The following is a 144179-nucleotide window of genomic DNA, read 5'->3' on the forward strand; positions in this document are numbered from 1 at the left end:
ATATATATATATATATATATATATATATATATATATATATATATATATATATATATATATATATATATATATATATATATTGATATTTACATTCTGCATGGAAGTGCTTGAGGGAATAAAATCACTTGGTAATCTTCCTGACGAGTCCACCGTGGCTGGTGCGGTGGTCGGAGACCCACACGCTCAGCAGTATGAGCCCCACGCCAGAGAGGAAGAGAACCACCAAGAGGGCATAGTAATAGGCGGCTGGGAGGCCTTTTGATGGTGGGTTGAAGGTACAGAAGACCAAAGCTAGTGATGTTAGAAAGAGTCCGTGGAAGGCGAGCTTCTGGGGAAGCGTCTCTCTCCCTCCAACGCCGTCGAGACCGTCCATCTCCATGCTGTCTCTGGTGAGGAGAGGTCTCAAGAGGAGGGGATGGAAGGTGTCGGCTTAGCAAGTTACCGCTACGAAGGCGGGTGCATGAAGGTGGTGGTTGAGGCAGGGAGGGAATAATAAGGTATAGGTCTTCGCTTAGAGAGGAGGAGAGGCCGGAAGTAGGGTGGTTACAAGAGGCATTATCATTGGCGGAAGTTTATAAGTAAAGGCTTGGGAGAAAAGGGAGATGTGGGTTTGGATGAGAGGAGGGGAAAAAGAAGAAGAAATTTGGGTATTCTGATAGGGCAGAGAGTTCAAGGACTAGGGCATATGTATATAGAGGGTGAATGGGGTGTGATTAAGAGCTATTTGATTTTTTAAAGTTTAGGTCTCTAATTAATTATTCTCTCTTTTTTTTAAGAATGGGGGTTTGAGTGTCAGGAGGTGAAAGTTGCGGAGGTTATTGTAAGTTTTCATTTACATGTTGTATAATCGAAGGGAATGATCATGAAGAAAATCAAGTGCTAATCTTCAGGAATATCCAACCCCTTTGAACACTTGATATGAGATCATGACAGGGCCAAGGCACATGAGCCCTCCTTCTGTGATATTATCAATTTTTCTTGCCACTCATCCATGAGAATTGGACAAAACAGGAGGTTGCAGATGCAATATAGAGGCGTCAATTGCATGAAATGGTATCTTTTTTAGTTCATAATGTGTATATTTTCTTTTTGGTACATCATAATTAAGGTACTTTTTTATTAAAAACACCAAATACAATGTATTTAATCCAGAAGGTTTTGATATCTTCTTCTTTAAGAATATATGTCTTGGTGATCATTCTCTTACCAATCCCTTTCGGAGTCTATCTGAACGTGTCTCATAAATTTTTCCCGAAGAGATAAAATTCCGAGTTGGTGCAGCAGTTTTCAATGGCAAATGGCCTCCAAGCTTTGTACTGATGCGGAATCCTGCCTCTATTGACGTCACTCAATGACACGTCTCTGTAAGAACACTCACAATCTAGATGCTCCAAGATCGTACAAGAAGCGAGCAAGAGAGAAGGTGGATGATGTAGATAAAAGTGAGGAGAGAGAGGCTCTCTTTGTGGTCCCAAATCCTAGTCCTGGGCCTCCTATCTACAGAGAGTTAAGGGGTTCCTGGTCCTCCCTTCACACTCTGAATTTTCTCAGCATCTCCTCTATTTTCGTAGTTTCAAACTCAGTTTTCCCACCTAATTAAAACGCAACAGCGCCTCTTTTGTTTGCTGCCTCCTCTTGCCAGCTGAGGACATTTGTATTCTTTGGCTCAATCAATAAAAAAATAGATGGTTTTAACCTCCCTTCCATTAAAAAAAAAAAAGAAAAAGACCTCAGATAGCCAGGCTGATATGTATTTGTTGAAACCCAATTAATTAGTCCGGACCTATGTATCCACACAAGGATACTGCAAAGGTGCACATATTGATTCGAGAATAAGTCAGCTTGCATGTTGGACATATGGATCTGCGTCAATAGGCTAGATATTATTGATCAATACTTAATCAAAAAATTACATTATTTGTAATTCACACACCAATATGTTGTAGATGATGTTGGAAAATGATGCTAGGACAAACGATAACATGCCATATGATAAAATGGAACATCTTGAGATACAACCCGTCCATATGATACCATGCCAATTTGTAATTACATTCCTCTACTGTTATAATAACAAATATTAGCTGTTGGAAAAGATATGTCACTATCCAAACCCATGGCCATGCGCTTACCCTAGCTTCTAGTTAAGGAAAATGAGAGACGAGGGAAAACAATTTCCCAGAAACATTTGCAAAACTTATATTTGTTTGATACGCAAAAATAAAATTATCAAAATAATTTTGACAAAATCTCTAGTGGATATGTTGTCCAAGCAATCCCGTACACTAAATTGGTTATATATAATCTAGACAAAGTCTTATATATACACCCAATTATGTTCCTGTAATGACTCATATATGGATCCATGCAATCCAACTATCAAAGTAACTTTTTCCATGTTATATCACACAGACATCTTAAATCGATGGAGATGCAAAGGCCATCATAAAATAAGAGCATGATCAAATTATTTGATCATAATTTTCACCAGACCTGCTCCAAAACTAGCCAACTAGTATTTAATGCAAAAAAATAGAGCTTTGTTGAGGCACCAATTCTCACATTCATCTCAGCTCCAGAGAAAATGAAGATTGGAGAGCATGATGAAATGGGTTTTTGTCAACCATAAGCTTAAATGTATCAAAACAAAATAATCAATTAATTTGCCTTTTTCTTTTGCATTTATCTTCCTTCACTTTGACCGCATTCAACATTATCCAAGTCAGCTATGTCTAGAAGATGAGAATAAAACAAAAATTAGATTTAGAAATGAAGGAGGGGAATCTTCGTACGATCAACTGGCCGCCCATGGGAATCATTACTGACATGCAGATAATGGAGGACCACATCTTCGGCAAACAAGTTGCAGATAGGAATTGGAACGAAACGAAGGGACATCCCAGCTTCCGTGATCCAAAAAAAATCCTTTTTGGTTATGTCTTATTTATTTTCGCTCGTTTTGACTCCATTCAAACAAAATATTTAAAGAAGATGTCGACATGAATACAGTTAGATTTGATGTGATCCGACGTACGATGACAAAGTGGCCATGGAAAGTGGGAACGGTATCTTGGGGGCTAGCTATCTTCTTAAGATACATGGCAGCTTATGAGACTTGTGGCAGAAACCATTATCGAAAGGTGGCCCACTTTCTTTTTTCTTTTTTTTTTTTTTGTCGGCCGCCATGCATGAGGCTTAGGTTCGGCGGCCCTTGCCCCTTCCGTGGTGGTTGGAGCAAGAAATTGGACGGAAAATGGGGCAGCGCAGGCGTCCGTGGCTGGACTGCTGAGCCGCCGTCGCGATTTAAGAGGCATGTCGGCTGCGGCCCTGACACTGGCTGCCGCCAACATCGTCGACGAACAAAAAGTATTGGGAGAAATAATTGGATATGCACCGATTACCTAACCGCTCGTCAGCTTTCTAGAAGGACAAATTGATTTAAAATTTTCATTCGTGTATTTTTTTATAAAAAATTAAATAAAAAATTCATTGCCTACATGCGCCAATTAATTAATCATATGATGCTGGTTTTATTTGTTCGTGCATAGACAAAGCTAATAAAATCAAAAAAAAAAAAAAGTAAGTAACATAAAGCATGGAGCACCTCAACGGTGTCGGCCCAAATAAAATCTTCAGTGTGGTAGGCTGCAAATAAGGCTGTTAAGTCAGTTATCTTATTATGTAGCCTCCAAAAGTTCATACGCAGCTAAAGACTGTGAATATCATGTAGCAGCGATCTAAAATCAGCATTGAAACTCCAGCTTCAAATCCACCCAGCTACTATGTCAAGATCTTCTGGAGAAGAATGCAGTTTGTCTCTAGTACCTATTTCACATGCGTGACTACTTTTCATATATAGTGCTATGAGCCCAGCACCAATAATAAAGGTGTCAAATATTCTTCCACCGTCGGCTCCGATCAATGCGATGAAGTCACACCCCGTTCTCTCTCCCCCACCAAACCCCTCGTGCCCTCGAAGCATAAAAATAGACGTGAATTAGGAGGCTTGTTGTGGGCCCTGACACCGACCGCACGCGACACGGACGACTTTTGCAGAAAGAGACGACAGGAAAAATACAAGAAGAAATAAGTGCGTTGTGGAATGATGATGCAGAGAAACGTAGCCGGCCACGGGACCTATGCCACCGTTTGTCTGCTTCTTACGAAGAAAGAACATAATTTAAAACTCCCACTAGTGTATTTTTATTTGTTCTTTTCCCTGGGAAAGCTCCCACTCGATGTCCGGAAGCCAGGCGAACAAGGACGAAGCCTCTTTGAGCTGAAAGGAATGGGGATCTGTCCAATATAAATAATTCCAATACTTTTAACTTTTAAAACTTATAATAGTTTATAGATACATTATTTATAATTTTAAATCTTGAATTTTTTCTCCGTGCCCGCCTCGGAGAATCTCCTGTACGGTTTTTTGGTTACATAATCTACTGTACGGTCTAACTCATATAAAATAATTTGGAAAGAGAGGAGAGTTGTCGTGATTAGAGCCAAAATTTTTATAGCTTAAGTCGCAATTAGTGTCGGCGCTGGTGGGGAACGGCGGGTGTCCGATCGATAGCCTTCTTTCATTTTTAGCTAGCTAGGTGTGAGGCGCGGCCTATTTTTGACCCGGCCTAATGCTTGAATCAGGTCTTGTTCGCTGGCCGGCTGGATTTGTCCATGAATGAACTATAGATTAAATGGGCTGGCGAAATAATAGACTCCTGAGAGGAGTTTTCTCCTTCCTCATCGACTCCGGTGGGAGTCAAACTCCCACATCCTAAGAGAAGTTATATATTGACAATTTAACTATTTTTAAGTTCATTATCTGGCCTAGCCACATAATATAAATATAGTTATGGTTTATGACTCACAAGTTGAACTTGATGTTTTGAAATAAATTGAATTTATGATTTTATTTGATTTGCATGTGTGATGTTTTGATAATGCTATATGTCTAGATTTAGTTTTGAACTAAGGAATTCCGCATGCTTATTTTCTATAAAATTATTATCGCTTGATTTATCTAGTTAAAATGTTTGTAGCTTGCGGGGTTGTCGAGTTTATTGTTTCTTTTTTTTTTTTACAAATTTATATACTTAGATATGGATGCGGTTACTACTATAGAAGTGAGATTAAAAGCGAGATGCAATAATATCAACATAGTTTAAATTTAGATTTATTGTTATAATCTTTTGTAGGATTATCAATTGAAATTTAATTGATGTAAGACTCTTAAATTTTATTTATTAGTTGGATTTGTTAAATAATTAAATTTTAAATTTTAATTATTTAAAGCATCTCTACTATAATATATTTGATATCATAGTGAAGTAACCTGTATGCTTGTGAAAAGAGTTGTTCATGGGTATATGATGGTTGCCGCAATTCCGATTTGCAATTTTGGATCACGGGTATGATAGTAGTCTTAGGCTTATGTACATTGAGTGGGATCCACCAGCGTCTTGTTCGTGAGAAAGAGGTTTCGTTACTCTTAAATGATGTGTCAGATGATATACTAGAGACAAAAAAGCTACAGTCTACGCTCAACGGAAAAATTAAAGTACAAACACTCGGATGGCAAGCCTCGCCTTGGGTTTTTTCATTTGGTATGTGAAGATTGCCTAGAGAATAGGATTGCCTGTAGCTATATTAAAATTTTTACACTTTGAAAATTTAGAATTATTTTTATTTTGTGTTAATTTTCCTTTGGAATGTTCCGAAGACCTGTATCTCTTGGTAAGTAATAGACGCATCTCTTTGTATTAATAGTATACGATACTTTAAGATTTGAGTACTTCTTATTTTTATACCTTCTTATAATTATGCTCGACGTTATACTAATTTTTATGTAACCGTATAGTTAAAAAAATTTAGCTGCTGAGGCATGCTATCTAGGCGTGCGAAAGTTATTCTTTCTGGGTTGCTTTTTCACAAGAGTTTTCTATTACTTTAGTCTTTTTCCATTACTTCTCTAATGAACCCTGCTCCCACTGACTATATATTCTTTCAAACCAATTTCCAATGGATGATTTCACACCACTCGCATCAATTAAAATCAAAGAATAAATTTATGAAAATATAATTTATAATTTAGGTAGTTGCTGTAACCTAATCAACGTTATTTTGTATAAAAATTAATCTTAGCAATAATAAATTTTTACATCCAAGTAGCGCTAATCATGGATCTTAGCTTAGGCATAGAAAATATAAAATTTTAAATAGATTCGTTCCAAGGTCGGACTAAAATTGAATATAATTTTGGTCCGAGATCCAGTTTATAATCAGCTCTGCATTGAAGATATTGGTCCTAAATAAAGGGTAGAGAATTTTCATAGATGCTTCAGTCAATTTTTCATTAATTTGACTATACGGTCCTTGTGGTTGCTACTTTTAATTTTGAAGCACAATGTGAGATAAAATATAATTATGATTTCTATGTTTTAATATCGCGGCTCGGCTTTTGGATCTCAATGCGTACAAGAGATTCGATATGAGTGTATTAATATCCTCCTAGATAATTGACTGAGATAAGCGTTTTTTTTTAGTCTTGCACTCTACTCCGCGCTACATGTAGTGCTAAATACGTGATAACCGTCCCTATGATAAGGGCCACACATCACGTCATGCATGAGATCATCAATATCATCTCAGAACATGGATATCCCAACATAAGAGTGCAAATTCTTTGTAAAAAGTATTGGTAAAAAAAAAAAAAAACTATTGTTGTGGTTCAAATTTGACCCGAGGGTGACCACGCCGATGGAGTCGAAGGAGCTGCCGTTGGTTGGAAGGAGAGGACGCAAGTCACCTCCTGCACGACGGCCGTAAATCTGCACAAAGTCTCACTGGGATTTCCGATGAGGGCCCTCCGACGATCAAGTTAGAGTGAGATCAATTTGGTCCGGTCAAAGAGAGGTCCCTTAGAAGTTACCTGACCGAGGTATTTATAATCTCGGTGGAGTGGCTCAGGTGGAAGAGGCATTGTCGGCCCTCATCATGAGGGGGCGAATGGCGCGCAGCTTAGGCTGGCTGATGGCGTGTAGTACAACCCGTTCTTAAAAACGGTAGGGTGTTGACAGTCACAGCAGAGCATGGCCGGAGTAGTCAAGGTATCATCTGACTGTTGAATGCCGGCTACGAAGACGTGGTATGGTAATGTCATAGTGTCCTGCCACGTAAGTGGGCATAGGCCCGCACATGGGTGCGGTCGTTGGCGAAGCCGAACTCGTTGAGAGGTCGCATCATGCGATTGGCGAGGTCGGCTTGACGGGTGTTAAAAGTAGCTCGGCTTTCCGAGTTCCGAGGTGTGTTCGATGGAGTGCCCCGAGCTCGAAGGTCGGGGCATACTGTTGAGGTAGGCGCCTCAAGCTTGGTCGGGGCGGGTCGACGAATGTCTGAAGGCACCCCGAGCTTGATCGGAGGAGTCGGCGAATATCTGAATACACCCTGAGCTTGGTCGGAGGAGTTGGCGGATATCTAAAGCTAGTGAAGCTTTTGGCGGAGTCCCGAAGTCGAGCTAACTCTGAGTCGAAGTGAAGATTCAGCCAATTGGCTGGGCTGTAACTGGGCAGTCTTTTAGTTATGGGCTGGACGATCCTTTTTTCCTCCTATCAACTATTATGACAAAAAAGAAAATTTCCTAAAACTATTCGACTAGGTCAGAAGCAATTGTGTAGGTGGAAAGACGTTGACGGTTTCTGGATTGGGCGCTGCTCTCCACGATGTTATGATGCCGTTGGCTTCTTGGAAGCTCCTACCGATGCGGCAAGTCCAACTTTGGAGAGCAAGTCCTGGTCGGGGAATCTGAAAGAGATACGTTCGTTTTAATGGGCTCGTGGCTCTTCTCCAGAGCTGCTACGCCACTTCTTGGCCTACCAAATAAAAGATTTGAACGTAGATATCAATCGCCTTCAAATTCCATATCTTTGCTTCCGTTTGAAGGAAGCCAAGAAGCTTGGACTCCATCAGCCACCAAATATTATTAAAATAAGAAGAAGTATGTAAATCAAAAGAAGCAGAAGACCAAAGAGAAAGAGGAAGAAAACATACTATAGAAAAAGAAAGATAAGCAATGCATAAATAAGAACAAATTGAAAGATATGAGAAGCAGGAAAGGATCTGATCATTTAAGTTACGTCGAAGGATGACATGTTGGGAAGAGTATGGAGTGAAAATGGAAATAGTTTTCTTTGAGATCTATGCAGATAAATAAATATCTAGATCATCTGTAATTGCTTTAAAATCTATGCAGGTAAATAAAAAATTCTGTTCATCCCTTGATCGCTTTGAGATCTGTGCAAATAAATGAACATCTACATCATTAGTGACTGCTTTAAAATCTATGCAGGCAGATGAATATCTAGAACCATGATTTTTTTTGAGGTCCATGCAAACAAATGAATATCCTAATCATCCACTAATCGCTTTAAAATCCATGCAGGCAGATAAACATTTGAAACATCCGTAGTTGCTTTAAAACCTATGCAGGTAAATAAATATTTGGATCATCCATCGTTTTGTGCAGGCAATAGAATAATCCTAATAATCCATTGATCACTTTGAGATCTATGCAAACGAATGAATAATCTGAATCATCTATAAGATTTATAAGAATGGATGAATAATATACATCATTTATATATTCACTTTGAGATCTGTGAAATCTACGTAGGTCAATAATAAGGAAGTTTGGAGCACTTCGAGATTTGGATGATGGATGACCCAACAGTAGATTCGCACAAAGAAAGATGAGTCTAAACACCACTATACTATACGATTGGTGAGTGGATCCTTTCATTATACGAATGATAGTTTAGCCATAATATAATTTTATACAACCGTGTGATCATCACATCATGCCATGCAATTAATAAAAATAAACGGCAGACTTAGCTTGGAACAATTTGCACACCTAAGAGATCCGTTTGTCACTTTTTAAAGTCGAAGGGTGTCTTTGAGATTGGCCCAAAGTTGAGGAGGTATCTCCGTAAATTTTCTTCAAAAAAAAAAAAAGTAACACTGAAAGAACCGCAATTTATCAGGGAATAAATGTTTGATCTATTCAAAAATCATAGCGAACCAGTTGAAGCATAGTCAGAAGGCTTAAAATATTTAAAGAACTGTTAGCTTAGGTGAATGCTACTCTTGATGCAAATTGCACCATGAAATTTGGCAACATACAACCGCTTGTGCCCAAACAAGAGCAACGATCGGCATTTAACTTCTTGTGGTCTTGCTGCTATCTTCAGGGATACATGTCCGCCAATGCTGGACCCAACGCTTGTTAGGACTTGCATCAGCTGATACCTATATGCCATTTACAGTAACCTAAACATGTCTTGGTTTCCAAGAAGAATATGAAAACAGCCTCCTCTTTGGGTCAAATGGACCGCACTGCTCTGGCTTCATCTCAGTCCCGCTTGACATTAAGAAAAAGTAACATTTGCAACACATATGTTTTGTTTTATTGAGAGAAAAAAAGTAGCCACATTAACTATTGACTCAAAAAAAAAAAAACAGAGTGCAGTCAGCTGGCTGAGAGAGACAAAAAAAACACTCCAAGAGATGTACTTTATAAAACAAGAAAGAGTCCTCACATGCGAACATGCAGAAGAATCCATGAAAAGAAAACCCTGTATCATGTCATGGGCAGATGCTTGCACCTTAAGTACACACATTGTCCTGTTGCCACTAGAAAATAAATCTTTGTCACCAAGAAACTTTGACGGAAAGAATGAGCTCTGGCAATGAATTACCTCATGAAGTGAAGGTGGTCTTCATTGCACGGTACAAAACAATCAAGGTACAGTAAAAAGCAGCTTTAATGGTCAAATCCCTTATTTTTGGCTTACCTTGCAAATCTGTCGGCGTGCTTGCCAATATCAGCACTTCAGGGATGAACGGAATATTAATCGGCCTTTTTGGCAGTCTGGGTGGGTCATTCCAGAGCTGTAAGCCATGATTCAGACTGTTAGCATGGTTTAAAAGTGGAGGTCTGGGAGATTCATAACAGAAAGGATTTTCCTTTTCTTCCTATCAGAATAAAGATTCATAAAAGAAAGGATTCTCCTTTTCTTCCTATCAGAATAAAGATTCATAAAAGGAAGGATTCTCCTTTTCTTCCTATCAGAATAAATATTTATCTTCTAACCTGGGCCTTCATAGCCCCCCATGTTCTATATGAAAGAGAACAGCACATGATAGGGATACTTAATTTTCTATCCTCATTCTCTGAAGTTGTTTGTCTTCCTATATTTTATTTTACAAGACTTGATAATATAACAAACATGGGGATCCTCTTTCTGTATTTCTTTCAGCATATTTTTTGCAGCTCCGCGCTCTCCTGATGCCAGAAGGGCTTGATACATCCTGTACAGATGTTACAAGATCATAAATTTTGCTTGAGAGAGAGAACAATAGCATCTACTATTGAGATAATCTGTAGTACGTATTACACGATGAAAAATTTGAGCACTGGAAATACTGTATTTTGTTATTTGAGGAGATTCACATATACACGGACTTTAAAAGTAGCAATGTATAATAGAATTTTTAAATGGACAAATCCAAGTCTTAAGATTGAGGGAAAGAATATCTTCCAACTTCAAATACAAGTTTGATAACTGGAAAAAATGTACAGTGTGATGCAAATTGTCTTGCTTTGCAAATTATTGTTGAAGGTGGTGTGGAACTGTTATCTTCTGAAACACGTCTCAGCATTCAAAAGTGGTTACATTGTATCAACAATCCAAGCCAACAATAGCAAGAGAAATGGAATCAAACACCTACCATATAAGTATGGCACAGCTGTTTCTTGTATCAGAGCTAGCCAACGTTAATAATCACATTACAATTGATCCATAGTTTAAACAAGTTGACAATCAGTTGAGAGACTTTACCAGGCTATACTAGGCTATTAGACTGATATAGCCGAGTCTCTCTGTAATACCGGAATGACCATCGGGCAAATGACACTCAATACTGGTACATGAACTCTTGCAGATATAGTTAAAAAGCAACTAAGTTTTATCTTGATATTTCTCTTCATACAGCATTTTTTCAGATTTGTAATCACTTATATATATATATATATATATATATATATAATTCAGCTAGTACACTTGGATTGGTTTAAGATGTACCAGCCAGTTTTACAGTTGTGTACTAGCATGGCACCGCATACTGGCCATTACTAGCACAATGCCATATATGTATGTTAGGCATAACAGCAGTTTACTTTAGGAGATGTTTAGCTTTTGAAGTTGCTATCAATAGCTCCATCAGTTGACCTCGTCCACTTTACAATCTTACTACATCAAATCTGGATAATATGCAACTTATTCAAACCATGTTGTCAGGCAGTCATCTTTTTTTTTTTCTTTTTAGCGACCATGTACAGGTCGCCTCCTAGTTTCAAGAGATATATTTCCATGAATCTATGAAGATTTGTCACATAGTTCCCCCTTTAAGGATTATCGGACCAAATTCTTGAATCATGAGGAAACTTAAGAAAAATCCACTGACAACGGTAACCTTCATGACTGCCTTGAGACATGTATAGCCTTTAGATTTGGTATTTGAACAAGTGTAAAACAGATATTTCTGAATTATTCACTGGCAACAGGAGATTAGATACTAGAAAATTGGGCTTCATGATTATTTACTTGTCGCGGAAAAATGTCTAAATTCCAGAATTATTCTGCCATTTATTCAAGGTTCTAGTGCTAAGTTAGGCAAATTTGTTTCTTGAGATTTATCGCCATTACTTGGAAGTTGCGTGCTCCAAAAGATCTAAGTCATTCATTTACATAAAGAAGTCATCTAAACCACATTAACAAGGAGACTATCTTGAAAAACAAGGGATACATCATGGGAATAATCATTTTGTACTGATTTTGAACAATGTTTTCCTAAAACTAGTTTGTCAATTACAGCATCAAATAACAAAGTGACACAATAACTGCAAAAAAGATTACTTACTAAATATGAAATCCAAATTAGTAAACAATGATTTATTTCTATATAAACTCAGAATTAAAATCAGAGCAAATGCAGATGTTTAGTACTTCAAACTTTGAAATCTCCTTTGCTACGCAACTCTATCAACTCTTAGCATTACCTATTTGATGCTTCCCAAATATCAGAAATAATTAACATTGAAGAATGAGGAAAGAAAATATAAAACCATTCTAGTTCAAGTACAGTATCATTAGAACCACTCCCTCATATGTGTAATGATCAAAATACAATATCCTAATGCACCCTTTTTTTCAGATACCTAAAACTATAATACATGATTGCTTTAGTATTCAATCATGAGTTTCCTTTTTATTAACAATGAAAAATCCATGGCCATCTCAACTCACCCAAAAAGATACACATATTTACAAAAAAAAAAAAAAGAGAACAAACAGAACTAGTTATAATTTTAAATGTTTTAAATGAAAATATAAGGAAACTTCTAACATGTTGAACAATTTACAAGTATAAGCTGATCTTCAGTTTTCAGTCCTTGAAACTTCATATCAGGGTCTAGATAACTCGATCAGACATATGCAGTTCCAGAGTGTTCATATGTGAAGTGGGAAGCTTTTCGGTGGTCCATAAGGAGTGAGTTATGGTTCTCTAGAATATTTAGCCATAGTTTTCATCTCAAACTTTATTGTCATAGAACACAAGATACGAACCTGTATGCCACAATACAGATCATAAAGTATAGGGGGTCGCATAATGCAGGGGCAGCCAAAAGACTATATGCATCTGCTGATATGCTATTATGCTTTACAATATGAAACCTTGACATAGGAACCATTTAAGTAATCCTCCATTACCCAGATAAAAAAATAGCTGTCTCTATATAACAGAATTCTGTTGTCCCACTAAAATGTAAAAGAGAAGAAAAAAAACACAAAAGAAAGCAAAATAATTCTCATTTGAACATCAACATCTAACTTCTCGAGTAGTCAAATTCAAGCAAAGTAATTCACCATGAGAAAGCAACTAACCAAGTTGAATTGTCGCAAACAAGTCAAACCCAACAAATATTCCCTAAACAGTGTTATCTGTAATATAATCAATTCTATAGGGTTTCAAATGCAAAATAGAACTGATTAGGGGTTTCATAGTAGAAAGAAAGTCCAACTAATGATAAGCATATACTTTAACAAGCTAATTACAAACCTCAAGAATGTCAAAACGTTGTAAGGAAGGCCAGCATTGCTATACTCTGACCAAATTAACCATGCATGTTGTGAATCTTTTACTTTTGTGCAGGTACTGAGAAGAAAATCAAGACTTGTTCGAGAAGGATGAAGATCAAGCTCTTCTTTAACAGCTCGAAGTAATTCCAAACCAATTTTTAAATTTGTGGGTTCTGTCTCCCATATTTGGCTAAATATCTGTTCCATCATTGAAGCAAGAATAAACAAAGTAGACATGCAAAAACAATTCTCTCTAGAATGCTAAATAAAAAACTGATATCATAGATTTGTGTCCAGATTCCCATATTGATTATGCTACAAAAATCAACTTATAAGCAGTCATTTGTGGAGGCAAGATATTGACAATTAAGTAGAACACTTTATAACATCAAGCACAAAGCATGACCAATATAGACAACAGAGAACCCAAATAACTGCAAAATTGGTTTCAATAAGATGTGCTGTTTGTCTTTTACCATCATCCCATCTATTAGAATACTGGGGAGCATCTGTAAGAATGGGAACTATCACCCACATGTTGTGGGTATGGAAATATGTGTATTAATAATTAAATCTCGAAACAGTCTGAGTTTTAAGTGGATCTAAAAGAATCAACGAGAGAAAAAGAAGAATGAGTACTGTTCTGTTCTGCAGGACTTGGAGCTCCACACATCTTTAACGATAATAGTGAAGATAAAACCAAAAGTCATAGAATTCACTTTTCAATTTCTCATGAATGGCCTTAACCTTATAGGTCTAACCCCTAATGACTCAAACCTTAAGAGATTTAGAATTATACCAAGCGATTAATGTTACTAATTTACCTGCAACCATAAGCTAAACTAATAATTAGAAACAGCAGAAAAAGACATTCAAATCCCTAAACCCATTGGGGAACATTGAAGACATCATTCCTTGGTTGACTTGCTTAGTGGCTTTAACATGTCTGAAAAACATATCTCATCCAGGCACAAAAGACCATATGTATTCTAATATTAAATTTGAACCTGGTTTTGGTGCGGACACCAGTGCCAGGTCAGCCGGTCGCCACAGAATCTAGCCAGCTCAGCGGGTCCCAGCCGATTCAGCCAGCCTGATTTTATTTTAGATTGATTTATTTTAGTTGGATTTATGTTGATTGGGTTTATTTGCATATTGTCATTTTAGGGCCTTTTTGGAATTATTTTATTTGTAGGGGTTTATTTGTTATTTTTTGACCCTATATATATGGGTCCATCCTCATGTTTAGGATTTTGATGAATGATGAATGAAAATTAGCCTTCTTGTCTTCTTCCCCCTCCTCTTTTCCTCCTCTTCTTCTTCCCCCTCCTCTTCTTTCCCCTTTCCTCTCCTTCCTGCAGTTGTCCTGCATCAGTTTTGGTATCAGAGCAGGCTCGGCTTTGCCTCTATTGTCAAAGCCCAGTCCTGAACAACTCTCTTCTCGTGAAAGAAACCTCTCTCCCGTGACATGCTGGCCGTGAGTTCCTTCTTCCAGAAATCCATCTCGTAGCCGTCCGAGGGATCAAGCATAAAGGAAAAGCAGTGCAAAAACAAAAAAAAGAAAGAAAAAAAAAGAAGAAAAAAAAGAAGAAAAACACCCTTCTGTTGCCCCTTTCTTCTCTCTCGGCTCCCACACAAAAGAACAAAAGGGGAACCCCTGCGCCGGACCCTCCCCGCCCGTCGTCGCACCTGAGCCTACCGCCGCATCGCCGCTGCCTCCCCCACCTCGCAGCACAGCCAGTTCGCCACCGCAGACCGCCGCATCTCCACGGAAGCCGCCGTCCCTGAGTCTCCGTGTCTGACCAGCCTCCGTTCACCGCCGCAGGACAAGGACCCGCAGCCGTGACTGCCGCCCTCCGCCCCGGAGCGTCGTTCCCCACCGGAGTCTGTCGCGCCCTTCCCCGCAGCCGAAGCCGCGAAATCCGGCGCGTCCCAACGAACCCGTTGGAGGTTGAAGACGAACTGCATTAACGGGTAAGATCCAACACAAGTTAACCCGCTAACCCGACTCCGCCCCACGAAAAAAAAAGAGAGGAGCTGCACGTGAACTGCGCGTGCTCACTCGCACGTGAGTCACACGGGCAAGCGCGCACGTGACCACACGTGCGTGCCAAAAAAAGAGGCAAAAAAAAAGAAAAAAAAAGAAAAGAAAAAAAAGAAAAGAAAAAAAAAGAAAAACCCTTACCTCTGTTCTTCGTCCCGATCGGCCTCCGCTTCTTCTTCCGCCGCACCGCCCACCCTTCGTGAACGCCGTCGCCGCCACCCCTTTTGCTATCACCGCCTCTGCTCTCGTCCGCCATCGCCACCCAAGCGTCGCCGCTCCACGCCGCCCTGCCGCCACATCGCCGTCGCCGTCGCCGTTCCGCCGCACCGCCCACCCTTCGTGAACGCCGTCGCCGCCACCCCTTTTGCTATCACCGCCTCTGCTCTCGTCCGCCATCGCCACCCAAGCGTCGCCGCTCCACACCGCCCTGCCGCCACATCGCCTTCGCCGTCGCCGAGCATCTCCTTCCCCGCGGCCGACTGCAGCACTGCGGCCACCTCCTTTCTCGGCTACCTCTTCGTCTTCCCCGAGCTGTGGCCGTCGTCGTCTCCGCCGCCCGAGTTCCACCGCTTCAGTACCTCCCCGCCGCCGAGCCCTCGCCTCCCGCCGCCCGAGCTTCTTCTTCTCTCCGCCGAGCCCTCATCTGAGCCGTCACCGCCAGGTCGAGCACCACCGCCATTCCGCCGCCATTCCGCCTCCCCTACACAGGACCGATCCACCACCTCTCAACACCCATCACGTCCAGCAGGCCCTTTTGCAACGGCCACAACATCTCCTCCTCTGTTGTTCACAGGCCAATCAGACCACACCGGTTGCTGTGATTCGACCAGATTCGCGCCATCTGACGAGCCGACTTACCGTACGTTGGTCGTCGCCCCAACCTAGGTCAGGTTTCTTCCTTTACTACAAATTTTATTTGTTTGTCTAAATTTAGAATTAATTAACTCTTAAGTGCTCTATTGATATTGCTTCCAGAAAATTCAACACACCCACTCCAGACAATACCAAAACTCTAGTAGTGGCCTATCTTTGCTATTAATTATAGGGTACCAAATCTTCGAGAGTCTTTAAGGCTCTGTGCAGCCCTGCAACATACTGAAAACTAGTACTATTTGACTGCAACTACTTATCTGAATTTATTACGTAATTCAAAGCCAATTTCAATTGCTTGAGTTAGCTTCTGATTATATTGAGCATATGCTTTGCAATTTCAAATTACTTTCATACATTAGGTCTACTTAGGAACCTCTATAGTCGATAGGATCATACATATCTTCATTTATTTCATGCATCTACGTAGTGGTCGTGTCACATCTCATTCTGAGTCCCAATTAGATATGGATTTCAAAATCGAAGCTCTATTAAAAGCTATCCAAGACACTAATATTCAGGTCCAAGCTAATAATGCCAGACTTGATTCAATTAAGGCTTCAATTCAGAGGGTTATTGAACCCAAGGAACCTAGTGCCTCCCATTTACCGGGTCTTGAAAGGGACGAAACCCTAGAACAAATATTAGAACAACAAGGCTCTGTTCGGCAGGGCAATTTTGGTAATAGGTCTGTTCCAGATCATCATCATGCCTACCCTCGCCCTAAAGGACCTGGTCCCTTCTCTAATATTGATAGAGGTTACCGATATATCGTAGAGCCTAGAGAACCTCATGACCATGTTGAAGATGTGATAAAAGGCATCCGGGTTGAAGCCCCTACCTTTGATGGTCGCAATGACCCAAAGATCTTTTCAGACTAGTTGCATGAAATGGACCACTTCTTTGAGTGGTATAATTTGTCTGAAGAAAAGAAGGTTCGGTTCGCCAGAATGAAGCTCATCGGTCGAGCTAAACTTTTCTGGCAAAGCACCGAACATCTATTAGCTAGGAGACATCAACATGAAATAACTGATTGGGTAGAGATGAAAGAGAGACTTACAGAAAAATACCTACCCCTTAACTACCAAGACGATCTCCTTAACCGATGGAACACTAAGTCAACATTTGTAAGGTGCCCTAACATATGGAACACTTTCACGGGCCTTAATTCCTTAGGGTCCAAACCTTCTGTAGGGTCCACTAATCCTAGGCCCCCTCCTACTGCCCATGTCTCAGGCCGAGACACTAATAGCAAGGGAATCCTTGGTGAGCCTCCCAAACCATATTCCAAAACTTGGTGTTACAAATGCCAAGATTTTGGTCACGTTACCTCCCAATGTGCAAACAAATTTTTCGTTATTGCTCAGCAAGAGCAGGAAGGTGACATAGATGACTTAGAGGAGCAAATCTATGAACCAAACCTCCATGACATTCAGAACATTGAGAAAAAGTGTGATGACAAACCTGAAACCCTAGGATGCACCCACACTACACCTAGCTCGCTTGTACAGTCAGATAGCGGGTCTGACCAGTCCACCATGAGTGTAGTTGGATATGCCCTCGCACAACCCATCGAAACTGATGTTAGGATTTCTGAGCCTGCATATGCATTTGCACAACACATTCATAAGTTGCATCAGGAAATCCATAAGGGCATTCATGCATGTACTGCTCACTATAAGATGCAAGCTGATTTCTATGCTAAAGAATTTCAAACTTGGGGTTACGTAATGATCCATCTTAAGGAATTACAGTCTCTTAGTATTGGACCATTCAGGGTGTTGCACAAGGATGGCACTGACGTCTATACCATTGACTTTCCATTTGATTTTGGTCATAACCTTACTCTTAATATTAAAGATTTGGTTGCAATCCTTGTTGACTTTTTTGCTGCACACTCTCTTGCGCCCGATGTTTATCCTATTATTGATTTCATGCCATCTGCGTTTCCTTTTCTCCTCCATCGAGCACAAAAAGAGTATATTGATTCTATTTTAGACGAGCAAATAGTCTTTGACAGTGATGGAGGCATCCAGCATTTTCTGGTTCGTTGGCATGGACGACCAAAGTCCGATTACACTTGGATCCAGCACGAGGAGAGACCCTGATTGACCCGGACTTGTTGGAGTATTACTGGGGCTTTACCGAGCCGCTTTCGTCAAGGTCGACTTCTTTCCACTTGGGGAGAGTTGGTGCGGACACCAGTGCCAGGTCAGCCGGTCGCCACAGGATCCAGCCAACTCAGCGGGTCCCAGCCGATTCAGCCAGCCTGATTTTATTTTAGATTGATTTATTTTAGTTGGATTTATTTTATATTGATTGGGTTTATTTGCATATTGTCATTTGGGTTTATTTGCATATTGTCATTTTAGGGCCTTTTGGAATTACTTTATTTGTAGGGGTTTATTTGTGATTTTATGACGCTATATATATGGGTCCATCCTCATGTTTAGGGTTTTGATGAATGATGAATGAAAATTAGCCTTCTTGTCTTCTTCTTCCCCCTTTCCTCTCCTTCCTGCAGTTGTCCTGCATCAGGTTTCCTCTTTGTTCTTCCATATCTGTGTTTTCTACCTCTGCATATCTCTTCGTCTCCACAAATTACTTAACAATATACATGATCTCTCTTGTTTATACTTTCAAGTGTATTGCACACACCAGGTTCTAGAATAACATAGCTAACATATAGGTTCGATTCCCAAGTTACAGCGCCTAAAAGTTGCGGTTGAAATAAAATACAGAAAATAAATTAATTAAAGTTGAAACCTAATAACTACTCTAGATATGATCATATAAGTTTGGCTTTCCTCACAAGCATCTCACCCCAAGATTGCCTTAATGAACTTAGCTTCCAGCTACCGTGGGTAACTGCCTTTATTTCATCGCAAATACTAACGTTACAAAATCTTGTGACTTACCATCAAATCATCAAAAGACAACCCCAAGGACCCTCCCCACTGTGCGCCCCTCCTTGAATTAAATGCACTTGGAATAATTGATTGCAAGGACATCAATCCTCCAATGGATGAGACAGAACACCATTCCCTTGAAGCAAATGGGTCATGAAAACTGTATTCTGTCACAATCATCAACTTCATGCTAACAACCAGATCTTGCTGGGGTGCTGCTCTTGCAAACTTTGAACTCCTTAATGATTTTATTACTTCTTCCACGATGAAATTCTTCATATATAAGTTGTTGGTTGAAAGTACAACTGATGGATCACTGATCTTAGGATTCAGACCATTAACAGCGGGATCTTTCACTAATCGATCTAATTTATTGAAATTATGCTTGCACCATGTACCAAATGACTAAAATTTATCAAACATCATTATAAACACATTTACTCACTTCTCTGATTTAAAGACAGAACAATCAAGATTACTAATTGATTATTGATCATAATCTTGTTGAAGCTTTTGATCATGTTCTGCATTTGCTAAACCAATTCTTATAGCAGCAGGAAACTTCTAGTTAGGGAGCTGCATTCACTTTCGAATCTCTCCAAAAACAAATCCCTCCATCATCTTACAACAAATTTCTTTATTCTAACTTCTTTTTGGGTTCTCCATGCCTGAACCCAAAATTGCTGCAGCCTCGGGGAAAGGAGCAATAACTTTTAGCTTTCAAGTCACCTTAACAAGTGTTTATCATGATGATCAGATGTCAAAAACGATTAGATTTAATTTTGTGAATACGTATAAGAAAGTGATTTTGTGTTTGAATCCAAATCAAAATGCAAGGTGAACCCTGAAAACCTACACTACTAAGTAAAATGGAGATATACCATGATTAAATGGAAAAAGAGCATGATAGAGATGTTTAATTGAATTCTATCAGTTATCAAGGATGACAAATACAACTTTGAACCTGATATAAAAAGGTTTGATCTACACCATTTATACAGCAAATTCTCATGTTTTTAACTAAAACAAGAGACTAAATAGAAAATGGTATTTATATTCCTAATCTCGCCAGGAAACATTTGGGCAATCATAACTTGGTTCCTCATAAGATTATAGCCCATTCATGCAAATATCAAATGTTTATCCTAGAATGTCAAGGTTGTGAAGAGACTTGAATTGATAAAGTAAAGATGATCTAAATAATAATATAGTTAATTGAAATTGAAGTCCAAACATTTGGATTACTTCATCTGATGGAATCTCATGGACTGCAAGACCGACCTGAACCAAGCAGTTCGACCCAACCCGAACCATACTGAAGCTAGCCCAAGATGATTCAGCCTCTCGGGTTGGCTCAACACTGGTTCATAAAAATCCATCCCTGATCGCCACTGTTCGACTTCAAAAACCCTCCCAAGCTTTACTCACTCGCTTGTTAGCTTGCGAGGGTTTCACGCTCATTTCACCCTTGCCGACCACTGCCATCACTCCAAGATAAATCCCCCCCTCCCTCCCTCCCTCCTCTCAGTTGGGGTTTCTCTCTCTCACCCTCTCTCTTTCCACCTCTCTATTTCTCTCCCCCACCACTCCCTAAAATCCGGCATACTCCTCTCTCCCTCCCCCTCCCTCCATCCCTCACTCAACTTATCCCTCTCCCTATTTCCAATACACCCCGAAACAGTACAGTACGAACATGTACCATATTAAATACAACCTCTTGCACCAGTTTGGTGAATCTTGCTCTATCTCAATCACCAACCACGATAACCATCATCAAAATTATTTTGATCCAGAACATGTAAACTAGCTTTTTGCTTAATTTCTTTTAACACCTCAAATGCAAACAACGCTTATGGATATCCATTTCTATTAGCATTTTCTTGAGGTTCATTGCCAAAAATTTTAGGGCACCTTGTTGTTTATAAGGCACTTCTTTGCTTATCCTTGCTATTGGTTTTCTATCAAAAATTGTTCAGCATGCTCTATCATTAATTGCCTTGGAAAGTTTGCCTTATTGATCACTTGGTGATGCTGGAGTGTTATTATTTTTTCCTTATTGATCACTTGTTGATGTTGGAGTGTTATTAACTATGTTTGAAGAGGATCAATTACGCAGGCATTTTGTTATCAATTTTATTGTAATTTGCCAGGTTTATTCTTAGGCTACATTTTTGGTAGTTTTCTAATCTCTATATTAAGTAGGATTCATATCTAAGTTCTGTTTAATGTATAGTTTGGAAAGGCAGTCAGGTCAGATCACTAAGATTGTGTTGCAGGTTTTCCAATATGGGTTGAGGGAAATCCGAATCTTGCACTTTTTTGAAGGCTTTTCCTTTTCTGAATTTTAGGAAGGTCTTAATTTGACCATCAAGTTAGGAACCAGAGGTCTACAATAGATGAGGTTCAAATCTTTAGTTTAAACAAATTGGATGAAGAAACTGATGACATCATTTGTTTTTCCCCTTTATTCTCTTGTGGTGTCATTCCATAACGGATGTGTGAGGCCTTGGTTTCTTAGTGCTATGAGGCCACGAGGTTTTATCTTTCTGTCTTCCTGTATTCTCCTCCTAATCTTCTGTGCTTTTATTTTTTAGTTCTCAATTCTTCTACAGCTAGTACTGCTCTCTTTTCCTCTATTTGCGCTCTTACTTTCCAGTTTCAGTATGGTATTTTGAAAATCAAAACTCCAATTTACTTTTCCCCTGTTCTAGTGTTTCTGGGTTATCACCAATGTCCAAACCTCCCCTTTGCAGCAATCTGTCATCATTAGGCCCAGAGATTAGGCCAGCCAGAGATTAAAGATTAGATCCAACCAGTCCTGAAAAAAGATCTACAGGCCCATAAAAATCTAATAAATTACTTCCCTTTAATACTAAAGCCTATTTTTCATCGTGTCCCACTTCTAACTCCAGTTGATGTCTAATTTGCAGCAGCATAATAATTATCTTTTTAACTTTGTGTACAGTCCCTGGCTTTCTATGCATACTCTCTTCATTTTCCATTAATCCTAACCAACATTTGTCCTTTGTCTTCATTCCAAAGCCCCTGTTACCTAAGCTTGTCCTGCATGATAGGCCATGGCCACTTGTTTTAACCTTCAACCTCCTATGCAAGGATATTCAACTTGTAAGGCTAGCATATTTACAATTTGGTTGCTTGCATTGCATGAACATCTAAAGAGTCACAAAACAAATAGCAAGGTAAACGTATAATTTAATTACAAATTCCACATCATAAAAGCCCTCATTTGGGGTTATTCAGGGTTTCGAAGACTTAATCTACATTTGTTAGCTCTTACATAGAATGGCTTTGGACAAACCAGATGGTCTAATTGCACATCACGACCTAATAACATGTTCTCCATCTTTGTAGACAATATTTGCATTTCTGTTGGAAGCTGTGAAAATCTTCCAAAATGTAATTGTTGTTAAGCAAGGCTCTTAGATGTCAAGATATGTTTTACTCAACTCGAGATAATAATCTCATGGATGATTGCTTAGATAAATTGTCAGCTTACCACTAGATCACAACAAATTAAGATGTTGAGGAAGAGTCAACAGTGTACACTAGGCCTTAACACTACCCCTCCCATGTGGCCCATGAAGGCACAAACAAGTCAAAAACAACTCAAGAACAACACAAGTAACAATCAGGAATAAGTCAAGAGAAGAAGAGACTCAAGATAACAAACAAATGGTATGACAAAAAATTGTCCTAAATGGAGAACCCATAATTTTTGGCTTTGTTATCATGCTGACTAATCATGAGACCCCAAAAGCTTAAGCTAATAGAAGGATCAACAATGGATATCACGCTTAAACTTTCACACACGTGCAGCCCCGGACCATGCAGGCATAAACGAGTCACAAACGACTCAAGGATGACCCAAGTAATAACCAAGAGCAAATCAAGAGAAGAAAAGACTTGAGATGATAAATGGTGGCATGAAAATGAAGGGGCCAGAATGTGAATTTGAGCCTACAATCTTTGGCTCTGATACCAACAAATAACTAGACCCTAAAAGTCTAAACTTATAGGAAAAGGATCAGCATATCAAGCTTAACATCCCACCTCACAAGCAGCCCAGACCATGAAAGTGGAGGGATGACTAAGTCAAGACAGACCCCAAAAGCGATTGGAACCTAAGCATCGAAGCGATTGGAACCTGTAGCATTCAGCAAACCTAAGCTCTAATACCATGTTAACTAGACAAATGAACCCAAAAGCTTAGGTTGATGCAGAAAGGGTCGATAATGTATATCATGTTTCACACCCATCTCCCTCATCGCTCAGACCATACACATGGAGAGATTTATGAATCAAGACAAAAGAAAATTAACAAGCATAATTAAATAAATAAATGAATAGAGGGGATTCGAATGCATGGCCTCCAGCATATCTGAGCTCTAATACCATATTACCAATCGACCGACCCCATGTATCCTTGCTGCTACATACAACCATGTTACCAGCAAACCAATGTTAACTATCCTTGTTGCTACCATGCAACTATCAGCTTTTATGCTTCATCTCCTGACTCCCAAAGGTGATCTGAAAATTCACTAGTGAAGTACCTACAAATAGTAGTATAAATTTGTTTGAGGATTTGTCTTCTATGCTCTACATGAAGCAACCATCTAGGATTCACCTAGACATGGAAAGAGTAGGCAGAGAGAAAAGATGGAGAGATCCAGATAGAGAAGTGTATTCATCTCTAAGATAAAATATATGTGAAACCTGAGGGCACAATTTGGCATACCATAATAGGTTAAACTGAAACTGGTATGGACTTCATAGAACCAAAGTTTAGAATTTACTTTCTAGTTTTGTAACAGGTGCAACATATAATGCTAGAAAATACTTCGATGACAGAAAATATACATATATTGTCGCACTTATTCTTATGCAAATTAAAAGAGAAGCTGAGACCAGACCTGATCGATAACAATATATGTACTTGATTTATCTTTCTTCTGGAGCTGCTTAAGTAATTTAACAGCAGTACTGTTTAAAGAAAAAAAAAAGTATAAGTACAAGCAAAACATTTATAATATAAAAACTAGTATTACATACTCTGCAATGTTGTATTGAATGCAATACAAGGCTATTCTACTGCAGCCATCAAACCAACTGCTTGAATCATTCAACTCCTCTAGAAGCTGAAGCAATCTATCTAACTCTCCTTCAGTTCGAAGGTGTTCCTGAAAAAGAAGATATTCATTATGTATTAAAAGAACATCAGACTTTGTCCTCTATTTCATAATTGCATGTGTTGACATCAGCAAAGCACTTACAATGAGGTTAATGACAGCCTTGGGCTCAGGGCTGCATCCCGCTTGCTTAATTTCATCATATATACTAAGTGCATCAGATATCTGCCCATTTGAAGAAAGGGCTGATACAAGTACACTTTTAAAATCATTTAGGTACTTGTTTGGAATGTCACGATCCAAGACAATCTGTGATTAAACAAGACAGTGTCAGAAATATTTTGGATATAAGCAGTGGAACCTGAAATGTTAGTAAAAGAGAGAGAGAGCAACTTTTAAAATGCTTTTAGAAGCCCATGCAAGGAAGATTAACCAGTGGATGAGAGATTGAACAAGAGTTTCCAAATCCATCACAAAAATAAACTGTGCAGGTTTGTGAGGCAGAAGCCTCATAATTTTGGTAAAATGAGTATTTATAAGTTGATCATCAAGAACATATCACATTGATGAGCCGCCTCCAAAAAAGCATCAAAGAAAAGGCAGTTAGAGGAGCAGTTTGAAGCTATAGTTGGGCCCAATTAGAGGTCAATCCCTTAGGCACCCTTTATGCATACAAGTAAAGACAGAGAAAAAGTAGGGGCAACCTTTTGGTCCCCACAACTATCTTCCCTCCCATTCCTCCCTCCCCACTCCATCTACCAACATGACTTTTTGGAAAGAAAGAAGAGTGAGAGTCGAGGCCAGCCACTTGGAAGACTTTATCTGATCACCTAGATGAGCACCCACAAGTTTAGAAATGAAGCCAAGGAATCTCATTTTTCTAATCATCATAGTTCCCTATAAAGAGGATATGAACATGCACCAATGATTGTTGTAAGTGTAGTTTCAAGGTTAAAGTTGAAACTCTTTAAGGAGAGTTTATTTCTCATTAAGGACCAGCTAGCTAATCCAATGATTAACAAGAGATTGCAGATTTTGCTACTTCCCATTCTAGCTTTCCTCTTTCATGTATGAGACGTTAATATAATTAAACAAGGATTAAAAAAAGAGGATGACAACAACCTCAGAGAACAAGTTTGAATTTATGTTTCAAAGTTTAACTATGGAGTCTATTTTCTAAAGCAATTGATAGAAAAAAACAGAGAAAAGGAAAATGTCAAGTTACCATAGACCGTCAGTCTCATACCACCTATGGATTACTAAACCAACCTGAACTAGGCAGTTCAGCCCGTACCGAACTAAACCGACACTAAGTCAGAACAATTCACACGGTTGGTTCAGTTCACCATAAGAATTATTATTAAATAGTAAATAACCCTCCCCCTACTCCCTACTCACTTCGAGAGCCCTCCCCTCTGAGGCTCTCCGTAATTCATATTCGATGCTTTGAAGCCCCCCACCCCTCTCTGCGGTTCAACTTCGATGATCCAAGAGCCTTCAAGGCTCTCCTCCGCTTGCTCTCTCCCTCTCTCTCATGGCGAGCTCAACTCAAGGAGCACCCAAACCCTAAGACCCACTTCTCCACTGCCCCCAAAAGAGCACAGCCACCCAACTTGATGGATTCCTTTGCCGCCAACGCATCTCCCAATTTCAAGTCCCAATTCGAGGCCTACAACATGCGGTTTGTAGGTGAGTAGAAAACTCTCCCTCGATCTCTCTCTCCCTCTCCCCCTCTCCCCCTCTCCCTATCTATGACTCTTGATTTCAGGATTTTCTCTCCCTCTCTTCCATTCTCTCTCGCCCTCCCTCCCTCTTCCCCCCTTCTCGCTCTCCTTCTCCCTCCCGCCCTCCCTCTCCCTATTTCGGTGCGTCCCCAAACAGTATAGTATGGACCCGTGCCATGCCGAACCAGTCTCCAACCGATACACCCTCCAGTACCAATTCGGCGAACTTGTCAATGTTACCTGGACATTTAGGCTGCCGAAGTATCTAAGTGTCATACATGATATTGGCAAAAAAACTAGGCATGGGGACAAGACATGCATGCATGCACACACATACATACATACACAGATATATACAAACATTATATATATATATATATATATTTGAGTAAGAGAGAGACGGAGAGAGAGAGATTTGCTAGACACTTTACGTTTACTACTTGTAAAAGAGTTAATAGTTCTAAAATCAATGATAGGCCATCCAAATTGAAGAACCAAATCATTAAACATGATCTACAGTACAAAAATGCCTAAAAACCAAAATTCAAATGTTTTGGTGGTGTCTAACATATACATCAGCTTGGTATAAAATGGCATCAAATGCATTAGCATGGTAAAATACATGATGGGGCATATAAATTGAAAATGAATTACATAGATCACGTTCTAGACATTTTAAAACATGGGTAAGATTTAAATTCACCATGTTTTGATGATTAGATCATAATAAAACATAGTATCGTCCTATTAAAACCAAGGTCAGAGGAACCAATACCGAAAACCGTATCAGTTCTCTGGCAGCACGAGTCGGTACGGGCCGTGTCGGGCCCGTACCGATAGAGAAAAATGCCAGAGCCAGAAAAGGAGAAGAGAAAAAGAGAGAGCAAGGGAGGGAGGGAGAACGAGCGGTGGAGGATGCCGGTGGAGGGCAGCGGGGGGTGGCAGAAACAAGGGATGCGGCCCCGGCCTCCGGCGCCCCCCCACGACCCTCCGCTGTCATCCGCCGCCCCTCGTTCACCCTCCCTCCCCCGCTCGCTCTCTCTTTCTCTTCTTCTCCAGCTCCGACAGCAAGCCGTTTTCAATAGCTGAATGTACCGGTGAGCCACCGATACGGCTCGAAACGGGCGAAACCAGCTGGTTCAGCTCAGTTTTACATTCCTTAATTAAAACCATTCAATATTAAACTTTCTTGATGATTAGGTTGGAGACCACCGAAACATTGAATTACGATTTCTAGGAATTTTTATAGCTTACACCATGTTTCAATTTTTTAGATCTTAAATTTTGATAGCTATCATTGCTTTTGAATCATCAACTTCTTTTTCAAGGAAGTAACATAAAGTGTTTAGTCCAACGCATATATGAATGTATTTATGTATGTATTTGTGGGTGTGTGTATATATATCTATATGCATATGCATATGAATATAGAAACGCACATATACTATAACTGTGTATATATATGTAAGCACATATGTACATAATATACATGTATCCATACAATAGCACTTATGAGGTCAGTCCTCACCGAACCGTCCCAAACTGCCTAGTTCAGAGCGAACCGAATCAAACCAAATGGTTATTGACACGAAACGGTCGATTTGTTTTAGGTTTGAGCTTTATAAACCCTCGCTCACCTCTCTCACTTCACTTGGTTAGCGATTTGTCATCGCCGCTACCGCCGCCAACGATGACAATGATGACTATTATGCGTCCCTCTCTTAGTCTCTCTCACCATCTCTGTTCACTCTCGTCCATTTCTCTTGCTTGCCTCTCGCCTCTCAATCACCTTGGCTAGTGTTTTGTCATTGTTGTGCCGCTGCCGCCAACGATGACAACGACGATCCAGAACATGTCCCTCCCTCTCTCTTGCCCCTCTGTTCTCTCCATTCTCTCTCTTGCTCGCCTCTCTTTCCTCCCCCTCCCTCTCATTCTTCCACTCCCCCCGCTCCATCCTCGTCCCCTTGATTGCGGTATAGCTCAAGTCAATACAGTATGTACTAATACCTACAAAACTGGTCGCCGGCTAGTACAATGCCCAATACCTGCTCGGCGAACCTTGATTTGGAAATCCCTCACCTATCCATCCAGTGGTCAAAAACATGCTATGTGATAAATATAGACATATGTAATAGTACTAGAGCGACGAAGAGTAGTGCTTTTGGGGTATTCTATGATAGTCTGATACTTTGGTTACTTACAAAGAAATTCTACAAAATAATAATAAAGCCTGAAGTGCTGCTTGTCTTAGAATGTTAGTCAATAGAGTCCCCGGAAAACAAGGTGTCAAGGTGAGTCTAGCAGAAATAAAAAGGCTAAGGTGGATGCAGTAAATTTAGGAACAAAAAGGTGAGAAATAAGTATGTTAGAAGAGCAATAAGAGTTGTACAAATTAAAGAAAAATGTGACCAAGAATTGATTAAACTGAATATTAATAATGGAGGTTAGATATGGAGAAGCTTGAAATAATTCCAGAGATATGGAAAAGCTTAAGATCTCTAGAGAGGGCAGCATCCTAAGCAGAAAATTTCAGCAGATAAGGAAATTACCTATCATATCTTTTAAATTCAACATTTTACTGTTTTCTTTGCTGGGAATCCAATCTTACGGTGAAGATAATATATGTTGCAGAGATTCATCTACTGCTTTGGTAATTCCAACAGGCCTTTGACACTTACGATTTGTCAGCAAGAATGAGTTAGATGGTCTGTAGTTGAAGCTAATTTTGAAAACTTAATTTCTGGTGTTAGAAGTTGCTCTTAAACCAACACAACAATATTTGATCAACCTAGTCAACTTGTGGACTGAAACTGAGACTACCGTCAGTATAAAGAAATGATTATCCGCTTCTAAGGTGGCTATTTAGTTGGTATTTTAGTTTGCATGATTGTTGTTTTGAAATACAAATAACGTTGACCTACAGTATTTCTACAAGATACATGTAGCAACTAGAGATGAATGATTGAAGAGTGAGATCATGCAGATTTACATGTAGAAATTGTGACAGGAAGGAAAATTAAAGAGTAAAAGGAGAAGAGAGAGCAACAGAGAGATAGAGAGAGAGATCGTGAAGTAATGAGGACAACTTGGCTGTAATTTCTAGCCGGATTCTAATAAATGAAAAGCTGAATCTTTTCATGCTAGAACTTCACAATCTTTTGCAAGAATTTTTTTTTGAAATAGAACATCTTCATCATGGAGAAGGAACATTGTTCCATGATCAATTATGTTTCATATCCCCTACTCTGTTTCATGATCAATTATGTTTCATGCCCCCCTTGAAACAATCAAATAATGATTTGGCATCAAATCACAAACCAATAGTTATACCAATAAGAAAGCAAAGACTCCACTAGCTGAATTACAAACCAATATAATTTCAATAAGGGCCTTATGTTCCAGTCCACACTGGCTAGCATATACCATGCCACATCGAGAATTCTTTGCAGATGAAGAGATATCAAAGAGGCATATTACTTACCAAACAAATCCTCCATCTATATATAAACGTTGGTTCATCAATTCCAGCAGCTGACAAGGGCATAGTACTGAGTACCAAGCAAACTGCTTCAAATCACTAAGCACCAAACAATATCAAACTTACCAAGCCTAAAAGAAAATAGCGTCCTTTTACTTCTACCTATTTGAAGGGTTCCTATTTTGGTTTTGTGTTTGGAGCATTGTATACCGTACCATACCAAACTGGATAGTACCGGACGTACCGTACCATACCTATTCGGTACCAGTGGCGTACTGACCCTCGGTACGCCAAAAAAATTCTGTACCATACCGTGCCGACACTATGCTAATGTGGCACCGATATAGGGTCCAGTACCAGTACAGCGAACCTTGGTTTTGGAAAGCTCGTCGGAAGGAAGATCTTGCAAACCCAAGCCCCAAATCTTGAATTTTTGACAAATCGAAACCAAGAATATATTCCAAGCAAGATGAGGCATCCTCCACACCATTCGTTTTATTTTCTTATACAAAGAACAATATATTGTTACATTTTAATGTAAATGCAAGAAACAACATTTTTCTTAAAATTATCACTATCAAATGAAAATTTTCTTTGGTGCAATGGGTTCTAGAAAAAACCTTCCTCCCTCCCCATAAATAACAAGCTAATTCAAAAAAAACTGATGATATAACCTTTCATTTAGGTCGTTTTTGGGCTACCTTGATCGCATGGTTATTGGGTTAATTTTAGGGTTCAGGTTGGACCCAACTATACCTGAAATTGATGCAGTTTCAAAAACAAACCAACTGCATTTCTTTTCAGGGTGATTTTTTCTGTATGTTGTTGCACAAGGAACAATCTATGAAAGTCACAAAAACAAAAATTAAATTTCAGAATTAAACTGATTTTCAAATCTTTTGTAATAAAACATCAGAAAATGATATTTTTTGAGAAAACATGAGTGTTCCTAAATTATCATTAACTTTTATAATCTGTCATAAGTGTTGTATAGTACTAATTTTAATTCTTTAGTAGTGAACTGTATAGTATAAATGATACCGTGTGATTTTTACATGGTATCAAAGTGATCTGAGGTGACATAAGTAGTCATTATGTCAATACTTCCATTAAACAGTTCTAAAGAACGATAACAATTTAGAGAGATTTGCTAGAGTGCACTGATAACTTAAGGCTTTAGTTCATTTCATCAAGAAGGATTCATTCAATTGATCTGAAGCCAATAAGTGATGTCCAATGACATACAGTTTGCCATTTCCACAATTTTCAGCCACCTCTTTTGTCAGGTTATCTGAGTTAAGGCCATAAAAATCTACTCCATATAAAAATGATGGCAACAGTCCTTCACAATTATTTGCATACTGACCCTTCTTCGCAATGGCTATAACCCACAAATACTGGACCCCAGCCAAACTTATTAGAATTCAATGAAGCCTATGTCCTCTGCAAGTCATGAAGGGTAAAAAAATTAACAACTTTCTTTTAATCACCACAAATTTTCAGATACATATTGTATTCATTGATTATTATGTAAGGTTGGAGTTCCAGTCATGCAGATTTCAGGACATGGTGCATTTATTGTTTATGCAAATACCTTGGCTTTCCTCTTTGCACTCTCTGGTGCTTATGTTGATTGCCAATCCTGAATCTCTATTTCAAGCTCCTATGATAATATGCATGGTCATACTCAAGCTGACTATATTAACCTTCAAAATCTGGGATATAGTCCCAAATTGAATCATTTTCATTCACCTTATAAATTAGCATTGTGTAAGTTCTGTTCAAATCAACATTTCTATTGTCGTGTCCAGGGTCGGCAGAATCATCCCGAATTGGGTGGTTCCGGTCGTATCGAGCCGTCCCGGTTATATCGAGCCATCCCGGTTGTATCGAGTCGTCCTAGCGGCGGACCGGAATGGTTCCGGCAATGGAAACGAAACCCATTGCTAGAGGGAGAAAAGGAGAGGGAAAGAGGGGAAAAGAGAGAACGGGCGGGGGAAGGAGAGAGAGAGAGAGGGAGGGAGACCGACGGAGGGTGGCAGAGGCCGGCGGAGGGCCCGCGGAGGACAGCTCCCGGACAGCAGGCGGAGGCCACGGCCGTTCTCCTGTTTTGTTCAAAATAGGAGTCCGACTGCTAAAGAATTTTGCAAGTTTTATATGATGTTTCACGGCTAACATCACTTAATCACAAATTTTTTTAGCGGTCTGACCGTTGTTTTAAACAAAATAGGAGAATGGCCGCGGCCTCCGCCTATTGCCTGGGAGCCGGCCTCCGACGGCCCTGGCCTCCCTCTCTCTCCCCCTTCTCTCTCTCTCTTTTTCTCTCCCATTCGCTCTCTCTCCCACCTCCTCTACTGTGTCGGTAGGCACGGCACGGCGCGGGCCCGTACCGACCCGTGCTGTCGGGCAACCGGTTTAGTACCCGGTACCGACATAGCAGACCATGGTCTTATCCTTTGCTTTTAAAAAAAAAAGCTAAGGAGCATTTTTTATCCATCTTCAGCATACCAATTGTTGAACACTTGGTCACATAGAATATTAACCTACAAGCATCTTCGTTTTTCCACCATTACACTCATCCCTTATTTCAACCAAGGTCCACCATACCGATTGTACCGATGTACCGGTGGGCATCAGTATCGGTACAGTTTCGGTACTGTACCGGCGAAGATCCAAAAAAAATACCGCGCAAACACGCGCGCGCGTCCACGTTAAATGCCACAGAATGGCATTGAATATCCCACGCGGGCGCGCAGGGCAGTGCGTCAGCTTGTGGTCACAAACTAAAATGTGAATTTCAAGTAGAGTAGGTATAGATCAATGCATAATTGGACTTGACCAATTGGACCCAAACAGATACTATTAGACCCAGGAAAATTAGTGTAAGATATAAATGGAGTCTCTTAAACTTTAGGCCCAATGAATTAACCTGAGAAGGAAAGGCACCAAGTGAGTGTGTTGTTTCTACTTCCAAACCTTAGATATGATGCCAATTCAAGTGGTTCCAGATCAAACTATAACCAGATCAAACCCAACTTATTTCTTACCTTAAGTCATCCATGTATCTCATATGATCAAATTTTCGTACACAAATAGTTCACAAAACCAATCTAGTGATAAAATGATATATGCATTAAAACTTAATCTAATTTCTGTAAAAATAATTATCTACATTACCCTGATTGAGAAATCAAGCACTACAATATAAGGATAAATTCACTGCTGCATCTATATGCATGCTATGTTAGTCTCTTATAGAATTTTGGTCATAACATGATAGCTTATCCTTGCAGCACCTGTAAGACTTCTAAAAGCCAGATAGTTTCCAGCTACCAAAAATAAGTCTCCATGGACCACACTATGAATTATAATGACCTAAGAGCTCATCCAAGAAGGCTGGCTAGAAGTTATTACTTAAGTTCCTTGGTCCTATAAGTACACAAGTTCTCGCAAAACCAATTTGGAACTAAGCACGCACCTACACAGTCCTCACATGCTCTGCTTGTTTAAGCCCTCGCATCCTCGCCACACAATCACAAAAATCACAGCTAGCTCGTGGTCAACCTCAAAAGGGCTGATGCTACAGAGTTCCCTAGTCCACATGGGCCATAAGCTAGGTCCGCTCTAATACCATTTTTAAAAACCTAGGACTCAGATAGAAAGACTAGTAAAAGTATTATATGGGTTCCTTGACCCTGTATAGGTATCAAATATCTCTCCAGTGCATGTCCAATGTGGGACTAAATATACACCTAAGCAGGTCCTCACATGAACAACATACATATGCAACAAGAGCACAACATGAATTTGGCAAGCATGATTCATTAGGACTATGATATACACATGAAGTAATGCCATACATGAAAACTTCGTCAAGCAAGTGCATCTACTATGGATATTTGCCGCATGGATATCAATGCTGGACATTCCACTAGTAATTCATGCATACATTTATTTGTACAGAGGTTATACTGCTTCATGGAGGTCAAAACTTAATAGCACATTAAGCAGTAGTTGCATTGCATGCATACATATAAACACAACCCCAAAGAAATATATCCATATTTGTAACAATACCTCTTCACATTCTAGCATATGTTGTATAGGTCCTTAAAGCTGGATATGGCCGGGTGTATTTTTGAGCATTGTATTTATTAAGCATCCATGTTGGCATTTAGATACCATGGTAGTCAAATATTGAGATTGGGAGGTCAAATCATACTCCAATGCATTGAACCAAGGTTCGCCATCTTGGTATCGAACCTCATACCAGTACCATCCTATTACATTATTAGTACGCGATACGGTACAAGATGGTAAGGCGTACTGAGCGTTGGTACCGTACGAGACAGCATACCGATTTGGTACCAATATGGGACGGTATGTCTGGTACCGGCTGGTACGGTGAGCCTTGCATTAAACAATCATATGCTATTAAATGGTAGATGTTTCTTAACAAACATAACCTTCAATATGTGGAAACGTGTTCTGGATTGAGGGAGAAAGAAGCAAATCATATAACTGCAAACTCATGCAATATTATAAGAACATATATGTCATACAAAATTAGTGGAAAGAAGTGTGCATATAAATGGCATCAATTACCTCTTTTGCCATTTTAAAATTTCCAAAATTTGCATATGCATTTATAATTGCCATGTAGACATGCTTTGTAACTTGAATCCCAGCACACTTCATTTCCTCACGATACTGCAAGCAGTTGAAAGATAGAATTCTATTTAGAGGACTAGGCTGACAAACCATAATCTACAATAACTGTAGCATCACAGATATTCATATAGATTCACGATGAGCACAAAATAACAACATAAATCCTGTCAAGGTGTGGATGAATTTTTAGGTCACCATAATGACTAGCATACCATGCAGAAGGATTTAATAAGTGCCATGTGATGGACACAAATGCACAGAACTAAAAGATAATGTATGTGACTGTGTATAAAAAGGGCAGAGAAGGAAAAATAGAATTAGCGTAGGGACCAGAATTAGGTGCATCACATTCCAGACAATGTGTATTGTCCGTATACTCTTCCCAAGAATTGCACCTCCACTGTCATAACTAGATTGCAACTTAAAAATGCATCTTTCATTAAGCACATAAAGAATGGAAGAATCAATGGCAATAACAATAGTAAAGGGCAGTAATTTGCATCAGAGGTAACAGTTATTTTCCTGTACGACTCAAGTGAAGACATGGTTAGCAGTGCATCCTGGGATGTCGTTTCTCCTACACCTTACCTAACATGATGAAGAAAAAGGTTAGGGAGGAAGGAGTACTTCTATAGATTGATGCAATGGCATGATCTTACATCATGGAACATAAGTTAGAAATGTCTAATAACTCAAAGGGTCATCATCTTCAGAGTTGAAATCAATGAAGAAAAGAAAGCATGGTGATTGCAAGAAAAATTACTGCGCCACAAAAGCCAGAATGTATGAAGTCTGCCAACAAGAGAACACATAAAGAGGATAACGTAATATGATTCATGTAGCATGTGCTGATATGTTGCTGCAATGTGCCCCAGGAAAAGATGGAAACAGTACGCTCAAGGGAAATGTCAGATGTAGAAGCTTCAAGCAAAAGTAGCACTAGATAGATGCATTACAACAAACATTTAGCTTAACAATGAACAATTTTGTCACTACACTTATTGCCCATAATCCTTATCACGAACTGTATCTGTCCACAAAAACATTAAATATCCTCACAAACACCATCAAAGCTCTCTTAGACCTCCTGTCTCTTTCTCTTTTTTTAACCATGGATACAAATATGAGACTCTCTCCTTATTACAGCCTTCTATATTCTTTTCTAAACATGCACCCAAGTTAATTAATCCATTAATTTATCCTCAGTAAGAAAAAAACCTCAAGACTTACGTAATTTATCATAGTGTTGCTTAGAAATGCCATGCTGTGAAATAGCATCATGATACACCTTTACATTTGTAACCTAACGGAATAACAGCACAGTAAGTTTTGCAAAAAGGATTACCAACATGCTAAAGCAACTACATAAATGGTTCGCCAATCTAATTACACATTCATAGTGTTCCAACATTTTTTTCAGTAGCAACATCACTAGAATAGTCAAGTGGCCATTTTATCTTAGGGGTAAGGAGGAAAATTGAAATCCTTATCATGAAGTAATGCAGGATCCATCACTGTCTTTCTGTATCCAACATTGATACATAGGACAGTTGGACCATATGTGGATCCTTACATTTCGATATTGTTACATAAGATGCTATAAAGAAAATAAGATATTAAATGGAACAAAATTAGACTTAGAAAGCTAATGCATATCACAGAATCTCAATCACTTAAATAATACCTGATGCAGTCACTGAAGGTGAGCTTGTGGATGATTTCTAGACCAAAAGCTTCCAGTAATCATTAACTGATCTGGTTTAGTCATACAAATATTGGTTGATTAAGTGATTCATGTCTAATTAGTCTTAGCTCTATTAATTGAGTCAATAGATGGATCCATGTAATTTTTCATTAAACTCCTTATTCTTTTGTTACTTTTCAGAGCCCTTAAATTAGTTGAACTAATGGATGTTTTGTTTTATTTTTTACTTGGTCAACAATTTACCGAGGCATAAAGCAATCACTGGCTGGTAATTCAGTTATAAAGGGAGCAGCATTTTGGTCACAAGCCACTTCCGGACCATTTAAAATAGTGGCTGCCCCACCCCTACCCCAACCCCCTTTCCGTGAGCGCCATAAAGGTTTTTGAGTAATGATGACGATGCATGCAAATGAAGGTAGCAATTGTTCCCCCCATTTCAGTGCTACTTTTTACTACATGGAGCTGGGTGCGAGGTCCTCCGAAGTAAGTTTGCATACATGTCTTTCTTTATTCATCCACTTTCATTGTCTCAATTAAAGCTCAATCATGGAGCCTGGCTGCCCTAGAGTGAGTGGATTTCTCATCTATTTGCCTTTTACATAGTATCCTTTATAGAGACAGAAAATAGTATCCTTTATAGAGACAGAAAAGGAAGTAAAGCATAACCTCAAATTGGCTAACTTACAAGTTCAAATAAAATTAATTGCATGGAATCTGAAGTGCTAGGAGGATACAGAAAAGACAGAGAGTGTCATCAAAACAAGGAATTACAGCTACTTCAGTATGAGTCACAGAAGTGCCAGATCCCAATACAACAGAATTGACTAGTATCACCTGCCATATCATTGGCTACCTTAGCATCTATGTTTGACCTCAAGGGTCAGGAGAAAATATTGTCATGTTCTCAAATCAGTGACTAAAAGTTTCCATTACATTTTTCCTATGAAAATGAAAACTGGCGGGTTCCCATTGTTTCCTCTAAATAGAAGTTGGTGACTGAAGGCTTACAGGCTTTTGTGGTTTTGCCTCTTAGCTAACTTTCTCCATCATGTAACTATCCAACAAAGGACAATCTGATGTGACTGCCATATCAACATATTTGATAAGCAGGATAATTCATGAAGTCATTACAATGAGGTTAATTCATATTTCACCAACACAGTCATGCTCACAAATCAAGGAACCTTTCTTCTGTATCACAACTTAATCCTTATGAGTTATAACTAACCCTGTATGGATGGGAAAGGGCTTTCTGGTTGTGCCGTTTAGCACAAGACTACATGCTAATTCATCCTGTAATCTTTTGTAACACAGCATGGATTGCCCTAATAAGCTTTGTCATATCCCGTATAGCCTTTTTCCTTCTCCTTTCAAAACATATTAGTCTGCAATAAGAACTGCATTAGGTTTCCTCACTGTAGACGAAGGTTGGGCAACAAGATGCAAGGTCTGGAGGCAACAAATAAAACACATTTTACCAAAGTTACATCCACATCAAGTCTCACAAAAATACACTCATCATTTGGGATGTGAATGTTGAGTTGCAAGTGTTGATAGAAAAGCTCTTGAGCATATTTAAGACAACTGTAAATGATATGCTTTTCCTTTCTGTGAAACTATGACTAATTGAATTGTCATTGTTGTGCCTAAAGATGATTATGGACATAGCTTAAAAGGTGTATTGAATTGAAGGCTTCTGGCATTTTCAGCAATTTGCCTTGAATATTTCCTTACATATTATTGATCGCTAGGTTTGAGGGACATACTTATTATTGTTTGGTTGATAGCATTTGTTCTATACTTTTATAATCTAGTCTTCTTTTCCACTATTCTCAAAAAGATAATTCTAAAGCAACAGGAGAGGATTCATGAACTGCGCGCATCATCATTTGGCTGAAAGTAAAAGGAAGCATATATCCCTTCCAAAAAATGTTTTTTTCTTGAGGGAAGGACTGATAGAAACAAGTTGCCTGAGGATAATTGACTAAAGAAAGGGGTAGAAGATGATATCAGCTTTTTGTATGGAAGGACCGCAACCTATAATGTTAGAGTGGGTATTTGGAACAAAGCAAAGGCAGCAAGAGAGGATGGTAATGTGGATTTAGAAAAGAAGTCAAAGAAGCATATAGCGACTCAGAGTCATATGAAAACAAAAACCATTCCATAAGATTCCTTAAAAGAAAAGGTATCCAATATAAGCAAGCTGGCAGAAAAAAAATGAAGTAACAGCCTTAAAGGTTAAAGTAATCAAGAAAAGATAAGGGAAATGAATGAAGAAAAGAGAAAACGATGAAGATAAAGTTGTAAGCAGAGTGCTTGGAGTTAAGCCTGATGCAAATGAAGCGTATAGTATAGAAAAAGATGACTGTCATTAGGACGTTAGTCAGACATTAGTTTATACAGCAGGTGGATAATTGTGGTTAGAGAAATAAAATAAAGATGTCTAGGATAAAGGTCAGAAAAAAAGGAGGAGAAGAACAAGACAGATGACTGCCCAGGGTTAGAATTTGATGGAAAAGGCTAGCATATTACCTGGGTGAGTCAGATTAGTACACAAGCTGGTTGGCAAGGGAAGAAGCTTCTCAACAGATGGATACTACGATACCAAGTATAATAGTTTCAAAAAAAGATATGGGGGATAGAAGGAGAAGGTTTTGCAAGAAGAGGAATATGCTGCCTCATTAGAGCTGCTATCACCTATGCTACAGCAACAACAATCACCGAGAAACATACCACATCAAGTCAGAACGACTATAAGGGACAACTATAAATAAGGTGGCTCTGAAAAAGGATTGTGCGAGTTTAACAGCTAAACATCAACTTGAAGATAGAGGGGAGCACCCCAACAAGGGGGAAAAGTACATTAAATAATTGCATGCATTTTCAATAAGGGGTTAAAAGGAAACTTATATAATAGGGGTGCAAAAACATAGGTGAAGAGACTAAGGTGTGCCACGGCATTTCCATCCCCTCTCTTATGCTAACTATGCTACTATTACAATATTGCATTCAAGAGATTAACAACACCAATAGGATCCCCTATAAATCCATAATTTATCATTATAACAGAAATAGCAAGTGTTCTTTGCCAAGTTCACCCTATGATGAACTATTTTGGACACAAAATGATGGCTGTCCATGACAACCATTATTAGCCACTGCAATGGGTAAAAATGGACCATGATGACTAAATAATGGCACTATGTGCTTTGCTTTTGTCGCAGCTTACAAACTAAAATATATTTCTCTGAATGAATAATGAAAATGTCAAATGGCAGCCATTATTTCCATTATTTTAATTACTATAATGAGATAGCCTTGATTTTATTTTCCTAGACTGTATTACTGGAGAAATAACATCCATTTACCCAACACGTCTACTTATCTGAGGTTTGGTCTAAAGATCCTTCTCTGCAGTCATTATAGGAAAGTTAGATCCTAAGTTAGATAAAACCTCTTCAAATTCTTCTATACTACCTAGGTCATAGAAATTATAAGCCTAACCAGCCTCCTTGGCCCTTGGACTAACGAGATGCCCTTATTATCGGGGCCACCCTTGGTCAAATTTCATGGCCAAGGAAGTTCAAAATACATAAAAACATCCATATCTTCTAGTAGAATAGATTTTAGTTAGACTTGTATTCCTCATGTTTTAACTCAAACCTTCCTATTCCAAGTTTCACCTTAGAGTTCTGAAATCTGCTACATTAATCTTTTTGCTTGCACTTTATCTACTGTCTGATACTCTAAATTTGTGCAACAAAGAAAATATTGATTATGTGAACCTAGTTCCCCTTTAAGTTCATTTGTATATGTCTATAGAAACACTTCAGTAGCATCTTCCCACTTCATGCTGCTCTAATCTTATAACAAGTTCAACATCTATCTCTCCGCTCTTTTTATAAAAAGTACATCCCACAAGTCAAAAGAATAGATTTTATGAGCTTCATGTCCATTATAATGCTGACCCCTTATCTTCTAAGCTTCCTTTCTAACAATTCTCCATTACAAAGTGATGATATTTTAGAGGTAGACAATAGTATTGATGATAAGTTGCAACTAATACAAATATGCCATGACTAACAGTCCCCACAGATCCATGCTTACAGAAGCTGTCCTGTTATCACACTTTAGATTTTAGAAGTTAAACGTCCTCATGTAGAATAATGGTATTGGTGATGCATGTACACTATACCATGGTAACAATGGAGCCGAAACTAAATAGCAGAGGATTTGTTATTCCATATAATTCATGAATCCAAAAAATAAAAAATTACCACCATTACAAGAAAGAAATGACTGGAACATGTAAGTTTCTATTTTCTACGGCGAGCAAACCTTGACAATATCCTTCTCAGATTCACAATTAGATATCAAGTAACTGAAAGTCTCAGAATCTGGTTTTATATTTGCATCTTCCATTTGCTTGAGAACCATCAATGCTCCACGATTATTTTTCTGAAAGAAAGGAACCATCAAAAACCAAATCAATCAGAGATAACATGTAACAGGATGGGATATAAGGTCCCAATAAAATGCAAGAACACAAAACAAGAGCTAATATTTAACAAGAATTCTCAATTAGAGATCAGAAAATAAACCACAAGCTTATTGTATTAGAACTATAATCTTCTTCCATAAGCTTCACTCTCCCCAAATCCATGACAGGAGGATGATCGCCGTGCAATTTCTAAATAAACAATTCCATGATCCAGGATGAAAACTATGCTGCAACAGATTCAGAAATTTTAAGACAAAACCTGATGGTAAGGGTACATACATCTACAACAGAAGGCTTTTCTCTGAAAAATGTTAGCATGAATGTTAAAGTGACTATGAAGACAATCAGAAGAAATCCTGATCTCGGAATAGGTTCCAGTGATAGAAATCAAAAGCACTTCAGGCCTTCAACTGACTTCCATGACCATCTTATGTTTTCTGTTTTCAAAATATTAACCGCACTAACCTTTTCCTAAGCTCCCCCTTTCTCCTTCATTCTGTATAAATCTTTAATGCATATAATCTATTTAGCTCCCTCCCTCATAGGATCCACATTAGTAGCATGTTAGGAAAAACATCACTTCAAGCTCTTCAGCAAACATAAAAAATTCTTTAATCATAAAAATGAATAAATTTTGGTGAGCACATGTAAACAACTCAATGCATTTACTAACACAGCAAATGATGGAAGCATATCCTATTAAGTCCAACAATTTCATGGAAAAGTCTTGCTTAATTGAAACAATCTACTTTATCTTCAACCTGAAGTGCAACGAATGCCATTGAAACCTTCTTAGTTCTTAGAAGATTTTAAGGAATGTTATAGCCCTTCTGTAGAGACCAAAATATTTTGTCACATCAAAAGAGAACTTGCCTCTGCTTAGTCTTCTTCTTGGCAAGCTTCTGAGGAAGGCAAAAATCGGGAGTCCCATGATCATGTAATAACATCCAAGAGAATCGCATGGTACAGAAGACTAAACTATTAAATTCTTTTGACTCGAACAGAAGTTCTCGACTTGTTGAAACTCTTGGAGAAGTAACTGTGAACTTGGTAGTGAATAAATATTGTGAGCATCGTGCACTCAAGAACTGTAAATCCCAATGGCTTTTGGAACACTGTTGATGTGGATCTTGCCATAGGAACCGAAGAACGTGTCGTTTAGAGTTTTAGTGGTGCAAAAACTAGATGGTAATGTGCAAGAAAAGATTAGAATGAACATTAGAATAGTGTGATAGTCTGACACAGTTACAACAAAATAGAACATAATTACAAGATTTGTTATTCAATTAGTCCAAAGAATGGATGTAATCGGTAATGAATTGTATCAAAATGGTGCCATAGGAAAAAAATATGGTACTAAGGAAACTTTCCAATTCTGCACATTAATGTAGTTTTTATATGTAGTTTAGATATATTGAGTGTCTCAAAGTAAAAAATCAGAAACAAGCCAATTTAACAAGAATGCACCAGAGCTCGATGTCGAACTAAATGGGCATGTGAATCAGTTTCTTTTTACTTGAACCTGGCTATGGACTAGAAACTTTATATTTATTATTAGATAAAGTCCTTGAATAACTTTGTGTAATTCTCAAAGATAAATCGATTTCAATTTTAGCAGTTCACAGGGGTTAGGAGGCCCTCAACTCTATCCAAACTCTAACTAATTTTTATCCTTACAGTTTCATGAACCTAAATTATCAAAAAAAAAAGTCAATTCTTCAACACAAACCTGAATGTCACTTTTAAACAGACTTTGCATGAATCTTTAGACATGATGTGATCAATTTGTCATCCTATATCAGAATTTTCTAAAGATGAAGGTATCATACCGTATGTGTCCATATCATACAGTTCATGCTTCAGACTATGCTAGACAATTATATGCTCGCCAATTTGTTGAGCAAAACATACATTGGTATAAACATAAATGGAGCCTTTCGTTTACAATTGCAGTACTTTGAGGCAAGTATTCAAAAAATCAAGGTATATACCATATTAATCATCTGCAGGTACAGTATGTACCGCATTGAGCTGGTGCATGGCTGGTCCAAATGAGGAAAAAAAGATGTAGCAAGTGGTAAAGGGTTGATACAGGCAATATAGTTCAGTTTGGGCACTACAGGTCAGTAGCCTCATCTGCAGAACTGTCCAGATAAATGTTGGGTACTGATTCTAAACCAGTAGAGTAAATAGCAAGCACTACCAGGTTGATACATGTGATATGTTAATTCTTGCTTTGATCGTTAGATTTTTCAGGCGGAATCCTACAAAAACACATTGAGTAAATGGTCAGATCCGTTGTTTTTAAATACTGCCAAAGGACGCACGTGCAAGCAGCCCCCCACCTGCAATGCATACCCTATATGCGGTTATTATATGTAGTTGGGCCGCATATAGGCCAAATAGACAGTTTGATTAGCACTTTGTGGACACATATATAGTAGGATTAGGATATTAGGATTATGTAGCTGCATATTGATAGGCTCGCTGCGCCTACCAGATCACGACGGACTCGGAGACCCAATCCACGATACCTGGTGGCTATGCAACTCGCAGAGTCGGAAGTGTGGGAGCCAACAACAGTTCCAGACCAAGCCACGCACGTGGAAGGGGAGCTACCCACGCAGGAACGGGGAGCGGAACGCAGACTGGGCTCAGCGGCGAAGAAGACGGAAGTGGAGCACGTTCCGGGGAAGAGTGCATGGCCGAGTCTCTCGGTTACGTGGGACGGGGAGAAGGAATGCACTCCGAAGCAGAAGGAAGCCAACGTGACGAGACGATAAGTGATGGTGAGGAACTGACACATGATGGCCCGGTCTCTCGTGTCAAGGGGACGGAAGTATTAATCCAGAGAGAACGTCTGGGCTTGGGGAGTAGTGTGAGATATTATTATTTTATCTTCCTTTGTTTATTTCCTTGGGGTTACTCTCACCCGAAGAGAGCTGTCCGCTGTTTTGCATGGCGGGCCCTCTGTAGTTCATTGTGAATTCCGTAGCTAATGAAGTTCATCTCCACTTCTTTCCATCGTCTTTCCCTTCTCTGACTGGGACCTAACATCTGGTATCAGAGCACGGGATATGTCGAATAAGGAAAGGATCGAGCACCTCGAAGTCAAGGTGGGCGTGATGCAGGAGGAGCTTCGTAGTATGGAAGCGCGAGTAGACGGGCGTCTTACAGAGGTCTTGGAGGCCATCCGCCACCTACAGGTTTCTATCCAGCCACCCACACCACTCGAACAAACCGCATTGCCGCGGGAAGGAGGCTTTGAACGAAGGGAGGAAATTGTCGGAGCCCATCGTCACCCCAGGATGGATTTTCCACGATTCACCGGGGATGATCCCATTGTTTGGCTCAATTGAGCTGAACAATACTTTGACGGCCAAGGCATTCCAGCCAACCGAAGGGTCTCCACGGCCTCGTTCTACCTGGATGAGGAGGCCAACCACTGGTGGCAGTAGTTACGTCGAACTTACCAAGACGAAGGAGTTGTAATTACATGGAGGGTGTTCGAGCATGAGCTGTTGGCTCGGTTCGGGCCAAATGAATATATCAATTTCAACAAGAAGCTGTCACGCGTCCAGCAATTCGGGACCGTAAGAGCATACCAGCAGGAGTTCGAGAAGTTGGCAAACCGAGTTAGAGGTTGGCCCCCGGATGCTCTCATCGGCACCTTCGTCGGAGGACTCAAAGAGGAGATTGCAAAGGAGGTACGCATGCGGCAGCCCCGTTCCCTCCGAGAAGCCATCACGGTAGCTCGAATGCGAGAGGAATGGCTGGAACAAAAGCGGAGAGCCGGCCGGAGCACCGCATTGCGAGCAGCTGGAGTTCCACGACTACCGAACCCGGCCTCACCTACATCTGCACCACGGCTTCCCGCCCCGGCTCCGATCCGACGCATCTCATGGGAGGAGATGCAGCAACGACGAGAACGCAGACTCTGTTTCAAGTGCAATGAAAAGTTTGCACCTGGGCACCGGTGCAAGACGCCCCAAGCTTACCTGATCGAAGCCGATAGTGGGGGAGGTGATGATGGACCCTGCGAAGGAGGAATCGACCAACACGCCGAAGAGCAAGTGGAAGAGGAGACGCAACCCATGATCTCTCTACATGCATTGACGGGGTGGAGCGGGCCGAAGACGATGCGAGTAGTAGCTCACATCCAGGGACACCCATTAACTGTTCTGATAAACAGTGGGTCGACCCATAATTTTTTGAGCGTTCGAATGGCTCAGGTACTCCAGCTTCCGGTGGAGTCCATGGAGGAGTTCGAAGTTCGAATTGCGAATGGTGACACGCTCCAATGCCAGGAGAAATTTCGATCGGTGGAGGTGGAACTGCAAGGCAAGACGTTCTGGGTGACATTTTACCCTTTGCCATTGGTGGGACTGGATGCCGTTCTAGGCGTCCAATGGCTAGCAATGCTAGGCCCGGTACTCTGCGACTGGAGACAACTAACGATGAAGTTCCGGTGGGATGGGCGAGAATGCGAGCTGTTGGGACAACCACCTGCACTTGCCCAGGCTCTACATCCACAGAAGATATCACGAGAAATAAAAAATAAGGTCCAACTATTTGCTATCTTTGTGAAGAAAGGAGACAACTTTCAGGTTCCAACCAATGAAGAGGAGCAGGCCCCAGAACTCCGGAAGTTGTTACACCAGTACTCAGCATTGTTTGAAGAACCTCGACGATTGCCACCGGAACGAGCCTTTGTCCACCGAATTCCTTTACAAGAGGGGACGTCGGCGATCAACGTGCGACCCTACCGGTATGCTTACTACCAGAAGAATGAGATAGAACGCCAGGTAGCCGACATGTTGGAAGTTGGGATCATCCGTGAAAGCCAGAGCCCTTTTTTCCTCCCCTGTGCTTCTAGTGAAGAAGAAAGATGGCTCCTGGAGGTTTTGCACAGACTTTCGGGCTCTCAACGCCGTCACGATCAAGGACAGGTTTTCCATTCCCACCATTGATGACATGCTCGATGAACTTCATGGAGCCCAATACTTCTCCAAGCTTGATCTCAGGTCGGGGTATCATCAGATTCGAGTTCATCCCGAAGATATTCCAAAGACTGCCTTTCGCACCCATAATGGACACTTTGAATATCTGGTTATGCCCTTTGGGCTGTCAAACGCACTGTCCACGTTCCAGGCGGCGATGAATGCTATCTTCCGGAGATACCTGCGTAAATTTGTCCTAGTCTTCTTCGATGACATCTTGGTGTATAGCGCCACTTGGAAACTACACCTCGAGCACTTGGATACAACCCTTAGCATTCTCACTGAGCATCAGTTCTTCCTTAAACCTTCCAAGTGCTTGTTCGGGCAACATCAAGTTGAGTATCTTGGCCATGTCGTGTCAGCCAAAGGAGTACAGGTTGATGCCACTAAGATCCAAGCTATGCAGAATTGGCCACGACCCATTTCGGTGACGGAACTCCGGGGATTCCTAGGACTAACAGGATACTACCGGAAGTTCGTTAAAGATTATGGAATCATCGCCGCACCACTCACTACGTTGCTAAGGAAGGGTCAGTTCCAATGGAATCCCCAAGCGGAGCAAGCCTTCCACCAACTCAAACGGGCTATGACAACAACTCCAGTGCTCGCTATTCCGGATTTTACAGCAACGTTCATCATCGAAGCGGATGCCTCAGATCGTGGGATTGGAGCGGTTCTCACGCAAAACGGGAAGCCAATAGCTTACATGAGCAAGGCACTGGGTGTGGCAAAGAAGGGATGGTCTACATATGCCAAAGAGATGCTAGCGATCATGGAGGCAGTTCGGCTGTGGCGACCGTATGTGCTGGGAAGGAAGTTTCAAATACGCACGGATCAAAAGAGCCTCCGGCACTTCCTAGAGCAGCGAATAAGTACCCCGGAACAGCAGAAGTGGGTGGCTAAGCTCCTCGGATACGAATATGAGATCATCTACAAATCCGGGAAAGATAACACGGCTGCAGATGCTCTCTCACGACTCCCTGAAGAAGCAGCGCTTCACGCCCTCAGTCGTCCCATCTTCGACATTTGGGAAGAAATTCGGATTGCCCATCGAGAAGACCCTTATCTGCAACGGAAAAATCAGCAACTAAGAGCTGAGCCTGATAGCATGAGGAATTACCAATCCAGAGGAGGGATTTTATATCACAAGGGCCGGATTTTAATCCCTCCCGACTCGCCATTAAGAGTTAAGCTGATGGAGGAGTTTCACAACACCAAAATTGGAGGCCACTCGGGAGTCCTCAGAACTTACAAACGGGTCTCTCAAGCTTTCCATTGGGACTCCATAAAGAAAGACATCCAGAAGTTTGTGGCTGAATGTGTAGTCTGCCAACAACATAAGTACATAACCCAGGTGCCAGCCGGACTCCTACAACCATTACCAATCCCTTCTCAGGTGTGGGAGGACATTTCAATGGATTTTATAGAAGGCTTGCCATGGTCAAAAGGAAAGAATGTGATCTTGGTTGTTGTCGACCGACTTACTAAGTATTCACACTTCTTATCGTTATCCCACCCGTATACTGCAAAGGGGATAGCTGAGCTATTTGTCAACCAAGTAGGGCGATTGCACGGGATGCCGAGGTCAATAGTCAGTGACCGGGATCCGATATTCATGAGCAACTTCTGGCGTGAATTCTTCAAGCTACAGGGAACATCGCTCAACATGAGCTCAGCTTACCATCCTCAATCCGACGGTCAGACGGAGGTAGTTAACCGTTGCGTGGAGCAGTACCTCCGGTGCCTGTGCAGCCAATATCCAAAGACGTGGGAACAGCAGTTGGCATGGGCGGAATACTGGTACAATACCACCTTTCATTCTACTGCAGGCATGACCCCATTCCAAGCGTTGTATGGACGAGCACCGCCTACGATCAACCGGTATATGGAAGGGATCTCCGCAGTGGACGAAGTTGATCGAGCGTTAGTTCACCGAGATCAATTGCTAGGAGAGCTAAAGGAAAACTTGGCCCGAGCCCAAGGCTGCATGAAGCAACAAGCCGACCAGAAGAGGAGGGAAGTTGTTTTCACTGAAGGCGAATGGGTATTCTTAAAACTTCCACCATACCGACAGCAAACCATATTCCAGCGAGCTCATCAGAAGCTCGCCCAGAAATATTTTGGGCCATATCAAGTTCAGGAGCGAATCGGGCCGGTGGCTTATCGATTAGCATTACCTGCGGAGGCAAAGGTGCATCCGGTGTTCCATGTTTCGCTTCTCAAACGGAAGCTGGGAGAAGGTCAAGCACCCTGCCAAAATCCTCCACCCATCCGTGAAGATGGCCAACCAGTGATAGAACCAGTCGCTATCAAAGATTACCGCTGGGTTAAAAAGGGGGGGAAGATCATCGAAGAAGTACTGGTGCAGTGGCGCTCGCTACCAGAAGAAGACACTACTTGGGAGGAATACCATCGGTTGAAGCAACGGTACCCAAACGCAAACCTTGAGGACAAGGCTTTAGCTAAAAGGGGGAGGGATGATAGGCTCGCTGCGCCTACCAGATCACGACGGACTCGAAGACCCAATCCACGATACCTGGTGGCTATGCAACTCGCAGAGTCGGAAGTGTGGGAGCCAACAACAGTTCCAGACCAAGCCACGCGTGTGGAAGGGGAGCTACCCACGCAGGAACGGGGAGCGGAACGCAGACTGGGCTCAGCGGCGAAGAAGATGGAAGTGGAGCACGTTCCGGGGAAGAGTGCATGGCCGAGTCTCTCGGTTACGTGGGACGGGGAGAAGGAATGCACTCCGAAGCAGAAGGAAGCCAACGTGACGAGACGATAAGTGATGGTGAGGAACTGACACATGATGGCCCGGTCTCTCGTGTCAAGGGGACGGAAGTATTAATACAGAGAGAACGTCTGGGCTTGGGGAGTAGTGAGATATTGTTATTTTATCTTCCTTTGTTTATTTCCTTGGGGTTACTCTCACCCGAAGAGAGCTGTCCGCTGTTTTGCATGGCGGGCCCTCTGTAGTTCATTGTGAATTCCGTAGCTAATGAAGTTCATCTCCACTTCTTTCCATCGTCTTTCCCTTCTCTGACTGGGACCTAACACATATGCAGCCTACTTACCAATATACAACCACGTACATGGTTGTGTGACCACCTATGCTGCCATTCTTATTGAAGCCAGGTGAATAAGGCATACTCAAGCTCATGGTCAGTCGGATGTGGGTTTCAAGCTAGGCGTGTAGATGTATATTAACAATGCCAATAGGTTAATTATGCTATAGTTTTTGAGTGAAGTTAATTAATTATACTATAGTTATTACTACTAAAAATCAGTACTATGCACTAACGGATAGATGTTACTGTGATTAATATTGCTAGTGTTCACAAAAACTTAAATGTTTCAAATACTCAACCGCATGTGCGCCTGCATATCTGACCCATATAATGCATATGCACTATGTGATCCCTTAACCATCTGCAGACCATAGTTGTCTTTTAAAACATTGGTCAGGTCTAGTTCGATATTCCAAACCCATACAAGCTGGAATCACATATGCTGAATAATAAACCAGGACCAACCAAACACAAGCCACTTGAATGTAGATGGATAATTAGGGAAAATGAACATTAGTTTGTTTGAGGTTGATTAATAATGGCTTCACTTACAATACATTGTAAAAGCAACTCCAAATTCTTCTTTTTCTTTCCTATGCTTCACCTTTGTTTTAACAAGTGATGGGGATCATGAGGTTTTCACGCCTACATGAGGTGTTCAAAAAGGCATACAAGTTTGTGAATCAACATCAATGACCTGGCACCTTGATTGGAGATGATGGAGAGACATATGATCACAATTAGAGTCATGATATAGCTGTTTTAGGGATTATAGGGTTTATTTCTCTCTATTCTCATGTCTTGTTTTTCTTTTAGTGTTTAATGCTTAGTGTTCTTTTTTAATTGTTTAGCAACCTCAGATATTGAGATCTAACTTGGTAGATGGTGATATGAAAGTCAAAATGGATATAAAACTACATTGTTTCATCCACCATCTCTAATTATCACCTAATCCCTACTCCATCAAACATCTATCTGTTAACTTCAAGTTCTGTAGGTTCCCCAAAGCCATACAAATAGAAAAATATATGCAGGAATAAGAGTCACAATCCAGCTTTCCTTGTGCTGCCAAGAAACATGTTCCTCTATTTTATAAGGCTCCATTGGGTTCCGAGATAGCAAAACAGGATTAAATGGGTCGAGGTGCAATTACATGAAGAAAATGGATTTTTTTAATGGATTAAAGTCATACCACCATTTCATGTAGTAATTTTGCCTCATGTGGGTTAAATGGGTAAGCTAGTTAAATGGGTTTGGTGCTTTCATATTTTCTGAAGTTCCTATTGTACCCATCATTAAAAGTGCTCTAACCCAATGTAAAAAGTGGCTATCTAGCGGGGAAATCAAATAAGGATCAAAAGGACTTGCACCATCTTAACCATGAACCAAACAGTGCCTAGGACTATAATTAGGCAAGAATAATTAAATTTGCTATTCCTTGTGCCACTCTTGGGAGGATAGTGTTTTGAGAAACACAGTTAAAATAAAAAAAAAAATCTCAAAATTTTTAATCATGCAAGAGATGTAGGTGTTCAAGAATAACTACATTTGTAATTCCACTATGCCACAATTGGGAGCATAACCTTTCAGTCCTGTTTGCTTCCTCATCACTGATGAGCCCCAACTCAAGTTCAGTCAGAAGTGTGCACTTCCAAGTGTTTGTTTCCCCCTAACTAAGCATGAACATGTTACTCCAGTTCACTCAGAAAGGCCAACTTGACTTCAGAGGAGGCTGCTCTAAAGTCAAGTTCCATGTAAAAAAACATTAATTGCTACTTCAATGCTCTCCCATTCACTCACCTCAAAAACTAGCCAGTTTAACAATATTTAAGTGTTCATCACCAACTCACTTATTATGACCCAAATTTATGCAAAACAAACTACGGAACTCTTTTTATCAGAACTAGAATCTCCCACTTCCGACATATAAAAAAACAGGCTCTTATGGAACCCAATCATAACGAAACAAACAGCAGAACTCTAGTGCTCGGAACTTGAAATCTCAAACTTCAATGTAGAATCAAACAGGCCCTTATGAAACCCAGTCATAACAAAAAAAAAAAAAAAAAAACAGCAGAACTATAGCTCTTGGAACTTGAAATCTCACACTTCCAACATAGAAAAAAGACACTTATGGAAACCAGTCATAAAAATAAGAAAAGGAACTTAGAAATTTTCACTATTCAAGAAATGTATGTCCAAAGTATTATGAATCAAACATGATGAATCTGCAATATGCAGTAACATAATGTGACTATCAGCAGTAATAACTCTATAGGTAGAATGTTTATGCAACATGATAACCAGTCAAGAGCAAGCTTTCGAATGGATGAACAAAAGATCTCTCTAATATGTTACAACTAAAAATGAAAACTTCAAAAAATAAAAAAAAGTTAATTAATTAATCTAATACACTTGCCTCTCTAAAATATCCGGCCATAATAGCATTATACATGCCTGCTGTGGGCATCTCATTCATCTCTTCTGCATCTGTCAGCAGGTTGTATGCACCTTCAAACTGCATACAATTAAATTGTACTAAATGTCACCCCTCAATGGCAAATAGGCGGGATATTTGTAAAAATATGTACCATATATAACATAATAACCATTCACTCGAGAACTATAATAATAGACCGATAAAAAAAAAAATTGATAGCCTCCATAAAGTTTTTATGAACGTACAAAATATAAAGCTATTCCCGCAGAATATTTTTTTAATATACCAAATACTTATGGAGATAATAAACCAGGGTAGTAGGAAACAAAACAAGCACTGGTAAGCCACTATCTTCAAAAGACAATAAACCCGGGTATCTGGAAACAGTATGAGCACTAGTTATGAAGTTTGTCCAGAAAACTAGAAACAAGTTTCTGGGCCATTTAAGAGTGGATGATAGAGCAATGATCTAGAGCTGCATAGGTGGAATTTTTTAACAAAACAGTATAAAATGGAACAGCTTGGAAGCCTATGTGTTGGAAGGAATGATACTGAAACATAAGTAGAAACATCAAGGATATATACAATATATGTGTGTTAGTCTCTGTGAGTACAGAGAGAGCGAAAGAGGTTTTAAGAGATACTTACAAGCCAATAGCTATATTATTAGAATTATTATAAAAAACAGCTTTCCTAAAAAACTATAGACTATAGGAGGGAACAGAAAAGAATTACGTAAGGGAAAAAGATGGACAAATCAACATAAGCTAGAAGAGTGAAAAAATTATTTATCGTGTTGTTTTAAGCAAGGTATGCGGTACCAGTACCGACACCTGTATTGATTGGCCGGCGGTACGATACGGCATCGTGCCGTTCTGGCACGTACTGATAAAGAAAATCTGGCAAGGGAGGGGGAGAGGGAGAAGGAGAGAGTGGGGAGAGGTAGAAGGAGAGAGAGGAAGAGAGGGAGGGAGAGGGAGAGATGCCAGGAGAGGGAGAGAGAAGGGGCTTGAAAGCCCTCCTCTCCTTCTTAGCTTCTCCGCAGGGGCTGCAGGGGGCACCCTTGTTTCGTCGGCACCCCTATTTCAAAACGAAATAGGGGCTCTGGTTTCGAAACAAAGGCTCCGGCTCCGCCCTAAATTTTTTTTTGAGTATCCATCTGATTTCACTTCAAAAATCACAAAAAAAATATTAGGGTAGGGGCCCCTATTTTGTTTAGAAATAGGGATGCCCCTGCAGCCCCTACAAAGAAGCTGAGGAGAAGAGGACTTTCGAGCCCCCTCTCCCTCTCTCTTTCTCTCTCTCTCTTTTCCTCTCTCCTTCTCCCTCTCTCCTATTTCGCCGGATTTCTCGAACCAAAGAGCAGAACCATGCCGATCCACCCTAAGTACGTCCTAAATCGGACGGTTCAAGGCGGTAGAGCATTCCTTGGTTAAGTGTTTAATGGTAATAAGAGCAATTAGCCCACTAACACATTTGGGTTGGTGATGCACCCTAACTCTGAACCAAAGGACTAATCTTGTATTAAAATAAAAGGACCAAACCAAAGACCAAGATGTAATACAAGCTTCATTGGATAAGTTATATGCTTCTAGCCATCTAATGTATCACAAGGTTGTTTTGACCTGTTTGTCATCCAACACAGCTCATGATTTTTCAAGGCCAATTAAGTTATGGGATCCAAGCGATCTTACATAGCATCTGATTCTATGAATTGTTTTAAACGTAGCACTTTTATTTTGAGTCGGATTAGATTATGGAGGGGTATGGGTAAAGAAGTCAGTTCAAGAAAGTAAGATATATTTAGCAACTTAGAATATATGGTCATTGAAAGAGAAACTGATGGAACTAAAAGGTATAATACCTAGGAGGAGAGCTAACATAGCTTGCCTGCAAATGGATAGGAGGAAAAAAAGAAGGCAGTTGGTAGGGCAAATTATAAATTTTGGTACATAGGGAAATACAAAAATGGAGTAGGAACTATTGTAGATAAGAGTTTAAAAGATTGACGATATTAAGAAAGTAGGAGATACAATAATCTTGATAAAATTGGTCTTAAAGGAGAAGTTCGTTAATATTATTCATGTTTATGCTCCTTAAATAGGATTGTATGATGCTACAAAGTAATGCTTTTAGGACTTGGATGGATTAATTCAAGAGTTTCCTAGTAGAGAAAAGATATTTATCGGAGGAGATTTGAATGGATATATGGGAAATATAGTGTAGGTTTTGAAAGAATGCATGAAAGGTACAGTATCAGACATAAAGACGAGGAAGGAGATGCAATTTTGGATTTTGCAGTGGTATATGACCCATATTAGCTCATACTTTCTTTAAAAAGAAGGATCCTCACTTGATAACTTTTAAATATAGGTTTAATACTAGTCAAATAGATTTAGATTGATCGAGCTTTATGTAAAAATTGTAAGGTTATATTGCATACGAGTTTACCCAGCCAATACGACAAGTTATACTTTATGGTGCAAAATGTTAGGCAATTAAAAAATAACATGTGCACGAGATGAGTGTGATCAAAATGAGAATGTGGAGATGGATGTATGGTAATACAAGAAAAGATGGAATAAGAATGAAATCGTTCGTAAAAAGATAAAAGTAACCCCAATTGAGGACAAATTGAGAGACCACTTACATAGTTTGGACATGTACAACATAGGCTAAGGGATACATTAGTGTGAACGAGTGATTTGATACATGTAAAAAGAAAGAGGGTAGAGATAGACCGAAAATCATATGGGATAAAGTAGTAAGGAAAAACTTAATATTATTTCATTGTTCAGAAATTGTGGCCCTAAATAGAGTGGCATGGGAAAAAAGGATTCATGTAGCCGACTCTAACTAGTTTGGGATGAAGGCTTAGTTGAGTTGAGTTCAGTTGTATTCAAGTTTTGAACATTAGAATTGAATGACCATTTATTGAAGAGTTTAAAGTGAGTTTCTTCTCTTATCTAATGTGTAGCCATATAGAATAGTACAATGAAATGCTACAGACTATGTTGAAAATCTTGTTGTTGATTCCAAGGGCTAGGAAAGTGAACCTAGAGAATTCATGTAGCAAATTTCATGCAAAAAAAAACAAAGAGTACTTCTCTTGGTTCACCTTATTCTTTTTATATCTATTTCTTTTTTTACTTCCGTATTTAATCAACTTTCCTAAATCCCTTATTTTATTTTAATCCATTAGCTATTGTTAACTTTTTTTCTAAATTAGATTAATAAGGGCAAGAGAGAAAAGAGCACTACATCCAAGTCAAAACAACATACAATGATAGATTGGTTGCCTCAAAATTAGATGAAGATGCTTGTGCATAGCATCTGCTTTTATTTTGGTTGTAAATTAATAAATCCATGACTAAAATTTTCTTCAACACCTACTTCATTCCAGATGCCAATTTAGCATGCTATCACCATAGAATTTAAACCCTAACTGAAATATGGGTCTAAAGGGTGAAGAACATGTTAAGAAAAAGGATTGCATCAGGTTATATTAGTATTAACATATGGGGACATAAAGGAAAGAAAGCAATTAGAACCCAATCTGGTGCCAATTTTAGTTAGCAGTCATATAAATAGCTTTTCTATTATCATCATCACATTTTGATATTTATCAGGATAATATTTATCCAACTCCCCCCCCACCCTATGTTCTTAATGTATAATACTTTGTACATAGCCTGTCCTAAACCTAGATAAAGGAGCATTGCTGTAGGTTCATGGCCAGCATAAAATTATAGTCACATTCTATGACCATGAAACCTGAAAAAAAACGACATTAGGATGTTCCCTACTAGCTATGCGAAACCAAGCAGAAATGAAGATAAGGATTCATGCAGCTGACCCAATTATACTGTGATTAAGGCTTAGTTGAGTTGAGTTTCAGCATAATATTCATCTAGGAACGCCAAGGGAAATCAACTCTTGTATCAAAATGGGCATAATTTGTGCTGAAATAAAGATAGAAAGAGGGTACACCAAATCACCGACGAACAAAAATAATGTGGCATGTTGCAATAGGAAGACTAAACTTACATCTTTTATCTTCATGCACAAACTTATCATGCTTTTGAAGGTGTCTCCTTTTGGTTTCAAGTTATGCCGCTGCATCAGTGAGTAAATAGGATGGACCTAAGGTCAAACATTGTAGCACTTCAATTAGAATATATCAAGATTAACAAACTTCATGAAACATGAGAAATGAGTTGTGAGTGCATGTGTGTGTGTTTAACCGCTGCAGTAGTAAACTTCCATTCAAGTAGATAAATCAAAACAGTATTTTAAACAACAATTAGTATGAATTAAAGCATGAAATCTATTAAGTCAATTGAAAAGGAAATAAAAGAAAAGAAAATATGACATCAAAAATTCAACTGCAGTTAATTAACAATTAGGATCAAAACATGGAAAAAGTAGCATGCCTAAAGGGTTTTTTTGCTTCTTTAAGATAACTTGTTTTGTTAATGTTGGCATTGACAAAATCCTTCCAATATATGTTGGAAAATTAACTTCTAATTTGCCAAACAAAGCATTGGAAAAATAAACATTTTTCTGAAAGCATGGAGATTACTTTTTCCTTTTCCGAACCACCAGAATTCTAACAACCAAGCAACCAAAAACTAACTTTTCCTTTTCAAGTATTTCTTTTTCATCTTCCTTTTCCACAAGTTTCGCAACCAAACAGACCCTAACTGACACTAATGTCACTGTAAATGAAAGCAAAACGAAGAGATTTTTAGTAGCAAGAAATACCCTCTATCATCACATTTCCCCCAAAAGCCTTGTCTTTCCTAGAACTCTTCTTATGATGTGTGGGCTCATTCCTGTGGGACACCTAGATTTGCAAGCACTTGGCACCACATGTCCAGCAGAATCATACAGTGGATATTTATGTGACACAAGGATTGAGGTGCTGGCCCTGCAATGCCATGCCACAACAAGCATGTGCGAACACATGCCATGTGTCAGCACCTGCATGTGGCATGAGGCATGCTGTGCTGATCAGTGAATGGCAGAGGTGCCGGAACCAGCTTCTCAATCCTTGATGTAATACTCTGTTCCTATAGAAATCTATGATGCATTTTCAATGATCACATGTGTTATCTCTGAACCAACAAGCTACAGCTATGAATATTGAGCAAAAGCATCTAGATTTTACATGAATATAGTTATGGACTAGAAATCCACGTAAAGATAAAATCCAGTAACGGGAATTATGTTAAATCATTAGCATAATGTAAGAATCAAAACATACCATGTTAAGTTCGCAACATTGCTCGCAAGCATGCAATATTGGATGGAAAGATTCAATTGGTACATTTAAACAAGAATGACACATACGGTCAGCTATATCAAGGGCTGCATCAACCTGCGATAAGTCATTACAAATGAGTTAGCAATAGGATAAAAAAACAAGGAAAGAAAAAGGAAAAAACATAGGATGGGAGCAAAAGTTTAGGAAAAAATAATTTCAGAGAAAAAAAAAGGGTGCAAGAAACATGAATAGTATGTTTCTACATGCAGATTTGTGCATGTGAATTTATAAGATGATCAATATTTAAAGTTACAGTACATCGAAGACTTCACAATGTACTAAAGGCAATAAGCTATCTTCTATGCTCTGATTATCTGAAACATGTAGCAGTAAGATGAAAAGGAGCAAAAACAACCACATGCACAAGTTCATGCATACACATGCACAAACAGACATGTGGACACAAACATGCACACATGCATGCATGCCTATTAATATTTAGCAGTTCTAATCATGATCCATAACCATAACCAACAAGCCTTGACCTGACCATCTGCGGTCAGCTAGAAGAAAACTTGCTCAACAATTATTACTCGTCACACTACTTGTGGTGTAATTGCAGACTTTCTGGATATTTCTGACAACTTCCATCAATTTTAGCTTGGGTCTCTGCCTCCACTATCTTTTAACAAAGTTTTAAACCATCCTTACTAGAGACTCCTCGTATCTTATACAATGACACAATACCTAACATGATATCATATGCATGATTAGTGAGTTCAACAAATAATTCATCAACACAGACTTCACAAATGAGGACTCCTAAAGTCAACACCAAATAGTTGGGACATAATGGCTATAATTATGGTTACATAAATGAATAAATGCCTTAAATGCAGAAATTAAAAGAACACAATTCTCTTTCTAATACGGTAATAGATATTGTAAAGAATTACAAAAATGTAAGCTAGCATGCTTTTTTCGGGCAAGCATGATAGTTCATGATATTATGAAAGAATCTCAGTATCATATCATTTAAGCAGTAGTCTTCACAGTGAAAAGATTAAAAATTAATTATGTCGATCAGTGGAATACATCCACTGCTGTCCTAACCACAAAAGTTTTAAGCATCTAATTGTTTTTACCAGCATGCTTGGCAAAGTATAAGGCCAATACACCTTCGTACAAATAAGAAAAAAATCAAAAAGAAAAATATGTATTAAGTGGTACAGGAACAGTATGAGGCTGATATGCCTCGATACATCACCATATAAGGTGGTATGCCTCAACATAGTGCAATACAGGACAATTAGGGCCCAATTAACAAAAACCAAACCGGAGATTCCCCTGTACCAATCACCAGCTGATACAGCATAGTACGGGTGCTTCAAGGATGGTATACTCGAGTCTCGAATCCTTGAATACAGGTGGTATTCTGATAAAAAGATGTAGGTAACTCATTCTACCAGATATTGTCCTTCCCTAAGGTATCTCTATTTCGACTTTCATGAAATGAATGAAGCAACAACTTGCAAACTTTTATTGTGTTGTTTAATGAACTCCTTCAGTAGAGTTCTCATTTGATAATTGCTTGAAGTAGCATTCCATCTTTAATTTTCTCGTCTTTCACTAATATCCTATTATCCTCATTCTTGGTGTGTTGAACTTAATCTACATATACAGTTTTCTTCTCTCACATCCTAGTAAAGTACAGAATCCTTTTCTACCTTCATATGAATATGACTTACCATATATATATATATTATCATAGCTGCATTTTAACATCTCTTGCTTTTGGCATCCTTGTTAATATAGTTAAACTGTCAATGACTTTGACATCACTTGCTTGTTCTTTGTTATTCCCGAAAAAGGAAGCATCTTTTCCTTAAATGCCTTAAGTATCTAAACTTCCATCATGAAGTTTCTTTCAAAGTCTTCAAGATTAATTGTTGTTCACTATAAATTTGAATTCCTTTTGTAGGTACATTCATCTTTAGAGCATAGCTTATCATACCCTAAAGGAAGCCTTCTTTCCCACAAATCTCTTTTGTATCCCATATTCCATTATCAATTTTTTTTTCAAATTTTTTCAAGGTTATTTGTCCTTCACCATCCAATATGGATACTTTTGCAGTTATATTCATTTTTGTTTTGTAGGACGTGTCTTATTTAAAAAAATAGTGAGCTTAAGGTAATTATCATTGGAAACAGATGTTCAGAGGAGAGATTAATCATAAGTGACAAGTCATATATATGCTCCTCAATATATGAGAGGTGATCACAGCCTTCTGGGATTTCTTTTGGCAAGTCCTAATAGTATATCATTCATAGTAACTCTGTTTCTAAAATTATGAAAATGCTAATCACTGAAAACAAAAAAAAGTTTCAGATAATGTATCATCCGTAGAAGTCATTATGATCTTGAGGAACAAAAAGGGATTTCATCCTAATGTAATACCTCTGTATTCTCCAATTTTACTACCTCGTAAAGTTCTCATAGTATCTGAATTTAAAATATAGCAGCCACACAGAAAATGATTTTTCGGAGATTTACCAGATGCATACCTTAGATAAGTTGCAACAAAGTGTGATGAGTTTGTCAAATGATGCAGTGGAGGGAATCACTTCAAGTTTCTGGTGCAAGTTATTAAATTCTGATATAGTCTCTTCAACCTTCAAAGCAAAATAGCTCCATAAGGACAAGCTAAGAAGCCAAATAAGAAGAGGAGAGAATTATGCAGCTACAGCTATTGGCAAAATTGTTGAAAATACATAGACCTCATGCTCAACCAAATTACTTAAAAGAAGAACAACACAATAATTGTGATTTTTCTAGTGATAAAAGGGGTTAGCTCACATTCTAATGAAAAACTCAAGACCAATATATTGTAAAGGGTTACAAACACTACCCACAAGAGAATCTACATAAAATCTGATAAGTTGAAGGAACTTATAGTAACATGATTTCTCGTTCCACATGTACATTACGGATATATGCATTCAAGTTAATGAAATGTAACATTTCTTATGAGAAAAGTATATACATATCATTAGAAAGACACAAAGTGATAAACCGTGTAAATCACTGTATCTAGGGCTAGAAATGGCCTATGCTAGGCCGGCTTTGGATCGGGCCTTGGGTCAGTTCAAGACTGTTAAAGTCGGGCTCGGGCCTAAAAAATAGTGCTCAAATAAATTCCAGGTCATGCTCGAGCAAATGCTTAGACCAGCCCAAGCCTGAGCTCCACTTCTGGCCTGAAGCTAGACTAGTAACCCAGCCTTATTCAAGCCCAAATTCATTATTACTATCTTCTTTTTTTTTTTGCTTAAAACAGGTGCTTCATACAGTACGTGTGTGAATACACCCAATAAGATCAAAATACAGTAACTCACGGAGTGCCAATGGCAACTCCCCCTCCCCCGACCAAAGGGCATACCCCGAATGGTGGGCCACGTAGGCAGCTACCCAATCGGCTGCCCCGTTGGCCTCCCTGAATACATGCTTGGCCTGGATGGCCATCCCATCTCTCATCATCACCACGATATCGCGGATCAAAGGGTGGTCTGTGCCCTCACCCCTCAACCCCCTCTGAATCCACCCGATGACAGTGGCTGAGTCACCCTCCAACATAATCGAGCTGGCCTGCAGCACAATCCGTGCATGACGAAGGCCTGCCCAGGCTGCCCGCAGCTCTGCTCCGGGGACCGATGTATCAAACAACTGGTAGCCACCTGCGGCTACCGCCCTAGCGTGCGAGTCCCGTTTGACAAAACCTGCACCGCCCCGCGTGCCGCCATCCAAAACCGATCCATCGAAGTTGACCCTTGAGGAAGCTCGGGGTGGGGGCTCCCAGGTGAAAAATACCATCCGAGGAGCTGCCGAAGCAAGAGGGAAACCCCAGGTGTCCCAAGCTGTCAAAGGTCAGTCTGTAGATAGGGTGGGCTTGATCTCTGTGGCCTGTGCCCGAGCAAGCTCTGCCACAAACCTCGGTGACATCCTGCGCTCGCCAAGAGTACGAGCATTCCTAGCCAATTAAATCTGATACACTGTGCAAGTCGCTCTGATACCCTACTCGCGAGTCTGTGAACTGGCTAACCACTGTCGTATCACCCTGAGAAACTGTAGTCGCGCACTCCACGCTCTCTGCGGGATCCCAGTCCACTACCATGTTGCCCTCGCCCATGTACACTGGAAGAGCACATGGTCCACTGACTCCTCAGCTCCACACTTCTCACACTCTACCGGGACCCCCCAGCCACGCCTGCTCAGCTCTGCTCTCGTCGGAAGGCGGTCCCAGCATATCTTCCATAGGAAGAGAGCTACCCTCGGGTGAAGTCCCGACCTCCAAGTCCAGGTGCAGTCCGGCCCCGGCTCGTGCTCCGCCTGAATAATGCGGAAGAGATCTCCTAGTCTGACACTGGCCCGGCTCGAGGTGCCCCACACCCTGACGTCCGGCCCCCCACATTCGGGTAACGGAAGGGACCGAATCCTCGCAGCTAGGTGTGCCCCAAACAACAACCTGAGTCTGGCCTCATCCCACTCTGCCCCTCCTGGGACTAGGAGGTCACACACCCGTAGCCCCTCCACTGCCTCGGTGTCAACCATAATCGGCCAGCAACTCAGGGGAAGGGAGTCCACCCATGAATCGCCGGTCACATCAATACTCCGGCCGTCTCCAATCGAACACCTAGTATGCACCAATACAGATGGCATGTACCTCCTGATCTCGCGCCACATGAAGGAGACTCGACGCCCCCCCACCGCCACTGAAACCCCCCGACCATATCTAGCTGCCATCACCTGACTCCAGAGGCCATGTGGCTCTAACAAGAACCGAGCCACGTGCCGAGCAAGGAACGCCTCGCGCCTCACTATGAGGGACTGCACCCCCAAGCCACCCTCGTCGGTAGGAAGGCACACCTGCTCCCATGCCACCAGGTGCACTCCGTGACCTCCACCGTATGACCCCCACAAGAAGCTCCGAAGAAGGCGCTCGATCTTCAACAGAACCGTCTTCGGAACCACTATGTTGGCCATAAGATACACCGGTATGGATCCCAGCACCGCTCTAACCAGTGTCACTCTCCCCAGCATGGATAGGGAGGACGCCCTCCATCCCTCCAACCTGCTCTGGACTCGCTGCACCAAACCCGAGCACTCCGCCACCCGTAGCCTCCGGCCAGTAATAGGAACACCTAGGTAGGTGAGCGCCCCCTCCTGCTCTGGTATCTGCAGTATCACTCTGATCTCCTGTCTGACTCTGCTCTCCGTGCTGGGGCTGAAAGAAATGGTAGACTTAAGCAAATTCACTCTCTGGCCGAACGCCGCGCAGTAGTCTGCCACCACCCTGCGGAGAACCCAAGCGTCTGAAGTCCGTGCCCTGGTCAAAAAAAGACAGTCATCAGCAAAAAGTAAATGGGAGATAGGTCGAGCCCCCGGGGCTGGGATATAGGCCTCCAGCTCCCAGCTAGCGCACACCCTCTCCAAAGACCGTGACAAGATATCAGCACAGATAATAAACAAGGGGATAAGGGACATCCTTGTCGTAATCCTAAGGTGGACTCAAAGAAAGATGACGGTGTGTCGTTGACCAAGATAGAAAATTTTGGCCCACGGACACACCCCATCACCCAATCAGTCCACTGCCTGGGGAAACCGTAAGCCTCCAACGCCCGCTGAAGAAAACTTCACCTGATCCTGTCATAAGCCCGCTCCATATCCAGCTTGACTGCCATTAGGCTGTGCCGCTTCGAAACTCGCCGAAGATCCCACATCATTTTCTGGGCCAACATAACATTGTGAGAAATATTTCTGCCAACCACAAAAGCCCCCTGCTCCTGGCTAATGATGTCAGGTACGAGGGGCTTCATCCTGCCCACCATAATTCTTGCCACAACCTTGTATAAGGTTGTGCACAAGCTGATAGGACGAAAGTGACAGGGCTCGGTCGCATTCTGACGCTTAGGTATGAGCGTGATGAAGGTAGCCTTCCAACCCACAGGCATAGCTACCTGGGTAAAGAAGCACTGAATAGCCTCCACCACCGCTGGTCGGATAATACTCCAGTACTGCCGAAAGAAGAAAGGGGGAAAGCCATCAGGTCCAGGGGCCTTGTCCGGAGTCAAGGCCCAGACTGCCTCCTGTACCTCCAGCGCCGACACCGGCCGGATCAAGGATACACTCTCAGCGTCACGAATACTCACATCCACCCTCAGAGGGCGTCCCCATCACTGGCCTCCTCATCCTCCGTCCATCTAGTACGGAAAAAGTCGAGTAAGACCTGACGGATGGCAGGCTCGCCCTCCACTCGATGTCCGGACCCATCTCGCAGAGAGTGAATCATGCTCCTCCGTCTCCGTATAACCGTAGTCCGATGGAAGAACCTAGTATTACGATCCCCCTCGCTTACCCACTGCACCCGAGATTTCTGACGCCAGAAAATCTCATGTTGACGTAACAATGAGTGGTGAATCGCGAGCAGTCCCCGGAGATCAGCCATATCGACCTCTGGGAGCATACCCCCTAGGTCTTCCTTTGCAACTCGACGATCGAGGACTCTACGCCCTCCAATCGCCGGAAAATATTACCCACAACCTCACGGTTCCATCGGCGAAGGCGCCTTTTAGTCAACTCAAGTTTGCGTGAGACCCGTTGCATGGCATCTCCATGCACCGGGACCCGCCACGCGTCGCGAACCATATCCCAAGACTGGGGGTACGACAGCCAAACCTTCTCAAAGCGAAAGGGGCTGTGATGCGTAAGACCCGATGAGGTGGAGAGTAGCAATGGGCAATGGTCCGAGGCAATCCGAGGCAGGTGGCTGACCCGGCCAGTGGAAAATTGGAGGATCCAATCAGGGGATGCAAAAGCCCTGTCTAATCATTCCCAAACCCTAGCACTGCCCAACTGATTATTGCACCAAGTAAACTGTGGTCCGGAGAAACCTAAGTCTACCAGGCCGTTCCGCGACACAAAGTCGCGGAACTCCCTCCTGTCCGCTCGATCCGTAAAGGCAGCGCCCCCTCGCTTCTCATCCTCACTCAGAATACAGTTGAAGTCACCAATCACTACCATCGGGATACCCTGGGCGGTCAGGTTGGTGATCTCCTGCCAAAGGACTCTCCTAACCCGGTGGTCCGTGCTCGCGTATACACCGCACAGTACCCATGGAGCAGCATCGGGTCTTGATATGACCATGATTACTTGTTGAGAGCAGTTGTGGAAGACATCAATCGTCGCCACACCCCCGCCTCCACAGAACCAAAATCCCTCCCGACAACCCCTGGGAATCAACTGCATAGGTCTCCCAATCCCTCTCCATACGCTGCCTCAATCGACTAAGCCCCTCACCAGATAATCGGGTCTCACAAAGGAAACAGATCTCAGGACAGTGGATCTGCACCAATCGTTTGAACGAAGACATGAAGGACGGCTTGGCCGCCCCCCCGCAATTCCAAGAAAGAATCATCATGGATCACAGTCCACATAGTCGGCCTCAGACTCATCCTCTCCTAAAGTCGCGGGACCATCCTCAGGCTCGGCGCGCAGGTAGCCTCGCTCCTCTCGACCAGGTGCGGCTACGAGCCCCATAACAACTGCCCTGACACGCTGGGCAGCGGTAGAGTGGTCCATCCCCACTCCTGGTGGCATTGCAGCGGCCATGCTCCCCTCCATGTGTGGGGAGGGGTGGCCCCCCACCAAGCACCTACCTGGGGTAGCATCCCTCCGACACACCTGCGGTCAGGACAGGAGGGCCAAAGCAAAAAAACCCCTCCGGCCCACTCCCGAGACCCACATGAGCATCTCAGAGCCGAGTCTCACTCGGCATACCCACCATGGGGGGGTCCTGACCACTGACCTGAGGGAAACCCCAGACCAGCCGCCAACTCCTGACAGGGTGGGCTATACCGGAAAGGGCCTATCATAGGGCCTCCATCCCTGGTCAGCTCATCCTGGGCCAGAGGAGCCGGCTCGAGCCTGTCCCCTGGGCCAGAGGCTAGCTGGGCGCACGAACTGCACATCACCCTGTCCTGTGACCCACCCACCAGCCTGGGCCTGGGGTGCACAAGCCTGCGGGCCTGGCCCATGGCCCGGAAGCATCAGGGCTTGCGGCCCCAATGCGAGATGGGCCTGCCGGGGCCCTGCACAACTGAGGCCTTCGCGCCCCGTTCACGAGCGCGCCCGCAATCATCCGGCCCGCTCGATCAAGTCGGGTACTGGGTCGCCAACCATGGCAACCCGGACCTGGCCGGACAAGGGGGGCCGGAACCAAAAGGTCACCACCACCGGGCCAACGGCGACCGGCGGCGCGCGACCTTCGTTGGCTTTTGCCAACCGTCGGTGTCTGCCGGGGACGCCGGCGAGGTCTGACCAACCACCGGAGGTAGGCGGCTGGGTCCGAGGACGACCCGAGCCCCTTGTCGGAAGCCGATCGTCTCCCCCAGCCCTGAGCGGGCGGTCCTCTCGTGGGACTCGCCTCCGGAGTAGCCACCATCCAAGGGCCATAGACCGGCCCTTGGTTCTCGCTCCTCAGTGGCTGGAGGAGGTTGATCATACCCTTTTCCGGTCCACCGGGTCCGCCGCCCCCGAGGGGGAGCCCCCCGCAGCTCGGCCAGTCGCCGGATGACGACAGGCGGCTGCGCCGTGACCCATTCGCCCACAACCGGGGGCAGACCGCCGGCAAGTTTTCGAAGACGAAAGGCTGCCAACGCACTTTCGTCATTCCTTGGATCAAGACCTCCGGTAACAGGGGCACCGTCTGTGTCAACCGCCACTTTTACCCGGGGCAAAATCCATCGCCCCCTGTTGCTCGGTGACGCCGGTCCACCGCGATCGGCCGTCCCGCCGAGCAGCAATATGGAGATGGTCGAGGGTCGACCAATACTCCGGCGGTAGACGGGGCAGGCGGAGCCACACCAACGCCGTCTTCACCGCCGCATCTCGGGCTCAAATTCGGGACCCATGGCTCATGGCGAGGAGCTGCCCCGCCACCACCCACGGGCCCTCACTCAGGGGCACCGGTCCCGGGTCCTCCGTCGACCGGAACCGGGAGGGCGAGGTAGTCGTCCGCGGTCAGGACGGCCACCACGTCCTTCAGCTTTGCCCGGGTGGCCACATCTTTGGCCAGCCCACTCCGCCGGGGATGCGGCCGGGCCAAAACTGCGAGCCACCAACGCTCGCCCCTTCCCACTTCAGCCAGGCCGCCGCGATCGGCTCCTCCGGTAGGCCGCGAGGCACGTCCGGAAAGCGACGGCTCAGCCGCTCGACTTCCGCGGCCGTGGGCCACTGAGTGACCTACGGCCCCGACCGCGACCAAGCACCGCGCCCAGTTTCAGTAGGCTTACCCGGTCCTCTCGCCGCTCCCTCCGTCGTCTTCTTCATCGGCGCTTTCCCTTTTCGGTCCATGGCACCTGAAAGAAAAGAGTTAGCCAAACAAGAAAAGCGCAGTGGATCGAGGTTCCTCGCCGGCCCGGCGACCAACAGGGGTCTCGCCTGCTCAACGGGAGCCCCGATGCCCTCGCCGACTGGAACCCTCCGCCTTCAAAGACCCCCGATACCCCGCCCCCCATATTACTATCTTCTATCTGGTCTTTTTTTGGGTTGGTTGAGCAAATCGGACCAATTGAGCTAAGATTTCGGATCAATTCGGCCAATTCAGGCAAAGGCCCGGTCTTTCGGCCGACACGGGCAAGTCAGACCCGATTTAGTACCTTGGGGCTAGACCGAGGCTTAGGCTTTGGATCGGGGATTTGGGAAAAAACCAGAAGCACCAAAAAAATCAAGGTTGAGCTCAAGCAAGGGGTGTAGCCCGGCCCGATTCCAGCCCTAGTGAATCAATTGTTGGCTTCCACCCTAACCATTTAGACTATCTAAACTAAACTTTATGGAATTGTATGAGCTCAAACTACATAACTTGATCAGAGTAAAAGAAAATCAAGCAGTTATTTATTCAATCAAATGTGAAAGCTTCTAAGATACATGTTCGATTAAAACCAAAATGCTTTGAGTCAATTTTCAAAAAGAAATGATTTATACAGCTTCAAGAAAATGGGAAGTATTATGGAAACTAGAAGATACTAAGAATGAGTTTAAAATATGGTTTTGGTTTAATTGACTCCAAAAAAAATGATAGTCAAGCTTCAAGAAAATGGGAGGTAATTGTGGCAACTAAGATGCTAAGAATGAGTTTAAAATATGGTTTTTGGTTTAATAATATAACTAGCATTTTTATGAAGTTCATATATTTCAGGATGTGTAGAACAAAAAGCCAAAAATCTAAACGTATCACTTGACTATGTCAAAATGTATGAGGGTATTTCCTCAAGTTCTATCCTTATACCTATAAGCAAATAAAAAAAATTTATAGTTTTTACCTTCCAAATTTGAGCTTTTTGTTACTTCAGTTGAACTAATTTAGTGTTAGCTAATTGTCGGTATTCATTACTTACTTCCCTAGTTAGTGTAGCAGATATTACTAGACATTTGTTATCAGCAGTTTAGCCTCTACATTACTTGGACACTCATGGTCCAGCTCAAATAATTCATCTTCGAGATGTATCGGGCAGGTCAATACATCATCCAGACCCAAACTCCAAGATTGAAGTATTGGTGTGTATTGATCATATTGGTGGTGCAAGAGATGTTGACCGGCCCCGTACCGGCCGGTTCAGCTCGTACCGAACCGGATACCGGCTCAGACCAGTCCGATTCGATGTTAAAAAATCGGGTACCGGCCCACGTACCAGTTCCAAATTTTTTTTTGGAACCTTTTGGCATGCGTGAACTCGAAACCAAACCCAATGGTACGGGTTCGGTCCACCTCGGTGCCCACCCGGGTACTGGCGGACCTTGTTGGTGTGTCATTGATCATATTAGTGTGGTATTTGATTCATCAGTGGGTACTAAGCGATACTCCTTCGGTAACCATGTCAATACAGACACATGGCGTGCATCTCAATTTGCTATGCCTAACACCACTAAGCATTACCGATCGATGTGTCGATATATATACTTCTATACCATAATGGGCCATACACCACCGAATAGTAGCGACTGGGTACCAATACAAGTCCATTACCTAAACTTCAACCATTGCATCAAAACTTAGATGGTTGTGATACTCTTCCATTGCAGCTTTTAGACTAGTGGAGAATTTGATTTTCCCATAAAATAGTCCGGCCCAACACAATGACAATAGAAAGGAGCATTATCTTTCCAAAAATTGGTTGAGGATATAGGTTTTTAAAATCGGTAAGGTATTGCATATTAAAATAAATTCATGAGATGCCATATTCCATATATTTGGAAAATCAGATGACAAATATATCAAAAGACTTTAGCGAGTAACATTTTTTAAATATACAACTTAAATGAAATATTTTATATTTTTCCTACATGTTTAGTTAACTCCTTCAGTTCCTCTTGTTGAATCAGATGTGGATACAAGTTTGAATTTGAATTTCACAACCACATCCATGGAAACTAATCAATATGTCTTTCATATTGCTTTGATGCCAGACTTGTTTGGATTGGTAAAAACATTACCAATCTCCAATAGACACATTTAAAGATAACCAAAGTGCAAAAAGAGCATCTTTCTTGAATATATTGTGTTCCAATGCTATATCTTTTGGCACGCTTATTTATGTTTCAACATCCATGCATGTCATATGTCAAGCTTCACAATAGTATGGTGAACGACTACCAGGTTGACTTTTGACCAACATGGGCACAATCCAGGTCTATTGTATGACCCTTACCGCCAGCACCAGTACCATACCATACGAATAAAGTACTAGTACGATGTTGAGATCCGGTTCCATATATGAGCAAAACCAATCCAAATTGATTCAAATTGGGAAGAACCATCCCGTGCCGCTCGGTTCCATACTATACTGACCTGTGACGCCTGATTTCAAGCTATACCATACTGGGCATGAAAAAAAATGTTATATTGGTACCATGTGCATAACATACAATAATGGTCATACCATATTGTAGCGTACCGGTATGGTACCAATACTGGTACAGTGAACATACTTGCTTGAATCTTTCTCATCATATTCCCAAGCCATCAGTTATAACTTTTGTTGAAGTAGATTATTATTTTAATGACCTCTTTTTTTCTTTGTCCTTATTCACAGGGTAAAGGAAGATATCAAGGGGACTTAGGTCAAAATTCTTGACATGTAATATGTTTAAGAGCAAACTAGACCTACATATGCATGTTGAAGAGAGCCACCAATACATGGCATGAGCCAACCGAGTCTCCTCTTCAAGTAAACTGTCATCCAATTCACACAGAGCCCGCATGCCATTCACATTGTTTTGTCCTACATCATACCCATGTACATTTAGCTTAGACCTACTGTTAGTTCTAGGTTTTGGTTTGCTTCTACAGGCCATGAGTCTTGCCATATTCATTAAATGTCCAGTAACTTCTCATCTTATCCTAACTTAGCTTATATGCACTGATGTCCTCATGAAATTTATGATGGGAACAGAAGTGACTGATTGAAGAAGGGCATCTTTACAAATAGAAATTAAACTGTATCATGTTAATCTCCTAATTTGCATGGAGAAAGAAGCATTTGAACAGTAGCCATTGCAAACTATTTGCATGCTCCCAATCCCAAAGTAACCTCCACTAGAGCCACATTTCTAAATGAGGCTTGGTCACAGCCTCACAGGTAAGGAGGGCCTACCCTTAATAATTAACAATAATTTCATCACTTACAGGATAATATTTTAGTAAATTATATTTACATTTCTTCAAATATCTGTCAGTGCTTGCCTTTGAGCATAATTCAACATTATGCGAATATATTCTTTCTATTATCATTAAAATTTTGCACTAGAGTTACCCAATGATCAGATGTTCCCAGACTCCATGAGCTGATTAGTACTGTTTATTATTGCATGTCTCTTTGGCAACAGAAACTTTTTAATGCGGCAACATATATAGACATATTTATGTGGCATTATGCAAGCATTGATGCTTCCAACAAGGATCATAGTTACACCAGCATTCCAATTGAAGAAGCATGAGAATTACCATCATTCATCATGAGAAGTGCCTCACCACTAAATTTGGTATGCTAGTAGCATAATTGTAAATGAATGATGAGATATTCTCTTCTCCAGCCCCTGGAATAATCAAAGCAATCATATCACTTATGAAATGCAAGGGCATTTCAAGAGCTGCCTGGAAAAAGGAAAAAGTAAATAACAGACAACTACTTAAACAGTCTGAAAGAGTTTTAAACTATCATTAAGAGTTTGATTTCAACAAGCAGACCAACAAGCATCGTGCATGTAGTAATCAAGACTATTAGCTACATGGTCAATATCAGAAAAATTAAAGATAATGTTACCTGCTGTTAAACATATGCTTGCCTATGCTAACATATGTGCTAAGATGATATGTTGTGCATCCTTGGTTCATTGATCAAATGCTTCAAAACATTAATCCTCTATTCCAAAAGCATCATGCAATTCAAGTGTATCTATGAGTTCATATGTCTTTCCATGCAGCCTTAACATGCAATATGCTGATTATCTTTGGATTAACAACATGATTGTTTGTTCCAGGATAATGCGGGAATCCCCTATTTCCCCTTATTCAGTCAAACACCATTTTGGTAGTCGGAGAATTGGTTTATCCCATGTAATAGGATATCCCGTCACCCCACAGTATAAAGCTATTCTGCCACTTCCCTTGGATAGCTTTATACCATGGAATTGGGCAAAAATTTTGTTCCGCCCATATACCATTTTAATCCCAGTGGAAAAAAGCCTTGTACAGCTTCGCCTTTCCCTTTGCTTTCCTCTCCTCCCAATCTCCATGACTCGAAGCACCATAAGCTGCTACCAGGAGGGAGAGTAGAATATCCAAAATTGTGGCCACATGCTACTGGCTTTCTCCAAGCATCCTCTATCTAGCACCTCCATTATTGGCGTCCACTCATCTCCCTCTTTTCCGGTGTCATTTCATGCCTGGGAGCAGCACTTCCCAAGCATCCTCTGCTTCGGCTCTTCCACCTCTCCGGCATCCCACGCTTCCTTTCCCATAACAGCATCTTGTTTCTATCTCAAACACCTCCCTCATCAGCAATTGCCATCTCTTTGCTCTTCTCCATTAAGAACACAACTGCATCATCTTCCTTATTTTCGAGTGTCGTGATCTATATCTTAATTTTTATTGAGAATTTTGATTCTAATCGAGTTCTTAGAGCTAATGAGCTGTTCCCAAAATGTTAGACTGTTAGCATGACATAAATCTTGGTTATGGTGCTTAAATTTCAAACATGTTGGTGTGTAGGTAAATTTTGAATATTTTCTGAGTGGATTTCTATGTTTTCTGGGAATATTCTATGGTATTCGCTGCACTATACTATGATTGTGTCTCCTATTAGACTTGACATTGTTTACTGTTTCTAAAAGAGTGTCATGTGTAGTAAAGCCTAGTTGAGGTCTGTGATTTGTTGTGAATAATGGACATCTAATATTGAGTTTTTTTTTTTTGTTCTGTTCCACTTGTATGAGGATTGTTTTGTGGTTGATAGTTCTTACAATTTAACATGTGCAACTTTAAGAAAAGTTTGATATATCAGTGGCTAGTCGAGGATAAGACAGAGAACCACTTTATTGGAAGGGATTGGTTTTGTTTATTCTATGGCTTCTTGGGTCTTGTCTATAATTCACACTTCAATAACAGCATGCCTCCTGATTTAGCTGTGTCCACTTCACAGTTTTACAGGCATAATCCTCTTATTGACTTCTGAATTAACAATACCAATCTGAATTCCCACAATCTTGATGATAGACTACATTCACCATTTCTTCACTTCGATTGGTTTCACTTATTGTCTGAACTCTGGACACTCATGTACATGTTGGTTAGGGTAGTTTAGGTGCATCTTGGATTATTTTGATGTCATCTTTTGATTTGTCTGCTTGCTATTATTGGGATCATTCTCTCCTTTGCTCAACAAATCATTCTAGCTTCATGTTTTCTTGCTTGTAGCAAACCTAGTTTTAGCACTTGGTAACCTTATCCTGGTGCACATGCAATGGTTGTTAGACCTTGTAAGATTCAACACTGCAAAGAAATTGCTTCCTGCTTATCTATCCTCGATGCTACTATTCTATTTAATTCTCTTACTTTGCTTGTATTTCTTTCTGTATATTATCCATTAATGGATACTTGTACCATTGATGGCCGCTCATCAGTTGCTTGTTGCCTCTGTTCTTCCAGCTGACTTCAACTATCATTCTTCACCGTAGTCAATTAGCTATTTACCTACCCTCTTTGATCAAAGATCTATCTCATCCTCAATCTACTGTTGGTGTATGATCACCTTCAGATCTTTGGGAGAGCATAGCATTGTACATGTAAAATATAATACGTAAGTTTTGACCATGCAACCTCAATTTTGTGTCCTATGATATGGTTGTTTTTGTAATTAAATATTGTTTTGTGATTAATGAGAACTGCATGTTATCACTCCAAGTTTCACGTTGCATACTAGATGTCTCACTAAAATTCAAGAGATCTGTATGCATGTTAACTTTGATCTCCATGTAAAATGTATAAGCAAATGAAATATCATTTATGATGCTGTTCTCAAAACTTCCAAACTTTTCTTGCATTCCTAACAGATATTTTCCCATTCGATGATTATGTCTGTACTGATACAGAAAGCATATATGGATCTGTCATGCTAGCTTAATCAGATAGACCGATTTGATAGATGACTTGGTTCAAGATTGTTTATTATACAACAAATATTAGCTTGCACAAAACCTCCTGATAGCATGTAATCCTTCCGTTTATTATAGAATAAATATTATCTTGCACAAACCTCCTGACAGCATGTAATCCTTTTGCCCAGACTTATAGCTTGTCACTTGCATATCATAAGGATGACCTATTACCATTGCAGTTCTTATCTGTTAACCCTTACATTTTAGCATGTTATGTCTATAGCATTGACAATGGTACATTAATTCCACATGCAGTCATGTGGAGCCATAGAAAGGATGATGTCCTTGTGCGACTACTATCCATATAGTACATATTAGGAACACCCTCTCATCAGCCGTTGGAGTAGGAAGATCTCGGTACATGTGGTCAAGTCCTTTAATGAGGAATCAGCACACCTTACAGCCGAACCCAACTGATGCATTGATAATATGATGACCAATAAGTTTCACATGTATCACAAGCTTGTGTATAGAGAGGCTGGACGTGGGACAAACACCACGCAAAACTGGTAGCACTGTCCATTACTAAGTGGGAAAAGGTAGTGGTGGTAAGAGAGCGAAACAACTCCCAAGCCATTTTGCCTCACTTAATATCATGGTACCACAACTTGAAACTAAGCGGTACAGGTTGGTACAAAGGATCGGATAATTCTACTTACTGCAGACAGGTATAAACCAATTCTCGTACCAAACAAGCAAAGCCCATCACTTTTTTGCCTAACTTTTTATCATAGTACCACCCGATTTCAGGTGGTACAAGTCGGTACAAAGTAGAACCGGGCAATTTCGCTCGGTGCGGATTGGTACAAACTAGTTCCCATACCAAACAAGGCAAACCGACCCCACGATGCCACACTGGTTCAATATGTTACGCCCGAAGCACCCTCTATAGTCCTTGATTCGACAACACTAAGGCAATGACGGGCACTTTAATATGAGGTTCAACATGCCACTCCTTGGGGATGATGATGGAAATATTGAAAATGACCTCATGCTCATAGGTATGGACAAGCAGAAGAGAGGGTTGGCGTCAAGGTTAGCCAAACCATCCCGAATCAGATGTTTCAGCTATACCAAACCCATCAAGAATCGAAATGATTCAGGCGACGGGATGGTTCAACCCTTAATAAACCCCCACCCCACCCCCAATGGTCCTGATCTTCGATCGTCTATCGATATCTTTCTCTCTCTCCGCTACCTTCTCCGGCAACGGCTCCACCCAGCGAAGAAGGAAGAAAGGGGAAGAGAGAAAGAAAGAGGCTCGCCATTGCACCCTCCTCCCCTCTGACAAGTTCTTCATCATCCACGACCTCCACTAGACCCGCGATCCCAAGCCACAATCTCGACTATTGAGCATCGTCCGAGACAGACGATGCTAGGGATGCACAGGATCTGCGTGGCGCCGGCATCGACCTCTTCATCACCGCCACCTATCTAGGGTCTTTGAGGCAATGAACCGCAACGTCGGAGGCCAGGAAGGTAGGGCTCATAAGATCGATCTCTCTCAATCAATTGATCAATCCCTCCTCCCCCCCTTCCCTCTCCTTCTTCCTCTCCCCCTTCTCCCTCTCCCTCCCTGTCTCTCTTCCTCTATCTCCTTCTCCCCTCCCTCTCCCAATTTAGGTATGCTCTGGCATAGCACAATATAAATCCATACCATACATGCTAGTAGCCAACCAGTATGGGTCAGAGTATCAGTTCAATGAACCTTAGTTGGCAGCTTGGCATTGCAAGAGAAAATAACCAAAGACTTGTGGAAGGTCCACAAACTGAGACAATATGTAAATTTGCTGCCCAAACACCATGTATTCTTTTACTTTTCCATATTATTCTTTTCTTTAGTCATTGAACAATTACTTACATCATTTATGGCAAGGTCTAAACAAGCCCACTATAGAGCATAAAGAATACTATATGGTCTTTATTACTCGAGTTCCATGCATATATGAGATATTGCCTAAGTGTCAAAGACACGTTACCAGCCACTCACATGCTTTGTATGAGAAGTTCCCGACACTTAAGGAGGCAACCGTGAGCTTATGGCCAGCACAGCATTTGCATATGTGAAGGAGCCTTCAAACATCGCATCCTACAAATCATTATGACCTACATGCCGTTGTCCCTCCAGTTACTCATCACATTGTTATTTTATGGCCTACATCCTCCTACTACGCATGATCCTTCTCCTTTCTTGGGTTCTTGGACAATATTTGGTTTATGTAGTACTGGATATGTATTGGTCACTTGTAGATGAACCTTTTATAGGGATAGTACTATATACCATGTCTATTAGATTCACACCACAAATTCGGACAGTGGAATCTCTCCTTGTACTCTTTGCAATTATGTTTGTTAATATTATTTGGTTAGTACAAATGATGTCAACATCATATATATTCAAATGTCTATAGCAACAATGATGACATTGTATGCACGTATAAATAAATTAATTTGCCCAAGGCTAGTAGCAGAGCAATGGGGAGGGGATGGGAAGACGACATATCCATCTTTGCACCACATGATGATGTTGATCCTGCATGCCTAGCAATTTTACAATAGTTGGACTTGGGAGAAGAGCAATTTTGGAGACAAGTAAAAAATTACATAGCATTAATCAAGCCTAGGGGCAAGGTAGGGGGTGAAAAGAGGAGGGAGGGTGAAGTGGTGTAAGGGTGTGGCAATCAAGACAATGCACGTAGTCATAAGAAATTTTCACAAAATTGGAATGACAGTTTTGTATTCACTAAAAATTTAAAAAGAACTACAACTACTTCAGGTCGGGGGTAGCATGTGGATGTTGGTGATTTGGATGGCAGGTAAGCAGGGCACAATGGGTATGCTGATTGTTCATGTTTCCATGAGAGAATTTCTATGCTTAGCCATTTTTAAATGTTCATAAGGGGCAATTTTGTCTAGACTCTAGAGCATATAAAATTCTACCTACCCACTTAACTTCTTCCGCCAACCAAACAACCTCAAGACAGAACATCCCTTCATACCTATTCCTTCAACCAAACATCATAAATTCTGTATCCCATGGAATAAGTCCTGTATCATCTACCGTACCCAGATAGCTATTCCTTATTCCGCCACTTATCATTCCACAGCCAAACAGCAACGAAATGCATGGCATTCAACGTAAATAGAAAGAAATTCTAAATTTCCCACTTTCTGCTCACAAAACCAATGAGATTGCCTATAAAATATCCATCTTCCACTCTAAACTAAAGGGCACACAGACTTGCAGGGAGCTTCAAAACCTCCTTGAGACAGTGCTAACATGAATCAATATCAATGGATCTGAGAACAAGATATCTATGATGTCACATATATAATGTCTGGCATCTAGAAAGACATATAAAACTCATAATACCTCTATGCATTTAGCAAAGGATGGAAAGTTTATGCCTTCCTCTGCAAGGACTACTGATCTATCAAGCACCTACTATGCTTCCTCTTTCCAAACTTCAGGGGGTTTGATTATACGAGAGCACAAGAATTTAAGATCTCAGGCATCAACAGTTTGCATGAAGTGACAACAAAACCAGATTAATCATTTAAATAATGTTTTTTAAGAGGAAAGATGATAGAAAATGAATTCAGGAAGCATCTGACAATTTCACTTCTTCATAAGATGGTTTGGGAAAATTACTGTTCACTAAAAACTATAGATTTTATGTGCAAGCAAACCATGAAAGCATTTTAATTTAGAATAACTGACAAGAGCAGGTACAAGTATTCTGAAGGTTGTAATTTTGTTGGTTATGTTGCAGAGAACCAGGACCATCTATATTTAGTTCCACTCGTTTAAAGCATAATGGCGGCGATTTTTTTCCTTTTTCCACTAACTTTGGCCCTATGAAGCAGGATACCATCAAACTTTTCTGAAAATTTTTGAAGGCAAAGAAGAAAATTATATAAATAAAAACAAAAGTGATTTTACATCAGATAAAGTGATTCACTCGTGTATGAGGCAAAATCAAGGCCCTTGGGTTCGTACTTAGGAAGGCAAGGAATTAGATCATAGAAGAGCCAATATTGTTAATGGTGATTTGAAAACAAAGGAATGGATCCAACTCAGATCAAAGGCATGAGGAATAGCAAGATGGCCCCAAGTGATGGTTTGCGCTTGTACTTTGGGATTGTAACCTCTTGAATACTTACTCAAGCAAAGATCTTGGTAGATGAGCTTGCTAGATAGGAGCATACAGGGCTACTCCTCATGTGGATGCACACTGAATATTCAGCTTGCAGATTACGAGAAGACTAAAAAACAACAGTTAAAGCATTCGTATGGAGCAACTTTGGCAAAAGCTCGAAAAATAGATTGCTAATATCAATCATGATCCCACTAAAGGAAGATCTAAAATAGTAAAACGACAGCATGCATACAAATGTAGTACCATAAAAGATCCTAACGGAATAATCACTATACAAAATACCACCCAATCTTCTTCCAAAATATCAATGACTACTACAGAACAGAGTCAACAGACAGTTGCACAATAATATTAAAAAGAGAGTGCCTGTGTATATAGAAACACACACTTGTTATACCTGCTGTCTTCAGTTCCAAAATGAACTTTTTTGGCAAACTTCCGCAACTGCAACCTCCCTAAGGACTTAAATATACAAGCCACATGATTAAAAGATGAAATCTTCCTGATATCTAACACTTCTAACAGTTGCAGGAGCTCCTCTTTCCGATCACTTTCACAAAATGCCAACAAGTAGCTCTCTGTCAAACAATGTAGCATGTGACTTATCCAATAAGACTAAAAATAATATAATGGCAGTTTACAAGATTGGCAATAAATTTTAAGTGCATATCAAAAGGAATAGCTATGTGGAACAATGTATAATTTTGTAAATACATACTACACTTACATATAACAAGCTATAAGTAAAGGACCAAAGAAATGATCAGGAATACAGATACAGATGCCATATCTTCTACTTATTACACCACATGCAATTATGCTACAAACTAGTTAAGAATTAATTACAAAGTCACTGGATTTGAAAATTGATGAAATGAAAACATTCAGTATTTCCTATTCCACATCTCATACCCAGGTCATACTTGCCAATATATTTCTGTAGATGTTTGTAATTGGATGTTTCATGCACAATCAACACATTATTACTCTACTGCACCATCCCAACTCCCAAGTCTCCTAATACTATTTTTTAGAGACCCAAAGTGGGTGTTTCCCTTGTTTTCGCCCTGGCCGTTGTCACACATGAAAAAACAATCTCAATCAATTCAGTGTCAGCTGGTTCTTCATCATTACAAAATTTTGGAGAAGGCTTAGTAACTAGATGTACACAAGAGGTAAGCCAGGCTATAGCAACAGTTACGTGAAGCAATCTACTAAAGTAAATGCAAGTAATATATATGGAACTTCCTGGCTCCATAAAACTAATATATCATTTTTTATGGTAGTTACCCACACAAGGTTCGTCGTACCGGTACCGGTAGGCATACCGGTCGTATACCGGGACCGGCGCGGTTCCGGTTCGGACCAATTTAAACCCGGTACCGAACTGGACCACTCTTCCCTGCCGGAGCCGGGGGAAGAACAAGGAGAACAAGAGAGCGAGCGGGGGAGGGAGAGAGGGAGAAGAGGAGAGGCCGCCCGCAGAGGGCCGCGCGGGGAGGGGGGCCGGAGCCCGCGAGGGGGCGCGGCAAAGCTCGCGACTGCGACCGCGTCCCTATTTCTTTTGAAATAGGGGACGTGGCCGCGGTTTTTAAATTTGGATTTTTAAGTAAAGTCGGCAAATCGGTTGCGACTTCACTTACAAATCCCTTTTTTCCGCGGCTGCGTCCCCTGTTTCGAAAGAAACAGGGGGACGCAGACGCAGCCGCAGCCCCAGCCTCCGGCGCACCCCGTGGGCTCCGCCGCCCCCCCACAGGCGGCGGAGACCTCTCCTCCCTCCTCTTTTCCCCGCTCTCTCTCTCTCTCCTCTTCATCTTCCCCGACTCCGGCTGGGTTCAGCCCGTACGATTTCTACTGCTCTAGCGTACCGGTTACAAGCCAGACCAGTCCGAACCGGCCGGTACGGGCCGATTCATCGGACCATGTACCCACAGTTCTATGACAGCTAATTAAGAGACTGCAAAAACCAATAGACCATTTATTCTCTTATCACTATCTCACAAAGAATCTACTTCAAGAGACTAAGGACCAATACTTTCACCCAACCACCTAAATTTGATGTCTACAACTGTTCAGATTAGTAACTGAATTTATAGCAAGGGCCCGAAAACCTACCTCCTCATGCTTGCAACCTTTCTTAAATAAACCATCTATTTTACTGTTTCATATTAATATTCTGTAAAGCAAGTCTTAGGTCAGCAGACATTTACATCTATAGTTGCACTTGAATCATGCAGCTGTAATGATACAAGAAGTAGATACACTAAACACAAACTGAAACAGGGTGAGTTGATAATTTTAAATTGGGTAAACAGGTTAAGATGAAGCTTAAAGCAGCCTCATTTAGCGAAAAGCTCAGATAGAGATTAGAATGAAATGAAATCAAAGATAAGTCATAATCTGATCCACATAGCAAATCCATATGTAAGAGATCCAGCATAAAGGTTCAGGTTATTAGGTAAAAAAAAAGACAGACAAAACATGAATAATCAAAAAGAAAAATCTGAAGCTTGCATTTTGGCAGAATATCAAGTTAAAAAAGCAAATAAGAGAAAAAAAGACATTTTTTATCGACACGATGTCTATTTTAAGCCTATCAGATAAATGAAAGAGAATGAGAACAACAATTAAATGAAAGCAAAACAGAAAAAATAAAGTAAAAACTGCTAAACAATGCCAAAGTATTGTACCTGCTAAGCTGCAGTTTTCTTCATTGCTACCAACTCGAAGAGAACAGCATAGTTCCCGATTTTATCTTCATCACCAACTCTAATCCAAAGCAACATCTCGTAGAAACCTATTCTGGAGCAGGATCCTGGATTCTCATCTTTAAAGAATTTACTGAAATGTTGGAATTCTTGTGCCATTTTCATATCAACCAAATACATAAGAAATGGAGCATAACTTTCTTCATCAATTTGAAAGCCCCTTTCTCTCATGGACAAAAAGAGTTGATAGGCCCTATGAATTTGGACCAATGAATCATCTTCATCAGCACTATATCTTGCCCTGCCTATGCAAAGTTTTATTAAGGCATTGCATTCCTTGATACCTGTTTCTCTCCCCAGTTTACCAAAGAATTCGAGTGTAGACTCAGTACCCAGTTTGTTTGCACACATTCTCATCAGTTTTGTAAAGCGACGAGACTCTGTATTCTTGAATATATATTTCTGCTTCCTTCCTCTTGATACATCCTTCCTCCACTGTGCTGTGCCGGTGTGGGACATATTTGAGAACCATGGGTAAATCTAAAATTTTCTTTAGCATGGGCTCTGCTGAAGATTGGCCCGCTGCATCACTGTTACCTGAAACAAGGAGCATATGATGACAAAGACATTCAAGTGAAAGACTATGCCCCAATATTAGACAGAAAATTTTGTACTGAAGAGCACTAAACTTTGGTTTGGAATAGTGAAGGTAGATTTCACCATTTACCATTAATGATCACCATAGGTAGAAAAGTCAAATTCGGTAAACAGTGGACAGAATATCATCTTAGTCATAAGAAATGTGTTAAACTAGATTTGTTATTTAACCAAAGGAAATCTTTCTGGTATCATCAGCCTCACAAGAAGTGACTTTGACTATTTTGATTCAGAGATTGTGACTCAGCATAATATGAATACCTATGAAAGAATAGGGGTAATATGCTCCTGGACAGTTGTCAGATCACCCATGACATACTTGAAGAATAACTTTTAAGGCAGCAGTAAGGCTGTAACTTTTTGTGGTTCATAGGTGTGAAAAGGGCTTTCACAATTGACTAAGCATTCCAGATGAAAGGTGATCTAGGAAGAATGAAATTAAGAAGAGAGACACTTATTTCCACATCAGTAGTTTTCGTTCATATATGCTCTCTTAATCTTCATCGCCAATCTTCTGTTGCTTCTGATTATCGCTTTCTTCATTTACATCACTTATTTCATCTTTTTTTACCACTTTGATACTTCAAACACCTCTTTTGGTTCATTTACTGCAACCATTTGAAGAGAAGTTAGATAGGATGAGACTAACCAAGCAATTTGAGTTGCATCCATGATGCTGCACTAAATGGGATGGACATGTGGGGCCCAATGGATAGAGCATATCCTTCTAGCAATGGTGATATTCACGATATGAATTATGACAGCTATGTAAAAATTGCATTCATTTGATCAATATGTCATAACCTTTCTTCTTAAATATGTTATTCTTAACTTGGACCCACAATTCGTTTCCTTCCATAAAGGCTGTGTGGACCACCTTCAAGACGATGTTTAGCTTGGATAGGCTAGCAGCACTAGCACACATAGAAATTATTGCTCATCAAAGTATTGTCAACATTCAGAAGTTTCTCACTAAGGAGTTCATTGAATTACAGATGCATCTAGTAAGGTTGGAAAACCTAGCAACTGAGCCTTTAACTCGATGAACTTAAGGATGCAACTTGAACAGGCAACTTACTAAATTGGTGCACACTACCCACCTACTTCAGTAGGGCTCGACCAGTTTACAAGGATGGAATGATCCAGCCATCTTAAGTCATGGGTCAAATACTACTTGGCCAACTCATACCTTGATTCCCTCTACACTAAGGACAAGATTAAGCATATGCTATGCTAAATTCATCAGTTTCTGAACTTTAACTGATCAGAAAATTGTTCGGTTATTAAAATTGGCCACTCATTGTAGCTTTCCCTGGAAACACGAATTATGAATATAAATTATAAATACTCAGGAAGGAAGTAAGGCAAGGGCAGAGTGAGGTGGGGGGCAAAGAGTGAGGTGGGGGCAAGTTTGCCCCCCCACCCCCCATCCCCCCGGAAAGTTCAAAGATTCCATCTCAGTTCAGACTTCAGAAGCCCCTGCTGGTTGAAATATCTGAAAATTCTGAAGAGTCAAAGACCCCCCCCCCCCCCCAACTTGGACATGTCCAGAGAGAATCCCAAGCCCCCACTCCCTAATTACGTGGTTAATAATCTCCTAAAATTAACTATTCTGTTGGGAGAATTATTATAGCTACATGGAAGGTTTTATGTGAGGTTATATCACTTAATCTTAGCCATCCATGTAACAATACTCACAAATTCCTCCATATCCAAAACCTCCCATCCCATCCACAACACCTCGAAGCTCTTTTGGAAGATAATGGCAGGTCTCAAAGAAGAACACCTCACAAAAACCTTTTTTTTAAGCAAAGGAAGAATAGCTGGAAGAAGTGAAATTCTAGTTTTCTAATTCATAGGACATCTGAATAAGAGAAAAAGAAAGCTTTCTTTTGGCACCAAACATCCAACCAGCAACCAGTTATGCAGAAGTTTTACCCCTTGATTTTTTTGTTTTTCTTCCATGTTCTCTAAATTGATGACTGCTTTTTTTCCCCCTTAAGTTTCTCAAGTTAAAGAGAAGAGGAGAATGTGTAGAAGCAACTAAGCAGGCCAGCAACAACTCATTGCATTTGGCTTTTGTAATAGCTACATTGGTACATAGCCTTCTTCTTTTTCAAAATGTCTTTTCTTTTAGGCTTTTTACATTGTATCACATCAAAGAGAAGAACCAAATTAGCATGATTATGATCAAAGGTGGAGCCAGGTGAAGGGAAGACCCATGGAGGATGACTTTATATCAAGTTCCTTTTAAAATAACTTTTAGGACTTTTTCTCACTTTTTTGATTTGTTAGTTCCCTGAGACTATTTCATAGTTAGATGAATAAGTTAGTTGTTGGTAATTAATTCTTTTTATACACTTATACTAGATTTTTTCAAAATATTTTCCCCCTTGTCGTTAAAATTTTGGTTCCACCACTGGATCAAGGTACATTAGATTGCACCATAAGAAAAGTCAAATTGCATTAAAAAAGAGTACATATAACTAAGAATTAAAGTGCTAGATAAATGATTCTAAAATATATTTCATTGAAATCCTTAGACCCAAGTTCCAAGCTTAAGCAAGTTGGACAACAAGGGAAGCTCGGCAATCTCTGCCATTTGAGATAAGACAACAGTAAAATGTTATTATGTCTACTATTCTACCACCAACATTACATATCTTGATAGATTTAACGTAGGTTGTAAAAACTAACAATTGATATTACAAATTAGAATACATTTTAATTTTTTTATTGCTAATAAGTAGCTGCATATTATTTTCGCTATATAGGTACGTCATGCCAGTGCATACTATATTGTACTAATACCAAACTGGTACATGTAACTGAAGGTATACCTAGTATCGATATGCCAAACCGATCCCTGTAACGGGCGTACTGACATTGTATTGAGATGGAAAGGTATCAGGTTCGATACCAAGATTGCAAACCTTACCATATATAGCTTAAGCCATATCCAAATATTCACTTGCTATCAATAGTAAATTTGAAGCTTATAGCTGGAATCTTCTACCCAAGACAATGCACCCACGTATGAATCTTCCCAAAATCTCAAACTTCCACCCATCTTCTAAGCACTACCTTGTTAAAAGTGTTTATAAAGTATCCGCTTCCTTGCACCCAAAACCAAACTGCTTATGCACGCACTTGCAATTCTAGCAACTAACAATTGAATATTTTAATCAAAACTTGATTGATCAGTTGCCTGGGCAATCACCTAGGTTAAGCTATATGAATAGACAGAGGTAAAAGCTAGGCTTTTGACAATAATAATGTAGTTTTTATGCTATGCATTGTCTCTCCACTAAATCTTTGGAACCTTTTGATTTGATGTTAAAGTGCTTTTTAGTTATTACTTGTGAACACAATCTTTCACATGGATCAAAAACAAAATTGGAAGGAAAAGGAGAAGAAAATGCCATGTTATAAAATGAATCGAAAGCATAAATTAGAAATCAGTGAAAGGACACATTTCCATTCCAACTTTGATTCGACATAACTGCTGCTTCACCAACTATACTAAGAATGATACCACGGAATAATCTATTGAGATTGCCAGTGTGGATGTTGATAACATGCTTTACTAGTGTAGACACACTTTCCCTCCTTTCAGTGAATTTGGGCTTTGTGGTTTTCAGATCACAGTCGACTTAAAGCCCACAGTGTGCCCTTGTATAATTAGTGATCAGCAGCAGGCTTTCACACCATTGTTATGCAGCTTTTACTTTTAGGAACTGAGCTTGAACCACCATTTGAATATATAACTTCATAGAATTACAGAGTTCTTGGTTTGTGCAGCCTTCTCTATCAATATGGCAAGACATCCGAGGGTTATATGTCTCTAAAGAGCCTTTTAACTCCTAGCTCATAAGTCCTTCACCAACCTCCAAATTAAACTGACAAAGTATTTACATTTCCCAACTACCATCTCTTCCTCTTCCTACTTGTTGCATATCAATGGAAAGGATCATCCTCCTCCATCTTCACAGTCAAAGGAGTGCCTAGAACTACTTATACCGCCCAACTCTGCCCATCTAAGTGTCCACAATCAGATTTAATAAATTCATTTTTCACAGAATGAATTGTGGCAGCTGAAAGTAACTCTAAAAAAATGCTTGATACATATCCAAAAGCCCATCTTGTAAACATTTATGGTTCAATATAGGCAGTTTAAATGCATTAAGACATCCTACGAAAGTCATTGTGGAGATAAGACAAACGAATTATCATCTAATAACTATAACGTACCATGTAATATGGATGATATCGCCTTCGAAATCTCCACCGCAGAGTCTTCTGCTGGAGAACAACCAAGACCCAGCTCAAGCATCCCAAACTCAAAAAGAGGCTAATAAAAAACAAAAAAAATCCAGAGAAAAGGAAACGAAGGTTGCGGTACCAGGGGGAAGGGATGCTTTGGAGTTCTTCGAAGCAGCTTCCTTGAGCCGGGCCAGCACCTGCGACGAGACCACGGGAGAAGCCTTCGCGGGCTTCTTCGCAGCTCCGGCGGTGGTAGGAGAAGGCGAGGGGACGCAGTCGGGAGAGACCGCGAGCTTCTTAAGGGTGGCGAGCTCCGGGAGGCTGGGGTTCTTGGAGGCATTTGACGCGGCGGAGGCGAAGATCTTTCGTAGACTCTTGGACATCGGATTCGTGGCGGAGAAGGGGCCTCTTCATTCACGCTCGGCTCCTCGGCCGGAGAGAATGGATCACTTATTGGATCAGCGAATGCATGGAGCGGTGGGGCAGCTTTGTAGACAGCGTGGGAGAAACCGAGGGCGCATAGGGTTCCCTTGCTGGTGCTAAATTGTTTGAAACCCGGTGACCCGGACCGAACCGTTTTTATGCTCGGGTCGCGAGTACCGATTCGAGAGCGTTTGGGTGGTCTAACCACGTAACCAAGTTTACAATTCGGTTAGGTTATTCACAGCTTCAACAAAGATGCTTTTTATGAAACAACGGGTCCATCATCTGCTCAGATTCTCTATCAGAGGCACTCCGCCACACACAGCAGCATCACGGGAGATAGAGGCCTATAGGTCGTGATAGGTGCAGCCCACATCTCTCAGCTTTTCGCGAATGATTGTTGGTTACTAGCCCGCGCGACGAAGATCAGCACAGACTTTTAACAGAATACTGGAGAGGTACTGTGGAGTTTCAGGTCAGATGGTCAACTTGTCTAAGTCAGCCATATATTTTAGTCCAAGGACTGACCCGAGAGTGAAGACCTCCATCATGAGTAGTATGGGGATTGGCGAGCAGGAGGGGACATTTAGATACATTGGGGTTCCGATCACGGGCCGGCGTCTGCAGAGGGGCAGTGCACATCCATGAAGGCGAGTATCAGGCGCAGATTAGAGAGCTGGCAGGCGAGCTCCGTGTCGATGATGGGCATAGTTACTCTTTTGAGGTTAGTCTTGAGTTCCATCCTTGTTTACTTACTATTCAATACACTGGTACCTGTTGCTTTGCTCCGAGACTTGGAGAGGATGTTCAGAGGTTTCATCTGGGGGCGGCGTAAAGACAGAGGGGGCGTCCCCCTACTGGCATGGGAGGTTATTTGCCAACCGACTGGTCGGGGTGGGCTGGGAGTCCACTCTCTACTCGAGCGCAGGGAGACACTGGCTATTAGGCTAGCAGTCAGATTTCTTTTAGAGCCGGAGAGTCTATGGGTTTCTCTACTGAGGGCGAAGTATAGAGACCCCACCACCTCGGCAGATTTTTAAGCTGGACAAGGGTCTTCTTTCATTTGGAGAGAGATATGTACTCGTGCCCCAGGGGTGCTTCCGGCGATCAGATGAGAGATTGGAGATGGTCGGACCATCAGCTAGTGATCGACTGGCCCACACTGATCCACTATAGATGGCTAGAGGGTCGTACAGTTAGTGATTTGTTTGCCTGGGGGGAGAGAAGATGGGATGCAGACCTTGTCAAGCAGGTATTTGGTGAGCAGCTTGCTGAGCATATCCTGTCGTTGCCGGTCCCTGTGGGGGCAGCAGCGGACAAGAGGGTATGGAGCCTATCTGGGCGGACGGTAGTGAGCTCCCACGACATATTAAGGATGAGGGGCAGTGGTGCCTCGGTAGATTGATGGTAGTTAGATCTGGAGACTTCGTATCTATCCCCGCATTGCATTGTTCCTGTGGAAGTTAGCCTAGGGCTACTTACCCACTAGGAGTGTCCTGGCGCAGTGGGGAGTGAGGATAGCTGCAGAGTGTAGAGTATGTCCCGAGGTGGAGGAGTCTATCTATCACGTGCTTGTCGAGTGCCCGCGGGCTAGCCAGATCTGGAGGTGTGCCGGGTTCATTTCTGATCAGGGACTGAGGTGGTCGTCTATTGTGGAGTTTCTGCGCTTTCTGGAGGCCTCGGTGTCAGAGTCTGGGTCGAAGGAGAGATGGACTCGTGCTGCCTACCTGGCCTATCATTCGTGGTTGGACAGGAATGCTGATGTCTTTGAGGGAAGTAGCTCACCCAAGGGCAATGGTGGCCAGAGCAGTGTTGCACGCTGAGAGTTCTTGAGCACTACTGAGTTTTCACCTACTGGGTTGGCTAGGGACATCTGGGGCCCTCTTCTACTTTTGTAGCGTCTAGATATGTTTTCGTATCATGGGTGCCGCCACCCTCTGGCTTTCTGAAGGTAAATTTCGATGGCAATATGGCCGATGACGGAAGAGGCGGAGGTGTAGGGTTTGTCAGCAGAGATCATATTTCTAGACTAGAGGCGGCAGGGGGTCAGCAGATTTTCGATTCTTCAGTGGTTTGTGCTGAGCTCCGAGCCGCTTGGGAGGACATCTCCTCCACCCGACGGATACTAGGTGCGGACCAGATCATCCTCGAGGGCGACTCGGCACAGTGATGACTGGATCAGGGGTAGGGGACGTGCAGGAGAAAGCAGGCCACTGCTACTTGACATTCGTGGATTATTGCTGGAACGTAGAGCTTACCAGGCTACACATGTTTACAGGAAAGCTAATTGTGCAGCTGATTAGGTTGCTTCCTATGTGGCTCACCACTCTAGAGGTTGTGTTTGGAGGGAGTGTGACAGTGTGCCGGACTTTTTAGCTGCTTTATTGTTTTTAGATTTTGTTGGCCGCATCCACACCTGTAGGGTGTGAGTCACTGTTGCACCAAAAAAAAAAAAAAAAACAACGGGTACTCGGGTGACCCAACCCACTAGAGGCTCAGGGTGACCGGCTGGGTGGGTTGAATCGCTGCTTCAACAAAGATGTTTTTTCCGAAACAACGGGTCCTCAAGGGACCCAACCCATTGGAGGCTCAGGGTGACCGGCTAGGCGGGTTGACCTGTTCAACCCACCCTAGTTACTAAACATCATGAAATTTGAGATGGGTTATGTCGTTTCTTAATAGGGTTGAGTTTGGGTTGACCTCTTGAGATTTAAAAGATTAAATATTATATATACACCTAGAGTCCATCAAGCCTAATGTTTAAGCCACTTGTTGTTTTCTTTAGCTATCATTGAGCTAGTAGAGGGTGGGTGGCTGTCTGTTTACATATTTATATATGTAAAAATGCAAATATATATATATATATATATGTGTGTGTGTGTGTGTGTATGTATGTATGTATGTATGTATGTATGTGCATACGAATGTATGTACGTTTTTATGTACATGCATACTAAATATATTCATGGGCCGGACATGCCACCCAGCCCTTTCAAGCTTAAAATATTTCGGACAAGCCTGACCTAGATTTTAAACCCAATAGGCTAGTCCAGGCCTAAAATATGAGCATGCCCCCTTTTGCCTCTTGTCATTGATCGAATGGCGAGCTGACAACCTCCCTCACCTCTCAGTTTCTAGCTCTCTGCTGAATCCCGATTTGACTGGCTCTCCTCCTACCTCGCATTTAGCCGTTTAGGATAAATGCCCTAAACGGATTAGGATTTCTCACCCCTATTCTGCCGACAAGCGACCTCTTTTCTCTTTTAATCTTGCTTCTAGAGGATTATATCTATTCTTCCTCTAGAATCTAGATATAATCTTTCATCTTAAACTCTATCTCTTTCAAAACCTCCATCATCTTCATCAAACCTCAACTCCTTTCTTATTTAACTCTTTTATCGCTCATTTGTAGTTTGCTTAATCTATTGTAGTTGTTAGATGTATGCCCTAGAAGCCAATTTGGCTGACACATTGTTGATTCTAGGGACATAATTTTGTACTTGACTTTTATTATTGAATAAATAAAAGGCATCTTTTCATTCATATTATTTATGTGTCTATGAATCGTCCAAGAAATTAATAAGATGATGATACATATTCTCAAGAGTTGAGAATTTGAGCCATGTATCATTGGTGATTAATTTCTAAATGCTCCTGATCAATGGATCATCACGAGGACGGTGATCGATCCGATCAGTGCACAGATCACTTTCCTTCTGGATGGACGAGACTTGAGTCCACAGTGTAGGGACACTGAAGTGATAGTGCAGGTGCTTGTTAGAGAACAAGGGTACTGAGCGTGACCAAGACAAGAAGTCACTTGGATGTCTATCCACTCGTCAGTGACTTGCTTGATGTTGCAGTAGTGTGACTGGTCCTTTGACCTGCGGTGCTTCGGCTACTCACAGTGAGGTTATTGTAGTTTGACTGCACACATACATGGTCTCTAGCCATATGGGTCCATGCAGTGTAGATTGGCTGCAGTAAGTTCACTGTAGGAGTAGGGTATGCACCTATAAGGAATCTATCGACCTTGATAGAAGAGAGTGATCCTATGTGATTTTAGACTGAGTTCTAAGACCTTGGCCAGGGCAGTAATATAAAGTGGAGAAGAGTTTTCCACTATCGAACTCAAGTCGAATAAATCTTGACATATGACAGACGATGGGGTTTGACGAGTTGTCCATGACCTCCGTCCTGTAGGGATCCACGATAGTAGGACTGTATCACACGTTAACTGCACCTAGAGGTTCATCATTCTATTCTGCTGGGTAGCCACTACATGCTGCTAGGTGTCACTGGTGGATGGTGGGACTCATAGGGATTATCTTGATGATCGATAAACCCTAATGAGTTGAGTTGGAATCGTTCCAACCCATTGAAAGGAGTTTTCAATGATATTGTGATAGAGATCACAATATATCTCACTACCAGTCAGAATAGAACCTATGGGGTCACACACACTAGAAGTATTGACCGATCCGATGGTTGAAAGTGATTATGAATCACAAGTAATCAATTTGATTGATAAGAAGTTGAAGAAGGAACAAAGGGAATTAATTAATTGGACTTAAAACAAGAGTCCTACTTCGGTAGGATTCCTAGAGTCCTAATTGGATTAGGACTGGGAATCCTAGTTGGAGTAGGACTGGGATTCCTACTTGGAATAGGATTCCTACAATCCTAATGAGATTAGGAGTTTTGAATCAAAATTGGATTCCTACTTGGAGTAGGATTCCTAGAGTCCTAATGGATTAGGACTTCGGATTCAAATAGAGTCCTAATTGGATTAGGACTAAAATTAAATATGTCCTAATTGGATTAGGGTTTCTTAAGTCACAATTAATTATTAATCTAATGAATCAATAAGACTCCTAATTGGATTAGGATTGAAGAGTTCAATTGAGTCAAAATTGATTTAAGTTCTAATTGGATTAGGACTTACCTAGATTGGATCCAATTGGTTCACCCTTGGGCTAAGCCTAATTGGATTAGGGCTTGACCACATTAGGGCATCAAACCTACTTAATGTGGATTAGGGTTTACCATGAGGAGGGGATAGCCCCTCCCTTTCCATGTGGAGAAGGGAGAAGAGAAAGGTAATACTCTAGGGCTCCTAATTGTAGGAGCCCTAGATGGTTATAAAAAGGGGCAAAGGGCCGGCGCCCTAGATGAGCTCTCTTCCTCCTCTTGCTGCCGCCACCCCTCTCCTCCCTTGGTTCAGCCGCAAGCAAGGGAAGAAAGGCCAAGTGGCGGCCTCCTCCCTTCCCTTCCTTCTCCAACGCAGGGAAGAAAAGAAGGCTGTGTGGGGATTCTTCTTCTTCCTCTTCTTCATCCTTCTTCTTCCTCCTCTCAAGCACAATCAAGGGTTGATTGAAAGAGAGGAGATCAGCCATCAAAAGAAGTCTTTGCAAGGGAGCTAGCACCCCGGGAAGACAAGAGATTTGATCGGTCTCTGCTTCGTGTGGATACCCGTAGAGGCCGGACGTTTGAACGGCTTCAAGCGAACCCTCTTCCAAAACCACGAATTCAGATTTGCGGTGATCATCTACCCGCGCAAGGTGAAGATCTGATCTTCCTAAGTTTTAAAAGTTTTAATTCTTACCTAATTACGAAAGGTCTCGAAACAACGTTCATGCGATGAACGTCGATCCCGCATGCCGATTCCGCTGCCATCTGATTTTTTTGAAATATCAGCGGCATGGGCGGGTTCCCAACAGTGGTATCAGAGCCTAGGCTTCGTAGATTAAGGTAAGAATTAAATATCTAAAGGCTTATTAGATCTGAAAATTGAATGATCATGCATGCTGAAAATTCTGCATGCAGATTTTTCAGGGGTGCTGATTTTTGCATGCTGATTTTTATGTGATAAAAGATGATTCTAATTGCATTGTTAATGGATTACAAAGTTTAGAATCATGATTAGCATGATCAGCAACCTATGTCATGATATAATCAGTTAGTTTTCAGATCTGAAAATTATAATTGTTGCATATGGTGATGATCATAGGATTCAAACCCTTTTGGTATCAAATGTAATGACCTGCGATGTGATCTGCGATGTCATGTAATTTTTCAGATGCTTGCATGCATCTTATTTGATGTTTTGAGAGGCCTGCGTGCCTCCTAAAAGGAGATGTAATTTATTTTTATTTTTATTTTACATCTGGTTGTATTTCTGTGATGTGATGTACGTCAACGATCAAGTCGAAGACGATGCATGAGATGAACAGGGGTCTAAGCGGTTGATGGCGATTGGATCAAGAGTTGGTCAAGGATCGAATCAAGGAGGCTTGGAACCAATTCAAGAGTTGAAGACCAGTTGATCGATTGACGTGCATGTGCTTGTAATACGACCTAATTAGAATCCATGATCATCACCTATTTAAAGTTTAGCTTTAATTTGATGCTGCGATTATAACTGCCTGCAATGTGCCGTTTGCATGTGATGTGAATGCGAGTCGGGTAGATAGGTTTACATGTGATGTAGCAAACCCAATTGAGACCTAAATCAAAACCTCCTCAATCAAGTCGAGAGTGAACCGACATGAGCAAGTCATATTAGATTAATTGATCTAATTGGTGTCTAGGAAAGCATGAAAGGTGGTTACTTAATTAGGACCTTACTCTCTGAGTAAGGGGAGCCTCCCACCTGCTTACCTGGCCAATTGTTCGATTACCTCTTATGAAGGCTCAAGTTGCAAACACTAAGACCTGATTAACCAATATTAAGTCAATAGGTCTTCCACTGTAGTAGAGCTGCTAAGGCCTTTCTGATGTTGATTTGTCTCGGCTGGACACAGTGGTCAAGTTGCATCGGGGGGCTGGACCTCTCTATAGACATGAGATGTTGTAGGGTAAAGGTGGGGTTGGGCACCAATAACTGTTAGGTGAGGACCCAATGACGACTTTATTCCTACGGTTATACGGTGGGTCTGACTTAACTAAGAAATGGGACCAATAACTGTTAGGTGAGGTCTTCATGGCTTAGAGACCAAGTTACACTGCAACATGCTTGAGAAGCATTGTACAAGAGTTGTACACTCATCCATCTATGTGTCACCAATAACTGTTAGGTGAGGTGGCATGTAAATGGTGGGACCGCAGTACCCACTAGAAACCCTAGTCGTGTGGGATTTCCGTTTTCCTACCAGGGGAGTGTGAGGATTCGAGAAAATAGTGGGAGTTACATTTGTTCTAAAAGACCTTAGAACAGATTAGGATCAAGTACAAAAGTCTAACTAGAATCTTTACTCTCTGCAGATACAATGTCAGCTTCAAACCCTTTGACCCGTATTCTTGAGACCAACCGACTGACCGGAACCAATTACAAGGACTGGCTTAGAAATCTCAAAATTGTTTTGGACTGTGAGAAATAGGCTACATACTCGATTCAGATATCCCCACACTACCACACGTCCTACTGATGTTCAGCGTGAGATGCATAAAAAGTGGTTGGATGATGACATTAGAGTAAAATGCTATATGATGGCATCCATGTCAAATGAACTCCAATGCCAGCATGAAAATATGAAGACTGCTAGGGACATACTGGCACACCTGCAAGAGTTGTATGGTGAGCAGGTCGCACAGCTCGTTTTGAAGTGTCCAGAGGCTTTTAAAACAAAAATGCGCGAGGGCAGTCTGTCCATGATCACGGTCTGACCATGATCAAGGACCTAGAGGAGCTTGAGAAGCTCGGTATGGACATGCACAAGGAATTACAAGTGGATTTGATCCTACAGTCACTTCCTGATTCATTTGGTCAGTTTATAGTAAACTACCACATGAATAAGATTGAATGCACTAAGACTGAACTAATCCACATGTTGGTAATGCTGAGGGGAGCCGTTGAAAGGTTCAAGGGGCAATGTCCTTGCTACTGAGTTGACTTCTGGTTCCAAGAGAAAGTCTACTTGGAAGAAAAAGAAGCCTGCTAAGAGCAGAAGAAAGACAAGAAGCCAAAGAAGGAAGTTCAAAAGAAAAAGTCTAATGACAAAGGAAAATGTTTCCACTGCAATGTCGAAGGCCACTTGGAAAAAAAACTGTCCTTCATACCTCGAGAGCCTGAAGAACAAGAAAGGTGACACACCTTCAGAAGGTATAGACTTGCTCATTATTGAAACTAATCTAACGGTTTCTTCTACTTCTAGTTGGGTTATAGATCTATTTCTAGTGCTCATTTGTGCACTACCATGCAGGGGTCTAAAGGAAAGTAGAAGGCTAGCGGAAGGTGCGGTAACCCTTCGGGTTGGCAACGGGGCAAAAGTTGCTGCTGTTGGCTGTGGGCACCTACCATCTGCGACTACCGTCTGGATTTAGTTTATTACTTAGAGACTGTTATTATGTACCTGCTGCTAGCAGAAATTTGATTTCTGTTTCATGTCTAGCACAGGAAGGTCATGTTTTTACATTTGACAAAGACTGCTGTTCTATGTATTTAAAAAATAAAATAGTCGCACGTGGTTTTATGATTGACAGTCTCTATCATTTACATATGGATGTATCTGTGAATGTTATCGAGCAAGATGTGAGTGCCAAAGGATCCAAAAGATCCAGAGATGAGATAAACCAAAGATATTTGTGGCACCTCAGGCTTGGCCATATTGGAGAGGACAGAATGAACAAAATGGATAAAGATGGGCTTTTAGGCTCATTGACTTCCGAGTCATATCCAGTTTGCGAGTCCTGTCTTCAAGAAAAAATGGCTAGACTGCCCTTTGTAGGACATGGGGAGAGGACCACTGAAATACTTACCCTAGTACATACAGATGTATGTGGCCCATTCGATGTGCTAGCCAGGGGACGTTATTCTTACTTCATTACCTTTACCGATGATTATTCACGGTATGGGTATGTGTATCTTATGAGACACAAGTCTGAGTCTTTTTGAAAAGTTCAAAGAGTTCAAGAATGAAGTAGAAAAAACAAACTGAAAAAACCTCTTAAGGCTCTTCGATCAGATCGAGGAGGAGAATACCTTAGTGGGGAATTCCGGGATTATCTCAAAGAAAACGGCATAATCTCACAATGGACACCTCCGGGTACACCTCAACTCAACGGGGTGTCAGAGAGGAGGAATCGGACCCTATTGGATATGGTCAGGTCCATGATGAGCTTCACTGATTTACCTATGTTCCTTTGGGGAGATGCCTTACTCACAGCGATTTATTTATTGAATAGAGTTCCCTCTAAATCCGTTCCTACCACACCGTATGAGATATGGCATGGTAAGAAACCAAGTCTTGGTCATCTCAAGATTTGGAGATGTCCGGCCCACGTCAAGCGACTACAGGCAGACAAGTTAGAGGCTAGGACCATAAGTGCTCGTTTTATAGGATATCCTAAAGAGTCATTAGGATACAATTTTTACGTCTCAGGGGATCACAATGTGTTTGTGAGCCGTCATGCCATCTTCTTGGAAAATCAGTTTATCCTTGATCGAGGCAGTGGGAGGAAAATTGAGCTTGAAGAGAAAGTCTCTGAAAAGCAACGAGTCATGGATCCTATTGAACCCATTCATACAGAGCCAGTACACGATGTCCCTCGACCACCTCGTATATCTAGTAGGGTCTCCCATCCTTCCGATAGATACTTAGGTATACTAGAAGAGGATACCGAGGAAATGTTCCTAGTGGGAGATAGGGATCACATACAGGATCCCAAAACCTACAACAAGGCGATATCTGATATCGATTCCGAGAAATGGCTGGAAGCTATGAAGTCAGAGTTAGACTCCATGCATTCCAACCAAGTCTGGACCTTAGTAGACCCACCAGAAGGTATTGTACCTATTGGATGCAAATGGATCAACAAAAGGAAAATAGGTTCGGATGGAAAGGTAGAGACCTTTAAGGCAAGGCTGGTGGCGAAAGGGTATAGTCAACGCGAAGGCATTGACTATCAGGAGACCTTTTCACCTGTAGCCATGCTGAAATCCATCCGAACACTGCTTGCCATTGCAGCATTTCATGATTATGAAATCTGGCAGATGGATGTGAAAACTGCTTTCCTGAATGGATATCTTAATGAAGACATCTATATGGAACAGCCTTTGGGTTTCACTTCCAGTGATGGAGATCACAAGGTCTGCAAGCTGCAAAGGTCCATCTATGGACTAAAGCAAGCATCTCGGAGTTGGAACACTCGTTTCGATGACGCAATCAAAACGTTTGATTTCATCAAAAACGAAGAGGAACCGTGTGTTTACAAAAAGGTTAGTGGGAGTGCTGTCATTTTTCTCGTACTGTACGTAGATGACATTCTCCTGATTGGGAATGATATTCCCATGCTAACCTCGGTCAAGGTCTGGTTGTCAAAAGAATTCTCCATGAAAGACCTTGGGGAAGCATCCTATATTTTGGGAATAAAGGTCTATAGAGATAGATCTAAAAGGATGTTTGGCCTTTCACAGAAAATATACATAGAGGAGGTGCTGAAGAGGTTCAGCATGGAAAACTCCAAGAGGGGTCTCTTACCCCTAAGGCATGGAATTCATCTCTCCAAGAAGATGTGCCCCAACACATCTGAAGAGATTCAACGCATGAGCAAGATACCCTATGCATCGGCAATAGGGAGCCTCATGTATGCCATGCTATGTACACGACCTGATATAGCCCTTGCTGTGAGTGTCACAAGCAGATATCAGTCGAATCCAGATGAAGAACACTGGACAGCTGTGAAGAATATTCTTAAGTACTTGAGAAGAACTAAAGATTTATTCTTGGTTTTTGGAGGATCATCAGAGTTAAAGGTAGAAGGGTACACAGATTCAGACTTCATGACTGATGTCGATGACAGGAAGTCAACATCTGGATATGTGTTCTTGTGCAATGGTGGTACGGTAAATTGGAAGAGTTCTAAACAACCGATCATTGCTGATTCTACTATGGAAGCTGAATACATCGCCGCCTCTGAAGCTGCTAAGGAAGGCTTCTGGTTCAAGAAATTCATTGCAGAGTTGGACGTGATGACATTAGATGCCATAACACTCTACTGCGATAATAATGGCGCCATAGCCCTTGCTAAGGAGCCAAGGTCTCATCAGAAGTCTAAGCATATAGAGCGGCGCTTCCATCTCATACGCGACTATGTTGAGAAGAAATATGTAAAGGTGCAGAGAGTAGACTCCGCGGATAACGTGGCGGACCCGTTCACTAAGCAGCTAAGTCAGCAAAAGACTGAAGCCCACCTTGAGAAGATGGGCCTAAGATATATGACCAATTGGCTTTAGTGCAAGTGGGAGATTGTTAGATGTATGCCCTAGAAGCTAATTTGGCTGACACATTGTTGATTCTAGGGACATAATTTTGTACTTGACTGTTTATTATTGAATAAATAAAAGGCATCTTTTTCATTCATATTATTTATGTGTCTATGAATCGTCCAAGAAATTAATAAGATGATGATACATATTCTCAAGAGTTGAGAATTTGAGCCATGTATCATTGGTGATTAATTTCTAAATGCTCCTGATCAATGGATCATCACGAGGACGGTGATCGATCCGATCAGTACACAGATCACTTTCCTTATGGATGGACGAGACTTGAGTCCACAGTGTAGGGACACTGAAGTGATAGTGCAGGTGCTTGTTAGAGAACAAGGGTACTGAGCGTGACCAAGACAAGAAGTCACTTGGATGTCTATCCACTCGTCAGTGACTTGCTTGATGTTGCAGTAGTGTGACTGGTCCTTTGACCTGCGGTGCTTCGGCTACTCACAGTGAGGTTATTGTAGTTTGACTGCACACATACATGGTCTCTAGCCATATGGGTCCATGCAGTGTAGATTGGCTGCAGTAAGTTCACTGTAGGAGTAGGGTATGCACCTATAAGGAATCTATCGACCTTGATAGAAGAGGAGTGATCCTATGTGATTTGTTAGACTGAGTTCTAAGACCTTGGCCAGGGCAATAATATAAAGTGGAAAAAGAGTTTTCCACTATCGAACTCAAGTCAAATAAGTCTTGACATATGACAGACGATGGGGTTTGACGAGTTGTCCATGACCTCCGTCCTGTAGGGATCCACGATAGTAGGACTGTATCACACGTTAACTGCACCTAGAGGTTCATCTTTCTATTCTACTGGGTAGCCACTACATGCTGCTAGATGTCACTGGTGGATGGTGGGACTCATAGGGATTATCTTGATGATCGATAAACCCTAATGAGTTGAGTTGGAATCGTTCCAACCCATTGAAAGGAGTTTTCAATGATATTGTGATAGAGATCATAATATATCTCACTACCAGTCAGAGTAGAACCTATGGGGTCACACACACTAGAAGTATTGACCGATCCGATGGTTGAAAAGTGATTATGAATCACAAGTAATCAATTTGATTGATAAGAAGTTGAAGAAGAAACAAAGGGAATTAATTAATTGGACTTAAAACAAGAGTCCTACTTCGGGTAGGATTCCTAGAGTCCTAATTGGATTAGGACTGGGAATCCTAGTTGGAGTTGGACTGGGATTCCTACTTGGAATAGGATTCCTGCAATCCTAATGAGATTAGGAGTTTTGAATCAAAATTGGATTCCTACTTGGAGTAGGATTCCTAGAGTCCTAATCGGATTAGGACTTCGGATTCAAATAGAGTCCTAATTGGATTAGGACTAAAATTAAATATGTCCTAATTTGGATTAGGGTTTCTTAAGTCACAATTAATTATTAATCTAATGAATCAATAAGACTCCTAATGGATTAGGATTGAAGAGTTCAATTGAGTCAAAATTGATTTAAGTTCTAATTGGATTAGGACTTACCTAGATTGGATCCTAATTGGTTCACCCTTGGGCTAAGCCTAATTGGATTAGGGCTTGACCACATTAGGGCATTTCAAACCCTACTTAATGTGGATTAGGGTTAACCATGAGGAGGGGAATATGCCCCTCCCTTTTCCATGTGGAGAAGGGAGAAGAGAAAGGTAATTACTCTAGGGCTCCTAGATTGTAGGAGCCCTAGATGGTTATAAAAAGGGGCAAAGGGGGCCGGCGCCCTAGATGTGCTCTCTTCCTCCTCTTGCTGCCGCCACCAGCCCCTCTCCTCCCTTGGTTCAGCCGCAAGCAAGGGAAGAAGCTCTCCAAGTGTTGGCGGCCTCCTCCCCTTCCCTTCCTTCATCCAACGCAAGGAAGAAAAGAAGGCTGTGTGGGGATTCTTCTTCTTCCTCTTCTTCATCCTTCTTCTTCCTCTTCTCAAGCACAATCAAGGGTTGATTGAAAGAGAGGAGATCAGCCATCAAAAGAAGTCTTTGCAAGGGAGCTAGCACCCCGGGAAGACAAGAAAGATTTGATCGGTCCTCTACTTCGTGTGGATACCCGTAGAGGCCGGACGTTTGAACGGCTTCAAGCGAACCCTCTTCCAAAAACCACGAATTGAGATTTGCAGTGATCATCTACCCGCGCAAGGTGAAGATCTGATCTTCCTAATGGTTTTAAAAGTTTTAATTCTTACCTAATGACGAAAGGTCTCGAAACAACGTTCATGCGATGAACGTTGATCCCGCACATGCCCCCTTTCCGCTGCCATCTGATTTTTGTCTTGAAATATCAGTGGCATGGGCGGATTCCCAACAGTAGTGTTGTCCTATAATGCTTCTACGAAATATCTATCAAAGTGTGGGTCTCTACAATGGTACCAAGTTGATAATTACTCAACTGGGTCCAAAAGTAATTGAAGCTATGATCATCAATGGTAATCATGTTGGTGTCAAAATATATATTTTCTGTACTGTGATGCAAGTTTCTGAAACAAAATGGCTATTTTAAAACTTTGTTATGGAGACAATCAACAAAAGTCAAAGCCAAACTTTGGAACATGGTGGAGTTTATGTACCTAAACCTGCATTTTCTTATGGGCAATTATATATTGTTGTCTCGAAAGTAAGTTCATAGCAGGGATTGAAAATAATTCTACAATTTTGGACAATTCTACAAGGAATATTTTTTATAAAAAAAAGTTATTGATATTTCTTCAGGTACAATATTTTTATTGAAAAAATAATTTTTTGTTATTTATACTTATAAAAGAAATGGTTGTTACTATTTATTACAACTGTTTAATTAAATGCTATCTTATGTAAAAGCAAGTTGATAAAAAAAATATAGTTTGTTATCTCTATTGATGCTGGAAAAACGTAATTGGAAAATAAAAGTAAGGCTTCGATCTGGGATCTCTATTTCCTATATATTTCTTGACGAAGAGGTTATTCAAACTTTTACTTATTTCGTTGATGTTATTTTCTGCACCAAACTATTATTTATATATCAATGATATATTTATTCTATATATAGGGAACTATGGGTCAATTCAAGAGCCTTCTTATCGAAGGACATGTATTTTATTTAGAAAAAAATTAATATAGCACACAATAGAAAAATTTTTAAGATAACTATCCATCAATATATGATCTATATAAATAAATAGACGACTATACAATACGTGGACAACAACATTGACATTTTACCTCTGCACAAGTTTAATTTTATTAATTTTAGTGAAATTCCAGCAAGAAAATATAATGACATTTATCTGATAGATTTGCTTGCAAAATAACTATTTTACTCTTAGCAAATATGGATAAAAATATAATGACATTTAAGTTGGCATGATTGTAAGGATATATTAAGGCAACTTTCTTTATATTTTTTTTTTGTCCCAAAAAAAAAGGTCCTAAGATTTCTTGACAGTACAATTTTCCTGTAATTTCATGTATATTTAGAAAAGGATTGTTTATCCACCACTTCTGCATCAAAATATTACATGAATTCAAAAATACAAGAAATTATCGACTATCAAAATAGATTACAGCAAAATACTTTTGTCCACTATTCAAAATATATAAAGCATGTTCCTTCTTTTACCTGAATACATACACCTATTAATGCGCAAATTGGGAATACAAGTTGCTTCGATTATGTTTATGGCATGGGAGGGAGAAATAGCTTTTGATCCCCATGAGGAAGCAGTGGCTAATAGAAAAGAAATCAAATATTTATTGGAACTTGATGCGAAAAATTTTTCGGTATAATATGTAATAGCAAAAAAATATATATACTGTAAATGCTTTGACAATTTAAATGATAAAATTGTTACCTTCGGCTAATCTGATTTTTTTTAATACAATTCGAGTATTATATTTTTTTCAAAAGAATAAGAAAGTAATTTTTTCAGGGGGTGAAATTTATGTGCAAAGCTATTTTAAAAATAATTGACAGTAGTTACGGTTGGTGGTATAAAGCATGTTATAATTGCAGAGCTGCTATAAAGGTTTATAGAAATAACTTCTGGTGTAATCGGTGCGGCAAAAACAATCAAACTCTCATACCACGGTAACGCCATGTTTGCTCGGTCTCTTCCTTTATTTTTTTTAAGAAAACATGAATAATCCAACATTAGATTAATATTTTCCTATTAACCTACATATAGGTACAATTTAAACACAATTGTTGAAGATAAAATCGTTACTGAAAATTTTGTAATATTCGACAATTGGCCGAGCAATTGATTGGTGTCCTAGCAATTAACTTTGCTATAGATTCACTCTTCTTTTTGTTATTGAAAAGATACTTAATCTCGGTTATATATTTCATATCACATTTGGTTTGCAAAACTTTAATGCCGATACAATTAGTTTTAAAGTCACAAAAAAATTTTAAGAAAGGAATTACAAGTACCTCATTAGCGCCTAACATCTAATGTTGGACCTTCTACCTCTCAGCTTGCAGAAGAAGCTATTGTTTCAACTCCAGAAAAGCATATCCGTACCAAACTCTTTGAAGATGAAACTTGGAAGAAAAATGCGTTGCGCGAGTAATAAATATATCTTTAATACTAATCATTTTTTTGATGCAATAATCATACTTAGTTTCCAAAAATTAAACTCTCTTTCGACTTTTTGATCTTTTATTTTTCATTTTGTTTTACAAAATATGTAAGCATATACCTGACCTTTGGTCAGAAAAAAGAATGCATACAAGATAACCTATCATAGATAGATATATATTGTAAGCATGTCTTCCTCTCAATTTCTTAGTACTTTTTTTTCTAAAATCATTTTAAAAAATATAGAGGTGTGATGAATGACTATCGAAAAATATTGACTATCGAAAAATATATAACGCTTATATATCCTTTGAGATTGAGATAGGATCGAAGTGGAACCCTGAAGCACTGGCGGTTCTCTTTATTTCATTAAAAAATATTAAAAAAACCGTAGTATTAGTCGTGGGGTTTCTTCTTAGTATATATTAAAGTAGAGTCTAGGACTCTCCAGGGTGCGTCAAGTGTTGGTTCCCTAGCATGCCAAAATGTCCATTTCTGAGCATGCCACGAATTTTTCTTTCCTTCTTTTGCGTGGCATCCACTGCATGGCGGAGAGAGACGCACAACCTCTCCCCTGTCCTTCATCGTACACCTTTTTCATTCATCTCTCTTCGATTCACCTCCGCCATACCCCGTACATCTCTCCCATTCCTCTCCCCTTCCTCCATACTCCATGCCCACATGCTTCTTCTCCCCCCTTCCTCCATGCTCCATGCCCACATGCTTCTTCCCCTTCCTTATCCGATAGTTTTCTTGTGCTCCCTCCATGCTTCCCATCTATCCAAAAGCCACCCCCCTTCTCTTCTCCTCCTCTCTCTCCCAACACCTCATATCCTGGTTGACGAGAGTGGTAGCCAGCAGCCTCCTCTCCACTGGCCTGATGCACTAGGGAAGAGGAGCGCTAGTGGGGTGTCCGGCCGCCCCAGCAGAGGTCCAGGCTCGAACATCTATGGTGAAGGAAAGGGACATGAAAGTGCTTCTAGGCTCCGATAAGCAAATGGAGGAAACGTGCATCTTCTTCGCCAACCTGTAGATCACCATCGTGAATCGCCCTCATATCCTCTTCTGGCCGACACTATAGAACTGGACCTTTGGGCTTGATTCAAATCCGATTGCCGCCTTCGCTGCTGGCGGGGCCGCTACAGCTCTCCTTTTCTGCATCACTGATCGAAAGAAGGAAGGGGGAGAGAGGAGGAGACAGAGATGAAGGTTTTGGAGCGATGTAAAGGGGCCGAGATGAGGGGAGAGAGGAAGGGAGGGGGTGCGAGATGAGAATTGGCTCTCCTTGAGAAACGGTGTCTTGATTTGTCCACCTCTTTTCCCTTTGCTTCCTCACAATGCCCCATTCAACCCTTGCCCTATTGTCTTCATATTTTTGTCTTTTAGCCGGTGGAATGGCCAAAACACTCTTTCCTCTTCAAACGGTTTTCTCTTATTGGGCTCTATAAACTACAAAGCTGCTTTGACACATGCGAGAGAGTTAGCCGCTTATTGTTTATATGATTTCTTCAAAAAAAAATGCATTTCAAAAAATTGATATGTAGACACATTTTTTTTGGTAACAATATATAGACATATTTAAAGTAGCAACTCCATCCGTATCCTTTCTTCCCTCCTCCCTTCCTATAGGTTTCGATGATTTTTTTTTTTTGGGTAACAATGCTACGATTACCCTGTCTTTAATAGCATTGCACTCCCTCACTTAACACATTCCCTTTTCCATAGAGGGCAAAGATGAACATTTTTTACGAATATATATATATATATATATATATATATATATATATATGCATATATATATTTTAATTTGGATGAACAATTCATATTTTCCAAATCTGGCCGAACCATCACCATATATGGGAAGTAGTGTCTCCATCTCCAAGTATGTTATTTCCCCACCATAGATCCACTTCCGTGTACCGGATTTTAAGATGGCAAAATCATGTGGGTTGGATACTTATGTTAAGTCGGTGCATCACAGACTGATCCAGGCTTTAAGTTAAGAGTTAAAAGTTAAATCAGAAATGAGCCACGCCTTAAGACTTGGCTTGCGCCCCTGCGGCCTGCAAGTTCAAATTATTTTATAGGTTCAAATCGAATCGGTCGTAGGGTTAGAAATTTAAAATTATCTAAATTTCAAATAGATCGGATCGGATAGGCTTAGGCTAAAATTTAAAAAATCTAAACTCGGCCGCCAAAATAAAACGGGTCTAATTTTAGAACCCAACCCAGCTCCATGAATCTATTAAAATAGATCGAATCAAATTTAATCGGATCGAATCACGATTCAACTCGACCTATTTTCACTCCTATGCAGGTCCCACCAAAATCATTGTAAAATAGCCAACCACCCAAATTATTAGGCATGCAATGATAACAATGCAAGTAATATATAAGTTTAATATGATTTTTTTTTGTCAAAAATTGAAGTGGGTTAAAATTGGCTGAGTTTTATCTCGATTTCTTGGGACTAGAGCACATCTATTTTACAAGGTATTTGGGATTCAGACTTTTTGTTTTTATGTTGATAAACAGATATTTGCATGATTATTTTTTGTTCATTTATATTTTCTTAAAATTTGTTTTGCTATATTATTTGCTATTTAAGATTTATCTATTTAAGTTTAGTGTCACCTCAAGTTGTTAACCAATAACTGATTTTGCTGTTAAGGTGTGCCCGTAGAAGTGGCATGAAAATTTCAAAAATGATGTGGAAAATAATAACAACAAGATGAAAATGATGTAGAACAAACAAAGTTAAATTGGAAATCAAAAGCCTTTGTCAGCTATCTTTCTCCTACCTAAACTCCTCTCCTCCACTCTGCCTCTCCCTTTCCTCCAAATCCTTTGCCGTCTCCTTCTCCCTCGGCCCCACCCTTCTCTTTGACTCTATCTACACCCTCTTCTCTCTCTTCACGAAGATAGATATAGACATACATGCACCCACCCACCCGCACGCATAGAGAGAGAAGAAGATGGAGATGGTGTTGTCCTCTTTGGTCACCATCCTCTCTACCATGCGGCATCATTTTCTGGTGTTTCTCGATCACCATCTCTTAGAAATAAAACCATTGGTGATTGGAGATCCTATATATGTATTTTAAACTTCCATAACTAGTAAACAAGATATATGATAGATCCATTTGGTTTATTCCATATTATTTTTATCTCCTTGTTGTTATTTTCTAAGTCATTTTCAAAATTTTCATGTCATTTCGATGGGGCACCTCAACGGCATATTTGGACATCGGCTGGCAGTAGGCCAATATTGCAATACTTAATAAAGTACCTATATCCAATTACAGAACCCGAAACAATATGCTAAAATTAAAAAAAATATTTAAATACAGAAATTTTTGGGTAATTTAGTTTTTACTTTTTTATGGGACTACAATTGGTTAATAAAATGGAAACTGGTTAAATAATTATTTTTTTATCCATCTCAGTACTTCTCATGACATCAAATTCTCATAAGATTAATTTGGATCAAGTATTCTGGCTTTTTTCTTTTTCGGTGTATAAGTATTCTGGCTTCTCAGGCTGGAAGATCCCAAGCGGGTTGCCCATACCTGACGGGAACCACGTTGCCATGTCCAGACTCCTGACCAAGTTCATTCGAGTCAGGCCCCTTGGTCACCTTTTTTGTTCATAATCTTTTTCCTCCACATGTCCCTCACTCACCATCTCGCCCGCTTGATCTCCTCTCCCTGTCTCGTCTCACCGCCGCGCGCCGGCCGGTGAGCCCCGCCACACCGCCTTCTGGAACGGACCGCCTTTCTGTTCGCTGGATCACTGGTAATACTTTGTTGCCTTGGCTATTCCCTCTTCTGCGCTGCTCTTCTTGTTCTCGATCCCAATATAATGTAAAGTCAAATCCGTAACCCCAGTCCTCTAAACCCTAGCAGCTGGAAATTAGCCGCTGTGCGATTCCTATGTTAGTCGCTTGGGGTTTTATCATGAGCCTTCTTCATTTAGTCGTCTACATAGTGGGATTTATCCCTAAATAAGGTTTCTGTTTTCTGTTCAAATTTTTTCGTTTTAGCGATTGCTTCATTTTAATCAAGCTTCTTATATTTGATGTTGTTTTATTCTTGATATTGCTTTTCAGAAGTAAATTTCACCATGAGCTTTTCTTATCTTTTCTTTTTTTAAATCAGATAGCATGGCTGCTAGAGTGAGTTCTTAATCAGCAACTTTGCTTATTTTTGAAAAGGAACTTATGGTGACTTGCAAAACATCTTTTTGTTAGGGTTTTGTTTTTGAACAAAAAAATGCCCTTTTGATTGGCGTTATAAATTCTTGATCTTTTCTTGTGTAAGTATCTGCCCTATGATCAGATAAGAATTATGAATAACACTGCATGATATTGTTGGTTGCTGTGGCTGGAGCAGAAAAACAAGAAGCTTCAGATAAGTTCAGAATCAAGGCTTAAAGTAACTTAGAGTGCTAATTATTCTCTCAATAGCTTCTGCATAATTATGATGGCCATTGGAATGCTCTTCCTTTGCTCTCTCATGCTTGTGGTTGTTATCCCTCGTCTCCCATTTTGTTTGGCTCTCTAAAATGAAAATCTCCTCTTTATTTTTAACAGGGGCTTACCTTGTACAAGGTATATGAAATACAATTTATTCCCTTGCCCATATGCATCTTTAGTTTTACCTGTAAGATTAAATTTCGTGTGGGTGTTATTCTTTGATATGTTATATGCTGGAAATATGGTCCCATGAATTTTGTTGGTAATAAAAGGTGATCTTTTTTATACTGTTATTATACAGGTGAGATATTAATATAATGGAATTGAATATCAATTGTCTTCATGCTTTTTTCGTACTTCTATGATTTACTTTCTGACGTAAATCTTACTTTCTTTTTTCCAATTACTATGTTTCTAAAAACAGGTCTGCAATTTATAGAATGAGTCAATACGATTGTTCAGATATTATTAGCTTTTGAATGCCATATACGCCCCATACTGTTGGCTAGCCATTCACATTGATGGATCGGCAAACTCATGAATATTCAGCAGCAATGGCCTTTGCTCAGCAACAACAACAGCAGTTTGGTTTCCACCCACAACCTCAACAATTCCCTCACCAAGTACATGCACCGCCTTTCCTGCCTCCTCATCCCTCACTTCAACAAATTCCTCCCTACCATTGCCATGTGCCTCCGCAGCAGCCGCTATATCCTCACCATCACCATTCTCTTCTTCATCTTCAACAACAGCAACAACCACCTCCGGCCTTTGTACCTCATCCATCCCCTCATCTCATGCCCCCGTCCCCTCACATGCCCCCATTTGATTCAGCCCCTCCCCCAGTTGCACCTCCTTCTGATCCTGAGCTCCAAAAACGAATTGATAAATTAGTGGAATATGCTGCCAAGAATGGCCCTGAATTTGAAGCAATGATCCGTGAGAAGCAGCATGATAACCCTGGTTACAGTTTCCTCTTTGGTGGTGAGGGTCACAATTACTATAGATACAAACAATGGCTATCCACACGGCTGCCTGGTTCAGCCTTCAGTCCTCCCTTTCCTTCCTCATCTATGCCTATGATGCCTTCATCTCATAATCCCATGTTGAATCCATCTCCCCTAAACCCTCCTCCCATGGGAGCTGGTGGTACTCCAGGTTCTGTGATAGGAACACCTCAATTGCACCAGCCTTATCCACCCTATTATGATCAGCATCAACCATCACTACACTCCCAACCTTTCATGGGCCAAGCTCGAGCTGATTATGAGCCCTTAACAAGATCATTCAAGGGCCTATTAGGACCACTTGCATCTGATGTTGCAGCTGAGCTTAACAGTGTGCTGAGTAATATTACTGGTACCAAGGAATCAATCAAGGGAGCGAAGATGTGGTTTATGCAGAGATCACCATTTGCACCAGCTCTGGCTGATGCCCTTAGAGATAGAATTTTTGCTCTGGATGATTCAGAGAGGCAGCTGCACATCATTTTCCTGGCCAATGATATTCTTTTTGACAGGTCCTTTTCTCTCTTTTTCCTTTTCTTTGTGCTGTTATTGTGTAGCTGGATATGTGTAAAGTAGAATTTTATGTTTCTTGACATGTAGGTCTTCTTGGATTTCCATTTGCTATTAGCTTTAATTCTTACAGATTAACATTATATTGTCCAAAATTATGATATTTGACATTTGCTTTAATTTGCTGTTACCTGCATCTAGCCAGCAATCGACTGAACCCATAGTGCTTGCATAGGCTTGCATAAGAGTTGCCACATATATGGCCGCATAATGCTAAGCAAGGCCAAATATATACCTGCATGGTGCTAAGTGGGCTGCCTATTTGGCCCATTTACAGCTTAGCTGCTTACCCATAGGGAATCTAGTGCAGTTAGAAGATAGGCATCTATATATGTGGCCACATATGCTGCTTCTTAAGGTGGTGGATGAACTATTATTTGTTGCAGATTTTCTTTAATTAATCTCATTCAGAATTCAAAGTAGATGACTTGTTCTTGGCTCCAAATCTTTTATGTTAGGTCTGTAGGGTTCTCAACTAATTTTCTAGGTTCAATAGGTATTCCTTTTCTCTTTTGAGATACTCTAATGATGCTATTACCAGGGTTTGAACCAAGGTTAGCGAACTAGTACCGGGACCTATATCGGTCAGCTACTGGTTCAGTAGTGAGTGAATTGGGCGGTTTATACCGGTTTGGTAGACTATAAATTCAAGCTTTTTGGAAAGAAAGTGTGTGTGTGTGTGGGGGGGGGGTGCTGAACTGGTGAGAACTGCTTTTGTTCCACTCCGAACCTCCCGGTTTAGAGCAGTTCACAGCATTCTTTGAAAATACTGGCCAGATTGTGCCGGTTTCGCACCGGTTTGGTTCGGTACGAACCCTCAAGGACAGGTAGTGACCCTGTCCTAGAAGACATCACTTATTACAGTTGGCTACTAGATCCATTTGCATGCATGGGAATCAGCCTGAGAACATATAAAAATGTTTAAGAATTTTTTGCAGAGGTGTAGAAGTGAAGAAATAGAGGCGCTATATATGGTGTTTCATAATGTTAACTATGGTAGGTACTTTCTGGTGCTTCTCCTAGACTGATTTGCAATGGCTGTTGCAATTTGCTGGATAGTCTATATGCGTACTGGTATGGTTATCCCCAGTGCTGTTTCTACTAAATTTCTACTTATAATTAGTGATTAGCACAGCCTTATTGTTCATAGAACAATTTTGAGCTAGCTAACAGCAATTGTAGACTCTGCATGATGTAATTGGCTACTTCTTGCAACATGTTCACATAGTTATCTGCGGGGATAACCACAGTTTTCTCCAATCAGCCTTATTGGCCACTTATTGTTCAAATTCCAATATTAGCAATTCTTACATGCATAGTTTTCTGTCCATCTTATGTTTTGACTCTTGATAATTGAAATAATATTACTCTGGAGTTTTGCACAATGGGGATTTATTAATTTTTTACTGTTCATTTCCTCCCTTGCACGGAGAGTTTTCAATTTATAATGTGCTTCTCAGTTTAACGTGCCCGAACTGTCTTACCTCCCGATTAACTGCATCAAAGGTGTCCTTTTCATTTTGTTTGCCTCCCAATGCCAATTTTATTCTTGCCTGAAGTTGTCTTGACATCAGCCATATTGTTCAAGCTTGAAGCGGCGGGTGAATCCTCAAGATCTTGATAATGAGGCTCTGGCATTTAAACCTGTCCTGGGATCTATGCTTGCAAGGATTTACAATAATCCGCATGACAGAGATTCTAACCAGTCACGCTTGGAGAAAATTCTACAATTCTGGGCTTCAAAGGAAGTTTATGACCAGGAAACTATTTCTAGCCTTGAAAATGAGATGACAGGAGGAGCACCTTTGCGTTCAACAACACAGAGAGAAGCTTCAGATCCCTCAGGTCCCACTCTCTCTCTCTCTCTCTCTCTCTCTCTCTCTTTCTGACTTGCACAGACAGAACACACCCCTGTGCATGCTCAACATGTTTCTGCATGCAAAACATCTGTGAGCTTTTCAGAAAATTTTAAGTTTCTTTGACTTAATCAACCCTGGAATGAAACAAAGCTTGAGCATTCTTGTGGGTTCCCGGAACTTTCATTTATGACCATTTTCGTGAGGCTCTTCACTTGTTAATTTGCTAACTTTTTGATGGACGACCTCCGGAATTGATTCCCCATCAAGTTCCTCCATTAGCAATAATTACTTAGAAGACTATGGTCTTTCAACCTCAAATTTTTCATGCAAAATCATGTTTTTGCAGCATGTATAGGCGAGGCATATGAGGGGAAGTACACAATTAAAGGGAGGTGGCTTGTGTGAGGTTTTCATATACCAAGCAAAATCAAAATAGACCTGATGACAAGCAAAGTGCAAAAGCATTTTATTTTTTCAAGTTCCATGTATCATTTGTGGTGTATATGTAGCTTCGAGCTTCAACACCCTGCTGCATTTGTTAGTTCTGTCGAATGACCTTCGTGGACCTGGAGTACTCTCCTTTGCCTCAGATTCTAAGGCATGACTTGGACTCTCACCGAAGTTCAGAAAAGCTATTAGTTAAAACAGTTGCAGGCTTCCCTACTCTTTGCTTGAACTTTTTGTTTATGAATGAGTTGATGTACCCTTTTATACAGGTATTTTAACTTATATCAAGGGCATAATTTGTGCCAAGTGGTAAACCTGGTTATCATCATCATCTGGGAATATGCATTCTCTAGCTCAGATTCTATCCCCAGCACAAGCGCTGAAGAGAGAGGTGCCAGCCAGAAGACCAAAAGTCCTATTGGCATGTGCCAAGGGGTAATCATCCAGTGGTCATACAAATCTTGACTTCTTTTTGATGATCTTACGTATAACATGCAAAATAATTATAATGGTTTATAGAGGATTTTAATTTTTAGCCAATCATGACACTGTCTCATAGCCTTGCACACTTTATCATACTTATGTGTCCTGTAGACCTGTGAAATGTTTTGAGCCCTGTAGACCTGCTGAAGCACAAATATCTGTAATGTTTGCTCTTGATTTTTTCTTGTAGTAAGTGTATTTAAGTTGACTCCGAGGAGTTTTATGGTGCTTAACATTTTATTTTATCATAATGCTACAGGATTACAACATACACCTCAACAATGGCATCTGGATAAGCAGAAATCTTCACCAGGTTCCCTAGATCAACTGGAGATGGAGAAACAACTGCCTTCTGCATTAGCCCTCCCACCATCCCAATTTATACCACCTCTGACTCAGCCGTGCCTAACAAACCAGTTACCGGCTGGCATTTACACACATGCTGCTCCGAATTCCTTTTCAGGGTCTGTACCAATCCAAGCAAATGCCCTTATGGTTGTCCAACCACCAATGCCTCACTTGCGACCCAATTCTGCAGCCACCATAACTGACCAAACCCCTCCACCATATCCACTTTTTCCTCCTGGACTCATTCCTGGCATGGTTAGAAAGATGCAGATTGGCAGTGGCGTTCCGTACTCTCCCATGAGCCCGCTAGACATACCCACTGTGATTCCGCTATCCACTGTGCCCCAGTCAGAGATTCTTGACAGAGTCTCAAAATTCTTCAAGGAAATTGGCGAGGTAAACCCATCAGAAGGACCAGTGCGACCATCTGTGTCAAATGATGAAGATGATGAATATGAATGTGAGCCTCCTGTTCGCAAGGGAGGGGCTTGCATTCCTCCACCTCCTAACTTGCAGGTGGACCCAGAGACTGGAAATGCAGATGGGAGTGTGGGTCACAAACCAGGATCAAGCAGCTCAGGCCGGTTGGGACTTGGGGCTTCTGCAAATCCTAATGAAGTGAGCCAATATGATGATGTCTATACTTCATATCGCAAGCAGAGGAGTACCAGTTATCATTCTTCTTTGAGTGCAAGAGATGCAGCCAGGTGATGTGAAGAGCATGTACTCTTTGTAGATTTTTATTTTCCCATTTTCCTAATCTGAGAAGTCAAGGTTCTGTAATGCAAACCTGAATGTTGCCGGATGCTCGGTTAACTTCTGTTCTGGAACTTTGCTTCTTGAAAATGGGACTTCTTACTTCTCATGTGGAACTCTTATGGTCGATGACCAGGTTGTATTAGTATTAGCATTTCCCAATAGTGAGCCTGAAATCAAGAGCCTTAGTTCCTCTAGTTGGCTGTGCATTGCTTAAACTTCCAATTTTTGAAGGATTGAGGTTTGCAGTAATATAACAACCATCGGTTCCAGAGTTTCATTCAGTTTCGGCCATATCTGGAGGTCTCCAATAAAATGGTAGTCTAAAATCTAGCATCAGCATAGTCTGAATCGGAATTTCATATATAAAGTAGATTAACTTTCCCTAGAGATACTCCTAAAGTAGCTTACAGATTTCTTTCATTCAATTCGAACCGAGGATAAAGGTTCAACTCTGTAAACCAATAAGGGGGAAGAAACAGTGAAGTATGAGGGACTTGAAGAAGCTGATGTCTCTCTCCTTGCCTGCACTCGTGGGACCCGAGAATCCACCTAACATAGTCATTTCCAATCTTATTGGGTTGTAAAACCTATGAGCTCCACCGGCAACTGGGATTTCTCCTGCCTCCTTTCAGACCTTTCCATTCACGTGGGGAAATGTCACATGAATGAGTTTGTCGGGTTTCAGGCTGCCACAATTACCAGACTTGCTCCTTTTGATCTTTTCGCAAGGCCACATAAACGTGCCCTTACAGTCCCTGCTTAGCCAATCCTTAGCGTGTTCCCACCTAGATTGGATTTTATAATAACAGGAGCAAACTTATCATGACGGCTTAACTCGATCCGATTCAAAGGACTAGATTGGATTTTATAGTAAACTTATTATTAAGATTAGCCGAATTGGTATCGAGACTTGTGCCGATCGACTACCAATTTGGTACAGTATTGGTTTGGTATAGAGATTGAACTGGTTTAAATTGGTCCGAACTGCTCCAGCACGATACTGATTTGGTATGAGTCTGAACTAGTTTAAACCAATGCGAACCGCTCCATACTAGTTCAGCTCGAACTACCTAGTTCCTCTCCGAACCGCAGTTAACGGTATTTTCTAAAAATACTGGTTCTGCGCCGGTTCACTTCAGTACAGAATGCACCGGCTGGTTCGGCTTGGTTCGGCAGACCATATTTATTATCATGATAGTTGACTTCATGCGATGCAAAAGATCCCAAAATGTCATAGGAAATTTGGAGAGCCATAAGATAAATTGGCTTGGAACAGCAAATAGCTGGAGCAGCAGAATTAAAATGATCCTGAACCACCAACTAGGGTACAAGCTTCCTACTTCAGATTATATTTGTAACTCAACTAACAGGAGTTCAAGTTACATTGCAAAAATAGAACTGGGATATTTGATCATGTGTGGCTGGAGAAAAATGGAAATCATGAATCACTATGTTTGCATATATGGCAACGGCACTGCCTGTTTTCTTCTTCATCCGAACTTTAGTGATGAAGCTGATCTCAGCCCAATTTGCACTGACACTTCAAATACGTTCATATTAAGTCAAGGCATGAGTTCTAAATCCAAGATAAACGAAGAATGCTATTCTCTAAGACACATCGCCCTTACAAAATCTGCGCAGTTTTGCAGATTGTCTGCGCCATTCATGGATAGGGACCTACAAGATAAATCACAAGAGACACTCATGAGCATTATGATTAAAGGCAAACAAAAATGAAGGCGAAGAAGAGAGAAAAATGATTCTTACTGCCGGAAAACCACCATAGTCACCCGATTCCACGATATCCTTTGTGACAGAGCTATTTGCTGCCAGTCGAACCTGATACCCAAGTGAGGGGATCATGAATAAGTTGTTTAAAACTGTCAGAGAATTGTAACAAGGGCAACATGATAAAACTTACAAATTCCCCAAACTAAGATGAAAACACACTGATTAGAAATGTATACTGGATGTGTTTTATGGAATTTGCAGTGGCCCCTAATGTATCATGTCCGTGAATTAAGAACCCATCACCCTCCCTGTGGGTAATCAGACCACTGTTACAGAAGATGGAAAACATTTACAAAGGTGCTAATAGCGAAGCTGCGGAGACTTGATAGTAATCAGATACAGAATTAACTAAATGTGTGAGGTAGAATCTGATCTTAACTTTAAAACTTAACTAATTTGCGATAGGACCAGCGAAGCGGCATGTGCTCATTATTTTGCCAGGAATTAAATCCAAAATCTCGTAAATACTATGAGGACCCATGCGGGCGTGTGTTTAGTCCCACATTGGTTATTTGCGGAATAAATCTTGGGTACTTATACCCGATCAAAGAACCTAAATAATACCTTTCGGCTGGCCATTTTGGGTGAGGTCCTGGATTGTGACAAATGGTATCAGAGCAGATCGGGCCATAACCTATGTAGACTAGAAGATACTGCAGTACGGACCCATTGGGGCTGACCACAGGCTGATCGTGGTGTTTGTGATTAGATTTAAATGTATTTGAACCCTTAGCCTGACGAGGACGTTAGGACTTGAATGGGGGTAGTATGTGAGAACCCGTGCGGGCATGTATTTAGTCCCATATCGGTTATTTGCTGGGTAGATCTTGGATACTTATACAGGATTAAAGAACTTAAATAATACCTTCTGGCTAGCCATTGTGGGTGAGATCCTGAGTTGTTACAAATGGTATCAGAGCGGACACGGCCCATAACCTATATGGACTAGGAGACACTGCAACACAGATCCATTGGGGCTGACCACAGGCTGATCGTAGTGTTGGTGATTAGATTTGAATGGATTTGAACCCTTAGCCTGATGAGGACGTCAGAGCTTAAACGGGGAGAGTATGTGAGGACCCGTGCAGACGTGTGTTTAGTTCCACATTGGTTATTTGCTGGGTAGATCTTGGGTACTTATACAGAATCAAAGAATCCAAATAATACCTTCTGGCAAGCCATTTTGGGTGATATCCTGGGTTGTTACAAATACAAAGTTCCAAAATTCCATGGGCGAATAAAGATGCATGTGGTCAAGTCATGCCAAACATGAACAAAACCAGACCAAATAACATTATATTAGATCTTCCTTGAGTTATATCTTCAAGATCAAGTAGTGCATCAAAAAATATACCTATCCATCTAAGCATCCATCTAACTTGGTGATTTAGATTTGCTTAATAACAGAGGTTATTAGCATTTCCAAGGAGTTTTGACTTGAGTCACCAGATGTAACTGAAACCATGACCATAACCATAACTGTCAAGCCAAATCTTTTTTCTCCTCAACAACTCATGCGACAGAGTGGTCAAATTGCAAACAATCTCCCAACCGAAACAAGTGGACTCCCAACCAATCATAAAAGATCAAAGGAATAAATAGAGTCCAGTTAGATAATAAGGAGGTATGAAGGAAACTACCAATCACAACAAACTTATTCTTATTGGGACAGCAAACGTATTAGTACATTAAAACCACATTGCCGGGTTTGGTGGAATACCTTCGAAGCAATGGAAACATGATCTCGTACAGCTACTCTCCCTCCCAAAGTGACATAATCTCCCATCCTATAGACAAGAAAATAAGAAATGTAATAAATCTTTAAAAAATCATTCACCAAATTCTTTCCTTTCATGCATTATTATACATAAATATTTCAGATGGCAAAGGAATTATACATATTACATACGTCACAGAACCAGCAATGCCAACTTGTCCACAAAGCATGCAACATTTCCCAATGACTACATTGTGACCTATCTGCAACATGGATTAGTCATTAGACAGAAACTAACATCTCAAATTACATCAAGGTTCATTTGAGGAAAAGAAAAAGATCTAGCCTACATCTTGACAGATTTATTTTGCATAAAGGAATTATAAACCACCTGAACAAGATTGTCTATTTTGGTATGATCACCTATAACTGTGTCTCTCCAACTGCAGTGTAAATGAAAATAATACTGACTAATCAGTGATTATTTAATTATACATATAGTAACCAAATAGTGCCATTTACTATAATTTAAGTTCATGTATTTGACAAAAAGATTCGACCCCAGAGGAAGCAAAGAGCGTCTGCAGATACATAAACCACTCAAGATGATGCATATATGAAGTTGAAAGTAAACTAGCTCACCTGCCCCTATCTATGCATGTATTGGCACCTATCTCCACATGGTCCCCAATCCTTACATGAAGCACCTAAAAGAAAATCCATTTACATAATGTAAGGTTTAACAGATATCTAAAAGTTGTTTTTGTTAACGAAGTCTTGTAAATAGTTAAACATAACAAACTACAGCATCATTGCCTTAAATATATCTTTGTGAAGGGCAATAATTCATATGCAACAACAATATAAGAACAAATTCAAACAATTTGCCCAGAATATGAAAGACATGGAAATAAAGCAAGACAACAATTTTAAAAGCGAGAAATAATTAAAGAGTTACTTGCGAATGATTCATAATATATGTATAATAATATATACAAAATTATAGAGTTTTAAAACCTATGTTTTGTTAACCTAGGAAAAGAACATTAGAATAAAGGTTGTCAAAATGATGTTAGAATTTCAATATTTTAAAGGTTGTCAAAACAATTTTAAAATCACAATATTTTTAATCCTTGTTGATCCGGACCTTAATGGCAACTCCTCATGAAATATCATTTGGCACTGTCTTTCACTTGTTTCAGATTTCTACAGCTATTAGTTTTAAACGAACATTGGGTGAGTGAGAAAATCGCAACCAAATTGCAGAGCTCTTTAGTATGGCTATCCATTTGAAAGGCAAAATAAGATGAATTAAAAAAATTGGGCGATTGCATGTTGAAAGTTCATTTTTTTTGAGGGCATCATTTGAAAACTGAGTATGACATGCGGGCAAAGATGGAGTACGAGCTAAGTTGTATTCAGCAATAGATAATCTACAAAAGAGCAATGATGTGACAACCGACAACCACTTAGTTAGGCATGTGTTCTCATAACTCACCCATCAAGCAGACATCTCATGCCTGACAAGGGCCATAATACATTTCTTCTCTGAATTGTTTGTCCTTCAAAACAATGTGGAAGATTTGTGGATGATTGTTGCTACTTGTCCCATTATATGTCAGGAAGGCAAAAAATATTGGAGAAAAATTAATGAATAACATTCTATCAATTTTTCTAAACAGCTTAATAAGAAATGCCATAAAAACTGCTAGCACTGTCTGCAACACTTTAAGCTGCAAATCCTTCCCAGATTGGAGATTATGATCTAATCATCCCAAAGTCAAAAACCTAAGATACGATCATTTTAGAGTTTCTTTCTAGAAGGATTTTGTATAAGTTTAATGAAATAATAGGTCCAATCCTAAGATCTAACTACTCGAGAAAATGAATAAATTAGGATTTGTTTGCTTGAACCACCATTTATAGGGTGGAAGGTGAAATTTGATAGAGTAAGAATGCCTCTCATAAATTCTTTGAAAGTCAGTTAATCACTATTTTTAAATTGACGAAAATGAGTATTATATTAGAAACCTTGAGTTAGATTCAAGTAAAGAGGGGGGGAGACTAACTTGGGGCTTCTTCTCTACATGTCCTTGTTCATCCACAAGAAATCCAAACCCTGTTAAACAAAACAATGAAGTGCACCACAAAGCATTACTCCCACTGCAATAGACAATAGAGAAAATGCAAGCCTTTTGAGATTGAATATATATAGAAAATTTTTGATGGCAAGAGATTATCAAACTGTCTAGGAAACCGAACTATAAATTATTACAAAAGTAACAGAAAAAGTCAGGCAGTGGTTTATTTATGAAATAAAGCAAATAAAAAGCTGAAAAGCAACATAAAACAGTCACATCCCAAAGAAAATTTAACTAAGTAGAGATTTGAAATTTTTTCTTTCACTCTAGTAATTTAAGACTCTAAATCACACCAAGTATTGAGGTGCTGGTCCATGCTGATCTGTTTCAGTACATGGCATGGGCCAACGGCGTGGTAATGCCGGGCGTGCCAACCTGTGGTGACCATTTCCAGCCCATATCAAGCATGTCATTAACATAGGCCAGTATGGCTCAGCACAAGTTGATACATGCTGGGACGATTTGAGACAAGGACCTTTTTTTTTCGGTTTCATGACAACAAGACACATGTTGGTATGTCATGTACTTTGCCAGCCAATCAATGGCATATACCTTGCTGCTGGCTTGCCCATTTTGCTGGCACTTAAATTCCAGCACCTCACATTTGAGCTTGGACGTCAAGAATTCTTGATTAAGAACTCACATGCCCTATTACTACTTGAAAAGTGTCGTTAGGACCTTACCAATAAGCATTGCTCCATGTGAAGATTTCAATATCCACATGGACCAAAGAAAAAAAAGTTACCAAATGAAAGAAGCATATCCTATTGAGATGTTATGTGTTTTCGGCTAACCAAAAAAAAATCATATAAAGTGTCGAAAATGATAATCCACTATAGTCATGCCATCAAGGAATGCAATCTTCAATCCCATTAGAAAATGAATTTTCCTCCATAGTGATGAGGTCCCGTAGCTGACATCATGTACTTTGCCCAAGGTTAGAAAAGTCGAGCATACTGGTCCTACATTGGATAGTACATATTGTAAAACTTTGGAGCAATGTTTGTCGTATTACCTGATTTGGGGCATACCAACCCATAAATATTGGAACCGGCATAGAAATACTATTCAAGTTGGTACAAGCCTGAACTGGCCCGTACTAGCCCATATCGAGCTAAACCATATCATATTGCCCGATGACGCCCAAAATTAAGGTGTGCATCACGCCATACCGACCAGTACTACTCGGTTTCAGGCAAAACCATGATAAAAGTGAGAAAAAGAGATTGAAAGCTTATCTCAGTGTGGGGTGTATACCGTATTGTGCCGACCAGAACATACCAAACTGGTAATGTACATGCATGGTATTGGGTATGAAGATTTCGGGCCTTGCCTTGGAGTGTTCCAAACTTGGCCTATACCCCCATGTTGGGGTGGATTGTGGTGCATGAGATTACAGCAACCCTAACCACACCTTATAGAGTAGTATCGCCCAACACCACTAGTTGGCCTCTAAGAATTTTTTTCTTCAAGATATAAATTACTATAATGATTAGATGGCTAGTTGATTTGAATAGAAATGCTTGATCACTTATAATAATAATTTAATTCTTCATTATTAGGATCTTGATAGCTCAATTGTCAAAGTTAACATAAAAATTATTTTCTTAATTAAACCTATATAATCATCTAAAAAGGAGCTAGAATGAAAAATGTTACGAAATTATTGAAAGTAAAAGAATAGATTCTACTAGATTAAGCAACAGAACTTATTTTGGCAATTATTAAGAAACTAAATGGTCTAGAAAACTTAAATGAATATTTCATGAGGACTAAAAATTTTCATAAGGTTATTGGTAAGAAGATATACAAATAAAAACTCCCTTATCTGAATCCATGGACTTTGTAATTTACTCTTATTAAGCAGTTTACATAAATAAACTATAATATAAAAATGAAAATAAAATCTATTTACCAGAAGTCATGGTCTTAGGAAGTGATGATTTAAATGAAAAACTTTCAATTTGATATGTCAAAAAAACTCCGTACCATACCGTACCGACACTGTGCTAGTGTGGCACCGGTATGGGGTCTGGTACTGAGATGGCGAAACTTGGTTCCAAGAAATCTCAATTTGATAATCAAATTTAAAAAAAGAGAAACTAGGGTTGTGAATATGAAATCTGTTTTAGTCAGGGAAAAAAGAAGAGGACAATGCACATAAGATGCATTTGTTTATTTCATACGAGATCTTTCAAAGATACATAGAACAACTTCACATGAACTGAATCTTACCATCTTGACCAATGCAGACACCACTGTGGACTACGCAGAACAAGCCCACAGTACAATTGCTTAAGACAACATTGTACCTACAGATAAAATTTTTGATAAGCAAAACACTAAAGAGCAGATGGAAGGTTGTAACATGATTATATTTATCCAGCATAAATTTCTTTTAACTGAACTCACCAAAAGAAATGGTCAATGTTATTTGACTAAGATAAAATTGTGAACTACAATTATAGGTAATATGAACACATCTGAAAAAAACAAAATCTTAATGCGACAAACAAAAAATGAAGAAAGGATTGATGGCCTGTTGATCAAGGAAAGCCAAAATTCAGTCTTGCTTCTCTAGCTTGGGTTGACTTCCCGGATCCCTGCTTCAGGTTTTGGTTGTGGATCTACTTCTCCAGTGATGGGCGAGAGAGCACTGCGAACAGTGCACATCTTGTCACATTTGTTGGTAGAAGGATGCTGGGAACCTGTTTGGTCCAGGAGCTTTTTTTGGGTTGGATTTTCTAAGCATACAATTTCCTCATCAGAGATGTCTCTGATCAGCTCCCTATTGTCCTCATCACATACTTTATTCGGTAATGTGAAGTTGAGCAAGCCAATAGAAGAGTACAAAGATGTGCTCACATGGACATACCACAATCTTACTAAAAGGCATATCCCTTATTCTTTTCTTTTATTTGCAAGCAAAAATCAGATGCAGGAGGTCAGACACCAAGCCTATGAACAAAGGTCTAGACAAATGAACCCGAATTATGCCGAGCTTGTATGTAAAAAGGGAAAAGGAGATTCAACGAATGCTTGACGCCGGTATCATATTCAGAGTTAGCATGAGCTATTTGGTGATATTACACCCATATATATTGGTCCATTCTGGAACATAATTTTTGTTGCCCTTGGGAGATGCCTCCTCCCTTTATGACAATTGCTACAATTTCTTTTAGAAGAGCACTAAACATTGCATTTTTAAATTCAAATCAAGGTTAAGGCATGGCACATTGTTAAGAAGTATAACTTAAAATACCCAAATTGTTAACAAAAGAGAAAGAAGTAAAAAGATAACAATATGGGGGAGACTAAACCATAATCCAGACCAATCTGCTCTAATAAAGAGGCAGCTACCTGAATGAGATGCTTCAATTATAAACCAAGACATGCTATAGACATCAAGAAACAGAGAGGCCTCACAAGAGTATGTTTCTTTCCCTTTAACCTGATCTGCAAGCAGAAACAACTCCAGTTTTTATGTAAATCCTGCTTAATGAATGGCATCTGGTTTTTGATTTTTCTGCTCTCATACTGGATTGTTAACTACTGAACCCTGGAGGCTATCCCAATAATAAGAGGTAACCCCCTCATGAAAAACTAAAGAATTCCCCAACCTCACATCTCCAGGAAGGCAAGGTGCCACTACTTGCAGCATCCCAAAATCCACCTTCCCAAGAATGCAACAATTTGCACAAATTCATTGACATATACACAAGGAGCGCTATAGATCCACTGCCTTGAATTTGATTTGAACTCATTTTTTTTAGCAAAATCTAAAACTACATTTTTCTCCTGGAAAGAGTTGACAAAAGATATGTTCAAAATTCTAATTTTTAAGTAGGAAGGGAATGGACGTCAGCCTTTCCTATTTTAGCTACTTAAGCAAAAAGAAGCCAGTCCACAACTCCTCAGCACCCATCGATAAATCAACAACGAGATCTGTTCATATTCTTTCCCAACATTTGCATACTTGCCCACCACAAAAAAGAATGAAAAGCAGAAGACAGAAGTTCATGAAGAAGAAATGATGAGGAAGAAAGAAAGTTTTGCATCTATATTTGGATATAGTGAGAAACACACTAAAGTACTAAACTTCGAGAGACACCTTTTGCACTTGGCATTAGCACTTCACTAGAAAAACTTGCTTCAACAACTGAACCTTTGGCTATAGATCTTACATTTATCCATTTAATATGACACATATAAAGAAAGCTGAACTGATTTATTTTAATATATATATACATACATATATATATATGTGTGTGTGTGTGTGTGTGTGTGTGTGTGTGTGTGTTTACATGCATTTATTAGCACATCAAGTTGTGCATCTTGGCATTATGAATCATCTTTCTCCATTTTCTCCTGCATAGAACTGATTCCCATACAGCATGCTTCCTTGAACAAGTCTTTCCATCCTCTTTCTACATGATTTTCAAATTTCCAGAACTCTACTTCTTGTCTTTAGCCTTTGCTAGGAAGCAATCCCTTTAATGTTGATCAAGGAATGCAGAACCGTCCCGAACTGCACGGTTCGGGGCATACCGAGCTGTGCCAGCGGCGGATCGAGATGGTTCCGACATTTCAAAACAGTAAACCAATAGGTGGGGGAAGAGAGAGAAGGAAAGAGAGAGAGAGGGGGGAGGAAGGGAGAGGGAGGGAGGCCTCCGGAGGATGCCGAAGGGACGGAGCAGGGGCTCCACCCTTTGGACCCTTATTTCGTTCGAAACAGGAGTCCGTCAGGGCCCTTTTTTTATTTTGAAAATTTTAAATAATGTACTTAAAATTTGGGCCTCTTTTATTTTGTCCGACTTCCCTTAAAATTTTCAAAATAAAAAAAGCTCAAATTTTAAGCGAAGTCCACAAACCCCTTGCCGACTTCACTTAAAATTTTCAAAATAAAAAAGAAGACCCGACGTACCGCTGTTTCGAATGAAACATGGGTCCATAGGGCAGAGCCCCTACTCCGGCCCTCTGGCGCCCTCTGAAGGCCTCCAACGGCCCTCCGACCCTCCTCTTCTCTCTCTTTTTCTCTCCCGTTCTCTCTCTCCGTTCCCTCGCCCTCTCTGCTGTGTCGATATAGGCCCGACATGGGAGCATATCGAACCGTGCCACCGGCCGACTGATATGGGCTTTGGTATCGGCACGACAGACCTTGATGTTGATGTTACCTAAGCTTATCTCATATATTCATTTCTAGCTCCAACATTCCAACACTTTGGTTTCTACAATCGAGCTAGAGATTAGTATCTCTCAAAATCCTTGCATGCTGACTCCTATCAGTAAACTATTTAAACACTAAATCTCTGACCATATTTTCCCTTCTTGTCCCCTATAACTCTATGCATCCCTAGGATATTTTTTTTATTTATGAAAAAATTCCCAGTGAAACCAGCTGAAAGTACAAACTTCCCAGGGTGCCTAAACAGTAGAGTAAGCCATCCAATTGAGAAAAAGGAAACAGAAAGAGGCATCCATGTTTAATAATAGATAGCAGCATAAGAGAAAAAAGACCATGGGCGGTAGGAAGCAAATGAAGATATAATATGAAATTATGAACTGCTGACGGTCTTAATACATATGTCAATATACTCGTTGAACACAATAGGACATGATCATCCTTGCATCAAAAAGATGATGAAATCTGTAAGACCTAAAAACAAATGGGTTGCCTACACAATTTGTATCATTTATACCAAGCTAAGGAAGATGCAGGGTGGCATAACTAAATGAATTTGTGGCAATCATTTTGCAAGATCAACTAGCTAACATGGTAATATTACTTTATTAGGAATAATGCTAAGATGATAAAGTAGTTCATGATATATCAAATGCCTATTTTTTAGAGGTACAATATCTTTTCTGCTTCTTCTTAAAGAAATGAATGATAAACTATGTCAGAATCAAGGATGGCAAAACTGACCAGAACCACTCAGTTAGGGGCGCACTGAACCCAACCTGTGAGGAATCTGGTTGGTAGAGCTGATAATGGGCCAGGCCTTGGGCCTAAACTATATTCATTTTTAGTTGGGTTTTGAGCCAGGCTTATTTAAAATTTGATTTTTTCTATGCCCAAGCTCGGCCCTTGATCAGCTCTATTGGTCGGTTCGTTGGTTTGGTTTAGGACTAGTCCGAACTAGTCCGAACTGATTAGAATTGCTCACTTCTACTTGGTACAACTCAGTTCAAGTCGATTTTGGACTCTCCCATGAGTATAAAAAGGAGAAGGTATCTCTATGTCTTTAAGGGTAGGACTATGAGGAAAATTACGAGAAAATGATTTCTTTGTGGTTTTTATCCCTAATCCAAAGATTGGTATAATCCTCCCCCTCTTCATTTTTCTTCTTTTTAATGCCTAAAATAGGCCAAAGATAGTAAAATAGAGGGAAATTATGCCAAAATTTTGTATTTAGAATGATTTCATGATATGTCATAGGTTTAAGGATGATCTATGTATTTAAGAAGAAATCATGATTTTCATTGATCTTGTAATTTTTAGATTAAGAATAATCTTTTGGTTAAAAAATAACAAAAAATAATATTCAAAAATTTTAAAAAATTATGGAATGTTTGAGGGTATGCATGTAACATGTCGAGAAGAGGTCATCATGGCACTCGATCCAATTAGAAAGGTAGGGTCAGTCAGGGTGTTGAGCCTATTTGAGACATTCATTAGAGCCAGTTGGGAAGAGCAATTCGGAAAGGAAAGCGTTTCATCAATATAGCAAGAAAGAGAAAAGGAAGAAAGATGCAGACCTATTTCTGTTCACTTAGATTCGGAGATCATTGAGCCCTCAGACAACCGATTGCTTAATCATCTCACAATATAAGTGATGGTAATGAGTCCGAGTGATGATGCATTTGATGGCTAGGGAGATAACTATGGATATGGTGGGGGTGCATACAATTTGCAGCCATATGGTCTGAGCCCATTCATTGGTATTGCATTTCACTCATATCATACATGATCCAGGTACGCCGTACTAGTACCAGTAGAAGTATCGGTCGTCTACCGGACTGGTATGGTTCCGGTTCGGATCGGTTTGAACTGAAACCGAAGTGGCCAACAGACCCGCGACCTGTGAAAGCGCGGCCGGACGCGCGCATGCGAGCGGGCGGGGATGCGCGCGCCGCGTTAAATGCCACTTTGTGGCATTAAATGCCCCGCGCTATCCCGCACAGGTGCGGTTCCGAGTGCAGGGAACCGTGCGGGGGCATTGTTCCCAGCTCGTGCCTACGCGGGTGCGCTGCCCAACGCGGGCGTGGTTCTGAGCACGAGGAACTGCACACGGGCGTGGTTCCCAGCTCGCACCCACACGAAAGTGCTGCCCAGCATGGGGAACCGCGCGCGGGAGCGCTGCCTCGAGCTTGTATCGGTGCGAACCGGTCCGATTCATATCGATACCGGGCTTGTATCGCTCAATTTCCGCCCTTTTGGGGCCAAAACTGTTTTCCATACTTGAATCAGACTGGTCAGGGACCGGATCGGTCCGGTACAGATTGAACCGACTGGTACGGGCCGATTCAGCATACCATGTGCATGATGCAGACCATAATGCGTAATATAAAATCTGCGAGGATACAATGGCACACAAGAGACAAGCCTATTAAGGTATTCAAGATCCCACACCGTTGCAATTGATAATATACCACACAGAGTAAGGTTCTTGAACATATCTAGATCCTCATTGTACACCGGATGCTATTCTGCAATGCCAAAATATGTCCTGCATGCATATCCTTCACCCGAGACATATCCGAGTGACTACTACCTCCATGGCCTTAGCTAGATTATTGGTCAGATTCTATTGTCGCGATTTTCCCTTAGATTGGATGGCCAGTTCATTATCATACAAATGATCAGTATGAAGATGGCTATCCAAAAAACCTAGATTAATGTATGCAGGGGTGGGTATATTATCTAGGTTGGAGTCAAGTCCAAGATCCCGCCGAGGAATGAGATCTCGATGTCTACAAGTGGTATCGACATTCTATGAGGGACTAGATATTGGTATAATTATTTGATATACATTTTTAAGCTAAAAACTATGTCTTGTCTATTTTTATTTATTACAATGTCATCCATCGGGCAATCATATGATCTTCAGGATCAATATGAAATAAAATATTATTAAAATATTCTTAATATCACACTTCCAAGACTATTAGAACTTAATAACAATAACAACAAAAAAATGAAAAATTGAACCAGTACCATATTGGTAAGCTTTCATGTAGTGCATGTCGGTCCCATGGTTTGCCATATCGGTCGGTACTGCATTGTATCGGTACCAAACCAGTATGCTATAGGAGGTGTACTGAGTGTCGGTATACTGAACTGGCTCCTATACCAGATGTACTGACACAGTAACAGAAATATACTAGTATGGGGTCCGATACTAAGATAGCAAACCTTGGTTGGTATGGTATTGAATCTAATTGTACCGACCTTGTACCAAACCGATATAGTACCTAGTACCGAGATAATTAGGGGTGCAAATGGGTCAGGTTGACTTGTGACCCAACCCGATCCGACCCGATTAAATCTGATCCGATCCATTTTAAAGGACCCGTGGGGCCGGGTTGGGTTCTAAAATTGGACCCGTTCCATTTTGGGACCAGATCTGGATTTTCTGAATTCTGGCCCGACCCGATCTGCTTGAAATTTGGATAATTTTAGATTTCTAACCCTACGACCCGACCCGACGCGAATCTACTAAACTATTTGGGTCCACGGGCCGCAGTGGTGCAAGCCAAACAGGTTAGTTGGGTGTTTAAGGCCCGGCCCATCTATGACCCGTAAGACTTAAGTCTTAACTCTTAAGGCCCGGCCCATCTGTGATGCTTTGTTTATTCACCATCAGCCATAGGGGGGAAGTCATAATCCCATAGGTTTCAAAGCACAAGTTTGGAATGGAGTCATGGCGAGGTTGGTTCTAGATCCATGCTTCAACAACAGCTTTGGATTGAACCACATGCTGGTATGAAGCGTGCAACATTTTAGCCTTTATCTTAGAGATAATATATGAGACATGAAATGTTGCATATAGTGTATGAAAATATATAGGTGGGGAATGGATATTTGTTTGGAGTCGGTTGCCTAGTTCTTCCTAGTCAGTATTAAGTGGTATGAAATGCAGCAAACAATGGTGCCAAGTTCCTAATGTTATATAATATTGCTCGTATTTTGAGTTAGTTCAGATCAAGATCCGTAGTACCGGTACCGATCGGCGTACCGGTGGCAGCCCGGACCGCTACGTACTGGTCCCATACCGGTTCCGTACCGGTCCATACCAGTCCCATACTGGTTCTCCAATGATAAGCTACCGGTACCGAATTCCACGCTGATCCGGTACCGGTCTCAGGCCGGATCGGTACGTACCGGCCCGGTACGGCAGACCATGGTTCATATTCTGAGTTTTTGAATTAGTTCAAAATCTAAACTGGCTTCGGGGACGTGTAGCTATCCGAGATTACAGTCAGGTTACGACTGGCTTTAGTTGAAAAAGCTTTAATGGATTGAGTGATGCTAGGATGCTAGTAAAATCAATTGGCTTGGTAAATTCATTATACTTTGATAGTCCTTTGATGAATCGAATCCGAACAAACAGACACGACCCGGACCCGACTTGGACTCGAATTTTTTGGGTTGGAATCGGGTTATACATAAACCCGACCTCACCCGAATGACCTATTGAGTCAAAACTTGTAGCTGTGGACCCAACTTGACCCGACCCGATCCTCTATTAAGTTGGGTCTGGATCCAAAATTAGTACTCGAACAAGAAACCGGGTTGGGTTGGGGTCACTCATGACCCAGTCCGATCCGACCCATTTGCACCCTTAGAGATAATGAACCTTAGAAGAACGTAAACATAAACAAACAACCTTACCAAATTAATTATAAGTAATTGTCATTAATCAAATCCGGATAGCTCAAAAGATTTTGCCCATTTTATCCTCAGTTGTTGTTTTTTCTAACCTTCTCCATAACTTGGGATGGTTCCTCTCCCACAACACACTCAATTTTCAACCCATCCTTCTTAACTATACCACTTGATATTCTTGTCTATGTTGTTCTCCTCTAATGCTTATCGGTCCTTTTCATTGTTCTAATTACAACTACATGATAAAGATGACATGGTAAATATTCTATAGCAAACACATAATATCTCCTCCAATTCAAAGCCTAGATAGGCATATTTTAATTCATTCTATCATGCTGCTATACTACTTAAACATCATAGACTATCACTCCATCTTTATGTACAATAAACACATCTAACAAAACAACATTTGTTTGAACCATGTCATATACCTTGGTTTTTTCCTCAACTCCTCTCATGCACATAGAAAGACTTAAACGAACAAAATTGCAATACATGTGCTATATTCTTCTCTAACAATTTTGTAACTTTGTTCTCTAAACTTCCAAAAATCAATTCTAACATTTACCAATATATCATCTACGAATGATATGAAGTAGGATGCTCCACTTGAATATCATTAATAGGTGCATCTAACAAGTTAAGCACTTAAGGTTCATCGTAAAGACCTTTCTCTAAGAGTTGTTTGCATATATTACAGTGCTCCTGTGCTCCTGTTCAGTAGAATAGGATAAGGTGGTCTAAATATCATATAGCCACCTAAGTGTTGTTTTCATACGTCCTGACCAATCAAGAGTAAGCTACATCCAGTTCGTCACACTTCTAATATTTCCAAAACATGTCTAAGTCACCACAACCAACCAGAATTCCAACTGGTCCTTCTATCCATGTTATAATGTACTCCTTTTTATACAACATGTGTTTAACTATTTGGCATAATTCCCCCATCTAAACTAATCCAGAAATGAAACAAAACTTCTAGTCTATATAATACATAATCTAAAGAAGAAACCCTAGTTCACAACTTCTTCTTGCAGTCTTTCTCTCCCTTTCCTCACTTATAACATAGATGTGGCCATCTTCCATTTTCCCTACTCGACGTAGAAATGGACCATCAATAAACTTAAATACCTCTTTTTTGCCATCTTTCAAAGTAATAAGTGCATCTCTATCTTCATTCTTTTCTGACCCCAACACTTCCCATTTTCCTTCTCCTCTCCGCCCTCAATAACAAGCTTTCCAGCCCAATGTGGTTGGCTCTAGCTCGGTCAATTCTGTTTAACCCAGCAAATCTACAACCCTACATAATGGAATTGACATGGTTATTAAGCCTGGCTGAGCATGTTTCACAGTTCTTTGCTCATCATCCACTAAATGAGTTCTCTTTTGTAGTCCACAATAAGATTTTTTTTAAAAAAATTACAAAATCATGTCTGTCAATATTTCCACCCAACTCTATCTCTTTCTCCATAATAGACTGTGTAAAAAACTCCGTGTAGTCATTGACCATCCAGGCATGAAGCCAAAAACATGTAAGCAACAACAGAAACTTTCTTCCTTCCTTACCATGCAACATGCATCATAAGATTGAAAATTATTCAGTTAATTATCATAAGATTTTTATTCACAAGAAAATTCAAAGAGTAACCATGACATAAAACACAGTAAACAAAATTTAAAAGGCTATAATGTTTGCAGTTGAAAATAGAAAGCATACCCTACTTTTGTAGACTTCCCAATAGACACAGAAGGTCCAACAATGGTTCCAGATCCAACATGAACATCTGCATCAAGGACAGAATCTGGATGTACTATTGCACCAGTTTCTATACGTACAGTTGGATCAATGCATGCAGACTTGTGAAAAAGTCCCCCTCCATTATGGCATTGCACAAACTCCAATGAATCAATAGAAGTCCCTTCATCTGGTGCAGTAACATTAAAACTAAACAGCAGCATGAGAAACTATGCACAAAAAAAAGGAGTAATTCCTGTCCTGGAGTGACATTTTTGTCTCGCAATGACAAAAAGCTTCTTTCTGTGCAGATAAAACACCTGATGGATGGAAAATAACTTCTGTGTTTTTTCTAGATGCCCAAAAAATGTTTGAAGTTTGAACTTTGTATAACAAGAGCTTATATTTCATCATCACTGGTGAAGCCTACTAAAGTGCATTTGTTCAATTGGCCATAAACAACCATTAACAAGTCTATGCTCTTGGCTCTCCATTCACAGTCTTATCTGAATTGTACTTATACATTGTCTCATCGATTAGACAAATCACCTTGATTATATGATATTAGTTGCTTAACCAACATGATTTTCTGTCATATGCATGGTAGTGACTCATGTTCAATAAATATCAGCATATGGTTCTGAATGCATAATAAAAACTAATCAGAGTGTCAATCTAGTGGAAAACAAATTATTTTATGCTTCCACAACTGAGTTGGAATTAGACATATGACCTAAAGATTCTTGATTGTAAAAAACTGTAATAGGCTTGATAAATACAGTAATGCTGATGTTTAACACTCAAACATGTTGATACACCTCCATCACATTTATAGCTTTAAAAGATGGCAAGCTCAGAACTGCTTCAATACAAGCAGAATTTCACCAACTGTTAACTAAAAGCAAAATATTTCTTTTTAAACAAAATCAATATGTCCCTTCTAGCTATCTGGAGCAATAGCCATAGCATAATATTAACTCCCTAAGCTATCAAAGGGGCCCATGGCAAAACATACCAGAACTTGTGGCCAAGAGCCGATGATTAGAACGAGAGACCACGAGCTGACCCAAAGTGCAGCCTCTTTCAGATAGCAATTGGAAGGCCTTCAAAGCTCTTCTTGCCGCAACTTGCATAACTGCTAAACCAAATCAAACCTATGAATCAAATCAAAGAAAAATAGACCACCCGACGAGAAAAAACTACTAAAAAACTGGTTTAAGGAACTAACTTCAGAGGTAAGCACAAAATGTCTGTTCAGCTATGTTTGAATGTACTATAACAAATGGATAGCTAAAATCTTAAGGAAACATTAAACATAGTTATGCACAAGAAAAGTTCTTTATAAAATAGCAAGGAGTTTAACCATATAAATGTCTTGTTCATTTTGTTTAAATGCCCAAAGATTGATTGTAAGAAAATCTGATTAGCTTTAAGACTAAACTACACTTTAAATCACAAGGATATGCTAATGTTTGAACGTCTTGGATGTTGAAATTCAAAATAGGAGAATAAGTATGCCTTTTTTTAAACAAGGACATAAAATCTATGAGAGTGGAGCAAATTGGTAGTGAATCTGGACATGAGGTAGCAAATATACAAATAGTGATGCCAGTCATTGACCACTAAAACTAAATATTTATATGAACAAAGTCAGTAGAACAGGTTGAATGAACGTTATGCTCTTGAAAAATTGACAGGTTACAGACCAGTCCTCCTATTTTACAATGCTAGCCAAGTCGGTCAATGGATTCCACCGATTTTATTTAAGCAGGTGAAAGAATTTCTGAGGAGCATTAGAATAATAATGGAATCTGAAAAAAGTCGGGAGAACAGCTTCGTAACTATTTTAGGACAAGCTAGTAATAACAAATAGAGTTAGGCATTTCTTCGAACGGTGATGATGCATATTGTAAAAAGATGGTAATGATAATGCAACGTTCGATTGACCAGCGCTGAGATAGAGCAAAAACAAAAGCGAGATGATGTGCTGGTGAGGAGACGAGTGAACGCAGGCAGGGAAGGAATTACCGTCAGGAACGGTCGGAGAAATCGGAGAAAAAACGTGACAGCACTAAACCGGAAAACAAAAAACTGAAAAATTCAAGAAAAGGACCGCTACCGTCTGGCCAGAATCACGGCGAGGCTTCTGACGACAGCCTGGAGAGGCCCACGTCGACTATGTCCGCCGAAGAAAGATACGAAAAGTGGAAGGTTGACGATGGAAACTAAAGAAAGCTTTTTTATTTTTATTTTTTTTATTTTTAGACAAAATTACACTTATGCCCCTTCCTTGCACCATTTTTCACATACACCTTCTCCCGTTTGAAAAATTTTAATTAAGCACTTTACCTTTCAATTTTTTAATCAATGTAGCCCTTTCATTTATTGATCCTTAACGCTGTTAATTGGGGATGTAGAATGACAAAATTTCTCTTCGGATTATGAGGACCGATAGAGATGGCAAAATCCCTAACTCCCTTAGCCCACCTGCCTCCTCTATGCCATTCGTCATCCACTCTCGCATCCTTCTCTAGTGAGGTCATTGTCCTGCAACACTTGTTCAATAAATAGTTGTTCGGCATCCATCTCCTTCACCATTTGGTCGTCCACCTTTAGCCCATCTCCTTCTTCCACTAGCTCTTCAAGATTGCCTAGGAGGTCGAAGTGTGGTTCTAATAAAAGTCTTTACCATAACTTGCATCCTACCATGATGGCGAAATAATCCAGTTGCCAAGTGGAGTCCGTCATATTGTTCAAAAAATAGAACTCTTGGTTGAACACTGTCTCCACCTCCCTATTATGATTGTGGACTAGAACTTCCATCATTTCCTTCCCACCAATTGACCTCACCGACACTGCTACCAAGAAGATGGTAGCAGCCCTCCCTAATGTGTCTGGGTGGTGCCTTAGGGGCTTGCTAATGAGGGTAATACTTTAGGCTAGTTAACTGAGGTGGCTAGAAAAGTTTGTGAGTGCGAAGGGATCATTGGAGTCGAGGAGGTCTTAAACAGCAAGATAGTGTTCCTTCTCAGCATGAGTAGCAATGAGAGGGGGTGGAGTTTGGCAACATAGATAGGGAAAGTGGTAGCGTAGGCCTCGAGGCCCAAGTGCCTCGGTTGCTCATCCTTGAATAGGAAAGCATGAAGGTTGTTGTAGTTGAGAAAGATGGTACGACCATCATGGTTGAGGACGAGCCAAAGGGAAGACTCGTGGCTAAGGCCAAAGATGAGGAGGTAGCAAAGAGTGCAGCATAGGAGGATAATAGTGGCGGTGCGCAAGTTAGGGTCGGCCATGCACTAGGGGATGGAGGATGAGGTGTCGTCAAAGAGAAGCATGTTAAAATGGGGGATAGGAGGGGAAGAGGATGGGAGGCAAAGGTGCAGAGGTTTGGTGGTGAGGTGGTGGTGGATAAGAGGAGGAAGAGGAGGGAGGCAAAGGTTAAGAAAAAAAGAAAAGCGGATATGAGGCAAAGGCAATGACAAGATCCCGACAAGGAGAGTGTTAGCTTGTGAGATGTGGATTGAAGGAAACATAGCTTCATATTGTTGGTACTCTTCATATCTTTGCATAAAGAGAAGAGGTGCCATCATCCCCTTTTTCACCACCATCTTCTTCCTGCTTTTCACCTCCTGCTGCTATTTCACTGTTATCTACATCACCGTCCTTTCCTACCATCCTTGGCATTATCCTCACCAACAATAGCGAGCTTGTCTTCTACCTCTTCGGATTTCTCATCTGTGTTGGCTCTACCATTAGTTGTGTCCTTCAAGTTTATCGTCCAGGACATCCTGCCCATACTATCAAGTGCTTCAACTTTATGAACATTGTCATGTACATAGCCTCCAAGGCCGCCACCATGCTCCGCCTCCTCTCCCTATGGTCGGAGGGCATCATTGTTCCTGCCATCACCGTTGATGATCGTCATTCATCTTGCTCCTCTTCCCTAATAAAGTCATGGATGGAGGAGTAGTCGCTGGGGTGGTGGCGGGACATGGAGTTAGGGAAGGAGAAGAAGCAACAAAGAAACATTATAATAAAGGTTAATTTTGGAAGAAAATCTTATCAATATGGGCGCAAGATAGTGGATGTGTTGATTTAAGCTACTAGCTGGTTGATAGAGATGGATGGAAAAGGTGGAATTGACTCAAATTAAAACTTTTTAAAGGAGGAACCTCGACGTGACCTAGCGCCTCCAAGGTCTTTTGCTCCCCATTTGAAAGGCTGAGCGCCTTTGTCAAAGCTTTCCTAGGTGGCCCTCAGAATGTGTTGAAACCCTAGGATTGCTTGGACAATGCAAAAAAGAAGGCCTTCCAATCATGGATTGAAGAAGGACGAACCCTAAATAATTGATGGCTTTTTCAAGTAGAAAAATACCACCATCCGTGCTCAAAAGGATGCTCCTTCAGAATGAAGAGAGCTTAGAAAAGCTCCATGGTGGGCTGAACATTGTGTAGATCTAAGAAAGATAACAATGATCTATCAAGAATTGGGGACCAATTGGGTGGAAACCAAATGAAATCAATCTAGTAGTTGGATGATAGAAAAGTGAAGGGGGAATCTCAGGCTTGCCTTTAGAGTGTCCTCAAAAAGGCAGAGCTGATCTGGAAGGCAGCTAGTGGCCCTTTCCTCGAGCCCGAGCAATCTAAAGCTAAAACTATCAAGAACGAAGTAATGACTCTTAAACTTATCTAAGTTTCTCTGGTCCAAATTCATTCTTTTGGCACATGGACCATAGAAAACCTCTGACTTCAATGAAGTTGCCCTCAAGCTAGCAAAACCCGAGCTCAATGATGAATTGGAGCTGGAAGACCAGCTCACCCACAAGCCACTAATCATGACTCGCTTAAGGCAATGGCAACAGAAAGAGGAAAGAAGAAGGGAACGAGAAAAGAAAAGAATCTATTGACCTAAAAGTATGAGAGGAAGGGACTGCACTGAACAAATCAGGGACATCAAGCTACACAGCAACCGAGCAATGGAATGACCTTAGCAAAAACTCTAGAAGTCTCCAAATGAGACACCTTATATAGGATCTTGAATTGCTCAGATCTACACACTCAATTCACTTCATAGCCCAGCGAGCTGCTATGCGTTGTGCCAATATTGATCGTCAATCATTCATGAGGTGTCTCAAGAAGGCAAAATTCCGCAATGCGCCATTTGGAAATTTTTCGCCCAAAATTTAATGCCTCATCTAGAAGCTTCTTGGTTAGACCAAGCAAACTTTGAGTCAAATTAAGGTGACCTAACTCAATTAGCTAACATTTGGATGACTCGGCTACTTCCTTCGCTTGAGCTAAGATATTAACTCGGACTCGAAAGCTGGAGGCAAGTGATATGGCTTGAATTCGATGCCCATTAGCCGTTACCACTAAGATCTATCACCCAGTAGTGGTGCAACATGTGGCAAGCACAATCAAAGCCCAAGTAGATTAGCAGAAGTAGTTACAGACCTACGTACTTAAGGGGTGTAATTAAGAGCGGATGGTTATAGCCCATCAACTGATCTCAGAGCCAAAGTGTAATGAAACCACAGTCTCGCCTCTATATAAATAGGGCCTAGGGACCTTGGCAAACATCTCATCTTTAATCTACTCTTACTCTTCATAGCTTGTACTTTGAAATCTCCTTCTCTATTCTATTCCATCAAAACTCTGCTTGATAAGTATTGGAGAATCCCATGTTGGATTAGGTCCGGTAACCTTTGATCCTTTCTTTGCTCATAGGTTGGACTTTAACTTTGAATAGACTAGCCGGTATCCATCAATTCACCAACTTCGATAAGTCTGGTTTTGGGCGACAACAAATATCTTTGTTGGAACATTCATCTTTCTTCTTTCTAAGGCGTAGTCTGAGCAAGTGGAACCAGGAGGAGGTGGGTAATATCTTCAGGAGAGTGGAGGAGTCTGAGGCCGTGATGGCACAGCTGCAGACCCTTGAGGAATAATAGGGGGGCTGATTGAGGAGGAGCAGGGGGAGCTTAGGAGGCAGTTGGCCAAACACTACTCTCTTCTTAGATAGAGGTCTTGTGGAGGCAGAAATTCAGGGTCTAGTGGACTACTGACGGAGATCGGAACACGAGATTCTTTCACCAGTCGACCATCATCCTGAGGCAGAGATACAAGATCAGCAGAATAGGGGATGAGGGTGGCCAGATGACTGAGGAGCTGAATGACATCAGGAGGGTGTTGGAGCAATTCTTCTGCTTCAGGTGGATGGAGCAGGGAGTTACGACAGGAGGAGGGTTTGGGCCAGCCCCTGGGGTGACTGTCCTCCAGGGAGAAGAATGCATCACTGATCAGCCCGGTATCAATGATGGAGGTTTGGGAGGCCTTATGGTTCTTGGAAGAGGACAAGGCCCTGGGGCCGGATGGTTCTCCTTTTCTTTAGGAGGTACTGGCACATTGTTAGAGAGGATGTGATGGCAGCGGTTCTGCATTATTCTCCACCTTCATTATGTCTCCATCTGCCTTCTTCTGCTACTAGATTTGCTTGCGTGGGTGTGTCTTCCTCTTTTTCTTTGGTTGATCTATGACATCATCCGCTTGGTCATCTGTCTTGTGATCATTTGAGTACTTTAGTTCGTAGTGGTGTCATAGGTAGTGTCCCTATGTCGGAGTTGTCTCCATGTATGACCTGTAAACTGGGAAAACAGTTGGCCTTCATCACATTACTTCCAAAGAGCCAGGTCATTTTCGGCCAATTAGCCTTTGCAATACTCTGTATAAAGTAGTTGGCAAGATTGTAGTTCATAGACTGAGAGGCATATTGCTTAGACTTATCAGCATGGAGCAGAAAGCTTTTGTTGGTTGTCGGTCCATCTTCGACAACGTTTTGATTGCTTATGAGTTCATGGCAGACCTCCAGCGAGCACCCGAAGGGAGGAGTCTGATGGGGGTAAAGCTGGACATGGAGGGAGTGTATGACCAAATGAGGCAGAGTTTTGTGGCGCACTCTCTTGAGTCCTTCGGCTTCCACCAGGTATAGATCAGATGGATCTTGGGCTGCATCCAGTCACCGGCCTTTGCCATCCTCATGAACAGCTCTCCCACCCGCTTCTTCAAGTCCTTAGTGAGGCACGACAGGGGTGTCGATTGTCGCCACTACTTCTTATCATCTGTGTGGATGCTTTATCGAGAGCGCTTTTGGCATGCCATAGAGACCCAGAAGTTGGAGGCATACTGCCCTGCACCAGGTGCGACTCGAATCTCCCACTTACTTTTTGCTGACGACTGTCTACTATTGGCCTGGGCGACGAGGCACTTAGCATAGGTGATCCAAAGGGTCCTAGGGGAGATTATGAGGCCTTGGGGCAGTGGGTCAACCTGACAAGGTCAGCCGTCCGTTTCAGCCCGAAGATCAAGCCGTGGGTGAAGACTTCCATTATGGAGATTTTGGGTATTGGGGAGCAGGAGGGTGCCCTGATGTACCTAGGGTTGTCGGTCACTGGGCGACTACTATGTAGGAGGGAGTGTGTGTGTGTCTTGGGAGCAGAGTATTAGAGGCAGATTGGAGGGTTGGCACGCGAGCTCTCTTTCCATGATAGATAGGGTTATTCTAGTGCGGTCTGTTTTTAGCTCCATCCCAATATATCTCCTCTCCAATACCATCGTGCCCATGGTTCCGCTAAGGACGATGGAGCGTCTTATTCGGTGCTTCCATTAGAGTCAGCGAGGGGGAGGGAGAGGTGTGCACCTGCTTGCCTGGGATGTGATCTATTAGCCGATGAGTGATGGTAGTCTCGAGATCTACTCCTTGCTTGAGCAGCGCAAGGTACTTGCTACCAAACATGCAGCCAGGTTTCTCCTTGAGCTGGGCATTTTGTGGGGCTCCTTAATGAGGGCCAAGTACGAGGAGTCGACAGGGACTCCCGTCTTCCACGCGAGCCGCTGCAGTTCCTTCATTTGGAGAGAGAGCCACACTCGTGGCCCGGGGGTTCTAGAGGCAATCAGGTGGGAGGTTGGTGATGGGCAGGCAGTTGATATCCTTGAGGATAGGTGGTTAATAGCGATGCTCCTGAGTGGGTGGTCTACCTTTCTTGATCCAGTGTGGTTGGCGGGATGCAGAGTCAGTAATCTTCTTGTTCTAGAGGAGCGAAGGTGGGGTGCATGTTAGAAGTATGCCCTAGAAGCCAACGTGGCTGATGCATATTTGTAATCTGAGGCATAAATTTCTAATTTGACTCTTATTAATAAATAAGATTGGGCAATTTATTTTTCATTTATGTTTGTATGTGTCCACGAATCGTCCAAGAAATTAATAGATGATGACACATATTCTCAAGAAGTTGAGAATTTGAGGCATATGTCATTAGGGATTAATTTCTAAATGCTCCTGATCGATGGATCCATCACGAGGGACGGTGATCGATCCGCTGAGATTAGTGCACAGATTACTTAGTCAGATGGATGAGTCTCGAGTCCACGGTGTAGAGACACTGGAGTGATTATACAAGTACTGAGCATGACCAAAGATAGTAGTCACATGGATGTCTATCCACTTGTCAGTGACTACTTATGCTGCAGTTGTATGACTGGTCCTTTGACCTGCGATGCCTCAGCTATTCACTATGAGGTTGCTGTAGTTTGACGAGCATGTGAACTTGGGCCCTAGCCATTCGGGTTCTTCTAGTACGGATTGGCTACAGTAGGTTCATTTTAGAATAGGGTTGCATCTAGATAGGATCTATCGATCTTGATAGATTAGGAGTGATCCTATATGATTTATGAGACAGTTCGATAAATTTCTGGTCAGGTATTTTGGAAAAAGACTTTTCCATATCTCGAACTGGAAGTTGTATAAATTTGACATATGACAGACGATGGGGTTTGACGAGATATCCATAACCTCCATCACATCGGGATCCATGGTAGAGGGATTGTATCATACGCTAACTGCACCTAGAGATTTAGACATTCCATTCTGCTGGGTTGCCACCATATACTGCTAGGTGTCACTAGTGGATTGTGAGACTCGAAGGTATTCACTTGGTGATCAGTGAACCCTAAGAGTAGAACTGAAATCGTTTCAGTCCACTGAAAGGAGTTTCAGTGATATTGAGATGGAGATCTCAATATCTCTCACTACTAGTCAGAATAGAACCTACGGGGTCACACACATAGAGAATTTAATTAGTCAGACTATCATAATTATGATTTAGAATCACAATAGAAATCAATCATCAATATGATTGGTGATTGAATTAACCCACTAAGTGTTAGTAAGTTAATGAAAAAAAAATTAAGTGGAATTGAATGCAATTGGATTGCAATTAGGCTGATTTAATGAGCCAAATCAAATTAGGTTCATGATTGGGTCAATTTGATTAAACCAAGGTTTGTGCGGATTTTAAAGACCACATGTCGTCGTAGGATGAATATGACTTAAGTCATGTTCACACTATGCGGACTTTAAAGTCCACATGACGTCGTAGGATGCATGCTCCCAAATCAATTAATTCTTCTAATGAGATTAGAAATCCTAATGTGATTATAAAATTAATCAATTGATTAAGTAGACACATATTATACATCTATGAGCACAAGGATTGGACACTTGGCATTAATGCAAGGGTGGGTTATAGTCCCATACTCCTAATAAGATTAGAAGAGGCCCTAAATCCAATCTATAAAAGGGTAGCAAGGAAGACATTATGAATCAATTCTCTCCTCTTCCTCTCCACGCCTCCTCTTCTTTCATCCTCCTTCTCCACGGCAGCAAGGGGTCTTCATCCTCCTCTTCTTCCACGGTAGCAAGGCAAGGAAGATCCACGTGCAAGGTTCCTCCTTCCTCTTCCTCCATTGCGAGTAAGATCAAAGAAGAAAGGGTTCTTCTTCAAAGAGGTATTTTGCAGATTTCTTCCAATCTATTTGATAGTCATGAGAGGTTTTTGCAAGAAGCTAGCACTTCGGTAAGACTCTATCTGAGATGATTAGATCCTCGTGTGGATACCTTTAGAGGCCGGACACATGTGCGGCTTAACCAGGCACCTAGAAAGATCATCAGGCTGCGTTGTTCTATACTTGCAGAATTTTTGAAGATGAGATATTCAAATTATTAACTTTTGATTTTTGTTTCAATTTTATGAATCTTAATCAACCTCCTCAGATCCTAATCTTCCCTTCCAAATGAGTTTAAAGATCTTCTGGATTTGGATCCAGAAATTTTTTTAAATTCTACGATCCGAGGCACGTTCATACGATGAACGACATCCCGTTCGAACTTCGCTGCGAACGTCGCATCGAACGGGGCGTATCTCAGCAGTGGTATCAGAGCCATGGTTCTAGGAAGCATGCTTAGGACTTAAGAATTGATTACCACGTTTTTAATCTGATTTTTAAAAAATTATGCTTGCTGAATTTTCTGCATGCTGAAATTTCAGGTTGCTGAAATTTTCAGCATGCAGATTTTTATTTGCTTTGATCTTGCAAATTATTTTAGAATTGCAATTAGATTACAATGTTTGAAATCAAGTAATGCATGATCTGAAATTCAAAGAAAGCATAATAGATTAAAAGTTTCAGATCTGAAAAAATATACATGAGATGCATGTGGTAATCATAATGTTCATACTTGTTTAAGGTTATGTTTAAAATAATGTATGCATGAGATGTATGTATTAGTTAAACAAAATTTATTTGCATTAGATGTAAATAAAATTTTTAAACAATAGGACATTTACATAAGATGTAAACTGAAACAATTATGTCATTTACATAAGATGTAATCACATAATATATGAAAAGGGTTTCATAATTACATAGGATGTAAACCTGAACTAATGTGACATTTACATAAGATGTAAATCGAATGACATATGGTATGGGGTAGATGGCTACATTAGATGTAAATCCCAAGAGACCTAAAACTTTCCTAAATCAATTGAGAGTGAACGATACATTGAGCTAGCCATATTTGATTAATTGATCTAATTGGTGTCTAGGCAAGCTCAAAGGTGGTTACTTAATTAGGACCTTACTCTCTGAGTAAGGAAAGTCTTCCATCTGCTTATCTGGCCAATTGATCGATTACCTCCTATGAAAAGCTCAAAGTTGGAATCACTAAGATCTGATTACCAATATTAAGTCGATTGGTCTTCCACCGTAGTAGAGTTGCTAAGAACTTTCTGGCGTTGATTAGTCTCGGCTGGATACAGTGGGCTAGTTGCATCGGGGGATTGGACCTCCTTATTAACATGAGATATTGTGGGGTAAAGGTGGGTTTGGGCTCCAATAACTGTTAGGTGAGGACCCAATCATAGCTTTATTTTCGCAGGATATACGGTGGGTCTGACTTAACCAAGGAACGGGTCCAATAACTATTAAGTGAGGTCCTTATGACTTGGAGACTAGGTTAGCTCAATATGCTTATGAAACATTGTACAAGAGTTGTACACTCATCGTCTATGTGTCTCCGATAACTATTAGGTGAGGTGACATTTAGATTGGTGGGACCGAAGCACCCCACTCGAAACCCTAAGTCGCAGGTTTCCATATCTTTATCAGGGGAGTATGAGAGATCCGAGAAATAGTGAAAGGATTTGATCCAATTTTGTTTTAAAAGTTCCTAAAATAAATTAATGTCAAATACAAATTTCTAATTAGAATCTTTACTCTCTGCAGATATCAATAGCTTCCAACCCGATAATTCGAATTCTAGATAATAATAGGTTGACCGGACCAAACTATAAAGATTGGCTCCGCAACTTGAAGATTGTCTTGAGTTGTGAAAAGATAGCTTATGTTCTTGACCATGAACTCCCGGTGTTACCAACCCGTGCAACCAATGAGCAGCATGAGATGATGCGAAAATAAAACTGCTCTCCCAAGTGCAGAAGAATCGCACAAGCAGTAAAACTCGGGAGTTCGAGGTCGAATCCTCAGGGAACGGTATATGTATTATTAGTGTAACTTCAGATGTAGTTTTTAGTTGATTTTTTTTTTTGAAATTAAAAGCAGCGAATAATAGGTGAATTAAACAAAGTTCAATAAGATAGAGATGGTTAGGGATCCAGAATCCCCCTTGATAATATTACTCTCAACAAATAAACTCGGCGATTATCGATCAAGGATCAATTAAATAAAATAGTTCTAATCATGAAATATATCGTTTGACTACATGAACTCAATGTTTAAGCATTCATCGTGTCAATTATGTCTACGACAAATCAAATATCAGAGCAACCCATGCATCAATAAATATAAAACATGATGAATCTATCTAATAAATAAATAAGAGAGAATCAGAACATATGAAAAGATATAACTCAATTAAAACCAAGGTTCAGAGTTTACTTCAAGAGAGTAACAAGTCAAGGGTCCTCCTATCACCCTAAACCAAAGGATTTAGCAAGCCATTACAAACACCAACATCTCTCCCTTTCTCACTCTTTTTTTTTTTCTTTTTCTTTTCGGAAACAGGGCATCCCCTGTTTCCCTTTCTCCTTTTTTTTTGTTTGAAACCACTGCCGCCCCGGCTCCTCTCTTCTCCCTTTTTTTATTTCAATCGCAGAGACCTCATTTCTTCCTCCCGAATGAGGGCTATATAGATGGCGTTTGATCCCCCCTGAGCGCACGCGGTGGAGATGGGCGGATGGAGGGGGATCTCGAACGTTGATCGCGGGCGGATCCGGCGCTGATCGGTGCGACGCTTCATGGGATGCTGGGTCACGGGCTTGGGCGAACGCTATGGAGGAGGTGAATGGCTGGATGGTGATGATCACTGGCTCACGGATGGCTGCAGGCGAGATCGAATGCGTGAGAGGCGTCGGAGAAGAGCGGGATGCTGGGAGATTGAATGCTGTGCGAAATTAGGGGTCCTCCATGCGACGAAGATGAACATCTGAACGCGATCGGGAAGAAGGTTGGCTCGATCCAGAATCATAGCCAATCCCGACTGATTCAGGGGGTTGAGGAGCTGATCTTGGCTGGGCGGTGATCGCGGACGAACGCATGGATGGGTGAATCACGGAGGCTGGGATCATGGAAGACGTTGACTGCGGAGGCTTTGAAACGGGAAAATGAAATGATGTGGAGGAGCTGGGATGTAAGGAATCAGTGGAGGAGGCAAGCGGATGCGTGGGAGGTGATCGCGGGATGATCACGGGAAGGTGGAAGATCATTGGTGCGGATGGAATCAGGATGCTAGGATTGGGTGCGCGGAACAAGATCACAGATCCTGGCTCACGGACGGCTGGAAGCTTGAGTTGCATTGCGGAATGTGGGAAGTCGCTTGGGGTGCGCGGAAGAAGAGTCATGGACTCTGTTCTGCAGTAGGGAGGATGCATCCTTTTTTAGATGAATTTATATAAAATAATGTTAAAAATTATAATAAGTGCTAAGGATAAAATATTAATCATGCAAATGTTAACATCTATTATTTATCGTTATTTTGCTAGCATTAAGCTAAGTTAATTGGTACTTAGATCGCACTTTTGTGCTCTCATCATACCCCCCAATCTCTAGCAATTCAGAGTAAATAATAACATGAGAGTACAAAAAGTGTTGGTCAATCCTTTGACTTTTTATTAAAGCTAAAGATATAAAACTAAGATATGTACCCACTTTCGTAGGGCATCACGATTACACTTAGCACGTGCAACAAGCCGTTGAACCCCTAGGTTACCTAGTGGACGAGTGTTGTCTCGTAAGGATTTTCAGAGATGTTACCCACAAACATTATGAATGATATGACATGAGGTCCTCAATTCTAAGCTAATACCCATGTAATTAATATATATTTTCAGGCATGGCAACTATCAAAGCAAGGGAAAATATGAAAGTGTAGTGTGCATAAAATAGTATGACTTTCTCAGAGTACTAATACCTCCACCACAACATGGTACCGCTTGAATTTTAGGTGTACTACTCAAGTTCACAAGTGTTTACTACAGTTTATTAGAGCCTGATTCATCAAATTTTCGAAATATCTCATGTTGTCTAAAATTGTCAAAAATGGTTCGCATAAAAAGAAGGAACTATCAATCCCAACTAAATATCCAAAGTACACAAAGGTTCAATACAATGGAGTCAAACCAGCCATTACCACATGTCACTGGGTTTAGCCCGACCAACCCTATTCATGCTTATTTTTATTTTTGAACACATATGATGATTACAATAGTCCAACCCCCTTAGGTTCTAGCAAGGTCCATGTAGCGAGTTTTCGACCAATGACTCCTGATCCAGTTGGCTCAAAGCATTAGGTGAAACACCCCTCGGGCTTAATTACTCGAACCAGACTACGCCACGAGGTTAGACTTGTCATCTCCTCATTTTTTTATTTTTTTAATTATTTTTTTATTTTATTTTTTTTATTTTATTTTTTGCAAAATAGAGAAGGTAAACTGAACCATATAATGTGACTGTATCGTGACTATAGAACATAAGACACTTAGATGATCTAGCCAGGGTATTCAACCTCTATCTTTATATGAAAACCAAATCATGAACCTTATAGTACGGACAAGGATACTCGTACTTCTTTTACAGATATGGCTTAATAAAAATGCATTAAACAAATGTGAAATCCTGAGGCCTTCCTATAATCATTAAGTACATGTGCGGGGATCTAATAATAGATCTCTGATCAGTCATAATATGCATGTGTTCCTTGCCTTAATAGTTGCACAAACTTAATATGAAAATACATGTGCATTGGTAATAAATCAAATGCAAAAATATATATTTTTTTTTGCAAAATACTTTCCTCCCCCCAACTTAAATATTGCATTGTCCTCAATGTAATAGATACAAGAAATATTTATATGAGAGACAGTAGAGAAAATAATATTGGAGAGAAGGGAAATACCTTGAGCTGTTGATATCCAGAAAATAAGACCTACAAAACTAGAAAAAATATAATTCTAACTAATATACACATACCTTTGCCTTCATATTCAGTCATAAGAAGGCTCCCCCAAGAAAAAGGAGTCCTCTTCATCTGCAAAATTCTCAAGAAAAGGTTTTAACTTGTGTCCATTTACCTTAAAAATTTTACCATCTCGTGGATTCTCAATCTCAACCGCTCCATGTGGAAAAACAGTTTTTATAATATAAGGACTTGTCCATCTCGATCGCAACTTACCAAGAAACAGATGTAAGCGGGAATCATATAAAAGAACTTTTTGCAAAGGTTCAAAAGATTTTTTTAAAATTGATTTATCATGTAAGATCTTCATTCGTTCTTTGCAAATTTTAGCATTGTCATAAGCATCTCTGCGAATCTCATTAAGCTCGTTCAATTGCAATTTTCTAGTTAGACCGGCATCTTGTAAATCAAAATTTAATTTTCTAATTGCCCAATACGATTTATGTTCTATTTCTACAGGCAGATGACACGCTTTTTCGTAGACTAGCCGGTAGGGAGACATGCCAAGAATGGTTTTGTATGCAGTTCGATAGGCCCATAATGCATCTGATAGTTTCAAGGACCAATCTTTTCTTGATGGATTTACCGTTTTTTCTAAAATACGCTTGATCTCCCTATTGGCTAATTCTACTTGGCCACTAGTTTGCGGGTGATATGGGGTAGCAACTCTGTGGGTGACACCATACTTTTTCAATAAGGTCTCGAAAGGCTTATTACAAAAGTGTTTTCAACCGTCACTAATTATAACCTTAGGCATCCCAAATCGTGAAAAAATATTTTCTTTTAAAAACTTCAGGACAGGTTTGTGATCATTGGTCCTACAAGCAACAGCTTCTACCCATTTGGACACATACTCGACACCGACTAAAATGTACTCATATCCAAAAGATGGTGGGAATGGGCCCATAAAATCGATGCCCCAACAATCGAAAATTTCGATAATAGTAATGGGTTGAAGAGGCATCATTTGCCTACGAGTTAGACTTCCAATACGTTGACATGGATCACATGTCCTGCAGAACTCGTGGGCATCTTTGAACATAGTAGGCCAATAGAAACCACATTGCAAGACCTTTGTGGCGGTTTTCTTAGAAGCAAAGTGTCCACCACAAGCATCAGTGTGACAGAAAGAAAGTACGCTTTGTATATCATGATCCGGTATGCATCGTCTAAAAATTTGGTCATTGCAATATTTAAATAAATAGGGTTCGATATAGTAATAATTCTTTACTTCGCGTAAGAAAATTTTTCTATCTGTCGACCCCCAATGCTCCGGAATCCGGTTCGTGACAAGAAAGTTTACAATATCAGCATACCATGACATAGTAGAAAGTGCAAACAACTGCTCTTCGGGGAATGAGTCCTTGATGGGGAACTGTGATACCGAATCATTAAAAACTAATCGTGATAAATGGTCAGCAACCACATTTTCTACTCCCTTTTTATCTTTGATAGTGATATCAAATTCTTGGAGTAGAAGTATCCATCGTATTAAGTGTGGTTTGACCTCTTTCTTATCCAACAAATATTTTAGTGCCGCATGGTCCGTGAAGATAACAATAGGAGCACCAAGGATATAAGAGTGAAATTTATCTAAGGCAAATACTACTGCAAGCAATTCCTTCTCGGTGGTAGTGTAATTCATTTGAGCATCGTTTAAGGTTTTGCTTGCGTAGTAAATGACATATGGTTTATTATCCTTGCGTTGTCCTAGGACAGCTCCTATCGCATAGTCGCTAGCGTCGCACATAATCTCAAAAGGTAATGACCAATCAGGTGGTCGCACGATTGGTGCAGTGCTAAGCATAGACTTCAACTTTTCGAATGCCTCCTGACAGGTTTCAGTCCAATTAAACGGTGTATCAAGGGATAGGAGGTTACATAATGGTCGAGCTATGACACTAAAGTCCTTGATGAACCTCCTATAAAATCCGGCGTGACCCAAAAATGATCTAACATCTCTAACCATCTTGGGTGCAGGTAGCTTAGCAATTAAATCAATCTTAGCTCTATCTACTTCCATGCCCTTCGATGAAACAATATGTCCTAAGACAATTTTCTTTGGCACCATGAAGTGGCATTTCTCCCAATTCAATATCAAATTCTTTTCCATACATCGAGTTAAGACGGCTTGTAAATGTGTCAGGCAATCATCAAATGTGTCGCCAAAAACGGAGAAGTCGTCCGTGAATACTTCCAAAAATTTCTCGTTCATGTCTTCAAAGATGCTGAGCATGCATCTTTGGAATGTTGCAGGTGCATTAC

General features: G+C 40.7%; 3 protein-coding genes across 8 annotated transcripts; 1 reads left to right on the top strand and 2 right to left on the bottom strand.

Moving 5' to 3' along the window:
- Positions 1–9548: 9548 nt before the first annotated feature.
- LOC103715506 (pentatricopeptide repeat-containing protein At4g21880, mitochondrial-like) lies at positions 9549–84099 on the bottom strand. Its single transcript, XM_039116528.1, is given in 18 exon segments — positions 9549–10365; positions 13177–13394; positions 23954–24023; positions 24093–24220; positions 24314–24478; positions 33977–34081; positions 40086–40205; positions 50736–50834; positions 54804–54899; positions 56023–56136; positions 58588–58695; positions 69105–69155; positions 72921–72955; positions 76368–76526; positions 78639–78695; positions 78698–79253; positions 83565–83612; positions 83716–84099. Coding segments are annotated over 16 exon segments (2148 nt in total). The 5' UTR covers positions 79176–79253; positions 83565–83612; positions 83716–84099; the 3' UTR covers positions 9549–10220.
- Positions 84100–103371: 19272 nt separating this feature from the next.
- LOC103715488 (calcium homeostasis endoplasmic reticulum protein-like) lies at positions 103372–109967 on the top strand. The gene is made up of 4 exons (XM_008803125.4): positions 103372–103621; positions 104725–105819; positions 107466–107722; positions 108926–109967. Exons 2-4 carry the CDS (start codon positions 104822–104824, stop codon positions 109723–109725), a joined length of 2055 nt encoding a protein of 684 aa, XP_008801347.1. The 5' UTR covers positions 103372–103621; positions 104725–104821; the 3' UTR covers positions 109726–109967.
- Positions 109968–111070: 1103 nt separating this feature from the next.
- LOC103715489 (probable UDP-3-O-acylglucosamine N-acyltransferase 2, mitochondrial) lies at positions 111071–129270 on the bottom strand. 6 transcript variants are annotated; one of them, XM_008803129.4, is made up of 12 exons: positions 129166–129270; positions 128062–128181; positions 127029–127185; positions 117658–117734; positions 115351–115400; positions 113924–113988; positions 113673–113724; positions 113474–113544; positions 113285–113351; positions 111541–111612; positions 111402–111450; positions 111071–111313 (listed from the first exon to the last, which is right to left on the bottom strand). In XM_008803129.4, the coding sequence occupies exons 2-12, from the start codon at positions 128177–128179 to the stop codon at positions 111264–111266; spliced, it is 828 nt and encodes a 275-aa protein (XP_008801351.1). In that variant the 5' UTR covers positions 128180–128181; positions 129166–129270; the 3' UTR covers positions 111071–111263. The 6 variants fall into 6 exon arrangements, 5 of the variants coding, with proteins under 5 accessions (XP_008801351.1, XP_008801348.1, XP_026663645.1 ...); XM_008803126.4 differs by having other exon boundaries at positions 127029–127236; XM_026807844.2 differs by having other exon boundaries at positions 127029–127236; positions 128062–128184; positions 129166–129262.
- Positions 129271–144179: the final 14909 nt, after the last annotated feature.

The sequence above is a fragment of the Phoenix dactylifera genome, unplaced genomic scaffold (genome assembly GCF_009389715.1).
Source record: "Phoenix dactylifera cultivar Barhee BC4 unplaced genomic scaffold, palm_55x_up_171113_PBpolish2nd_filt_p 000100F, whole genome shotgun sequence".
In the NCBI taxonomy this organism is placed as follows: domain Eukaryota; kingdom Viridiplantae; phylum Streptophyta; class Magnoliopsida; order Arecales; family Arecaceae; genus Phoenix; species Phoenix dactylifera.

Bases quoted from the DNA above. Each gene is read 5' to 3' on its own strand.
- LOC103715488 (XM_008803125.4), top strand. From the start codon at position 104,822: ATGGATCGGCAAACTCATGAATATTCAGCAGCAATGGCCTTTGCTCAG. The intron at 105,820-107,465 runs GTCCTTTTCTCT...ATATTGTTCAAG, and splicing joins AATGATATTCTTTTTGACAG to CTTGAAGCGGCGGGTGAATC. The intron at 107,723-108,925 runs GTCCCACTCTCT...ATAATGCTACAG, and splicing joins AGAAGCTTCAGATCCCTCAG to GATTACAACATACACCTCAA.
- LOC103715489 (XM_008803126.4), bottom strand. From the start codon at position 128,179: ATGCAAGTTGCGGCAAGAAGAGCTTTGAAGGCCTTCCAATTGCTATCT. The intron at 115,401-117,657 runs GTAAGATTCAGT...TTTGTTTAACAG, and splicing joins TGTCTGCATTGGTCAAGATG to GGTTTGGATTTCTTGTGGAT. The intron at 113,352-113,473 runs GTATGTAATATG...TCTTGTCTATAG, and splicing joins GGCATTGCTGGTTCTGTGAC to GATGGGAGATTATGTCACTT.